We start from the raw sequence: 144,179 nt of genomic DNA, 5'->3' as shown, positions 1-144,179 counted from the left end.
GATTACCTCTTCAGCATGCCATCAAGTTTGGCAAAGGCCTGATAACAAGCCATTCATCTGATTCACGTGTGTTGGAACAAGGATGAATCTAAAAGCTGCAGGACAGTAGCTCTCGAGGACTGGAGTTGGGCACACCTGTAGTAGGTCATCCGGCTCATGATCCATCTCAGTTTAGATCAGGGGTCTCGAACTTTAGGCCTCGAGGACCGGTGTCCTGCAGGTTTTAGATCTCACCCTGATTCAACACACCTGAACCAAGTGATTAGTTCATTACCAGGCCTCTGGAGAACTTCAAGACATGGTGAGGAGGTAATTTAGCCACTTAAATCAGCTGTGTTGGATCAAGGACACATCTAAAATCTGCAGGACAGCGGCCCTTGAGGCTTGGAGTTCGAGACCCCTGGTTTAAATTTTATTGGCCATAGGACAACAAATGTGACCTCAACCGTGAGCAGAGATTGGATGAAGATCCATTTGATGATCATCATGTGGTGGTCACGTTTGATTAAGTAAGGAGTAGAGATTTCTGTGAACTGTAAATGGATGGCATGAGCTCATCAGTCCTTCAAAGAGATGATCTGCATCTCAAAACCACCGACAACCATCTGATTTGTATTAGTTTTTTAAAATTATCTGCATTTGTAAACACATTTGAAACCCCCAACAATAAGTAAGCAGAGCTGATTGAAACAGCTAGCCTGAATTTGCCCAAAGATCAGAAAATCCAACTACCAGCAACAATGGTATAAAGTGCTTTAACACGTGATATATACAGCAAACAGAAACAGCTGTTTGTCTGGCGTATAAAGCCTGCAGAGTGGCATCAATCTTTTTATCCAATTCTGGGGAAGAAAGAGAATTAGCATATGCCCTAAAATATCACTACCTTTTTAAAAAAAAGTGAGAGTAAAAACATGAGCAGCAGTATTTGAATTTTAAATGTGATGGCAGTTGGTGGGTTGTTTACTTATGTTGAAGTGAAACTGTCAATGGGACAGGCAATTTTAAAAATCTTTTCTCTACAAAACATCAGACAAAGTGCTCATCAAATGTCACTTGAATCCAAACGAAGGTCACGGGATCTTTGTTTCCCACCTTCAGTCCAAAACTCGGTTATCTAGATTTTTAGCACAGAAAACCAACAAAAAAACAAACCAATTATATCTGAACCTAACAATTATCACAGTTTGGGGATTTTTGCAAAGCAAAAAAACTATCAGAGAAACTGGTAATCAAATTTGAGTGGGTGTACTAATCAATTAAAGCTGAGGTCAAGAAAAAATGCTTTTTGTGTCAGACTCCTGCCATCTCTGCTGGCTCCGTTTTCAGGGTTACAAAATCCAGCCACTAAAAGCCCTTCTTTTTTTGTTTGTTTGTTTATTGCCTTTTCTGAATTTCAGCAATGACATCACCACAGCCCTACCTTGAAATTAGATCAAACCACAGCTACACAGTCCTGATATACAACAGACAATCTTACTTTTGTAGTGTTGAGCTCTGACGCTTACACATATTTCTCCTGTTTTATACAGTGAATCTGGTAGTAAGCAAAGAAATTCTAAAATAACCAAACTTTTGCAGGCCTGTATTTTTTCTTCGCTCTGTTGTTCAGCACTTCATTAGCCATCTACATGGGCACAACATAGTAGATGGCCTTAAATGTGAAAAAAATCTATTTATAATTACTATATTGTTACTTTATTTTCTTATGACACACTGAAAAACTTCTGTGTAAAAACGTGTTTTTTGACTGGTATCAGAAATGGAAGCAAACGGGAGGCAGTTAAGATGAAATGATTTACTGTAATTTGGTGGGAAACTAAAATGCTGCCAGTCATATTAATAACATGAAAACATTTAAAATGACATTTATGCAATGCCCTGTTTTTTTGTTTTTTTAAATGAAACGTTAGAACTCAAACATGTGTTCAGACATTTCTCACCCGCCTTCACTCTGATGTTAAGTATATGATAAAGTATTGCAAAGTGTTCCAATAAATTGCCAAAATTACACTTTACTTTTTACTTTGAGGCTTGGTTTGTGTTGCTTTCTTCTTTGCCATCATTTTCTCACCGCTCTCACCTACATCCTTCGCTCCACACCTTTTATCGGCTCCACGTGGATGATTTTAGTATCTCCGTTTTCATCTTTTCAAGCTGCTGAAGGTAAGTGCAGCTCTGGGTGTTTCTGACATTACTGCTCGCCTCGGGCCACAGAGCATGACAATTTATTACTCTGAAATGAACGCTCGTCTATCGAACAGGTTTAAAGCACCGAGTTGAGCAAAAAGACAATTTTCCATAAAAGCGGTTCACTTCTCATTTGCTAAGAATGCTCAGTGAAATAAAGTTTATAGCCAGTTTAAACGGCGTCGATCAGCGTGCGCTTACCTAGAGGCAGTTTTAGAAATGATGGAACTTCTCGCAGGTAGCGAACAGTGATGGTGACCTCATCTCCCGCAGTACGCAAGAGGTGAACCTGGCGGGAGCGAGAGAGATTGATACAGATAGCGAGGGAGAGAGATTGCGAGTGATACAGCGAGATAAAACTTAATCTCATATAAATGAAACAAGCCACATTCATGTCAAGCTGTATGCTGCCTGAGCAAATGAAATGTAACGGGAGATGAGTGAGGAATATTAAATCAGAAGTTAAAGCCTGGCTGAAGTGGTTCCACTTGAATCATCAAAAGGCAGATTTCGAAGGCCGGCGTTTCGCTCGTGACAGGCGGTGGCAAAGTGACAGCTGACACCACAAAGTAATTATGCTCTGAATGTCTCATTATCTGATGTGTAAGTGACATGTGTCCTCAGAGATGCAGAGTCACAGCAAACATATGTTTAAAGCGATGAAATCTGTCTGTTTCTTCCATGCATCTGATTAAATAAATGAAAAATTTGAGCAAATGAGACGCATGAACGAAAAGCGCAGGGTCACTTCTGCACGCCCTCAATGCATATCTGCCATCCTCTCCTGCATTAAATGCTAGCCTTTGTTACTTGAGCCCAAGCATCTGTCAGCGCCGATAGTGTGACAGGCTGCTATTAAATGTGCTGGATTTTGTTCTGAAGAGAAACTGCTCATTATGTGTTTTGACGCTCTGGAGGTGAATGTAGTGAACAGCTGTATGAGGCTGCACAAGGAAAAAGAGATGACAGACAGGAAGAGCGTGCACGTGTGTGGGTGAGATGGATGGATGGTCGCAAACAGCAGAGGGGATATTTAACAAAAGGGAGATGCTGTTTGAGAGGGAAATTGATCAAAATGGAAAGAAAGAAATTGTGAATGTAGAAGAAAGGGGGGAAAAACACCGCATACTGGCACCCTCACTTCCTGTGCAGGCTTTGATAATAATCGACTCTTTTTCAGGCTTTTCAATTTGTCACAGTGTAAACGAAAAGAAAAACAGCCTCCTGCCAAGATGACAACTCAGATTGTTGAGGCGCACCTCCCTGTTGATAACCAGTGGGATTTGGTGTTACACCTGGAGGACGGATGGAAGAGTAATGGGCAGATGGAGCAGGGTATTGGCTTCTTGCAAGAGTCAAATACAAAAATACTCACAACTTCCTCGTGAGTACAGTGCTCTACATTAATCCCATTGACCTAAAGAAACAAACAGAGAGATGAAACACAAACATTTAGTGGAACATAAGACAATTTAGGACTTGTATGCTCACTAACAGGGTCAGAGGTGTCACAGGCCTCCATCTCTAGAATATGACTCGCAGGGTGATGGGCTGTTTAGTCATTAGTGAAGTTCTGAACAGGCCTACCAGGTCCAGAAAAACGGCTCCTGCACTAAAGTGATTAATATTTATGTATGAAGATGTCTGATGTATGAAGAACTTTTTCATAATCCAAACTAATTATGTGTTTTGGGATTTTCTTGACTTATTACCAAAAAATGTTTTGCAAGGCTACGGTGACTTTCAGCTAACTAAGTCCCAGTTCAGGCCAAGTTAACAGAACATAAATTCACCAGCCACTTTGTTAGGTACACCATGTTAGAACCCAATTTTGCCTTCACAGCTACCTCAGTTCTTCATTGCATATGTTCAGCAAGGTGCTGCAAGCATTCCTCAGCGATGTTAGTTCACATAGATACGACAGCATCACACAGTTCCTGCAGACTTCTCAGTTCCATATTTATGATGCGAGTCTCCTGTACCAGCACATCCACTGATGCTCTATTAGATCGAGATCTGGTGACTGAGTCCATTGAGTATATTCACTGGCGTCAGCCTGAATCGTTCATGCAAGGCAGAATGAATCCATGCTTTCATGTTTTTCCAGAGATCTGTTGTCCAGTTTTTGTGAGCCAGTCCAGTTAGGACTGCCAGTGTGGTCTTCTGTTGCTGTAGCCCATCTGCTTCAGATGGTACTGAACAGATGTTGAGGTGATCTTCTGCTTGGTTATAACAAGTGCTTGTTTGAGTTACTGTTACCTTCCTATCAGCTTAAAGCAGTCTTGTCATTCTCCTCAGACCTCAACAAGGAGTGTTCTCTCCCACTCTAATGCTCAGCATCTACAGGTGTACCTAACAAAATGGCCAGTGAGTGTATGGTTGACCCCAAAACATAATGCCTTGAGCTACAGAGGCAAAAATAATATGAAGTTAAAATAAGATGCTAAATCATTACAAAAAGAACAAAAGCAGATGGAATTTATCTCCAAGACAGGAAAAAAAGAAAAACACCATTCATCACCAAACAGAATTCCTACAAATAATCAATATATTTAAAGTAAAATGCAAAACTGTAAGTACAAATACAAAAAACTGCAACAGGACAGGAAACGACACAGAGACACAGTGTTAAAGTTTATAAGAGTCTGTCATAATCTGCTGTAATTTGGAGGCAAAATATATATATATATATATATATATATATATATATATATATATATATATATATATATATAATTTTTTTTTCTTCATTTATTTATTTACTTAGTTTTAAATCTAAGCTAAACTCATTTCACAGATTCTCTCCCCTAAAAACCGTCTTCCAGTCTGAGCCTCCCCATGACTCCCAAAGTTTAGGCACCAGCTCCTAATTTGCTGCGTCTCCTGCCATCCAGGCAAACAGATGCAATATTCTACAATGTGACACTTCAAATAAGCCATTGCAAGTACATATGAAACAGTGGTGAGAGATGGAAGCAGTGGCAGTTCTATTCATATTATTCGTAATCATTTTCAATATGAATGGTAATATTGCTTTGCTGTCCATTGAACCTACTTGATATTCTAGATAAACAGCAGATCCAATAAAGCTGCCAGATGGATTCAAATTAACTTATTAAAAAGATTAAATGATTAGCATTACTAAACACTAGACACTAATGACTACCACTCTAAGGAGCATCGGCTATTATTCATTGGGGATATTTTTTTAAATATAGAAACACATACATTAAGTGATTCCTGTAGCAATGATGTGTTTTTGTTTTGTTTTTAAATCACACGCTGAATGATTCATTTGAAAAACATGATATAGCTCAAGATATTCAGCTACCATTCCTTCAAATTAATAACCGTTAAAATGTGAGCAAAATTGAGATGCAAAGAGCCGCCCCGCTGGGTCGTGACCCCAACCAGCATCCAAGCAAATAAGTCAGAAACTGATACTGACCTGCAACACTGCGTCCCCGACGAACAGCTTCCCCGTCTGATCGGCTGCGGAGCGTCAATCGTCGAGTGTCAGAGGTTAATGAAAACATTACGAAATAATTGCTCATTTCATACATGGTAATGTGGTGGAAATGGCAATCAGTGTCCCCCCCATCCGTCTAATCTCAGACAACATCCTACAGCTCACAGAAAGAACACAGGAAGGCATGAAATTCGAAACTAATCAGGAAATAAACTCATTTGCAGCAGCACAGGAGGAAACAATGAGAGCTGTGTTGTGAAAAGATTCGTAAAGCTGTGTGAAAAGGGCTCTTAACGTCCTCGGGATATCAAGACATGATTTTCTCGCATCAGAAAAAGTATTAGGAAGCGCGTGGGCAAAAAGAAAAATTACCGGGAAATGATTCGCTCACATGATGCTCTAATATGGCTTCACGCAGGGAGACTTGGAGGTCATCAATTCTTAAAATTTAACTGACAGACATGATTAAAGTATTTTCCATCTAGTTAACAGCATGATCATATTACTCTTCCAATCTGGCGATGGTTTACTTCTCCACAGCACTTCATGCTCACTTATCATCAATTAACTGCCCTATTGGACTGATGAGCTGTTGTGAGAGATTACAACAGCTCATCTTTTACTTTGTGCCTCGCAGCAGGCGCACATAAATAAAAAATGTTTTCTTTCTGAGAGTTACTGAGAATTGGATTGAAACGAAAGGAAAAAACCCGTCATGTCAAGTTGCCTTTAACAACCTTTAGAGCAATCAAAGAGCAGATGTTTGCGGTTTTTAGGGGGTGTTTTGTGCAGCTGGGTGCAGTGAACGGGGACAACGGGGTTTCCGGCAGAGCTTTCATTTTTCCTGATCACGGGGGAAAGGGGAAAAAAGTCACTGAATACACAGAGAAAAAATAATCATGAAACTCCACAGATCCTGACAACAAAAACAAAAATCCAATATTTATTTACATTTGCTAATCGCTTACTCGGCACGGTGAGGCGGTAAGCATCGGCAGCTCTGCCTCTCACCTCTTTGTAAATAAAATTTTCAGTCCCATTTCCATTTTCACACCATTAAAGCCATCCGCAGACAAAAACACATGCAGCAACTGTGACCATCTCGTCTGTGTTTTACCATCGCAGCCCGGCAGGCCACGGTTCTGGAACATCAGTTAAGAAATAGTTGTGTCCATATCAGCCAGTAATTTAGCTGTTTTTGTTATTCTGCTTACAGACACATGGAGGGTGGTTCATCTGACATGACAACAGAGGCTACGATAGACTTTTAGGTTTGGGAAAAAGTTGCAGGAAGCTTTGGAACAGCTTAATGCACTCCTATCATAGACTGTATATAAACGTTGGATGCAATGTCCTAATGAAGCAAAACTGGTTCTGAGGCCCCTCAGATCTGCACGACCTTGGAGGTGGTTTACAAACAGAAGCCAGATTTTATAGTCTGTGGGGAAAATTATCATACTTCTCAGTGAACATATTCATAAGTTCATTATCTCATCAAGTCATCTTGAATACAACACCGCATTCACTTTAAAAGTTATGGTCCCATTTAGAGTAGTTTAGAAAATACAGTGTGATGGGGGCATGGCTGCCTTGTGATTGACAAAGTGCTACTGTATGGATGTGAAATGCATTTGACCTTTTGGTTTCTCATCTTTTAAAAAAAAAAAAAAAAAGAAAAACGGCCAAAACAACAGCTTGAAGCTTCAAGAACAAGTTATGCATCCATCTTTTATATACAGTCTATGCACCATGTAAAAACTGTGCATACAATCAAAAAGAAAAAAGTTGTGTTGGAAATCAAAGTTTATATGTCCTGTGCAGTTGTCTCATAGATGTTCTGTAACGTTTCCTAAATGTGTTGTAGATGACTTTCTGTTTGTCAGATTTCAAACTGATTATTCGCGTCTGTGTTTTACTTCTCTGACGTTCACGTGTGAAAATGGCTTTATACGCACTGCAGTGCTGTGCAGCTAATTTTGTAAGAATCAGATTGGGGTATTTTCCGCAACTGTCCTGCCTCACATGGATCACACAGCAGGAAATAATCCACTTTGGGCACTTTGCACTACGGGAAATAACTACAGAGTGGTTTATGGCTGGGAAGTGTCTGAACTGAACAAGCAAAACCCAACATCACACACACTCAGGGATTTGCATTCTTCCCATGCACCTCTTTTGGTGAATTCCTAAAAACAAAAAAGTTCATCAAAAGCACTGCATGTGTAAAAACAGCTCAAGTCACACATTACACGTGTTGGCTAACTTGATTTAATTTTAGTGTTAAGCTAGGCTAAACATGACCTCCAGAAGGCTTGGATGTCTTCTCATCCAAGCCTTCTTTTTAATTTATTCATTTATGTATTCTAATGTGACAATGCCTTTTTTTAATAAAGATGCTATCAAACTATGAGACTTATTTTTAACCACTTTTTTTTAATCTTACAAACAAATCTTGTCAATTTAAGTACCAATATAATAATAATTTATTATGTCTGTAATCACTTTGAACCGTGAAACTCAACGGCACACTGAAAACCATTTCCAAAGCCACATTAAAGCAGTGAGATGAAATGCTTTCTTACCTACTTGATCTTTAAAAATCTTTGAAATAACCACTGGCACGTTGTGCTCTGCACCTCCCTGAAAAGCAGGAGAGAAAGATGAGGATGTGCATTTCTGAGTATGGGTGGTAAAATTTGCTGCCAAAACAGCTTTCTCAAACAGCCATCTCTGCCACCCAAAGCCTTTCATTTCCACTGTAGTCTCAAAACTTATCTGCTTACTTTGATGCTTAAGCCCAGACCGCCGGTCGCTTGTCTTCGCAGTACAACAGTTCTGTGCTTTAGAAAGTGGGAGTTTCTTATTGGCAAAAGGATATTGTGAACATTGAAAAGTATGCTGGAGTTATGCGGCATGAATTACAAAAAGCGAGCCTGAAGGCCTCGGGTGCACTTACATTTACTTGGGATTCACTTCCACTCGTGCAAACCACATCCAGCTTCTGTATGGTTAATACCTCTTTGGTCAATTTCAGGCAGACATCATAGGTATTGTTGGTCTCCTCATTGTACAGCAAAGCAATTCCAGATTTTGTCTGTTGGAATTGAGAAGAACATTGACATTTTGCCAAGCAGAGCAATTACGTAGACAATGAACATTTTAATCACTCTTTTCTCAACGTGCCATTTGTGCACCCCGTTCTACTGGTCTAGTTTTGGGTTAATTGGTTTTGCCTGACATTGTGAAACCTTAGTGTAAGGATTTTTTCTTTCAGTTCAGTGTTTCTACCTTACAAAAAGAGAGATACACAAAAGTTCAGGCAGTTGTTCCAGAAAGTCTAACTTTGAGGACAGAAATGACAACAGTCAGCCGGATCAAAGAAGCACAGACGTTACTGTTCGCTTTTTCTGTTTCTTTGTAGATGAAGAACCTTCAAACATCTGAAAACTGAATGCAGTGCAGCTCATATATTAAACGCTCTTTCTGTTCAGTATCATTATCTGCAAATATCAACAGAAATCAAAGATGCAGCAATCTCAAATTATTCACCTTGTGATTAAGCAAAAGACTGTCAGACAATACCTTTTGTAACACTTCAAACGAACACTAACAAATTACAGATGAGGAATCTAAAGTATTTTTCAAACAAGCAGAGGTTTTGACCCAATAATGGGTCAATAACTGGAATTTCAGTGTAAAATTTTTACAGTAGTACACAGTTGGAAACATTTTGCCATTAAAAGAAACTGTAAAATTCATCAGCTCACTGTCTGGGTTTCACAAAAACCATGTCTAATTCTGCACCAATCGTTCACCATTCATTCAGAAAATTCAGGGAGTCGGTTGATTTCCATCAAATGTGTTCAAGGTCAAAGCTGGTCATGGCATGGATGGAAAAAACGAACAACAGGCAGGTGTTGACATTTTGATGTAGAATAAAGTGTCGCTTAACAAATTCAGAAATATTGAACAGAACAGGAAATTCAAAGTGAGCTGACAGCCCTGCAACTTCTGCATGTATACAAACTAGCATTTTTAAATGGAAACAACACTGTTACACTAGTTACATTTATGTGCATCCAAATTCTGTTTCATTTGTTGCATGGTGAACTTTACAATGTGGCCCGTTACAGTGACCTCTCTTACCCGAATTACTGACCCTGTGATGCAAATTGTTACATTCCCCACATGGGTCTATTGGTACGGAAAGTAACAGAATACTAGGTGGAGAAACTTGAGGAGGCTGTTTGGGTCATTTGGAAATTATTTATTGGCACCATGTCAAAAACTATGCATAAATTGGCTTCTGGGAGAGCCAAAGACAACACAACAGCACCCCCAACACAAAACAAAACCCCATCATCTAACTAACTTTAAACTTTGTCTAAAGAAAAGTTACAGTCCTGCGCTTCAACTCCCAGTGGAACGAGAGAAAAAGGTGAATATCAAGAGAAACTCTCCTGGCAACTCTGACCACAGGAAACCTGTTGGGAAATGTAACACAAGGCAATGACACAAAGGGAAAAAATAAATTGACAAACACAAAGAAGCAACATAAGAATCTTATGCTAAAAAAACATTAACAGACTACCAATACCCTGCTCTGAGAGAATCTGGTGTTTCGGCAACCAAAATGACCAAAGGCCTTGAAGGCCTTGACCCTGGAGGGCACCCACTGGCTACAGGACTAAGACCTCAGCCAATGACATGAAAGGTGGAAACATCAGGAGCCACTGGGAGGATCGACGTCCTCACAACTTTCACTTTGGAACCACAACTAGATATTGAGAATCTATCACCAGCTGGGTTACTGAGCTTCAAAATGTTTGCTGGGCAAGCATTCAGAAAATATAGAAATAACATTTTGTGGCAGTAGATGGTGTAATTTCAGTTTTGAACCAAACTCAAACCCTTTAACAAAAAGCATCCATCCACACGCAGTTACTGAGACTAATGGAAGACAGTGTTTCAGCGCGGTAACATGTTTGCATGCCGATGCCAGAGTTCAGCTAGAAGCAATTTGGTGCCTGTGCATTTAAACTAAAGTTAATAATTATAACTAAGCTTGGCGTCGCACACACTAAAGTTCAACAGCATTTTATAAACCCATAAAAACAGCCCCATCAGTCCATATACAAGTCAGTTCTGAAAACAGTAAACTAGGGAATTGCTTTGGGTCTAACACCATAAATGTTGGAATAAAGTGCACATTACCTGCAGTGACCGTCATTACTTTTCAAATAAGTTCAGCTCCTCTACATCTTTCAGTGACACTGAGGGAATTCTTGGATACACTTTTGAATAAGTTTCACTAACAGGCTCGACATAAAATGAAGCTCAGTGCAGGAAAACTGTTATTCCAAACACATTCTAAGTATTAGGATGGGCGGCCAGTCGTGGTGTAAGAATTAACCCAACATGTTTTTCATATTTGGAGAAACAAGAAAATCCAAGCAAATGCCCCAGAGAAGGGCCCAGACAGCATTGTGTTCTGATGAAAGCTCCACCAATCTATATCATTTTGAAAATGGTACCACAGAGGGCTGAAACACATTGTTCCTGTAGGTCTAGTCATAACACTTCATAATCTGTGATGCAAGACATCATATAGACGAACGATTATGCCCCCTCTAAACCTCCTCCCCGCTCATATTGGTTGTTTGAAAAGGCTGAATTGATGGAGTGAGTCACATTATTTCCCAAAGCTTCATCACAATTCAGCCAGGAGAGTCAATAAGATTGATGGATGATCTGGCATATAAACAAATGAAAAAACAATGGTCTACATTTGATGGAAAAACAATTGCCTGTTAGTTGAAGTGACCTGACTGTGAAGTAAGAGTTTTCTACACACAAAGACTAAACGCAGTAACACAAACTACTACAATGAGTCTCCGATCAAAAACGACGCATTTAAGGCTTCAATTGGCTCCCACATCAACGATGATTATAAGCAGAGCACTGGGAAAAGTGCCTTTAAATCAGCACCGTATCATTTTTATGTCCTTTTTAACTTTGATCCATTAAAAAGTGAGAAAGACACAAATTAAATTCAAAATAGACACTGTGCTGCTGGATTGTTTTGCTGTGATGCCCAAATTCCTGTAGAACAGAAGATTCACCTTTTCATAGATGATGCACTCTTAAGTGATCAGAGTGGGTAAAAAAGGTCACAATCACAATGTGAGTGGGGTCAACCAATTCTCTGCTGAGAGACTTGAGAATGAAGGTCGAGCTCAGTTGCCTCTAAGGAAGACGGAATATAAATGAAGGCTTTGTGGGAATATACGGCCACTGCAGCAGGAGAGCAGCGGCTACATTCAAAGGACACAAAAACAGTCTAAACGTTTAAAGCCGAACGCAGCAGAAGAAGTCGGCGTCGCTGCTGAAATGACAAAGGAAACCAGCTTCACCTCTTGCTTCTTTCTACTCTGTCACTGCCCACCCTCTCAGGCAGCTCCCTTTGTGCAGCCCTTATTGTTTCTTGTTGAATGACAGCACTGTAAAACTCTAAATAATAACACTGTATAATAAACTGACAGAAAAAATGCATTTGGTCTTGTCAACTGCAAATCACACATGACATTCAAACATAAACAATTTCAACTCCATAAACTTTACATAATTGTTCTGAGGGCGCTGAGTCTCGTAGGAACAAAGACGTCTAATATCGTTTTTATTTTGCTGCTGACATTACAGAAATGATGAAAAACTAGTTATTTTGCGCTTTAATATAGCAAAACACAAACTGTTAAATCAAAAGATTTACAAGTTTCCAAAATGAAAATCCAAACTTTAAATGGGGCTATAGCCACTCTTCATTTTGAATGGCAGCTGTGTGCCGCTGAGCAAAGAGCCAAGCTACACTACAGAAGGAAGTTAAAGGATCAACTTCATGCTAATACGATGCAAGCGATAGCCAGACAAGAACAATAACCATGAACAACCCGGAGCCTGTGCATGTCACAGTTTCCACACACAGAAGGTGATTTATCTTTATATTATCCTGCATAAATTTAGAAGCATCGACGATCAAGTGTAGGCAGATTCCCTCGCAGAGATGTGCAAAAGGAGCTCTCAGTGCAATCACAATAAATGTCGAGACATCCACACAGGCGCTAAGAAAATAAGTAGAGTTCACAAATTAGAGATCATTTAGGTGAGTATAACTCATAAAAGGCACGCATGCATGCCACTCAAATAAAGAAGACTGGAGCTGAGTTCACTTTAGTGGAAAACAAGAACACACAGATTGTGACGTTTCAATGAATACAAACTTGGCCTTCAACCAATGAAAATACAGTTTGTTTCTTCCCACCTGCTGGTGGTTTATTTTGTTTCTGAAACAAAGAAATCTCCTGTTTTTAAGTCTGTCAGCTCTTCATCAAACTATCTTTGAACATAACAGATTACATCAGACCGTGCCGTTGGTAAATGTCATATCAGTCAGCAAGGATGAAATCTGCAGATGGGGATATATATCAGAGCGTCGGTTTGAGCAAACAGAACGCGGCATAGTGTGTAATTGTGTGGAAACTTCAGGGACAGTAAATAAAGGAGTTTAAAGCTGAACACATGCAGCTGTGTGTACAAGGTTCACAACACATTCATGTGACAAATATCAATTTTCTTTTTACAAGTCTATCTATGCACGATTTAAGCCAGAGAGTGCTTCTGCTTCAGCTGTAGATACAGGACCGAAACACCTCAGGCTTCAGAGTTCAGGTATCAGGAAACAGCTGCCCAATCAATGTATGCTAATCACCATCTCAACATTATGTGTTAATGCACTGCAGCGCTTCTCAGAAGTGCTGAAATTGATGTTTTTTTTTAGCTGAGGCTTAATTATCTTTTTATCACTCCAACCTGTTTACCAAATTAAAATCATCATGAAGAAAGAATTTAAATGGCACTGGTGAACTGCAGAGGTAGTAAATGTATCATCTGACATCTTCAGCACTAATAATTTGCACCGTGCAGTTTTCTTGCAGTGTACCATTGAAAGTTGAAATCCATTCTGACAGCTGACACAACCTAGACCCGCTGGTTTTATTTGCTCAGCGAGTGTTGACTGCTCAGAAAAAAGGAGCTATGCAAGCAACAGTCCATTTAGAACAGACAAAAAGGCTTCCAATGCTAATGGCCACAAGATAAAACTAAGGGTCCTTTTACATTATGCTAACTGACGCTTACTCATTGCTAATGTGTGTGCCCACTCAAGGTTAGGAATGAGTATCTGCCCCAAGTGGAGGAGTTCAAGAATCTCAGGGTCTTGTTTACGAATGGAGGAGGGAGATTGACAGATCAGAGAAGCATCTGCAGTACAGTAACGGACGCTGTGCCAGTCTGTCATGTCCAAGAGAGCCATGTATAAAAGCTAAACTGTCGGTTTACTGGTTGAGACTGCAGACGCAAGCAGCAGAAATTAGCTTTTTACGTAGGCTGACTGAGCTCTCCCTTAAAAATAAAATGGGGGGAGCATCAGCTAGGTGACGTGATTGGGGCCAGCTGGGAGGAGACTAGCAGGTATGTCAAGCTCCTTTTACATTATGGGGCCACATACAACCTACTTTGAACTGAAGGGAGCCAGACCAGTGAAACTTCCCTTTCTGTCGATTTAAAGAAACGTAACTACACATTTAATCCGTGAGACATTTAAAACAGTTTAATGTCCCAGTATTTATACGTGATGATGAAATGCTGTTGTAGTAAATGTAACAAATGAACTTAAATTGTAAGAAATAAATGTGCAAAATTACAGAAGCAGCTCTGGCATGTCATTGCAACAATGTTAATTGACAAAAAACGCTTTTTCTCTTACTCTGTAATCATTGTAAAAAATACAAATTTCTCCATCAGATGGTGAAAAACAGGAACTTTTCCAGCATTTACCAATTTAACTATCACAACTATATTAGTATAGTATAATTGGTCATGTGAGAAGTCTTTATCAGTAGGAAAAGCTCTCTCTCACAGGTCTGGGTGTCTCTCCTCAGACGGCTGTACCTACGACCAGGTCTAAATTCACCATCAATGATGAGCTTCCAGTTTCTTAACCCTGGAGAACCCATGGGGTCAAATTTGACCCCATGGTTTCCCTAGAAAACCAATGGGGTCGGCTCTGACCCCATGGGTTCTCCAGGGTTAAACTAATCCATAGACATGGAGAGATCCTGCAGACCTGATAAAGTAACGCTTTAAAACTGTGTTGCTTTTAATGACAAGCAGGTGACGACAACTCCAATTGCACTCTGATCACAGCAAAAACTTTCCTGAAGTTAGTTTCGTAAATTATGATAATTATTGGATTCAGAAAGGAAGATAATCCCGAGTATGCTGGTGCTGCTATGGAAAAGTCATCAAGAATTAAAGCGCAGACGCTATTTCCACAAACATACTGGTGAAAAGAAGGATGCACAAAGGTTGAGCTGTCGTTGTGTGGCATTTTCATATCCTCACCAAGTCACGTTGCTGTAAATAGTAAAGATCTAGCAAATATGCCGGGGTGATTGCTCTTAAGCCTCAGCATGTAATGAGCCGTGGTTGTATGCTAAAATAACTTGTGGGTATTGCTAAATGAAGTACTTAACTGGATTGACAGGCTGATCTTAATAGTGAATTATCCTTTTAAAAGCACAAAAAACACAATCCGTTACCTTTGGTTGACTTTTTAAGTCTAGTAGTGGATGTTGTGGATTCCTATGGTGAACATGGATTAACTGCATATTAAAGTATTTAGCGATGGGGACCTTTTTCCCCAGGATGTAGGTAAACGTGTGGGAAATAGGAACTGTGTGAAGGCATTTGGGACCATTAAAGTGCAGCTCAGACCATCACTATTTAGACCATTATAATGCTCCAAACCTCTGAATCTGAATTTTAAAAGTATGTGTCATATGATGACTGCAAAGGTTTGCCCTGCCATAAAATCATAAAGGTATCATGCAGTCTGTTATGGTTATTGCGGTACTGTTTTGCCAGCTTATTGTGTAGCTTGAAAATGATAGAGCATAAAAAGAAAACAGCCCTGTGGGACACCTGTACACAAAACAATCTTGTAAGACACCGCAAGCTCGTTGCATATTTTCTTTAGGCAGTCTGTCAGAAAGTCTTTAATCCAGAGAAAGAAAACTACTTTCAACATTCATATCACGCAGGCTTTGCAAAACCGCATTTCTTTGCAGTATATTCAAAGCTGAATTGAGTTAAAATCTTGTGACAGCATATCATATTCATCATGCTGACTGTGGTCAAATTGTGTCCTCTTTCCCCTTTGAAATAAAAACTGTGAGAGTGAAGCAGACATCTAATACAATCCAGTACAACAGCCCTGCAATGAAGCCTGTGCTTGTGAAGCAAAATAAGCAGGTTTCTTTTATTTCTTCCTTTTTGGTATTTTAGAGACATTGTTGGGGAGGCCTGGCAAATATATTTTCTTTAAAAAGCTTGAAAACTTGAGACTATTCTTAACAGCAACCTAGTCTTAACAATGTAGACAAATTAGATTAAAAGCACATATCAGAAGACGTTCACATTAAGCCTTCATTGGTTCAGTGGGTTGTTGATTTCAACACCTAAGTCGTCTCTTTACTGGATTATCTCAAGGTTTAGAGACATTTTATTGAATCTGAATCCACTTAAAAATGAGAAACTGAGATACTTGTTTGTGGTTCCTAAATAACAAAAAAGCTATGCAAGTGGTTTTTGTTTGTTTTTTACTTCAGCATGATGATCATTCAATATTTGAAAGGATAATTAACGTATCATTCCAATTTTTGCAATTTTATGCAAAAATACAGAATTTGGCCAACTGACTTTGAAGTACACTGAAACTGTGAGTTCAGTCAGTTCAGGCAGGCAGTCTTCCTCACAGCTCTATCACCAACGCTGCATTCATGTTACATTTACTTTGATTACTAGTATCGTACATTTTACGACACCCAAGCTGTGATAATGACTGGGGGACTCTGAAAGCTATGAAGCTGAACAAATATAAAACAAAGCATTTTTTTAACATTCGTGGCAAAACTCTTCATAAAGACTATTCAAAGTTATTCGATTCCAGTGAAAGACGATGGCTATCAATTGCATTTTTAGCCCCCCTAAAAAAGTTTCCTCTGTTATCTCGTATAATATCTGTGAAGGTGGACGTTTTTCATATTCCTGATTCCCTCCAACATTCTTCAAGGTTATTTTTTTTTAACTCTGGCACTGTTGCCATTTCCTGGTTTTTAATGATCAAGTGGCAAAGTAAATTAAAAATAACGGAGCTGGAAATGGTCCAGAAGTAACCTTGGAAGCAAGATTGGTCAAATTTAAGTGAGGTACACCTTTATACATGAGTGCATAAGCATATTCCCTGACCCACTGGCAAGAAGCCGCTGTAGAATTGATCACTTGAGTCCCATTCACTGGTCACTGGTTATGAGGGAAAATATGTATTCCGATCATTTGGCCAATGATTGCTGGCAGTCACTAATGTGAAACTGGGCACAAAGACGTATGTTGTACTGCACCTAAGCCTGATTGTGTTTGCTTTGGTAGCTAGCAGGTTGCTACAGTTGTCAGTAGTTTATATAGAAAACCCCAACTCGTCTGCAAACTAATCGCCACTGAAACTGTCAAACGTACATCATAAACAGAAACCATTTGTCTTTTGCATTCAAATCGTCACAGCTTTTACTTTAAAGGCAAAGTTTCTGATTTGCATCACACTTTTTCCAAGCACTACAGATCGGAGAGTACATGGCAAGTGTTTGCAAACAAGTAGGTGTCTTCCATTCAAACTACAGGATACTACAGGAAATCTGCTACAGTAACAACAAAGCAATCACAAGGTGATTTACAAAGAGGTAATGCTTTGTCTGTGACTGTATTTTCCACCCTGTATGTCAAACAATGGCATCATTCACTTTCACTGGTATTCCCTTCAAAAGTCTGGATTGACTAATTCTGACCAGGTCCAAATAGATGTAGCTACAGCTACACAGTTTTTTAAAAGCCAGTTTTAGTCTAATTGTCATCACCAAAAGTTAACAATAAACTCTTCTAAAAGGACAAATTAGATACATTTACAGAAGAGCCATGCTGTATTTGATTTGGAAGGCCACCATATTCTCAGTAGTACTGAATGAATGAGTAAAATTGGGCAAAAAAATCAAAGGTAAACTTTTATAAAGTTGTCTGCATAGAAATGAAAGAACAAATTTGCCAGAGGGTGAACATGTATTATCGATTAGTTTAGATGGGGGGTATCTTCACACACAGAAGATGAGATAAATCTGAGATCACAGCATCAGCCAGATACATTGCATAAGATCTCAGTTGTCTACAATTCATTTGAAGACAGTGATATTAATTATGAATAACACTTTCAAAGAACAGCTCAAATGTATTACTACATGGGGGCAAGAAATATATATATATATATATATATATATATATATATATATAGGTTTACTTTTAAAAAATCAATACAACCAACTTGCTTTTTAGAGATTTTACCCAACAGAGGACCTTAAGCATTTTGTTGATAGTTTTTTTTTTTTCTTTTTTCCTCAGGTAAAACGAGGCAAAACAGGAAAAAAAAAAATCTCAGCAGGGCTGTCAAAGGAGTGAAAGAACAGAAGTTGTTTCACAGAAGGTCAAGAATGAGCTTTAGTCAACGTTTGACGGCTGTCCTAGTGTACTTGGTTCATGCTCTCGGGGGTAAATAAATCGGAGAGCGATATGACATTGGTCATTAAACAGATTGGTCACACTGGTCATTAGGAGTGCCGATGAACTCATCAGTGATGCACTTGAAGAGAGGCAGAGTTCACATTTGATTCATTTTGATTTGATGACTATAACTGTATCACTTAAGACCAGACAGATACGGGAAATAAAACTGACTTTAATATCTTTGGCTGAAAATGTCAAAGCTCTTTATGACACAGAGCCCTAAAACTTAAAGTATTTTCTCTTTAACATTAATGATTACCAACAATCTGAATTAGATCACTACTTCTATGAGCCCTGCACTGTAGTCAGCATCAGGATTTATTTATTAAGCCTTTAAACCATTAAAAACTCCAATTAGGAGTGAATGACTTAATCAAGTGTGAATGTCCTTGAAATATTCACAAACAAATGCCCAAGAGGGAAGCCATAGCCTTGAAGTTTATTGCTGCATTTTACAGCATTTTAACTGTAACTTTATTTTTCTTATAAATTATAAATTTCTTCTGCTTATCCAATCTTATTCAATCCAATGATTTGGTCCACCAACACTATAGGTGGTTAGCAACACCTAGAGCTTGACACTAATGCAGTTTGATATAATTTAAACCATTTTCAGAAAGCAAAAAACAATACTGAGTATTATAGTTATGGACCATGGTCTCCCTAGAGGCTAGTCTAGAAAACGTCAAAATACCTAGACACACATTTCCGCTTTAAAAGTTTAGTCTCTGCAGCAGAAGATTTGCAACTGCTCAGAATACAGCATCAACACCTTAAATCAGGTTTTGTGCACTTGACCACTAAACTACACGTTTACAATTGGCCACAGTGCTGGAGAGACTTGTTTTGAATAATTTCAGGAACAAATCAATGCATGGCCCTTTGAAAATCTCACAGCCAATACAACAGCACTTAGTTCAATGAAGAGTGTGGAGCTTTTGCTGGAACCACTGCGGAACAACATATCCTAGTCTGGTAGATGTTTTAAGCTAGTAGATTGCACAATGTAATTCATAACGCGCACAGCTCGCTAGACATCAGGGAATATCTGTGGAATATGCTTCTTAAACACAAAAGCACACTGCTGCTCTGCCAGACCAAATGCACAACAGTTGCTTTACAAAAAGAAAAAACTGTGAAACAGGGTTCAAGAAAAATATCACAATTTTTAGAAGAAACAGCACCTCTAAATTGTGTGAGACAGAGGCTGCAAACTGTCTAAACCATTATCTCAACTGTTTATGGTGTTTGTACCAGGGTATCACAGTACAGGCTCCACTGGGAGTGGGTAAAGTACACTTTTCAGACTTGAAGTGAACCAGAGTGAGATCGTACTTGGCTTGGCACAACTGAAGTGAAAGCAGACGAAGCATAAAAGTAACCGTATATGCTCAGTGGATCACGAGCACCAGGATGCCTTTTTTTTTTCTAGCAAAAAATTGCTGCTATCGACCGTTTCTGTAGGTGGGACATTCCCTGTTCACTGGAAACAAAATATTACCATCATCCTATGAGTGCGCTGAGATTTAGGCCGTTGTATTTCTACCCCTGTGGAGCTATAGTATTTCAATTACAAATAAAACATAAAGCTTTTTACTGAGTCCTGCGCCAGTGCCTAATCTTTAGGCCAGTCTTGAAAAACTGGTGTTGGGGTTCAGCTTTTTGTTGAATCCAAATCCTTTCAAATCCCTTATCAAAGGTAATTAGAATTTTTTTCCCCCATTCACAGGTAACTATAGTTATAAATAACTGAACCTCAAAGATTCAATTTAGATCTGTAATCAGCTTTTGTTGCCTGAGAATGCAAAAACAGTTTTTAGCCGCAGCCTAATTAATGTTCAAAACCTGCAGCTCCATAAATGAGGACGGGGCTTAAAATATTTCAATTCATCAAACACATTTAATCAACATTTCATATCTGTGAAAAACAACAAGTACTTACTCCGAATATTGAAGATCAAAAGTTTTAAAAACTTTAAAATCTACCATGTTGTAAAAGCTATTTCTCATTTATTCATTAAAATTATTTTGGTTTTGTTTATCCACAAAATGTTACAGCTTTCAGTTTTATTGACAAATTAGCTTGTCCAAGCTACATGTCAGATTGCACTGAAAGCCCTTCGTTCCAAATCTTTCTAACACTGGACAGGAAGTTTTTGTCTCAACCTTTGGGTATAAGCTTCCAAAAAGCCAAACCCACTTTAAAGACAGATGTTGAGGAACAAGGAATCTTTCTAGCTCCAGCCACCCATTTTCTAGTTTTCATATTCAGGGGAAAGGAAAGGTGGGAAACATCCCGTACACTATTCGAGAGGTTGTTAGTCCATTTCAGGCCAACAGGAAGCTGAAGTACACCAAGAAAACCCACATAGGCTCATGGGAGGAAAAAAACATCAATACACGCACGGCACGACTCCAGCTGCCCGGCAGGTTCAAGCACACAAGCATCAGTATGCAAGCATGCTCACATGGCAAAGGAAGCACATTGATGTTCGGCAGATAATATTCAGCAACACAAACTAAGTCTCAGCCAGATGGTAATTTAATTTTTGCAATAACTGATTCATGAACCAAACCAAATCTGACCAGATGGTTAAGTCTTTATAAAAAATAAAAATTCTCAAGTGAATATGTGAACCAAATTTAAAATAGACAAAAAGTGTAGAAAATAATCAGAGGATTAAATCCTAATGACTGGCACAAGGAAATGCTAACCCTGGATGACAGGAATGCCTCCGACAAGTCAACCGACATGAGTTTTGAGACTTTAATATTAACGTGAACATGCAGAACCACAGTGTTTGAGGAAGTCGAGCTTTGTCTCAAACATTTATTTAAAGTTATTTTTCATTTTATCCATCTGCTCATTTTTCCTGATTATCTAAAGTTGGTTTATCCAGATGTTTTTTCCCCAGCAATGGTTTCTTATCTTCTTATTAATGGTTTCTTATAAAATCTCTCCAGTGAGTTGTGGTTCTACCCTAGGATCTTCTCCCGGTTGGGGATGCCCCAAAGACGTGAAGAGAAAATGCACGGGAGGCATCTTGATTAGACTGTCCACAGCTGTCTCCTTTGGACATGAAGGAGCAACAGTTAAGCCCAAATCTCATAAGGAAAAAACTCTTTTCAGCTGCTGTATTTGCAATCTGATTCTTTCATCATTACCACGTGTGAGGAGCGGGAATTAAATCAACTAGCAAACGAAAACATTCACCTTCGGCTCAGCTGACAGTCGGGTACAATGCAGCAGTAATGCTGACCCAACATTAATTTCTTGTTCCATTTAAGCTCCACCATTTCAATCACTTGTGAACAAGATCCTGAAATATTTAAATTCCCTTGCTTGGAGCAGCATCTTTTCCTCCGACCCAGAGGGAGCAATCCACCTTTTTTTGGCAGAGAACTGAAGCGTTAGAGTTGGAGTTGCTGACTTTCATCTTGGCTCCTTCACAGCTCGAGTTTATGCCGGATGAAGTCAACAGAATCACTTGAAAAAGTAAGAGTGCAATGCTGGATGTTTATTATTAAAGATTACAAAAAGTTGATATTACCCAAAACCCTCTTTTAAGATTTCAAGTAGACAATTGCTCTTTTAAGTTTGTGTTGTCCAAGGAGGTTACTTGGCTATGTGCCAGACCAATCATAGCTGAAGTCTGTAGAGTGATTTCATAGAGCGTCGATTCCCTGCATGTATTAATAATACAGCAGGCAGTCCTGCTATCTCCAAGCTTCCTTTCTAATGTGGAGATGACATTTGAGTTTACTTTAGCTGTGGCGGAAGAAGAACTTTCCAGACACTGATAACCTTGAAAAGCACCACAACTGTCAAACACAAACACACGCACAGTTGATACAAACACAGCCAGCAGCCAGAGTTCAACACACACACTTACCAGATGCCTTTTTTTGTGTAGATCAATCATATAATGCCTGGAACAGTCCTCCAGACCTGTACGTACAGTGCAAAATGTGGTGAAATATTTTTGAGTTAATCCACTCACAGCACTCCCCGGTGAATCATACTTTAGTTCCATCAGTTCCGTTTACCATTAACACACCCTCATCATGGACTCTATACATTTTCAGCCATGACTCATGCGTTTTGATTACCCGAGCTGACACCAGTCCTAATTCTCTCTCTGGCTACGAACCGATAAAACTACATTCATCTGAACCTAGAGGTTGTTACTGTTGTTAGCATATGAAATATTTACTTGGCTGAAAAATCTAATTAAAAGCTACGTTATGCATGAAAGTTCCCAAAACACCCACATCACAGCAGTTCACATCATTTAACTGTAAGCAGCATGAAGAAAAACCAACTTAACAACTATTAGAAATATCTGGATACGTGCAGCCTCGGCGACTCGTCTGAAAACAAGAATATCTTTTTTAAAAAGAAATGACTGAGCTGTGTGTGTGACGAGAACCCATGATGTTGACAAGTGTCACAATTACTACTATTGTCAAGGCGAGCACTTTCATCTGGATCCTTTAAAAGATCTTCACATTTAAAAATCAGACAGATTTAGAACAGAAGATGAAAAGCAAAACTCTGCTCTCTATTCAGCCCGTCCCCTGTTTTTTGAGGTCAATTAAAACTACCCTGGGGTTGTGTCAGCGGGGAAATGGCTATGGCTGTACAACTGCAGTCACGCAAGAACGTGGAACTCTTTTAAAAAAGCATGTTAATTTTAAAATCCGAGCAGAGAGCTGCAAGTTGCTGTTATTTATAACCAAGAGGAGAAGTCGATGGATAGAATTTTAGAATAGAATATTCTCATTTATTTGCAAACCACATGCCACAGAGGAATCTGGCTCCACTGCAAAAGAGCAAGCGCGCATTTTAACTGGGATGGTATTTTTGCTCACATTTAAGATTTTTGTAAATGATGCCAAAAACTGTGGCAGAGTTACCTCTCGTTTTCAAATACCAGCATGCAATTTGCCTGGCAACTTTGTAGTTTTTAAAAAAGAAAAAAAAAACAGATTAAAAATTTTAATGTGTATTTTTCCCCAAAAAATCCATTAAACACAGCCCAGAGATAGAGCTGTACTGATGAGCATAATCCATCATTTTAAATGAGACAACTTTGGTAATTTCTCCTAACATGGCTTTAAACGCTGCTAATTACCACATTACTGGAACTATTTTCACTTCTTTCAATCAAGACGCAGTCTTACATAACGGTGAAACATGTTACTGCAAAACAAACACTCCGTAAATACCTCAGCACTGATTGTGTCCCTTTTTTAGAGAGCTATATGGCAAAGTCATTCAGTTCATTCAGTTTACGGTGATAAATTAGATTCATATTCTCATGTCTGAACATGTTTTGAATGCATCTTTGATCACAGCAGGAGGTGATGATTCAGAGATGTTGGCTAAACCACAGTAAATACACAAGTGCTTCTTCAGTGTGATTTTTCTTGAGCTGAACACTGTTTACTTCAAGGGTTACAGTTAACGCAAGGACGAGAACTGGGCTTTTTATATTTACTGTATAAGTATTTGAAAATATACCCAAAAAAATCTTGTTCTATGTAACACTGATGAGGTGAAATCCCAAGTTTGGGACGCGCAACGCAAAGCCGTGATGCCAAGGCTGAGAGAAGCCTAACAAGATGGTAATGAACATTTCAGAGATCTCAAGCAACAACAAGCAGCAACCTCTGGGGCTGAAAAGTGAAGCCAACACCAGAGTGCCAGAAACTGCAGTTCCCTGAGTGGCCACTTAAGACTCGCTCCAAAGTGAATCGATCATGAGAGTATCGTGTTAAGCAGCCCAACTTTGCAGCAGAAATTAACGTGGGTGACGGACTGGTTTTGGTCTCTACAGCAAATGTCTCCCCCCATAACGACTGGAAGAGTGGCTGAAATCCCCCTCTCTCCATCTCCACATGCCACCAGCTGTCAGCTCAGCTTCACCTCCACTAAATCAAGTCATTGAACCAGACCTCTCGATTGTAATTATGTAATCATGGCTGGCTGTAAAAGGGAGTCAATCCCTATAGACTCTGATGTTAAAATGCCCAACTTTACAGCATTAAAAAGCATGTTTACAGCCTGGTGCAAGAAATTATCTTGAGCTCTGGACAGTCCCAAATTGGCTTGTAGTGCCACATTTACTTGGAGCATGTTTTAGGCAAAACTTTTGTTAAGCAGTACTTTACTAAAAACCATAGAATGAAGTGCAAACTGTGCGTCGCATTGTCACGAGAATGTGCATGTATTAATTTGGTCATTTAAAAATGTCTAAAATGGTTTTATGCGCCAGTCTAATCTGCTAAGTCGCTTTTCCTCTGGTGGAACTGCAGCTACTGGAACACAGAAACGACAAGAATACCATTTCAATCAATCAAATTGATTTCATTTGGATCTGTGTCAAACTGAAGTGATTTCCACGTCTTTATTAGGCAGTAAGCTTTAATGGATTCAGTTTAAAGTTTCATAGCAGTGCAGTATGTGCAGCCATCATCTTAGAAGCAAAAGGCAGCACTGAATGCCACACAGTGATAAAATAATGAACTGGAATTAAAATGTTTATTTTACCACTCTGTGCACTTAATCACCCCATTAATGATCATCTCTTGTCCTTTTGCAACAGTGTTGCAATTTACTTTTATATTTTCTGTGTTCGTTGTAGATTTTTAATCAACATTTGGTATGTTTTTAGTGGAAGAAGACTCATATGATCTGTGAAACGCCCCTTTCAGATTGGTCAGTTGCTGCCAACACCTCCCTGGGAGAAACCCTGGGTAAACTCAGAAAGTTGATTACCAGCGTTGTGTGACCTTTTCTTTCTGATCAACTATTTTAGGGTAAGTGAATCCAGATAATGGAAACATATTCTTGGTATGTTCAGTTCAGTTTTATTTATATAGCCCCAAATCACAAGAATAGTTGCCCAATGGAGCTTTATATGTATGTTGTAAGTAAGACCCAATAATAATACAGAGAATACCCTAACAATCAACCCCTTTAAGCAAGCACTTGGCGACAGTGGGAAGGAAAAACTCCCTTTTAACAGGAAGAAACTCTGTGAGGGGCAGCCTTCTGTTATGACCGTCTGGGAATAATGGGAGAGAAAATTACACTGGAAGAGAGCCAGAGATTAATAATAACAACATGTGCAATGAGCTTCATAATTTAGGCCCCTGGTCAAAGCTAAATGAAGCACATTCAATGTTCAAAAATTGTTGTGTGGGGGTAAATGTATTATATTATTGGCTGCCAGGAGTGTTGTGGAGTGTGTTGATAGGGAACCTGTATTAAATGTCGCTCCTTCTTACTTGTAGTTCTAATCTGACACAAAATAATATAATTTGTCTGTGTTTAACAAATTATAAACACTAATAATTGGACAAATTCACACTGCAGTGCTGTGCCCTAGCTAGCCAGGCAGCATAACAGCTGGAATGGGCTCCATCACTTCATTCAAGAACAGTAAGAAGAGACTGAGGAGAAAGAAAAGAGAGCAGAGTTTCATCAATAGAACCAAGAGAAAAGCCGTATCTGTTGTTCAGAATGTTTTCTACTTTTGAAAAGTGAAACTTGTTTTGCTTCTGCAGCTTATGTGCTGGACTTGCACTGTGGGTGGCACTCGGGGAGCTTAGCACTTTAACCTGTCCAGATAAAAAAATAAATAAACAGCAAAAATAAATAAACAGCAGCAGCCAAAATCCTTACTTCACAAACCTTTGTGGGACAGTGTATGCCACAAAAGAAAGGGAAGGGACCTGCAGGAAAGCAACTATCTGATGTCTCAATACAGTTGGTTGATATTTCTAAGTCTAAGCTTAGTTTGTGTAGGTAAAATGCTTGCATATTAAGTAAATCAGGCCTTCTCTGTGTATCAGTATCTTAGAGGGTCAATAAGCTGTAGCCAGGATGGAGCCGCCTTCACATGAGTAGAGCTCTCAGAAATGTGGAGTTGTATCTTCTGCAATCATCCTTGTTCAATCTTCCACTCGGAGCGGCTCCATGGGGAATCAGACCCACTTGATGCATTTCCTCTCTATTGTATATTCATTGTTTGAAAAGGCTCCTCTCACGGAGCTTTACTGCTCAAACAGCACCACGGTCCAAATGTGTTAGATAGTACAACCCCCCCCCCCCCCCCCCAAAGAATCTGCCCATGTATGTTTCATGTGAGATGGAAAAACTACGTGAACAAAATAAGAGCAACTGGTCTTCAGGTTTTCAATAAATTGTTGGTAATGAGAGTATAATTTATCCTTTTATCTTCATTAGTCATAAATAAAAACAGAGAGAGAGCTGCACACAGATATGAAATGCATTGTAAACAATGAAGTGAAAGTTTGGTTTGAGTGGAAGGTTTTCATGTTGCTACTGTGGGAGGAATAATCTAGGGTGAATGTATATTTTGAGGAACTAATGTAGGACTGTTTATATTACCATAATTCATTTATTTCCATTTCAAGGGCGACTCTCGGGCGCCCAGCTACTGTTTCTTTCGCTGCATTTTTTCAGTGCAGTTTGTCTCGAAGAGGTGAGTAAAATGTCCACGACAATCCGCCGTCAGCCGGTGAGGAGACGAGGTAGATTTCTTCGTATCTCGCTTGAAAATGAATGGGGGGGACATTAAAATGCATAAGTTTCCTGCCTTGAATCTAAATAAAAATGCTAATGAAACGCCGTGGGTATTAATAATGTGGAGGACGAGTTTCCTTTTATTTGCTAAAGAAACACTTCAAGACAAACAGTGACAGCCGCAACTTGTTTTTGATGTATCAGGATTTATGACACTACATATCCTCTTGACATTTAAAAAATTAAAACGCAGTCTAATTAAAGCTTTAATTAACGCCTGACTTTGGACTAAGTTGAATAATGGAATATGACTGTGCATGATGGTGTGTTATATATGTATCTTTGCACTTCCTACAGGGATTAATTATACGCTTAAAAAAAGGACTAATTTATGATATAACGCTGGAGTGTGCCCTTTGGCCCATCTCACAGTCCTCATGGGATCCTCATGTTCCTGCCATTAGCTCATATGCCATAAGGAGATTAACATTAAACCATGGACCCATCTGAGAGGAAAGGATCTACATGTAGATTAATAATTTTGTATAGTCCTACTAAACATTTAACAGAATATAAGGTGGAAATGACTGAAGCAGTCCTAGCAACACGTGCCACATGTTTGCATTCTCTCTCTAGGGTCATTAAATTATTGTATTCATTTTGAAGAGCCTGACTGCAGTGATAGGAGGAAAATTGAATATTGTTCTGGCAATGAAAGAGACTAAATATAACCTTTAAAAAAAAAAAGAAAAGAGAGAAATAGAATTTCATTTTTTTTAAATATCAAGTCTGATTATTTTGTCTTTTCCAATTACCTGAGTAGCTCTGGGAAAATGAAAAGTTAAAGAGAATGCATGTTTCATGCTCCAACAGGAGTGATTTGGTTAAAATATGATTGACTTCCTGAATACAAAAGCAGACTTTCACACTCCACTGGGGTATAATTAAGCTTCTGCAGTTCCTGCCAAGAGAAACCCTCGAGCGGGTGACCACAGGGGGTTGGAAATTTTATGTGACATGAATGCCACTTATTTTTTTAAGCTTTTAAAATGGGACAAGCCTGGGTTTGATTGTCTGATAATAACACTGTGTCACCCTCTTTTTAATCCCATTTGCACTGATCTCCGCTTTCGGTTGTCCTTGCAGCATTCCCCTTCTGTAAATGTTAATGTTGACCAGCAAGTCAATATCCTCAACGGTGAGTATAATCCTGTAAGGCTGTGCGTGCGTAATTATTCCATCACTGTCAATATTTTAACATCAATACTGTGTTGTAAACGTGTTTGCATTGTGTCAACGGGGGAATCTGTTGTGGGGAGTCTGCGCATGAGAAATTGTAACACACAAAACACATGGCTCATTAAAGTCTGTTTTAATTACATTTAGAGCTGATGCAACCAGTGTACTGAAAGCTCCAACTTGCCAGTTCAAACTAAAGCATCTCAAGAGATGTGATACTGAATGAACTCTGAAAATGTGACTGTACTTGTTTTTATTGGACCAAAATAACTAAAGATACAGTAGTGCAAGAAGATGCAAGGTGTTTAGTACTGTGCAAAAGTTCTTTTAATTCCTTTATATTTTTCTTCCAAGAATCCAGACTTTCCTCTAAGTTGTTAAAGCCGTCTCCAGGTTTTCTGAATATATTTCAGGGGATTTTTCTACACATTGTCTGCTTTTTCATTCATTTTCAGTGTCGTCCCTGTACATGAACATTTTCAGAGAAATTTTATTTTTTTAAACCACTTAACACTGACTTATGAATCATTCAGCCACAAAAAGCACCTTACTGAAAGGATGAACCAATACTGTTTCTACTTATAAGAGGCAACCTAACAAAGCCAAGTTTAGTACCTAATAAAAAAAATTAGGCAAAAAGCCCCAAACATTTGTTTTTATTTCTTTAGTTGAATTTCCCCAAAAAATGCCAGTCATAATAATTAGAAACACATAAAAGTAGTACGTTAGCACCATCATGGTGATTCCTAAAGAGCCAAACATTTGGCATCTATCAGCATGGTGTACCGTGTGTTGTTAAAAATTGATGTGGCAGGCCTAACAACAGTACCTCAGACAAACAGTATCTTAAAGCCATGTCCTTAAGAAACTGGAAAAAAACAACAACAACAAAGAGCTGGCGCAGGGCCTTTGAGATGCATCTGGTCCATTAGTTGATCCATCTGCTGAAATGTTCTCAAACCATTTTTTTTTTTTTTCTTCAATTTTTTGGTTGAGATTATTGGCGGATGGACAGGAGGAGGTCAGCAGAGAGGTATAACAGTGAGTGTCTACGGCCATCTGTAAAACTGTCTCTGTCATTTCAGCCAGTGATCTCAGGGATTTTGTCATAATTAATTATGAAAGTAACATCAGATTTGGATCCACCATGGAATACCACTGGGAACGCTGGTGAAAAATGATCTCAGAAACATTGCCAATCCAGTAAAACCATAAAAAAAAATAAAAAAAAAAAACACACAGTTGTCCTCCGCAGAGCCCGGACCTCAACATTATTGAAGCAGTGTGGAACCATTTTATCGACCAAGAACAGAACAAAAGGCAGCAAACATCCAGAGGATTGTTTTGAATGCCCTTCATTCAGTCACTGCAATGCTGCACTTGTGAAAAAGAAAAACTTCGAGACATTTCAGTGCATCAGATATCACGTTGATGGTTTTCCTCCGTGATCACAGTTAATGTTACTCCAGATCCACCACTGCAACTGACCAGTCATGTTGCTGTGATGTCATAGTTCTGTGACTTGCAGGTCAAAGGCACATGTGCTTTGGCTTCATTTTTCTGTTCCAGAAACATCCAAAACATAGCTACACCAACGTCATACACTGACGTCATGGTTCTCTATGGATTAAAAAAAAAAGGTGGAGTGCTCCCTGTGGGTTGGGGTAGAGAGGATGCCTCAAGCAAGGAGGAACAAGCATCTCAGGATCTTATTCGAGAGCAATGGTAAGGTGAAACGTCAGGTGGACGGCAGATTGGTGCTGCATCAGCAACAATGCAGACATTATACGAGGCTCTTGAGGTGGAGACGCAGGTCGAGAGCTGAGTTGAAAAGTGAAGCTTTCATTTTTACCAGTCTATGTTCCACTACACACTTCTAGTCGTAATAACAGAATGAATGTAAATGAGGTCACAAGTTCAAGGAGCCATGATGAGATTCTTCTGTAAGAATGCTGGGGTCGGGCTTAGCGGTAGGGTAAGAAACGCTGATATCAGAAGCGAGCCGCGCCAACTGCCTTTTTTCAACATGGAGAAGTGCTTCAGACATCTGGTTAAGATGCCTCCTGGGCAGGTGCATCCCTTCAAAATGTTTTACAAGCATGGCAATCAGTGAGGAAACCCTGGGTAGACCCAGAACACACTGAGGAGGTTAGATTTCAGCTGGTCAGGGAATGCCTTGAGGTCTACCAGGAAGAAATGGAAAGTGCTGGGAAGAATGATTTCTGGATTACTGTGCTTAGCTCATTTCCACTGTGACTCAACTTTGAATAAGTGGAAGGTAATCGATACATGAACAAACCAACATTAGGATTCACCAGAAAAACCCGAAGCTTGGAAAACTGAAAACTGGCACAGCACGAGGGTGAGCATGACCGTTGTTTACTTAAGCATTCTGCATCATGAATTTATTCCCCTAGGATCAGTTTACGGACTGAATTTTGCTGTAATATCACAAGATTAAGACTCTGTGGCTTTAAATCAGGTATGGTTTGAACTTTTCTAGATTTTTGCTAAACTTTCTGACCACAGTTCATTTGTTATGAAGTCAAAACGGCGCAAAAACTATCCAGTAATTATGAATTTTGGCACATCTTAGTGATGGGTTCATCAATAAGCTGCTGAAACACAGTCCAGAATCCAGGTATTGCAAAGGCAGAGAATTATGTATGAAGAGTTACATTTTTCAAGTGTTCACCGCACAAATATACTGCTTGAACTAAGTCGGGGATGGAGTCTCTCCCAGCATGCAGAGGCAGGAAAACACCCTGCCTGCCAATCACAGCACTAATATACCGTGACATACAATTCAAACATGGCAAAACTAATGCACACACACACTGTAGGCAGAGAGCTGCTTGTATTTGGACAGGAGGACTCAGTTTACTGTATCTACTGACTCTTCAAACACCTTCAGACAATTCAATACAAACCTGAATTATTCCTTACTTTTGCTACACCCTGGTTTACGCAAGTCTTCACAGTAATCACGTCTCAGATGCTTCATCATTAGGGGGCATCAAATATTTGTTGATATGCACCCAGCGTGCTATGGGAATAACAAAGGGGAAAAAATAGGAGAGGTGTGCCTTCCCAGCACTTTCATCTAATTTATCAGTGATTGCCAATCACCCAGATAGATTCAGGGCATCTCCATGTTTGAAAAACCCAAATTTTATGATTGCGGTTTCATGTTTAACATGTTTGACTGAAGATGGAGTAAAATCCCCTTAAAACAACATAATCCAAATATATATGACATAAATTGGGGGGGGAGTAAAAACGGGAAATATGGTAAAGCACTTCGAATGCAAACTCGAATCCGTCTCTGGAATCTTCCAAGCAGCCTAACTGCATATAATAAAGCATCTATAATTAACACATTTTGGCATTAATTCAAGCCAAATTACCCTGATATTTGAAACTGCTGAAGGGCATGCCAAACTGCATTTTGTTAATTCCAGGCACAATTAAGTCCATGCTTACCAGCCTGAAACTTTACACTACACTGTCATAAACATGCTTTGTGGAATGGGAGATTCTCTTGCAATTTGCAACTGTTTACTTGTGCTTACTGTATAATCTTAGCCATTACTCAGCGGTAAATGGAGAGTGGAAGTGTGTGGAAACTGAACACACTCTAAATAGAGTTAAGCTCAAGACTTGTGTGTCCCCAGAGGCTCTGATATCCAGTATTTAATGGCTTTGTGAAAGCAAGGCAGTGGCTTCGATGGAATTAAAGGTGCTGGACGCCCAGCGAAGGCGACAAAAGGACAAATGTAGGTAAAGATGTGCCAGAAGCTGTCCTTTTAAATGAACCAAGAACTTAAAACTTTACAGCGAGGTATCCATGGAAACATGTTTACTGACACATATGAAAAACCAACTGTGTATGCAAGATATATAATTTTAAGCCCATTTCTGAAGACGGTGCTTGGTTAAGTAACATGTCCTGCAGCCTATGATGGACTTTTCTTTACAGAGCTGACTCACAGAATATGAAAGTCTGGTAAAAGGTCAGGTCATCTGTTTTCTTGCTAAAGTCGCCTAAACATGATATCCTGCTAAATATGAAGCCCTGAAGGAAGCTCGGTGAACTCGCGACAAAAGATGGTGATGGTGATAATAATAATAATAATAATAATAATAATAATAATAACAATAATAATAATAATAATAATAATAGCTATATTACAACTGGGGTTCGAGAGCGCTACAACGGAAAGAATTAGCAGTCACTTATTTAAACTTATTTTGTTGTCATCTCAAATCGTAAACACTGGTTTGTTTGTTTTTTATTATTGTTACTGTAAAGAGTTAAATTAAATGTGAAAAATAATACCAAGCTATAAGAGCTAAGCTGCTTAGTGCACCTGCAACATAAATGCTACAACCTATCAAACCATACCGGATAATCATTTAACCAAACGCGCCGTTTCATCATAGAGAAGAAACTACATACCAGACTTAATTTAGGAATTAGCCAATACAATGATTACTCGCTCGTTTGTTCAATTACACTGTTCAAATAATGTAATAAACAGCAATAAGACATTAGTATAGTCTTTTGCTGGATTCGGCTAAGGCAAAAATAAATAATACATAAAATAGCCATGTTTCCATGGATATTGTCATTAAACCTGTAGCACTTGGATATTAGCGGCTCATGCCTAATAGATCATTTATTGTTATATGACCAGCAAAACACCATCTAGAAAAGTTGAACGTTTTTTTAAGTAAGAGAGCCATAGTTTTCTAGATGTATGCCGAACTGTACAGCTATTCATGATGCTTTGGAAACGATTGATACCTGAACGCGAGCCTGTGCAGCGTCAAGCAGTTAAAAGCAAAGAAGCATAAATAGTATAATTTTAAAGGAAGCTTGAAGCTGCCTTCCACATCAGCGGACGAACTGCCCGAGTGCTCTTTCGGAGTGCCCTAACACGGAAACTGCAAACTGCTGTTAGATTTCATGTCATTCACAGGGAATGACTGAAAGGGTTTACTTGCCGAAGTTGGAACCGGGAGACTGGCGGGTCGCTCGATCAGCTCAGGTTGCTGTTTCCCGGTAACATTCATCTCCCGTACAACCGCTTTCTCTGTCCGCTCACTTCGACGAGAGTTTCTCAAGTCATTTATCCAGCCGCTGAAGGGAAGTGTTATTCACCGGCGTCCCGCTTACCCACCAAGGCAGAAGGAGAAAGCATGCCTGAAAAGCTCGGGGGTTCTTCAAAAAAGGAAAAACAGGAAAACAGCCGTGCGTATCCTGAGATGACCACGGTGGTACCGGCTGCAGGGACGAACTAGGAGCGCCCGTCGCTGCTCGTTTCTCCCCGGCTCAGCCCCAACTGTCAGCACACAGCGGCTCCTCTGCTTCTTCTTCTGCTGCTGCTGCTGCTGCTGCTCCTCATCAGTCTGCATGACTCCCCACCTGCTGCCTGTCCTCCTATTAACCATTCCTGCGTCAAACCACAGCACATTAACCCGTTCACTGATGCTGGAGGCATTTTAATCAACAGAAATCATGGATGCATATTTATCATAATTAGTGCTCGGATCCTCTAATGATGGGCTATATTGCAATCAACAACATTTATGTTCACTAAACAGCAACATTGTCCTTGAACTTTGCGGCCAGGTGAAGGCTCCCCGACTGTGTGAGCACGGTAATTGTTAATGGATACTGGCACAAATTAATTTCTGTGGAATCCTCAAAGGCAGCGCTTGAGGGAAAGAAGGCTCATCTTCCTGATGGAGGGGTGATGGGTCAGAGAAGGGCTTTTTTTTTTTCTTTTTTTTTAAAGCCAATCTTATCACCGGCTCCTCAGAGCTGGCCTGAGGGATCCAGCCAATGCTGCCTGACTCATGTTGGATTTCAGTGGTATAGACAGCTTTATACACAGAATATGATACCTCTTCTAATAACCATCTTTCTTTTTTTCCAGGAGAAATAGAGGTTAAAAATAGACTCACAACTATCTAAGTGCACACAATACCTGAGAGAGGGTTTCATTCTGTGTGGTTACAGCCCTATAATCAGTGACAGACTTTTGTTTTGTATTTTTTTTATGTTCCGGATTAGAGCGCTAATGTGGATCTGGGAGAGTAACAATGATGAAGCGCCCCATTGCAATATATTACAGCCTAGCACTTTCATCAGAGTATGAAAAGGTATCATCAGAGGACTGGGAGAGGTGCAATTGTTAGGGAAGCTACTTCAGCTTCATACTTCAATGGCTGGCTTCCCACTCAGCATCCTGCAAAATCTGATGTTTTATGGCTGTTATGGATTTCGGGAGGAGAAAAAAAATCTGCTTTCCAACTTATCACTGCTACTGCAAATACAGCAGGCCTTGTGGAGTTGAGTGTGCAGCCTTGAGTTTCAGGTAAACATTTCTTGAGGCAGAGCAGAGCTGCAAAGGTCAAAAGGCTGTGCATAGATGAAGCAGCTCACATGTTAAAATACATTTCTGTACAATGTTATATTAAAGAAAACCCGTGCAGCTCTGCCCTCTGTAAGAACTACCACTTAAGCCCACTGGAGCACCATTATCTATTTATTGGCGCTCAGCCTAAACTGATATGACTCCAAAAATAAGTCGAGGCAAAACAAACAACACGAAAAACTTTCTTTCTCAGAGGGAATAGTAAAAAAGAAACACGTCTCTAAGACAGAGTGTACCACAGAGACCCCGAGAATAGCACGGAGCACCCCGGGATAGGCCTCTTTTTTTTCCTCAGGAGACATGATTGAATGTCACGAAGGAAAAGCGCAGATGCAGATAGAAAGAAGAAATGAAGGCTGGCTGAATTCTATAGAGTCCTGCTGTTGGGTGGGCCACGTGAAGAGATTAGCAGGTGCGCGATGACGGGCAAAATATCAGTTGGTAAAGTGAAAAAAGCGACAGAATGGACTCAGTGTTTTATTCAGTACTACCTGAAATTAGTAACTAAAACTAAACACTCATCTGGAAAGTGTTTATAGAAGATCTGTTATCTCATACACATAATAGAAAAAGAAGGCTTGTTGCAGCCATCGGTATCGCCCTCCGGTGGCCATGTCGTGAATTAAAGAATGCAACGACGGGGAGCATTAAGTTGGTAGAAAAACGTACTTTACTTCATTGAATAAATAAATAATGAAATAAGCACAGTATTGTATTTAAGAGTTAAGAAGTTTTTCCCTTCTCTGTGCAAAAACCTATAATTCTAAGACAATTAATCATAATCAAATTTAGCACTGACCTGGATAACAGGGTGTTTTCCTTCAGTTAGTAAATATGCAAAAGCTCCACAACTTTGCAGGGATGCATTAAATGCTGCTGGTACCATGTAACTAAAGCAACAGTATCTTTTGGGACCTTTGTTGAATTTGTTGCAGGCAACATTACAACCTTAAAGACCAGCAAAGATGACATTGAGCACTAGTGTGTGTGGAAGTGACTCAAATTAAATACCATGCCATGCTCCTTAGACAAAAACTGGTTCATCCCAAGGCGAAACCAAACAGCCATTTCAGAAACGCATGGCACAACTTGGAAGAGCCTCCTCGATAGGACAAGACAAGCCGCACATCTGCACCAAAAGGTCCCGCTTTCAAGGATGCCAATGCTCACATCTTGGACAGAGAAGACAGATGCTTTTGAAAGAGGAGTAAAAGAGGCCATCTATTTCCACTGTGAACGACCATCACTAACACCAGCTAGCAACAGTCTTGAGGTCCCTATCCAGGCACCTCAGCCCCCACCCACAGGTGACTTCAACAGATAACATGCATAATAGGTGTCAAAGTGCTTTCACCTGAAAACTCAGGTGGTAATGACCAACACCTTTTTTCCACACCTTTTCACCCCTTGGCTCATGTAATGGTGCGCTTGATTAACAGATTAATACATGATTAATACAAGGTTAACGACCACCTAATGGACAACCTCCACTAGGGTTTAAATACCTGGTGCTCTCCACCTTTTGGTCTTAGAACTAAGAGGTTGTGTAAAGAAGTGTACTGTGTAAAGAAAACAAGCAGAAACCAATATCTACTATCAGTACTGAGTAGCAGTAGTATTACTATTGTTTTACTGACATTTTGGGGCTGCAGGGGACTGAAACCCAACACAGCAAATGACAGCCTGCACAGCACAACCTAAAACAGGCAGACAGGCTTCACATCTACTACTGTTTCTGAGTTGAGTCTTGTTAAAGCTGTAGCTCAGACTTTAATAAGACTAAGATATCTGTATGTCACCTCTACATTTCAGTACTTTAAACTTTAATATGTAATAAAAATTTTAGATTGAAGGGAAAATTCCATCCAAGTGTGGTGCAGTCCTAACATCTGGTCAAAGCTCCACAGTGCATAAGGAAATAGACGTCCAACCATCAATCAGTTATTTTTAAAGCGCTCTCCAATCCAAGCGCATCGCGCTGGATCTCACTCTTCCATCTTTAACTTCTGTGATGCTTTGAAAGCCTTATTCAAGGCTTCAAAGTGACTTTGTTCCTCTGATATTATATCTAAAAGTGTTGCTTTTCTAGGGTTGTGTTTTACATATTGCGGATGATAATCCTCCATGAAAACCAGTTTGTTCAAAAACCTGTCCCTATTCAGTGATCGCTCCTAGTAGGCTAGATTCTGCCACTCTGACCCTACTTTTGTCCCTTTTGACTGGAGACTAATGATGCACATGTTCCCATGTGACGCACAAGGTTGCATTTTACATTACAGGTTTATAATTTAGGCATATTTCTGGTGTTGAAAATAATACTTCACCAAAACCAGTTGTGCTCAGATGCCTGGCCCAAATCACTGATCGCTGCTGGTGGGCTACTTTCTCTCGCCCTGACCCTTCTTTGTCCCTGGCGACTGGAGAGTAATGATGCACGTGTTCCCAAAGTGTCGTTCTTGTTCCCTCTAAGGGGTGTTTGTCAGGGTGAACTTGGAACATCTCAGATGTCACTGTCTGCAAAGTTTTAAAGTTTTCCTCCAGGGGCAGCAGGTGAAGTGAACTTGCTGTTTTGACACGTAAGGGATTTCTTAAACTTTTCTATCTGTTTTTTAACAATACCCAGAACTGAGGTTTCCCCTGATTATGGTATCCAATGTTAAAAGGTAAGTGAATTTAGGTGAAACTGCTGTTTTAATCCTTCCATATCTTAGGGCAGCCTTTGTGTGGCTGAATTCTCTGCTTGGCATTAAGGAATCTGCTGTAAATTGGTTCAGCTTCTATCTTTTCTGTACTGTAAAACCTTTTCTGTTCAAATTGGAAAGTAATCAGACGGTAATCCTCTGCAGACAATAAGAGGGGCATGGTTCCTCCAAGTTCACCCTAAGGTCCAATGCTTTCTTGCATTTCTCCTGGCTTCCTTTTCATACCATTTATCTCCTTTTCTACAGTTCCTTCTTGCTTTTAGGAGTAACTTTTGATCCAGAAACCCATAATGTTATGGATTACATAACACTGCACACCAAAGTAAGTCACTCCTCGAGAACTGCTATAGAGAATATAGTAATTTCTACATTTTTAATTCAAAATATTACAAAGACAACATGTGAAATGCTGCAACTGCACAAAAAAAAACGCACAACTGTGTAGCAGATGGAACTTAATAGGTTCAGCAACACTCCTGAAAACCTCTCTCACTGAACAAACGCCCACCAGCTACTTCATTAGAGAACTGCAGGTCTCACTTACTTCAGTTAAGGTCAGTTTTCCTGATTCAACAATTAGAAAAAGACTGGGCAAACATTGCATCCATTGTGGAGTTCCATGGAGAAAACCACCACTGATCAAAAAGAACACAAAGGATCATCTTATATTTGCTACAAAAAAAAGAAAGAAAGTCTTCATGAGCTCCAAAACTTTGGGGAAAAAACTCTGTGGAGTGACGAGATAAAAGCTGAACTTTCTGGCAGGTTTGAGTCTCACTTCATGTGGTGTAAAACTAACACAACTTTCATAAAGAGACCGTCATACGAACAGTCAAACATGGCGGTGGTAGTGTGATGGTGTGGGGCTGCTTCAGGATCTAGACAGCTTACCATAATTGATGAAATCATGAATTTTGCTCTCTACCAGAAAATTCCAAGGGAGAATGTCCGGCCATCAGTTCGTACTATGAAGCTCAAGCACACTGGGGTTATGCAGCATGCCAGCAAGCCCACCTCTGAATGGCTAAAAAACATTTTGAAGTAGTTTAGTCTCTCTACAAGACTGGACTATTGTAACAGTGTGTTTACCTGTCTAAACAAGAAAGGGCTGGCTCGTCTCCAGGTTGTTCGAAACTCTGTCAGACTACTGACTTGCTCAGAAAAAGGAGCTCATATAACTCCTGTTTTAAAGTTGCTACACTGGCTACCAATCAGATTTAGGTTCCATTTTAAGATTTTAGTTTTAACCTTCAGAGCACTACAGGGACAGGCCCCTCCCTATATTGCTGATTTGATTCATACCTCTTTTTGTAACTTGAGGTCATCGAATCACAACCTTTTAGTGGTCCCCCACACTCGTTTCAGAACTCGAGGGGACCGATCTTTCCAAGCTGTTGCACCAAGACTGTGGAATGCACTTCCTCTATTTCTACGGTGTCTGGACTCAGTGGAGACCTTAAAAGGCCATTTTCATTTCAAAAAGCTTTCAATCAGACCAGGGTTTTTATGATGTGTTTATGTCTGTACTATGTTTTGTTACCTTTCTTGTGAAGCACTTTGTGACATGTGTCTGTGAAAAGTGATATGAATAAACGTTTACTTATTTACTTTAAACAGCCCATTCTTTCTGGACGAACGCTGGAGTGTGGCTGAATTTAAACAATTCTGAAAAGAAGACTGGGCCAAAGTTCCTCCACAGTGATGTGAAAGTCTCATTGTTATCACAGATGCTTGATTGCAGTTCTTGCTGCCAAGAGTGACACAACGAGTTATTAGGTTTAGGGGGCAACTACTTTTTCATACAGGGCCAGGCAGGTTTAGATAGCAATTAAGTGTGACAAATATGAGGGGAAAAAAGAGTAAGAAATCAGGAAAGGGATAAATCCTTTTTCACAACACTGTAACTGGTGCTTTAGGTCACTGAAAATGAATTTTTTAAGAGGTGAACATTTTCAGAAACTTCATCTCTGCATTTATATGTGGACAAGAAAAATCTGGATTTTTGTGCAATTGCCTTTTAATGTCAAATTTGTGCACCGTCATTTCCTTTTCTGATGTCAGACTGTGTGTCATGTGGTTTTTTTGTTAGAATGACATTTCTGTACAGTTAGTTTTATATTGCCATCTGTTGCGTTTGCATGTTCTTCACAGGGTTCAACATTGGGTTTTTTTTATGTGGATGTGTTTTTCAAAATGAAAACACTAAAACAAAATTCAATGGGTTGTCTGAGGAAGGAAAGCCACCCAGCAGCTGAGCTCTGAGAGCTTTTATAGAGCACTGGCACGCTGAGCACTCAGGTGTTACCAATGTCACTGATTGGAAACAAGCCACACCACCTCTCCAATGCCTGCAGATGAGACCCGCCACACAACAGGCCGAAAGGAAAGCTGGGTGGAGTGGGTTATTACAGTGATAATAAACAAGCATTCAGACTCCACAAACTTAAAGTGACAGATCCTGAGCTAATGCTTATGTGAAGAACACATTCCTGCACAAAAGGTAAACTGAGTTTCAAATCAACCGTAGAGTCTGAAAATGCATTTATTGCATGTAGACGAGCGTCGCGCTCCATTTTCCTGCTTAAGTCAAATGTCTCGATCATCTGGCAGTTGACGAAAGGAATCACCCACTCCATTTTCCGGCACTTTCATTACTGATAGGTGTTTGTCAGCAGAGATGGATTAAGTGGCGTCCTGCTGAGTCTCTTGGCTAAGACGTAACCCTGAACTCCTGCTGCTCTAAATTCTGAATTTTCCCCTGGGAGATTTGTTATATGCCAGCCTCTCTCTATCTGTCTTGCCTTTTCCAAACTGTTCAATGGCACAAGAAATAACCTTTGAAAGCACACAATTCTTGTGTCCAACATCCCCAGCTGAAGCATTTCTGTGTATTTTGTCATTATTTTAAGTTTTATACTCCGAGAAGTCCAAATACAGTTCTCTCTTGTGGGGTCCAAGTCAATAAAAGTGTAATAGAAGTCAGCCATGAGTGTTAGAAAAGTTCAAATTAAAGTGTAAAACAGTGACGAAATGGACTCGGTGCACTTGCTAATACTACATAAATAAGGGGTCAGTGTCCTACTCTAAAGAAACAAATGGTCAACATTACATTTATTTGATATGACCTTTAAATCTTCAATGATCACAACACAGCCAAAAGTAAAGGTCAAAAATATTCAGATGTCGTCTGCAGGTATGGATATGTATATACATAGTATGTGTATATACACACCGTTACCTTCACCCTCCACATCCTCTCGTGCTCTTCTCTGAGCCCTTGGTATTTCTCCAGCTTCTCGTGTTCCTTCTTTGTGATGTTGCTGTCATTCGGAAATATGTATATGTATATATATATATATATATATATATATATATATATATATATATATATATACAGGGTGGGCCATTTATATGGATACACCGTAATAACATGGGAATGGTTGGTGATATTAAAGTCCTGTTTGTGGCACATTAGTATATGTGAGGGGGCAAACTCCTCAAGATGGGTGGTGACCATGGTGGCCATTTAGAAGTCGGCCATCTTGGATACAACTTTTGTTTTTTCAATAGGAAGAGGGCCATGTGACACATCAGACTTATTGGTAATGTCACAAGAAAAACAATGGTGTGCTTGGTTTCAACGTAACTTTATTCTTTCATGAGTTATTTACAAGTTTCTGACCACTTATAAAATGTGTTCAATGTGCTGCCCGTTGTGTTGGATTGTCAATGCAACCCTCTGCTCCCACTCTTCACACACTGATAGCAACACCGCAGGAGAAATGCCAGCACAGGCATCCAGTATCCGTAGTTTCAGGTGCTGCACATCTCGTATCTTCACACCATAGACAATTGCCTTCAGATGACCCCAAAGATAAAAGTCTAAGGGGGTCAGATCGGGAGACCTTGGGGGCCATTCAACTGGCCCACGACGACCAATCCACTTTCCAGGAAACTGTTCATCTAGAAATGCTCGGACCTGGCACCCATAATGTGGTGGTGCACCATCTTGCTGGAAAAACTCAGGGAACGTGCCAGCTTCAGTGCATAAAGAGGGAAACACATCATCATGTAGCAATTTCAAATATCCAGTGGCCTTGAGGTTTCTATTGATGAAGAATGGACCCACTATCGTTGTACCCCATATACCACACCAAACCATCACTTTTGTTGTTCCAACAGTCTTGGAGGGATCCATCCAATGTGGGTTAGTGTCAGACCAATAGTGGTGGTTTTGTTTGTTAACTTCACCATTCACATAAAAGTTTGCCTCATCACTGAACAAAATCTTCTGCGTGAACTGAGGGTCCTGTTCCAATTTTTGTTTTGCCCATTCTGCAAATTCTGCACCGATCTGGGTCATCCTCGTTGAGATGCTGCAGTAGCTGGAGTTTGTAAGGGGGCCATTTGTGAGTAGCTAATGTCCGCCGAAGGGATGTTCGACTAATGCGACTCTCCAGTGACATGCGGCGAGTGCTACGCTGTGGGCTCTTGCTGAATGAAGCTAGGACAGCCACGATGTTTCTTCATTAGTGACAGTTTTCTTGCGTCCACATTTTGGCAAATCCAACACTGAACCAGTTTCACGAAACTTAGCAAGCAGTTTGCTAACTGTAGCATGGGAGATGGGTGGTCTCGTAGGGTGTCTTGCATTGAAATCTGCTGCAATGACCCGGTTACTCCGTTCACCAGATATCAACGCAATTTCGATCCGCTCGTCACGTGTTAACCTCTTCGACATGTTAATGGCTGTGAACAAAGAGAAACTTGTAAATAACTCATGAAAGAATAAAGTTACGTTGAAACCAAGCACACCATTGTTTTTCTTGTGACCATACAAATAAGTCTGATGTGTCACATGGCCCTCTTCCTATTGAAAAAACAACAGTTGTATCCAAGATGGCCGACTTCTAAATGGCCACCATGGTCACCACCCATCTTGAGGAGTTTGCCCCCTCACATATACTAATGTGCCACAAACAGGACTTTAATATCACCAGCCATTCCCATGTTATTACGGTGTATCCATATAAATGGCCCACCATGTATATATATAACTGTATAGATATAATTAATCAGTTTTATTGCCATGTGGGAGTTCGCACCGGGACAAAACAACACAATGTGAGACGGAGCTCTCTGGGACAATTTAGGAAGCGTGTGACTCCACAGGATAAATTATCAGCGGCCTGTTAGAAAGATGGGCTCTGAGACAGCACTGCACCAAGCCAGATACCCACCTTAGTGCTTAAGTGAGTCCATTAAAATTTCATGCTCAAATCTGAACGGGTGCACTAAGGTCTAAAGGAATTAAGACTTAGCAGTCTCTTGTCTGTGTGTCTTGGGTTCATAATCTAATTTACTCAAAACAGTTTGTTTTTAAAGGCCTTTGCTTACACGTGGAGTACCTATTACCATTTGAGTTCTCAGCAGACCTCTATATTTGATAATGATTCCTAAGGACATTTGTCAGAACTCCTCGGACGAAAATACTAAATAAAGTTGCAGAGATAGTATCGAGTATAAGAATCTCCCCTCTTAATCGCTCACATCCACTATTTAAGAAGTGGTGATTAGCCCATAAGGCTTTTAATGCAAATACTCCTTGGATAAAACATCTCACGTTCTCTTTTACATAAATCTGAATAATCGTGGGTCACGGAACAAGCTGTGATAGCAGACATATCTAAAGTTCATGTTGTGCCTTGAGAGATGTTTAACTAAACCAACCAGTCTGGATGAAATCAGCAAAAAGAGAGGATTTGGGAGGAAGGTTAAAACTGCAGCTAAAGTGTGAAGATGTGCACCCCTCCCCTCCACAGACCTTCATTTCATTAATGATTCACACGAATGAGCAGAATCAACTTGCCCGTATGACATTTGCCAGCAAAGAGTTGTGCACCCTTTAGCACCCTGGCTACCTCTGCTGAAATGGCCTTTTGTAGACAACAATGCAAACCTGTGTGTGTGTGTGTGTGTGTGTGTGTGTGTGTGCGCGCATTCCAGAGATGATGAAGCTGTGTCAATGCCGTCTGTGGGTTATCTGGATGAACCTGCAGACTTTATCTCTCGCTGCCAGAGATAAGTCTGACATGTGCCACAGGAGAAAGCGGTCAGTGGCGTGACATGCCTTCTGGTCTTGAAGGTGTGTAATTTCCTGAAAGAATTGACTGGTTTGAAACATTTTCTGCCAGTACTGAGTGTTTTCACATTCAGAGTAGCACTGGACTGACCTTAGCAGGATCTAGATTCTCTACGTCCATCTGCTGTTTCATAACGTCCACTGAGCAGCAGAAATGCTAATATCAGTGGTTAAAATGTGCTTTCGTCAGCTACTTTGGTCTCTACTCATTCCTGCAGAAAATATCTGTAAATGTGTGGCTGCCGCTTACTCACTGTTGTTAACTTTGACTGTGAATTATCCCCCGTCTAGGAGATGTCTGCGAGATGGGTGATAATTCTCTGTAGGTTTGTTCCTTTATGTTGACTTGAGCCCATAAACACAACACTGAAATTTCTTTAGCAAGCAGCAACCTCAGACTGAAAATGTACTTAACATCGAGGTGTCAAAAATAGCAAATTTTGGAGTGGCCACTTAAGGCTACAAAAGATTTTCAGTCCCTGTGAATCCCATTAAAATTATAGAAAGGGGATGACCTGTTTAAAGTGGCAGGATCAGAAATGAGTACATAAGAAGGACACCTCAGGGTGAACGACTAGGAGACAATGTTAGAGAAGAAAGGCTGAGATGGTTTGGACATGTGCAGAGGAGGGACAGTGGATATATTGATGCTGAATATAGAGCTGGCAGACAGGAGGAAAAGAGGAAGACTAGAAAGGAGATTCATGGATGTAGGGAAGGAGGACATGTAGAGGTGGTGGTGTGACAGAAGAGGATGCTAGGAATAGGGTGAGATGGAGGCAGATGATCTGTTGTGGTGACTCTTAAAGGGACTGGCTGAAGGAGGACAATCATCATCCACATCATCCCCTTTAGCGATGCAGTAAGAGACTTTATAACTTCTAACGTAAAAACAGTCATTATTAGTGCAGCTTTAAAAAAAGCTGTTGGCACCATATTATTAGTGGACTAACAACAAAGGCACAAACCAAGTGTCCGTGAATCCAGTGGGGCATAAGTGGGACAGAAGATGGCCACTACTACTACTAGCTAGTTGGCCTGAAAGCAGATTTCCTTGGCGTTAGTACAGAAGCATTACATTCAAGCTACCTTACATGAAAGAGATGCGGCAGCTGGCGCAGATGTTCATAGCGATTCAGTTCAGACAACACGGTCGTCAGTGGGGTCATCACCGTTCGAGGAAAGCCCCTGAGGTACCATGTGCGCATCTCAAACAGAGAATGAGTAAGTGAACACTTGAGGAAAGCCACATCTGACTATCAACTACCAACTTCCCCTTCTAATGTTTATGAGGCATATTGTTATAATGAATTATTAAATCAGGTAAAGCCAATGAGGTGGAACAAGCAATTACAAACTCAATCAAAAAGACGCTCAAATCTCAATCTGCACATTTGCATTAAAACAGGTTAGCAGCTGTACGTCATAACAGCGCTCTCTGGTATTCAATTTAATGGACCTGACTTTATTGTCCCACGTGGGCACATTTGTTCTGTAGGGCAAGGTTTAGAAGACAGCTTTGAAGAGGTTTTCAATATCCTTGAAAGTATCATGCCTTTGCTCTTTGTTTCCATCATTAGGCTAATGAGGCCTCTCATAACAAGATGATGATTTGAAGATGTAAAGAAAAAATATTCTTCCCCAGGAAAGCAATTTTCAGTAATAGCTGCGAAAAATAAATAAATAAAACTCTAATTATTAACAGAAAAAAATCTGTGTCAGTTTAGGGTGTTCAAAGCGGTCTCGTGTGTTGTTGGCAGGGCACAACCTCAGGTCCAAAACAGTTGTAATTTATAAATAAATACAGAATGCAGCTGTGACTATAATAAAGCCATTTTTTATTCACAAGAGAACATAGAAAACATATGTTTAAAATTAGAAATTCAATATTTTGTGAAAAATAATAGCTCAAGTCTAATTAGGTTTAGAAACAAGACTGAGTATAAAAAGAGCATCAAAAAAATAGCCTCTAAATTTTATTTCATCATCTATGTTACAATAACATCAAAATATTCAGAAAATTGTAAGAAATCTCTGTGTGCAAGGGACACCAAAAATCTGTACTGGATGACTGTGATGTTCAGGCCATGAGGCAGTAAGACAGAAACTGCACAGGCGCAGGAACACTTCCACAAACCGCTGTCTGTTAGCACCTTTCACCCTGCTATCCACACATGCAGGCAGGGACCGCTGGTATGAATGGGCTGACAGGGCTAAGCCCTCCTATCTTTTTCAATAAAAAATAAATATATTTATATAAATTTCAAATACTGTTAGAACAGATTACTTAAACGCTGGTGTAACGAAGTGCAGCAACAACACCAAATAGTCAAAAGAACCCCCCCACAGGATTTAGCTACATTGGCTTATTCTCACAGCTCATGCACCGAAGCATCAGCTACCATTCATCTTCATAGAGTAGTGAGTGACAGGCGTCAGGTCACGCCCCCTTAATTTGCTGTTCAGCCCAGAGGCGGGAATTTTGGCGAACGAGCGAAGGGAGGGATTGTTGAAGGCGAAAATATGGCGGCAGCGGCGAGCATTAGCATGACCGAAGTGGATTATTTACTTAGTTGAATATTTTCTTCTATATCTTTGGACGAAAAGGTTAAGAGACTGGGACCACGTCATCCAAACGATGTTCAAATAACACAAACGACAGAATCGTAGAGTTTGTGTTATGTGGTTTCAACGAAAGGACTAGCTAACGGCAAGCAGGAATTCACTTTACTGTGTCCCATGCCTGCTTTTTGGAGGAGACACAGCTTGAATTCAACAAGGAATTGTGGTTTTGAAGCATTTATCTGACAAAATTAGGAAACACGAATGAAGCACAAGTCACATTGGAAATAGGGCAAAGTTAACATCGCCTGCCACCTGGATGAAGGGACACCGCATTGCTTTAGAGAGACACAAGGAGATGTTTAAAAACAAAAAACAAAGCACCCAAAGAGCAGGCATTCTCTATCACGGATTGTGGACTGTGTTAAATTTTGTGGGGCACATGAGCTAGCTTTACGGCGATCAGACGAATCTCCGACTTGCCTTCAAACAGGAGTGTTTCTGGACCTCCGCTTTGCTGTGCGATGCACACTTTATTTTCTTATCGTTTTTTCATTCTGCCCTCATGCATATTATTATTTTATACAACATTCTTAAAAAACGGCCCACGGAGCCTCTCAGAACCAGACAGGAGAAGACCACAGATACCACACCGTCACAACCAGAGGCAGACGCAGCTGAAGTTGCATCAAGGCCGCGCAGGATGCGGCGGGCTTACGGCGTCAGTAGCAGCACAGTGCTGTGACATGATGATGGAGCAGTCAAAAACTCGCTTTGAGAAAGCACAGCACTTGGTGTCGTTTGACTTCAATGACAGGGTGATTAACATGTTTGCATCCCAGGAAACTCGATGTTGTGATCTTCTTTGTAAATAAGGTAAGCCGACCCCCTCTCCCCTTAAAATAGGGTATGCTTCTTTGCCTGTTACTCCTCTTTAAAGATCAATATTTTCCTGCTGTGGATACCAACTCCTTTTGTTGGTGATGTGTCATTTAAGTCAGTATGTTGTAAAATAGTTGAGATATTGCAATTGTAGTCTATTGGCAGATTTTACATTTTTAAGTACATCCCTGGCAAATTCAACAGAATTTGAATAGATTTTTCTGGCATTCTGCTCATTCAGCCGTCATTCCATCCTTCTTGCATATTTTGTTTTTGTAAAAACAAAAAAAAAGGCTAATGTGTACAGAAACAACCTAGTCAAAAGGTGTGAGAGAGTGTGTGTGACTGAGAATCTGGGTTCCTCTATATAGTTTTGTTAGTGTTGCTTTGACAAGGTCTTGTGGCTGTAAAGTGGTATCAAGGATGTCAATATTATTTTACAGTAATCAGGCTGTATTTCACAAATCCAGTAACATCCGTAAACAGCAGGTCTGGGAGCTTGTGGCAGTTTATTTGACCTGTAAATTTACAGGTGCACTGTGGGATTTCTAACAGTTGTGACTGGAGGCATTTCCAGTGGCAGGAAGTGACTTATTTGGTTCAAATGTTATTTCAATATTTTACTCATGTTTTTCTCTCTTCTCAAAATGAAAGAAACCAGAAGAATAGTGTTTCTGTTGGTCTGAACTTTAAATGAGAGCTTCATGCAACTGCGTTTATGGAGACGCTTGTTTATCTTCCCCTCAACTTGTAATTTCAGTGGCTGTTTGAGAGTGAAAAACTCCACTGTGCATGGGGAGGAACTATTGAGGAGTGGAGGAGAGACAGGTGAGCTATTTTATTCATAAAATGTTGTGTGAACAAACAAAAAAAATCACAGCAAGCAGATGTTGTGACATAAGAACAGAACAGGGAGAATAATCCCAGCTGTTTTTCCCCACACCAGCAGCAGTAAGCATGTTGTGTTTGGGCCACACAGTTTAGTTAACTGCTATAGATGCACTGCAGAGCTGCTTACTTCATGCTTTTCCTAATTTGACCAGCTACACGGTCAGCAATGTAGGAGCCGTCTTTGATGTGGAGTTTTACAGGGATTCATCCCATGTGAATGCATAAATCTTGGAAGAATGCACTTTGATGCATTGTTTCTGTATTTTTCGTCTTTAAATGTGTATTCTGCCATGCACGGGTTTGATAACCACCGTCAGAGAACACAGTGACAAAGTTTTGCTTCTGGGCGGGGGCATGGCCTCGATTGGACAGAGGGGTCATTCCATTTCAAATCAACCAAGCTTTCTGCTTGACCATTGATTTGCATAAATAATTTTGGAAATTTTGGCTTCATATATCAAATAGTTTTCAAGATAGATTATTTTGAAAAGGTGTCTATTGACACACTTCCAGTTTTTCACACATTGAAATCTGAGGCAATGCTCAAACACGAATATCTGAGAAACTATTAAAGATAAAAGCCTGAACATTTCACTGGTCTCTCTCACCATCAACGAGAATTAGGATCTGTAATTTGGGACAGACACTACAAAAAAATGTCTGAGTACTGGCTAGTTAAAAGATGGAAAAAACCCAGCACTCCTGCAAAGTTCCATATTTGATCACACATTGATTAAAAAAATGTTTAAGTGTTGAGATGATCCAGAAGTGTGCCACAGCAGCAGCTTTTCAACCGAAACACACACCACCTGGGAGCCTGTGACTCACTGTACCCACCGAGACTGTGTGCACTCTGTAATTAGTGTATTTTAAAGGTTCACTATTGGTCATGCTGTGATAGTCAGTAATGTGTATGAAAAAATCTGTGTGTTTGAACCTTTTATGTGAATTTATTTGTACACAAAAAAGACAAAAAAAACTTTAAGTAAAAAGCAGTGAGATCTTAAATCAGTTAAATTAAATTCTTAGCACATGAAAATTACAGTAATTTAAAAAAAAAACCACTTCCTGGATGTCATCACTTATGGGTGTGTTCTTATAATTGCAGTGTTTCGCATCTTGGGCTGATGGATCCAGGTAAAAGTCTCATTGAGATTTAAATGCCATTTCCAAGAGAGACCTGGCCATCATGGAAGCAAAGGTTACAACAAATACAACACGTACCAACATAAAAAGCGAGCACAATTTAAAGCAAAAGTACGTTTCCGGTTTTACTGGGAAACTTGTGACTATTTTTCAGAGATCAACCCCACACTGCTCTCAGGGACTATTTGTGTAGTTGTGAAAAAGTTGTGACATTGAACTGGTAATATTTACAACTGATCCTGATAATTATTGTCACTAATGTTTATATTGCCATTTTGAATAATCTCATCAATGTTTATAAAGCATGCTTTTATCCTTTGCTTCTTATTCTATTTTTCTTTTACAGTTACTGCATTGTGGATGTAAAAATTATAAAGCCTTCCCCGTCTGCTTAGACTTGAATCTGCTGTAGTCACTGTTTTATCTGTAGGTAGGTGTGCAGTGGATGAGTGCAGAGAACTTAATGTGTGCCCAGCCTAACCCTCCTTTACCTTTTTGTGCTCCCAAATCCATACGGTGGTAACACTTACATCTCTTTTGAAAACCTGCAGCCGACTCCTTGGACTTGGACTTGGACCTGGACCTGGACCTGGGGAGCGTTTCGTGTCAACACGTCTAACAAAGAGACACAGTGCAATGCTGCAGTGTTTCATCTTCGCTGTATTCGGCTTGCTTCTTTCTTCAAAATGTTGGCACCGCAGTCTCTGTTGCTTGTTGAAGTATTTCGTGCATGAATGCTGACAGATTCTTGGTACCTCCTCAAACAACGTCAAATAAAGCTTTCAACATGGTTTTGGTGTCGGGGGTTGATATTGTTCATTGTTCTGTTGGCCACAAACTTAGTTACTAGCATGGGACTAAACAAAAAAGGACCAAAAAAGAAAAAATCTTTAAGTAAAATAAATCTTGAGTATGAGCGATGCTAAGCGAGCAATTTATTTATATCATTTATGTCATATATCCTCGACAGGCCAGACGTGCACTGCTACGTTGAACATAGTTCATCAAGGATAAAAGATACGGAAGATCATGAACCATCGGCCAACATCAAAGCAGGGATAGTACAAAATAATTAGTAGCCTTATAGGATGAAGTGATCGATGAGAACTATGATCTTGTGGACGATAACAATCTAGACCACGTCCTCCAAGCCAGAACGTGTTTTTGTACGACGTGGGCACAACAGAAGCTAGCCGTCAAGTAGCTGCCTTCACGTCAACGGCGTGGATCTAATCAAGCTTGTTAACACCTGCTCCCAGTCAAGCGAGCACTGCCTGGAGCCTGTCTGTACAGCCGTAGGGCAGGACCACTGAAGTGGTGCTAGAGCACAGCCACCAGGGGGAGGTGGTTTGTGGGACAAGGTTCCAGCTTCCAAGGGTGTTCCTGTTGTTGTTCTTAGACTTCCTCCAAGATAAAGATCATCTGACTCGCTTTGTTCCTCTGAGTGGGGGTTTTGATATTACCCCCCCTGTCCTGGCGTCCTGGCTCCCCCTTGCCGTAGCATGTGTGTAGCACTTTCTAGGTCTAGGACCCTTACTGGATACAGACACCCCAGGCAGGAATCGAACTTATGACTCCCACTACAAAGATGTGTAGTCTTACCACTACGCTATCCAGCTGCTGTCTATGAATGTATATATGGTCCCTCCTAAAGTCCAGGGGCCCTGATGTCAAAACTTTGGACACCTTTAGATTTAAATTTAGACTCCCCCTGCAAAAAGATCTCATGCTGGCACATACAGCCAGGCTTTCTGCTGTGTAGCTCGGGGCAAGAGACCAAAAATGACCAGTAAAGTCTTCCTTACAGGATCCAATAAAGAGCAGTCATGTCGGAGGTGATGTGACGACATCTGATAAACAAGAAGTCAAGCTGCTGCTGTTTGAACTAGCTCAAGGTGATATACTTGTTTTATAGTGCTATGCTCTCACTTGTATTCTGTATACTGCTTTTGCTTCAGCTTATTTTTTACCATCTCATCTTCCCAAGGTCAAAACTACTCGAGGCTGAAATTGAAATGGTCACAATATACTAAGTATTAGTATTCGAAATGTAATTTAAAATGCACGTTGAAAAGCTTGTATCCAAGCTGAACTTTAAATTAGGTTTCTTTTTAAGGAATAAATGACAGGAATGCATGGATCTGTGCTGCCTTTTATTAATGGGTCAGGCTGCTGCTGCTAGTGTTATAATAGGGTGGGGGATATTATCCAGGCACACTCTGGGCATCACAGCCTACCTGAGTACTGTTGCTGACCACGGTGTACATCTTCTGACAGCTGCTTCCAGCAGGATAACGCACCATGTCATAAAACTGAAACTGTCTCATGAACATGGCAGTGTTCATGGCAGTGTACTCAAATGTGCTCCACAGTCACCAGATCTTTTGGTAAGTAACTACAAACGATTATGAGGCTGCAAAATGAATACAAATGGGTTCAAAGAGACAAAATGAGCACAGATGGAAAAACAGTGCAAAGCAACACAAAATGAAACAAAGAGACTTAATAACCTTAAAGAGATGCACAACAACAACAAGGCTAAAAACTCATTTCATCTTTTAGTCTAGGTGAATTCTCTCCTGTAGTCCCAAAACTCAAGACATACTCTGGCACCTCAACAAAGACTCGAGCGTGGCTCTCATCATGCTGAGATGCCCGGCGTTACTATGTGGCAATGACTTGCAATTTTTGCAATTACATTTTTTTTCTTGCTGTGATCAAACACAGAAGATAGAAAAAACATGCTAATTAACAACTTTCATGTAGTTTCTCACCCAGTTTGTGAGGTTAAAAGGAACCCTGGTGCTTTTGTCCAGCTCAGTTTGGTCATTTGGGTTGGTGAAAACCAGAGAGACTGGTCTGCACCACCACCAAGTTTGCACTTAGAGTTGGCAGTGATTTTTAAATTAATTCTACAATTAGTTTTTCAGAACGGTGTTTTGCACACTAATTTATCAAATGGAGATTGTTGTCATCAAATGTAGGTGACATAATGGTCTTTGTTAGTCTTCTTGGACCTGGTAACTCCAGCAAAGAGCGTCTGAGCCGGACGGATCGAGGGCAGACGAGGCCAATTTAAGCTGCTTGACATCTCTGGCCACTTCATGACTTTTTAATGTCTTCTATTCTGTTTCTATTTTATAATTCAGGAACACAGCAGTACACTAAAGGGAGGTGTCATTAAGGTGTTCAGTTTGTAGGACGACTGGCTTTTGACTCCATCTACTGGTCATTTGCTTGGCTCTCATGTTTATATGTATATACTGTATCTCCAGGAGGTGAAGGAAATAAAAGAAATATGCTGTAACGATATGCAAATCGGAAATCACTTCAAAGGAGCGCGCGTGGAGTAGGCAGAATAAAAAATCAAAAATAATGTCCGGTCCTGGCGAGCGAGACCAAAGACTTGAGTGTGCTCTCACACTGAGCTGTCTGCCTTTCCTCAGGTGACACTTCTGCAGTCTCACAGCAGACATCACAGAGGAAACGCAGCAGTTCTCTTCCCCCTTTGCTGTGCTGCCGCGTGCCCTGCTCCACCCGCCAACGCACCATCAAAAATTCAAAAAGCATGGCATGGAACCAAAAGTGGAACATGGCTCATGGTGAGGGGGGGGGGAAGGCACGGAGGAAGAGATTAGCACTGGAGAGGTGGGGAGGTGGGGAAGGGGGTCTTACAGTCAGAGTAATGTATTAACAAAACCCCGCGGTGAGCAAAGCCGGTGACATGTGGAGAGGTTTTTTTTTTCCCCCCTCACAGACATCAGTGGAAACTAGTAGGAGTTAAATTACAAAGAGTCTTACAGGAGCACTCATTACCTCCTCCAAAAATCCAGAGGTGAAGCAAATTACTGCCTCAAGAAAGGAAATGTATTAATGCAGATACCATTACAGCTCTGATTTAAACCATCTGAAGCACTTAAAAGCATCAGACACTGCTCCTGTAACACCCGACTGACATTTCCTGGAAAAGTATCAACACAAAAGATGCATTTCATAGATCTGAGAATGAAGTGCTCGTGAGTCAGTGGCTTTTAGACAAGAAAAAAAAAAAGAGTGCTGCCCTTTCATTTAAAGGGTAAAAAAAAAGGGCTTTGTTTCTTAAACTGGATCCAATTGTGAATCCGTCTAGAGGCAAGTCTAGACACCAAAGACAGTAGAAATGACATCCCTCCATCAAGTCCTGCTGGCATCTTGGTGTCTTGAAACAAGATATGAAATATCAGTGACTGAACCCATAAAGTCATCTGGAAACTGTTTAAAGATTTTAGTGCTGAGGGATATTTTCCCATGGACTTCTATTAAGCTGCCTCCTGTGACATTATGTGAACATTGGATGGAGGATACAATGACAGATGTTTAACAGGGAATCACTGAGCGGTCTTTAGGCCTGGATTACTGGGACATTAGCAATCAGTTTCCCAGCTACCACTCATAACCAGTTGGGGAGAACTCACTTTTTTCTCTCAGGACTGGTGGTTGCCAGTTGGTCGTAGGCAGATCTCAAGGTTTCTGAGAGGGGGGGAGGGGGGGGTGTGTCTAATTCACGTAAAACTACACTAACTGTCTTCCATTTTGGCTTCATGGGTGACCTCATAATGAGGACATCAGGGCTATTTTAGATTTACAACAAAACTCCTAAAGCTCATGGAACAGGTAACCTACCTTTAGGCTGTGTAAAATTAACAGACGTGAGCTTTATTTTTTAAAACTTCATGGCAATAGTTTTATTAAGTTACGAAATCAACACATTTAAGAAATTTAACTATATACATTGGTTCTAATGTGTGGATTAAAAAAAAAGACAAAAAGAAGCTTGACACATCAAGCTAATACATCATACGCTGAATTTCACATAGTCATAAATAATGATCAAATTATAATTACAAGCTTATATCATCCTCACGAGTGAGGGGATGATTTTAAGAAAAATCTCCCAGGATTTATTTGTTCGTGTCAAGAATGAAGAACGCGTCACTGAATTTCTCTTAAATATCGCGAAGCTGCGCTATAACTTACATCAAGCATACCTACCATGTGTTCCATGGGAAACAGAGAAAAAGGCAATGGTTTAAGAAATCATTTCTCATGAACGACTGGTAAGCCTTAAAATAAACTTTGAAGCAGTTTCAGTAAGGTCATTTACAACAGGTAAGAGAGGCAGGGTTTTACCTTTAAAGCAATCAAATAATGCTAGCATTTGCTAATTTGTTCAAAATGTACAGAAAAAGAAAAACAGCTGTGCAAAACGCTTCAGTCGGAATCCCTAGAGGCAAGCACCACAGTAAACAACTATGCAGGATGCTGGACATCGTAAAGTAGTGGCCTTTTAAATACAGAAAACTAGTGTTGAAACATTTTGCACAGCTCTGATTCCAGTGGCATGACTGTTTGAGTTCCTCAGTGTTCTTCTTTGTCTCGGCCTCTCTTTTCCTTTTCGTCTTGCAGAGCGGTGCCCAGCTTCTTGATGAGTACTGACAGCACCTTGTCCAGTGGGTCCATCACACCCCTCTGCAGCCATTTGGGAATTGTAGTCCTGGCATGGTGGAAGCCCAGTTTCTGTAAGATGTAGTCCACGCCGACTGGGTCGATCTTCCGACCCGTCCAGGAGATGAGCCTGAAGGTAGAGGTGAAGTTTAAGCATTGCTAAAGGTGCATGAAAAGAGTCCTTGTTGCTGCACGTCTCTGTCCATTAAAGGATTTGCTTCTTCCTTTTGAATCTCATATGAGAAGCTGTTGCTTTGTACAAAGATATTTCATATAAAGATTCAAAAATATTCTTTTTTTTAAATTAAAATCTTTGTTCTTTCCTGGGATTAATGAAGCAAAATCTTTGTAAAGGGACTAAGATGCTTCATTTATTTAGTGTTTGTGCTGCATTTGTACAAACTCACAAAAGACTAACGATTAGTAATTATGAACTAGCATCTGAAAAAGGCTAAGGGGGTTAATAAGAGATACTACACTGTGAAGTTATTGCTCATCCTGTACAGGCCATTTGTGAAATTATACCTCTGTTCATTATTTTTTGATAAAGCTTATCGTTAGGGCTGATCGAGTGACCCTTAACCATCCCTTAGTTACGCTGCTACAGGCTCAGGCTGCTGGGAGACTTCCCATGATGCACTCAGCATTTCTTCTCTACTGCTGCATGTCATTAACTTTGGTCTTCTCTCTCCTGTAGTTTGAGTTTAGTCCTCATTTTTTTCCTCTTCTTGCCTGAGCCTGCCTCTGCGGGACATTTCTTCCTGTGATAAAGGAGTTCTTCCTTCCTGCAATCACCTGCAAGTACCTTCTCAGAGGTCGTCTGTTCGTGAGTCGGGTTCTCTCTATGATATTGTCTTTTTCTTACTGTATTACTAGGGCTATTAATCATACAGCTATAAATACATTGATGTGAATCTAATTTTTAACTGGCTCCACCTAAACTAGCCTCACAAATTGCTTCTCACATATAAAAGAATTACTAATATTAGTAAAAATCGATATATAACATTTAGATAACCCAGCACTGACAGCGCATCTTTCGGTTCATTTCAAAACTTACATTTTTAATGGGCTAATTGCACTTTTACTTTTTACAACGCAGCTCATTAAATAGCTCATCGGCATCTCTGTGGAATCGAAAATATTCAAAGAGTCTTTACAAGATGATAAAACCCACAAAAATCCAACAAACAGAACAAAATTAGGCCATAATTGGGGCTCAGCTGTTCCACATCTTAGTGTTTGTGCTAGAAAGAAGAAATAGTTGTGCCGTTTCACCAACTAAACAGAAAATTAAAGCAATTTTTTTAAACCTTTGCTGCATTATTTGTTTTTGTTGGTTTGTGCAATCATGTTTGCTTTGAGAACAAAGTCGTAGAGAAAGATGCTTTTTATTTTCTCCTTTAATATTTTTAAGTGAGCTTTAGGACTTCTGCTCATCATGTGAAAGTGTGCGTCTTATAATAACAAACAGATGCTGAGCTGACCTGAGAGTCGGCTCCAGGTGCCAGGTGTTGCACATGAACTCCCTCCAGTCCACCGTGGTGTAGTTGATGCTGTCGTCCTTGTCTTTATCCGCGGAGTTTTCATCGTGCAGGGCGGTGGGGCTCTTCTGGCCGGGCCGAGGTGCGAACATCCGCGGGGCAAAAAGAGCTGAGGACACCGAGGGAGAGAGGCAATCAGGTCTCTGCTTTGAAACGCTCCAGTTTTCTCTTTTAACACATTTGTGAACAACAACATCAGAGGACAACATAGATGTGTCCTACTTCAATTAATCAGAATGAATCAAACGTGTGAAAATGTGAAGCGCTCGCAGTGCTTCTCTTTCTACTTTGCTGCAGAATCAACAGAACAAAGTCGCGGCTGTTTTAATTGTGGTGATGAAAGCGAGGTCGCCGGCATAAAGAGTGCTAATTTGTTCCTTTGTGACGACTTGAAACCCATTAGGATGCTGCGTGCGTCGGGCTCCCTGACCTGCCTGCTGTGTGTGAAAGTAACAGTCAGACGGCTGCGTGTCACGCTGCTCCCAAAAATCTGTCCCACAGCACGCGGACAGCTTCACAGGTACAGAGACAGACAGATGTGCTTAATCTTGTGGTCTTCTCCTCCGATGGCTTGATGACTCATATTCTTGACAGACTGTACAATGCTCGGAACTCTGGAGGGTGTTTTTTTTCGTGACTAGTTGAGTCATAAATTTGTGGGCAGTTGAAATGAATAAACATTGTTGTTGGGTTTTTTTTCTATTCACTGACAGACTAACATCGATGAGTAACATGGAAAAAACAAAACCTTTCTCTTTCTCCTTTAGATAGGCCGACACCAGGTCGTGCAGGAACATGATGAGCTCGGCGTCCATGGTGACGCAGATGTGGTCGGTGAACTCTGTCACCACGCTGCACTCCACTTTGGGTTTGCTGCTGGAGTCTGGAACAAATGAAAACAAAAGGATTGTATTTGTAAGGTGATATTTAAAAAAAACCAAAACAAAACAGAAAATCAATTTCAGCAAAGACATTGATGTAGAGTTAGTATGACCTTTGGTTTCCTACATATTTGAGAATATTATGCAACTCAATGGGCCTCGCTCTTATTTTGAAGTTTCCATTGCTGCTGACTGTGTGAGTCTTCAGTGTTACTCAGATGACTCTTTGTTCTTTGACAAAGAAAATTATGATTTTTTTTTTTGTGTCAGCATGAATTTGTAAGTAATGTTTTTCAGTAGGGAGTATAATTTGTGTTGTCCAGGCAAAGTGGGGGATATGTCACCATAGCAACTACAAAAACCAGATGTGTAAGAAGCAGCAGCAACTGTTGTATTTGAACCTAAACCTTGATTGTTTTCCCCTGAACCTAACCTGGGAGGTTTTAAGTTTTAATCTCTAAAGTAATTCATTTAGAATTAATAACTGAGTCGGGTATGAATCCCTCCAACCTCCAAATGTGGATATGGACAAAAATTAAATGAGTACAAATTATGTCCAGAGACACGATGAAATTATCAAGTTCTTGTTCAGAAATACGAATAAACAGATTCGGGCTGCGACTATTAAAAAAAAGAAAAAAGAAAAAAAAAACTGCCACAAGACTGCGTTGGTTTTGCTCTGAAATTGCTTTGCAAGCTAGACGGGCACTAACAAGAACCTGCAGCAGGGCGAGAACTGGTTCACGGTCACAGGAATCTGAGGCTCACGGAGCAAAGCGAAGGGCTGCCGTCACTTCCTGCAGTGCAAGGCGGAGCTGGGATGCAGATGCTCCAAACAAGACGAGCTGATTATTCGTTCATTTGTTAATTTATTTAAGGAAGCGCAGGTAATTTTATGACACTCCCATGTGTGATCCCAACAGTTGATTTACAGACTTGTGTGAACTAAAACATCACAAAAAGCTCATTCATTAGCATATTGTTTTTATGGTGTTACTGTCACCTACCCGTTAGAGAAGGTTCATCCGGATCTTGTACGTGAATTGACTTAAAGTCCAGCTGCATTCTGGGTAGTGCAAAGATGGTCTCTGTTTCGTGGTTGTAGCTGGATGTGCTGCGGAAGCTGCTCAGCAGACTGGAGCTCTTGGCAGCCGATCCGCTCTCTTGGTTGTTGGCCTCGACGTTCCTGAGCAAGTTCAGCTCTGCGACAGGAGATAAAACACGTGGGAACTCTTTTCCTGAGTTTAAGGTCACACTCACGCTCTGCTTTTCCGCTTTGTTAAATGCTATCTCCACCTATTTTACATTTAAGATAAGACGCGGCTGCTGCGTGGTGGAGAGAAGAGAAAATATCTCCTTTTAGTCTGAGCTGTCTCGAGTGAAGAAAAGGTTAAAGTCTGAAGCAATCTTTTCTTCCCCAGATACCCCCAGTTAACACTTCTAGTCTAGTAAATCAGTTCTGAAGCTACTTAAGGCTACGAAATTCATTTTTTCTTCCTTTCAGTTTATCTTCTACTAAGTTTATGTCACTGATTAAAGAATACAGGATGTTTGATTTGCAACAGTCCCAAACTGGCTTTTATCAACATTTGAAGTGGTTGCTACCCCCCCAACCCACATATCGGCATGCTCGTATGACATTAAAGCAGCATTTGGTCCCATTAATTGATCTTTTTGTTCTCACTCAGTCTCAAGAGTCCTAATGTGACCAATGGCTGAAAATGAATTCTGTGCAGCTGAACTTGATGTGAGACAAATCGAGTGAGTATATTCTAAACTTATAGTCCAAGCATGAAGTGAGATTCTCGCTTTGTTTACCCAGACTGTGTTTCCCTGCAGAACTAAAACAAATAAACACAAACACATCAACTTTGTGAGAAAAAGGGTGTGATCCTGGAAAATTCCCATTTGATTTGGTTCACTCAGAGTGTGAGAGCTTCGTTTTAGAGACACCTGAATGCATTTTTGCACAGAACAATGACTCTGGATTCTGTTCCCCTTTTCTTCTATTGTCGTGACTGAGTTTGGAGGGATCTCTTCTTGGCTACTACAGACAGAAGGCACAATTATATCCAACTGAAAACTGCTCCCATATTCATGGAATAATCATATTCCAAGGACAGCGTGAGCCAAGTTGATGACAGAGTTGAAGCGGACATATCCTGCACATTTCCAGGTCGTTATTTTAAATCTGGGGGTTTACTGGCATTAATCTGCATGATTTACAGATCCAAATTGATCCGTTCAGCCTCAGGCTATATAAGGTCCCCCATCAGCCCACGCTGACTCTGATTGGACAGCTCCAAAACCAAACCACAGTAATCAGATTCAACTGTTTTCCTGTATTTTCCAATCCCAAATATTTTCTTTTTAAATACACGTTCAAGCCTTTCGATCCCAAATAAGCGAACGGCCCACTGAGGAGCCTTTGCACTAGCAAATGGGCACGCATGAATGACACGATTTTGCTGAAATGTTTACCTTCATTTCTCATTGCAGTGACGTAGTTGAACCATTCTTTGACAGTAGCGACACCATGTGGAGGGTTTTCATGTCGCCGTCGTGTGATTTTGGTTATGGTGGCCATTGGGCTTTTGAGAGCACCACACGGCTTCGTGACCATCGTGTTGTGGCCGAGATGGAAATCCAGTGTCTGCACGATGTAGGTAGAGTCATCTTTGGAGCCTGGGTGTAACAGAAACAATTCATAAAGAGATGCACCTTTATATATTTAGTTTTGATCCGTTTATCAGGACTGAGCATCATCTCCACTGAATAATATTAATATTCGCGAGTCCCTAAAAAGAACATTTAGTCTCACCATCCTCCCAGATTTTCTGTGCCTCTGTCCAGAAGGCGATGTTGGGCTCTTCCAGGTGGAACAAGGCCCACGACTTGGAGCGGAAGTTTGGCCCGTGGAAGCAGGCCAGAGTCATGTGATTGCCATGGAGGCTCATCGACCCGCCAAGCTGCACGGCATCCTCAGGCAAGGGCGTCTGGAAGAGGGAGATGTGGCAGCCGGCGATTACCTTCAGCACCCCGGGCCAGTGGCGGTGATGGGCCGCATCCATGTCTGCGTGACAAAGACGGTTAGGAGGGAAAATGAGAAGCAGGCGGACAAATGAATTCTGACTGGAACACGAGGCTTGTTGCTGGCGCTAACAGGATCAGATTTAGTGTGTCATGTTGTTTTTGTCCTTATAAAGCCCTCAATCTTTAAAATGTATGCTGCCTGTCTCGTTTCTGATTATCTAATGAGCGAGGCTGATTACATTCAGTTGCTAAACAACCTTTTCAACTGTTTGAAAAAGTTGTTTACAAATTAAGCTTATTAGAATTACAAATCATTTCACTTCCTGTAAGCAGCACAGCCGCCTAAGACGCTTGCTGTGCGCACCTTATTATGCTACAGACTGTGCTCAACATTCACCCAGCAGTATGGAACGAGGCATGCTTACAAAGCTCTGCAGCTCCTTTGTCAGTGTTGACGACGGGGGTTTTGGGGGGTAGGTAGGGGCCAGGGCCCCAGGTGGAGAGGGCCCGCTTGCTGGTGTCGAATTGCTGAGTGAAAAACTCCTGCAGCTTCATGCCGATCTTGATGAGGTCTGGTGTGGTGGACCGTGAAATGATCACCTGGAAAATGTCCCACTGCAGGTCTCCGTGGATGAAGATCTCACTGGAAGGAGAAAAGATGGGGAGGGAAACGGAGCAGATGAGTGAAAAAGGTTGTTGCAAGAAACAAAGGAAAGGAAAGCAGGCATAAATGGCTCACAGATGAAAGAAAATGGCATATATTCTCGACATAATGTCGTGTAATTTGTGTATTCTTGTGTTCAAACTAGATACAAACACAAACCCTCGAGTCCAGGCATAATTTTGTTCGGCTTGCCGAGCATTCTGAAACGTGGGCAATAAATGTCAGCAAATTGTCTGTTTTTCTTCATAACCCGCGATGCTTTGAAATTGTGCTCTCTGGTTAGTGCGCTTTGTGTTTCAACACTTCAGAAACTGAATACAAACCTCTTTGTAGAGAAAACATCTGCATTTCAAAGTACAGAGACATGGAGACGTGAAGCAGGCTAATCTCTGATGGCCACAAGAATGAAATGAATAAATGGCACTAAACATGACTCATCTAAAAGTGCTGTATTGATCGTGCAGTCACGCTGACATCATACCACACCTTTTCTCTGATAGGCTGGTGTCCACTGTACACAGGTTGACCTTCCATTCATCCTGCAGCTGCAGGTCAGCATTACTAAACACTCCCATCAGGATGCTGGAGCCCATGTAGTCCACTCGCGCCTCCGTGGAGCCCATGGTAATCTGGATCTTGTGGCTGGGCTGCTGGTTTGGATGTTCTGAGATGTGGGCTGTGAACCACACGATAGTAGTTACCAATGAGAGCGCACAAGCAATCCCATACCTCTCAACATCAAAATCAGTGGATTCTAGTAAGTAAGGACTGACTTCTTCTTCTTTTAGTTTACCTTTCTGTTTATTGCTGCTGGATCACAACAGCAACGGGGCAACCCTACACAGCAGAACTCACACTACACATGGCTGCTTTGTATCGTGTCTGAGCATGATTGCCCTCCTCCACAGCCCTGTAAGCTTAAATTCACAGCTCCACAACCAACAAAGCATATCATCTAAAAATGGTAAGCTAACTTGTGTTAAGATATTCAACTGGCATTCATGAAAGTGCTTTAGGCTTTTGGTAGGTACAAACCACAACTGGTACATGTCAATATGTTTGGTCTAATAATAGTTTTATAAAGTCACACACATCCAGCCACAGCTTCATGGCTTCAGTGTCTTTAAATACATGCTGAGACTGACTGTGAAGCCTCCTCTCAGATAAAAATGACTCAGCACCTTGTTCTTATGTTTTTAGTCTAAAATACAGAAGTTAAAATGATTCATTTTGCTGTAAATATTCGCTTTTGTGTCTATTTATAAACTATTGAAGGTGAACAGGCGAGAAGGTGATGTGTGCTTCACACACACTGTGGCAGATTTAGTTCATCTAGAGAGGACACTGAATAGGGACGATTTCAGGCAACAAGTAATTTCTTTAGCTGACTGCATCTCAAGCAGAAGCATCAGTGATCAGTGCTACATGTGAACCTGTAGCAGGAGAAAGAGGAAAATGAAAGTTTTCAGTTTGGGAATGGCTGCTCTGCATTTAGATATTAAACTCAATGAACAAAGATCTAATATGCAATCACTGATCACTTCATTAGTTACACTTTGCTAGGACTATGTTGGACCCTCAGAGATTTTGGTCCATATTGACATGATGGGCTCACACAGTTGCTTCAGATTTGTCATCTTTACATCCATGATTTCAATCTCCACATCCCAAAGGTGTTCCAGTTTAGAGTTCAACAAATTTATTGTCAAGTTTAAGAACGAGTTAGAGCTGCATTTTATAACATTTTGTAATATTCTGCTGGATATAGCCATCAGAATATGGGCACACTGTGGTCACTCAAGCAGGCTGTGTCATTGAAATGATGCTTAGTCTGTATTAAGGGGTCCATGGCATGCCAACAAAATATACTGCACATCATGACACCAGCAGCTGCAACTGTTGTTTTTAAAACTGTCGTTTTATGATTTTATCCCAGAAATCGAGACTGGTCACACCAGGCAACATTTTTCCAGTCGTCTATTGTGCAAAAGTGAATTTTAGTCTCAGTTTATCGTTCTTAACAGAAAGAAGTCGCACCCAGTGTGGTCTTCTGCTGCTGTACTCCATGCGCTTTAAGGATAGATGCTCATCTGCACATTTAGATTTTTTAACAAAGCTTATTTGAGATACTGTTGCCTTCCTGTCAGCTTGAAACAGTCTGACTATTCTCCTCTGACCTGTTGAAAGAAATGTTCATCGCTCGATATTTTCTCCTTTTTTCAGACCAGCCTTTCTAAACTTTAGACACGGTTGTTTAGGAAAATCCCAGCAGATCAGCCTTTTCTGAAATACTCACACCAGGCCGTCTGACACCAACAGCCATGCTCCAGCCACAATCAAAGTCACTTAAATCCCCTTTTTATCCTCATTCTGATGCTCAGGTTTAACTTCAGCAGGTTGCCTTAACTATGTCTGCAAGCCTAAATGCACTGAGTTGCTTCCAGCTTCCAAGTGGCTGCTGAATCTATACATACTAGCCTATTAAAACATCAAATGTAATATATAAAATAAAATGCATTTTATGCCTATTTAGCAGAGTAAACATTTTTGTATGTGCATACTATTACATTACTGCTCCCAGTGTTTTAAGAACTCTAGCACTGAACTTTGGCTCAGCTCCACATCCACACTTTACACTCTGTTAGAATAAAAGCTGCTAACGAGTTGGAGAAAAACACCAGATGTCGGAAAAGCTGATGCCTTGTTTACTTACAGACCATCTCCAGGGTGTTCACGTCTATATTGCCACCCACCACCCCGCCCTTGGAGTCGAGCTTGGATCGGCCGAGGCCGACAGACATGCTGATCTCTCGGTCTCGGTTGCTTCCGACAGAAAGTCGGCCCTGACTTTTCAGCCCGCTGGTCGTCCAGCTGCAGGGACAAACACAACTGTGAGCGCTCCTGAAATGCTGCTGAATAATGTAGAAGGCTTCTGTATGAAACATAAATGACTCATCACAAGAAGTTTCCAAGGAATAAACACAGGTAACAGAAGAAGAAATGAACAGCCAGTTCTGAGCACTAAACCCATTTTCACAAGTCAACATGTCAACGGTGTTTTCTAACGTGTCGTCGTGCGTTTCACCTTCATCAGTTTGATGTGTTATTGCCTTTTTGCTTATATCCAAGTGCAGCTATTTTGACAATACAATTCTCGCTTTAAATCCAGGCTGCACCCTTGCATAAAAGTTTTTATGAAGGAAGAATATCCTGAGCTCATAAATGATTTAATTAGAGCTGGAGAAGTGTACCGTCTTGCCTTGGTGAGAAAGAAGCAGAAGGTGTGTGTTGTTTGTGGAGCCCACACACTTCCACTGTGGAAGAGGGTTATTTTTTTAACTTTATGGAGACACAGAGCTCATAAAACAGTACAGCCTTAGTTATGAGGGTGCTGTGTTTGCCACTGCTTCAGCATCATTTTCTGCACTTCAGCCTCAACCGTAGAGATCAGGGGTGTACTGACACCATATTGTGGTGAACGGTAAAATCCAGCAGTGCAGTAGAGTTAAACTGAACCCATAAGAGTGGATGATAAAGGGTGATAAGAAGTGCAGGAGAAGCACCCCAGAGGCATCTGTACACCAGTTTAACAGCTGTTTACTGCAGTAAAAAGGTAAATAAACAATGTTGGCTATGTTTTATTTAGACAGTAAGGTTCTTTAGTTAAATTTATAACTTTAGTTTTACTTTTAGAGCTACAATGCATAATGAAGAGTGCTTTCCAGTCAGTAATTTACTGTTCAAGCGTGGAATCTTTCACTTAAGTTATTATAGCTTTTAAAGTGACTTGATATATGTTACAGTAGCAAAAATTGCTACAATTAGATCAGCATGCAAGCAAAAAACTTAAGGATTCAGACCAATCTATAAGAGAGCTTCCAACAGCTTTTCTCCTCTTGGATCTTAATGATACCATAATAGGAAAGGATAATATAATGTGGACATCTCAGGCTCTGAGGAGGGAACTAAATCAGCTGGTTTCAAACCACATATGAACTGAGGGACTGCAACAGGGCTGGGTATAAGATAACTAAGGATTATATTGAAAGCAACTTTAAGTTTAAGGCTGGTTTCAATGATTGCATCACCTGTTAGGATACTAAAGAAAATACAGACCCTTGTAGTTGTAAACAGGCCTGATTTTGTCTGATGTGTGGCTGTGAAAACGCCTGGCTTTTCTGAGGTACTTATATGTTGTTGGCAATCGATTCTTGTTGTGAGACGAGAGTCTGTTGTAGCCATCAACAAGCATTAAAGTGGGGCAGCCAAAAAATATACTTTGATTGAAAATCATGAGATACTTTCAGATGAAAGATTTTTATCTCTCATCCATTTAATTAGTGTTTTTTTTCCTTTAGTGCATAATCCCCCTGCTAATTCATTTTTAATGATATTTTGTGTTTGTTTTCATAAAGTTTCTTTTATGTTCTTTTGATTTTTTTTTCATGATTTGCGAAACTGGACAAGTGTGGCTAAGATATTCTATAAATGAAAATATAGTCAATAATTTTAAATCGCTTCTGTGTTTGAGTTACCAGAGTAACCATTAAATCCTAATTATTAGCACGTGTTTGCACAGCGGTGGGTGCACTTACGTATTGTTTCCCATCACGTTGCTCATGTTCATTTGGACGGTGAGCAGCTTTAGGTTGATGGCGAACACCACCAGCGTCTCCCACGGCGACCCCTGCTGACCTGCTGCCTTCCCATTTTTACCAAATGAAGGAGTCGATGTTTTTGTGACTGAATCTAAAAAAATAAAATAAAATAAAAAACCACAATGAAAAAAATAGGAAAAAATTAATTGCAGTTATTTTTTCTTCTTTATCTGGATTTTTGTGTGTGTGAAGATTCGTGCTCAGGTAACAAAAGGTATTTAATGTTCCCCGTTACCTCTCCTTGGAGCGGAGGAGTCAGAGACGCTCCTGGTGCGACCAGGTGCAGGGGACTTGAGGTGCCCCAGGCTGCCTGGGGACATGTTGCTTCCGGTGGAGTGCTCCGAAAAGACGTTGGGGGACTGGGGCACATGCTGCGACCCGGTGCTGCCGTCCCACGTCCTCCAGTAAGCTTTCCGGCTGGACTCGGGGGACAGGTGATGGGTGACGTTTTCAGCTGAGTCGGGAGTGGCGGGGCCGGAAGCTGGAGCGAAGTAAAGGTTCGAAGAGGTAAGTAAAGGACACCCTTGTAAATGTCAACGTAAAGTGACTGCAGGAAATGTTTGCTAAAGGACTGCCAGTGAGACAGGATATTAAAAATGAAAAAAGGCTAAATGCACAGAGGTTAGCAGGTGGATGTTGGTGCTCATATTAGAAGTTTTGGGGAGAAATGTTCACTCATTTCTGCACCGAATTAAAGATTTTGTTTTTAGAAACCCAGTGCAGAGATTTATATAGAAGCTAACAATGTCTCGCTTTAGTAAAAGCACATCAGTTACACTATGATCATTTCAAATAAAGATCAGCACTGACAGAAGCCTGGAAAAGCTCACTGTTCCCTGTGTCAGATGCCACATAAAAGCTGAAATTCTACAACAACTTAAAAGCCGGCAACATAAACAACACACGGCCATCACAACACCCGAGTGCAGCCGCTGAGCACTCACGTGGGAGGTTGATGGTTTGGTCCCCCAGGAAGAGGCGTCTGGCGATACTTCGGCGATACCAGGCTCTCGGGAAGGCCAGGATCTCGCTCAGTCTTCTCATGTCGTACTTGAAGGAAGCCGAGCCGATGTCACACACAGCTGACGGAAGAATATCACATTAGTGAGCATGTGAAAGACTTCTTTATAAGATTGCACAGGATAAGGCCACAGTTCTAAAAGCTACAGGGGGAAAAGTATGCACTTACTTTCACAGATTGGAAAGACGTATTCTTCAGTCTCATTTATGTGCTTGTAAAATGTCCCATTCAGCAGCTCAAGCACTCACTGTGAGATGCCTATTTCAAACCCTGCGTTAGAGCTCTTGATGTTCCCACTCTCTTTTTACAGTGTGGCTAACCATTTTGGAGTGTTTCTTTTTGAACACGCAGGCTCTCCAGGATCGGTGCCTACACTCACCATACATCCTGCCTTTCTGCTGCTTCTGGCCCGCCTCTGAATGACTGGACTGGTGCCCAGGCCTGTGCACCAACCCTTCCAACACCTGCTCTGAAAAGTGGCTGTGATCTGTCAGTCAGGGAGGCTGATTTGGTATGAGCAGATCGTCATTGTCTCTCTTTTTATTAACTTGCTTGTCAGCGGTTTGTGCTTCCAGACGCTCATTTTCTCTGTACTAGTTTGCAGACCCCTTATTGTGCATACCTGCAGCTGTGTGTTGCAGAGGTTGTGCACTGGAGACCGGACAGGGTTTGTTGAATAACTTTATTGTAAAGTGACACTCAGGTTTTAAGGTTACTTGTGTTTGGGTTTAATCTGGCTGTTTAATGGCGCAAAGCTCTTTTGCTATTTTTCCAATTTTCTTTTTAATCAGTTGGTAAATTTTAAATGGAATTCAAGTTCGGAGCCCTTTATTTCTTTGTTCTGACGAGCACCATTTGCCCATGGCTCTTTCACTACTTCTTTTGTTACTTTGTGCTTTGCTTGGCTTCACTGTTTGTATTCATCACTTTCATAAAAAGATAACATTTTTGCCTTCAGCCGTTTCCATCTGGTTGTTTGTGTTACTGCCGTTACCCCCCGATGAGCTGGGGTCACAACAGCCTGCTTCTGTGCTGGAGTCCATTCCCACGGTGCTGCTGATATGATTGAGTACTCAACACAGAGTTTCATATCCCTTAAAGATGCTTCTCTGAAAGGGTTTGCATCTGTTGTACATCACTTCCACTTCATATACTCTGGCTGTATTTCTGACTGCTTTACAGAGAGAAAAGAAAGGGGCAAGCTTCTTGATTCCCACTTTTAGCGAACATGAAATATTTAGCACTATGCGGGAGTTCCAAAAAAACACAACGTTGTGAAAGTTCCTGCTGACCTGGGACAAACTTTGAGACGCTTCACAGAAAGGATGGCCAACAAAAACACTGAGTCCCAGTCATGTTAAGCACATCTGCCCAGGACTCCTCAGGCTGTGCGTGCTGACACATGCAACCGGATTTATTCCAGTTAACTAAAATTCTTTGCCTTACCCCTATTTTAGGAATTTAATTTAGGTTTAGTTAACCCTTCTAAAAAACTGAAGCTGCTTACCAAATGTCACCCCCAACTGCATGATTGATGTTTTACCTTAAAAGCAAGTTAAGTGATGCACTTAAAAGCTGATTTATGGTCCGCGTCAGTGTTCATTTCCCTACCACTCTCCCTGTGCACAGAGAAGGATTGTGGGAATTTTAACCAGCGGATTAGCAACACTGACGCGCTTGTGCGTCATCCTCAAACAAGCCAACACTGTGACGTAGAAGAAAAGGTGACTGACTGAAAATTGGGGCTTAAAAAGTAACAAAAAATGATAAAAAGCAGAGTTCACAACAACAAAGAAGAAGCACTGATGAAAAGCAGAGTGCAAAGAGTGAATCATTTTTAAACACACAGCAAAACCAGTTCTATATATACACCATAACTAAGCTAAAGGACTGACAACAGCACAAACCTCAGCTTTAGCAGTGTTCAGTTCCAGTAGTTCAACATACAGTATATTTGACAGTCGCCCCACGTTAGCAGACGACAGATACAACATGAAGATATGGATCTTCAAAGCTCTGCGTGGTTCAGTATCAAAGCAGAATCAACACAGCACCATGCTGGAGCAAAGTCCTTCTAGAAGCAAGCCTCACGACTCAGCAGCCATCTTAAAATGGCTCAGTGTATTTATGTGGGCAGTCATGAGAACATAAAAATGCTGAAAATAATCACCAGTCAAATCAGCTTTTGATAATTCTGCCCTAAAATCCATTTTTAACAAGTTTTCCCCCCTGAACATTGCACTTTGACAAACACCTTCCTTTGCTGTTGCAAACTCTTCTATAAACCCAAGAATAAACTGACAACTTCTTACTTTGTATAACTTTGTGCTGCATAACAGAAAGCATATATTTGATTATATATATATATACCTTAACTTTTGCAGGAATTGTGTCAAATTCCCAATATTGTTATTATCTGTCTAATGGACAGGTGTTTTTCTCTGGAGACGACTGTGTACCTGAGATGTTGATGAGGGTGGTGTCCATTTTACCCCCCTTAGGAGGAATAAAGCTCTCAATGAAAGTGGGGCCTCCTGTTCGCCTCATCCTCGATAAGCTGACCTTCACAAACTCCAGGTTGATGCTCAGAGAGTCTTTCCTTCCTGTCACTGAAGTCGACTCCTCATCCACGGTACCTTCGGGGGGAATATGGGTGATGGGATCAGCTGGCATGTAATTGTTTTACATCAATCCTATCTACAGGAGGTGCATTTATTAGTGGATAAAATGCAATCCTGTATCTTTAACAGATAAGAATAACACAAAAGTTTAGCATACCTAACGGCCCTGGGCCCGGAGGCAACCCCGTGACTGCAGATTTCTGCTTTCCGGCGCCGTAGGGGTGGAAGACGTAGAGGGAGAAGTCAGACATGCAGGCTGTAAAGCTGAGGCCCGAGGAGTTACTCGGGGGCCCGGTGAGGTCGGACTGGCTGCTGCTGTGACGGCTTCTGCCCAGAGGGCTCCCCAGCAACGGAGATGCTGGAAGGGGGCAGGAGAGACAAAAAAAAATCATCCAGTCACACACTCATTAACAGCACTGTACACTTGTGATATATATAAGTCTAACATCCTATAATGCATTAGCAATAACACAATTTCAGGATGGAAAGGAGTGAGCTACCAGCTATCCAAACTCTGCATTTAGTGACTCGCAGATTTCCAAGACCTGAGATGCATCTTAACATGCATCATCTGGCATAAAGACAGACTGGAGAGAAGAGTAATGAATGCAGGAGAACATGCTGCGAGCAACATTAACTCACACAGGGCTCAGACATGCCATGGAGTGGCAGCTAATAGATATTCTAACAGTGTGCGAAAGACTTTAAAAGACTGTTTCGTTCACGTATCTCTGCACACATTAGAGCGCCATTATTCTGCCAAAATAAACGGTGAAGTCATGCTCTAGATACCTTTGCTGGGAGGTGGTTTGGGGATATGCTGCCCAGGTGGAGTTGAGGAGGGCTGGTGTGACCCGTCTGTCACATGGGCTCCTGTCGGGGTCTCCAGTTCTCCACGGTTAGAGGAGAAGACCAGGTCTAACGAGGGCAGTTTGAGCATACACTCCACCCTGGACATTGGCAGGCAGCTGAAGCGGATCTGAGAGGGCTGGAAACAGAAGACAGTAGATGTTTTTATACACTAAAATTCTCATTTTAGTGTAAATTTATGACTTGTAATTGTTATTTGTCATAATACTTTCCTTGTGCTTTTAGTTTTTTCTTACATATGACACATTAATTATTATTTATATAAACAGTCGACCCAAATTCCAAAGCAGAAATTGCACGAATGACAGCTCATCAGTACCTGGACTCTGACGTAGACAACCACATCCACGGGGAAGGAGGAGTATGCCGACGTTGAAGAGGAAACCAGGGAGGTGGTCGATTCCTCGAGCTGTTCCACTGTATCAAACTGACCCATGTCTTCCTCCTGGGATGCCACAGCTGATGGAAAGACATCAGAATAAATTTACTATGAATATCAAGACACACAATTCCTCCAAGAACACGGTCCCAAAGGACTGGTTTTAAAAACACACCTGTGTAGTTCCTGTCCACTGGAGTGATAGGAATTGTCTCAAGTGCTTTTTCCAGAAAGTCCAGCAGACAGGGGCTGATCACCATCTCCTCTGGCAGGGTCTGGAGGGCCACCCAGGCATACAGCTTGGCCGTCTTTACCCCTCCACTGCTCTTACCTTTAGCTGCAAAGACACATGAAAGTTAAAGTCATCTCCACACTCTAACAGCACTTTCAGAAGTCTGCTTCTTGAACTTTAAATAAACTGGAATCATATTAACAGAGGTTCTTTTAAACTGTCTTTTTGAGTCTCTCCCTCTGTGGGGCGCATCAATATGCATGAACCCGTTTGATCAAAGGGTGCCCTCTAGATCCATGCCTTTAAAAAAAAAGAAAAAAAAAAGGGATGGAATCGCATGCATTTGATTTGGATGGTCCACGTGTAGATTTAAATCATCGGATCGAAGAGGAGTGGCACTCTAGTGTCGGTGATTACAGATGGTAGAAGGGCATGCAATTAAATGAGGGAATGCTCAGTACCTGATGGAATAGGTGGGGGCGGGGGAGGTAGGAGCGAGTTAGTCTTGCTTTGGACAGCATTGGGAGGATTTGGAGGGCCGCTATCTTTCATACCATACAGCTTAGACTCTTTGGAGAGAGTTCGGGGGAGAGAGGATCCACGCGAGGCGTTGGGTGACTCCGTCTTCAGGGTCTTGGAGTTGTAGTGCAACTGCAGGGAAAAATAAAGGAAAAAATAATTATTTAAAGCACAAAAAAAAAAAAAACCTTGGCAGTTTGGATGATGTAGGAGAAGCTGACCTTAACGTCCACTCCTGGAATGTAGAAAACTGTAGTCTCCAAGTCATTGGATTTGGTCGGCAGAGTGGAGGGACACTTCTTTCCAGCTAAGAGATGGCTGGATGAGGGGTAGTTGGGTTGGAGCTTCTTCTTCTTGGGAGGAGATTCTTGGTCCAGGTTTCGGAGGCTGCGCTCACAGCTCCTATAAAACCCAAATTACTTAACTGAATATAGAATGTCTCATTTCTTCTGTCCAGTGAGGATAAACCATCACAGCTGTTCAGGTACTTCTGCTAATATAGAGTCTGATTTAATCTACGCTTAATACTACATTTAGGAGGAAATGTGAGACCAACTTTAAATAGGAGTTTGTATTTCCCAGATTGAGAAATGAACTTTTTACTGCACCTCCTCAAAGAAACATCCTCGTGCTCGGGCTGTTGAGTAGTAGGGTGAAGGACGCACTTCCCGCTGTCGATTTCCACACGGACATCCAGCTCAAAGTCGATGTTTCTTTCCGTCGTTGGGCCACTGAAGCTGCGGTTGGCAGGAGTGCTTGGCCAGCGCTCACTGAACAACTGACTCACAGCAGAAAAGCCCGAGGACTTTCTCTGAGACGTTTGGCTGAGAATCAAGGAGGACAGCACCGTTTAGTGAATGCTGAAAAGCTTTTCTTTTTTAGACAAAAAAGAAATTAATGGCGCTTTCTTTTCCTAACTGTCAAGTACGCCTGCACTGACAAACGCAATAAGACAACTCACACAGGCCTTCGATAGCTCTGCTGTCTGTCATGCTCGAAGTCGTCCTTGTCCGAGTCTTCCGAGGAGGAAGAGGACAGGTCATCGCGCCTTATGTCGTCATGCTGGAAGGGAAGTGTGGGTGAGAAGACAGCAGGGGTGGCGGGGGCACTGAAAACTGAGTGATGACCATCGACAACAGATAGGGGATGGAGGTGGAGGTGATGAGGATGGGATGAATCGTCAATGGAGATTGTCGACAGGTCCCCCTCTGACTCCTCAGGGAACTTTAGAAAAGGACAAAAGGTCAAACTCACACAGGAAATGGTTTAATGTCTGTCTAAATTTGTTCCTACGTGGAGACATCGATCCAGGGAATCTGAGAGCTGGAGCTGATGTCTTCAGCAGAAATCCACCCAAAAAAGGAAGTAGTGTTCTGTAGACTGGACCTTATTAATTAGTTTAACTGATCAGTTCTGAAATTTGTGTTTACTGCTCAAATCAAATTTAATCTTTTACTTCTGCACATCCAGAGGCAGAACACTACTGCCTGCAACTGTTCACCGAGGAGCTCAGAGGTCATGCACTTTCTGTGAAGAGGAATGACAGCTTGAGACAAAGGAAGAAGATGAGGATGAGAAGATGACATACCCCGTCTCAAGATGGTGACAACAGAAAAATGCCCAAGAAAGTGTAGAAGTATCCTTATGACAGCCAGGGAAAAAGCCCAGATCCCATACATACTGACAGAGGCTGAGCATCAGTTAAATTAGAAATAATCCATCTGCGACACAAATACTCCTTATAGGACAATATAGAGTTTTATATAAATGTGGAATTGATTTATTGAGCAGGTCTTGTTCTTTCATCAAAGAGTTAGAGATTATTATTATTTTTTAATTAATATCAGGATTATTGTTATCAATTTCATCGTTAATTATTTTATTGAAAAAAAAAAAAAAAAGATTTACACTTACCAAGAAAATAACACAACTGCACAACAGATTCATCACCATTCAGTTACAGTGCTGAGCAAATAAACCCAACAAAAGCTCCTTTGAGAGATTAAATAACTCATGTCATCAAAGGAATTTTGATTATGCTATTGACAAATATTTTAAGTGGCTACAGGTTGCTTGGCAACTACATAATAAGGTCACCATTTCATTTTAAGACTTCAATCTCTTGCTTTTGTTAAAATAAGTAATAATAAATGATTTTTTAAAAATCATCTTTTATGATGGATTATGTTACGTTCACACATGCCTGTGACCACCTGTTTAACCCTGATTCCAGCCTTTTTCTAAAATTTCACTTGGACTTTTTAAAAAAATTGTTAATAAGTAATTAAAACAGTTGGATAGGGGGAGGGAACTTTCTTGTGGCTTCTGAAGAGAGAGGATTGTCCAAAAAAGGTTTGGGAGCCACAGTTATGAAAGTTGTTTGCAGTTTATGTTTGCAGTCATGGCTTCACGACCGCAAATAATAAGCAAGTTTTCTTATATAGTTATTATTCTCCTCAACACACATGACTGCCGTCTTCACAGTATGAGCCACAAATGCCGCTTCAGGGATGTGGGGTTAAAGAGAATGGATTCTTTTCCCCGGTATGTCTGAGTTATTATTTGTGATTGTGGCATTTTAAAAGGTAAACTGGTGACTTTATATTAAACGTATTATTTATTTTATCCTCGTGAAGTTTTTGGTATTGTCGGGGGCGATTAAGGACCTGCTGTTGTGACAAACAAAAGCCGACAGACTGTGACTCAGTGGCCACCCATGCATAGTTGTTAGAAATCACTCAATATACTACGGTTAAAAAAAAGCTGATGGATTATTTTATGCAGTTTCAAGACAGGATGAGTGTGTGGGGTGTGAAACTATAATTCATTAAGCAGCAATTCAACTGTAAAGTGTTTTTATTCTGCAAACAATTGATTTTCTGCGAACTTTCTTGGGTTGAGGTCATCTAAATAAAAGCAGGGATGAATTGCTGACTCTCACACTCAGCAGCTAAGGGAATAATAGGTTTTATTATAAATCCGGATGATCCTTATGCACCAGTAATAAATCAAAATCTAACTGTGGACACAAAAGTGTAAGTTATTATGCAAATGAATGTCTACTGCATATAGCCGAAAGTTCCCGTCTTATCATCCTGTTTTGGTTTTGCATATTCAAAATCCTGTCAGCACTGTCAAGGTAATCACAGAGGAGAGGAGGAAACAGAAGTTTTTGATCAGCGTTGGTTATGTATTTTCATTTTTTAAATTTTATTCTTGGACCATATACCTTGAATATATCTCCTGGACTGACAGGTGCAGACTCCAAAGCCTGATTATTAATCTTTAATTGGACAGAAGAGTTATTTTTAAAACAAGAGTTCATCCCTCTGTTTCTACTGCAACATACTGTACAAATGGTAACAAACAAACATGTAAATGGTGGATGAGATGCAGATGATCGCATATAAAATTGCACAAAACTAAAACAAACCATATAAAATGTTGATTTGTTTGGAAATGCTTTAATTTATAAATAAATCAGTTAAGAGGTACAATGCAATCTATTAATGTGCTACAGCAATGGATATCTGACACATGAAGAAGGCAGGCTTACCGTGTCCTGGATGTTGAAGGTGACCCGTGGTGCCGGAGAGGACACGTCCACACGGTTATCTGGGAAATCTACATCCACATCTCCGATTCTGGAACTGAAGCCAACATTGTGAGAATCTCATTTTTATTTGATTTTGTTTCCGAACATATGGCATTTAATCAGCGAACACTTGTCAAAGCCCAGCCTGTTATTAGTACAATTCATTTCAAGTCATTGTTGAGCATTTGTTGACCCCTCCAGAGTAAATATTTTTCTCCTGTGAAAGGTCTGTGAACCGCCTGAATATCAATACTACATTAATCCTGAGATAATCTGCATAATTACTATAAACAAATGCAATGAGCACTTCCTCTTCACTACATTCTAATTTGTGAGTCACTCTGTCCCTCTTTGTCAGCAAGATAATGGGAAAATGTTTGAAAAACATAATGGCAGCAGCAGCAGCAGAGATGTGAGACGGAGGTCACACGGTCCTGTTTGTTTACAGTGAAGCTCCCTTAATGGTGTCATTTCTATGATAATCTGATACCAGGGAAGGTGCCTCCTGCTGCCCTCCTTTGTTACCTTTGTCTGTCCATCCTTTTTAGAGGTGGCCGGCCCGCTGCCGCTGAGATGCTTTTGGAACGGTTGTAGCTTGGTTTGTAGCCAAGACCCCACTTATCCTTTAGAGAGGCCGCCTGGGAAAGAACAAACACAGCTAGAAACGGGTCCATAAAAGGATAAATATGACCAACACCCTAGCATTATTTCATGCTATTTTAAGTTAAGGTGCTGTGGCGAATGCACTTCTACTCGGGGAAGGTAAAGAGACGGGGGATTCACCCTCATGCTGGAGCGACGCAGCTTCTTTCTGACATCTCTCCTGATGTCTTTGACGGCCACAGACTCCAGCTGTTGATAGCGCTGGATCTCTTGGTTGATGGTCCCTTCGCTGGCCCCCAGTTTCCTGTGTTCGTAAGAAGAAGACACGGCTAGTCATTTAGTTGTTCCAACTCTTTAAACAGAACAGTTACAAAAAGCTGGAGTCTTACTTGAGGTCATCGATGACTTTGGCTTGCTCATTCAGTTCTCGGATGTCAACGACCCTTTTTGTGAACTTCCTCCCACGAGCATCAATTATCTGGTTTCCTGTCACCATTGACCTTCTGGGGTCAACCGCCTCCTGTTGCACCAAAGCAGGAAACCAAACACACAGATGTGGTAAAACTGATTGACAACTGTGACAAACTTTCTGATCAAGAATCCATCGTCCCGATGTCCCCGTGTCTGATTAAAAGGTGCATTTTTGTGATTCAATCATTAGAAGTTTATCTGTAGAATTATCCACACACCAGGAGCCATGTCACAAAACAAGAGACACCACCACCACCACCACAACTCCTAGTGAAAGAAGGAAACAAAGCTTTATTGCCAAAGGGAATTATGGGCCACTAATCTACTTCTTTTCACCCATCATTGAAGCTTAATGAGGAGGGCAGTGGAAGCAAATAACACAGCTCAGAATTTTGGAATCCACAGCCTTCATCTCTTAAGTGCAGGTGCCTGAAATGTGACCTTGTAAGTGATTCAACCAGCCTGGAGAAAAGTTTAACACTGCGGGCGGCTACATACACAAGCCCAGGAGAGGGGTCTTTGGGTTCTGCCACTGCCTGGTAGGCAAGGAGATGCACAGTTTAAGTAGTCGACGGGGACAGATATGCTCTGAGGCCTGGGGCTGAGGCCCAGGATGTGGTTTACCAGACGCTTCCTTAAGGTCAGCCGAGGGCTGAACTCTGGAGTCTGTAAATAACAGCAGGGACAGGTGAATGGAAAGGTGGAACAACGGACAGACTGGGTCAGACTTTGCCTTCTGAAGCTTTTTTTTTTTTTTTTTTAAATGCAAGCCAGGTAGGATTTGTTCAAACAGACTGATGCATTATTAAAGGAATAGTTCAACGTTTTAGAAATCCAGAAACACTATCCTGTCGACAGCACGATGAGAAGATATCGTAGCTCTTACCTGCAACACCACAATGAACAGCAGCTGGTTAGCTTAGTAAAAAGAGAATATAGGCAGTCCTAAAGAACCCAAACTAACACATTTTATCAGTTTGTTTAATCTGTGCAAAAACCAAAGAGGAAAAAAACAGCAATTTGCTGTTTTACTGAGGGGTTACGTGCCTGAGTGTTTCTTAGCTGGGAGCTGTGACCTCAATCTTGTGAGGCTGCTGGAAACCAGCAGAAACTCATAACAGCCCCCCAGACAACCCAAACCAATTTGTTTTAGAGGCAGCTTTAGTTATCAACACATTCCCTGTTTTCAGTCTTTGCATCAAACTAAGGTAACAGCTGCTGCTGCAGTCTGTTATCTAATTTACATACACCACAGTGGTACTTATCTTCTCATATTACCAGCTGCAAAATAAGAGAATAGATGCATTTCCCTAAATGTTGAACTTCTTCTTCTGAACCTGCGATACTGACTAGTAGTAAACTCAACAGCTGAATATCCCCACTTCAGTTTAGAGTTTTTCTTTTCACAACTTTCAACACTGGAAATATATTTTTTTAGATATTTCCTGAGAACTTTCTAACTTAAAGGAGACCATCTGATCTGACTGATGTAACAGCTGCTCATGTCTCGTTAAAGTCAAGCTGTGAAAGAACGACTGAATCCAGCTGTGGCGGAAATACACAATTACTCTTTAGCAATCTTCCGAATTCAAACTAAACTGTAATAAAAACGAACTGAGCGGTGTCTGACCACGTGCGTGGTGGGTGACATGGAGTCGGTTTCGTCCTCATCTGAAAGGTCTGCCATGTTCACAGAGTTCAGATCGGCGATGTCGTCTATGTCCTCCTCGCCCGTCAGGGACGTCAGCGTGTTGCCCAGAGCGTTAAGGCGCTTGCCGATGTTGGGGTCCATGTGAACGGCGATTCCACACATCTTCCAAAGCACATTGAGAGTCCAGGTACCAGCGCTGCTGCTTTCTGTTTTGGTGAAAAGGAAGCCAGGAGTGAGAGGGAAAACAGTGGATGATGTTGGGAAAATTAATGCAATAAATAATAAAATTTTCCACACAGTCTCAATATCATTGTGCAGCTCTAGGGTGTGATCTATATTTAATAGACCAGAGCACAGTTAAAAGAACTTGCCTGCAGAGGGCTGGCCTGTAGTCCTGGAACACACTTCATATGTACCATCAGGGACTACACCTGCACACAGGTACATACAAACAAATATCTTTTATGATCTCTATAGAGACACACTGACATAGTCTTCTTCTGCCCACTAGCTCACAAATCAAATGTGAACGGGCTCACATAGTACAGAATTTGTATTTGAAATGGCTTTCTGCAACACTTAGATAAAAACATTTGCATAAACTGTGTCACTCACAAGCATTCATGACGATGTCTCCCCGGACTTCAGGCTTCCAGTCGTCCCAGGAGGTCTCGAAGCCCTCGGCAAAGCGGATGCAGAAATTTTTGAAGTGTCCTTTACTCACCAGGGACTCGGAGGAGCAGGCGGTGATCAGTGTGCTCTCGATGGTCAGGACCAGCGCAGAGCCCGTGTCAAAATCTATGCTGTGATTGGCCTGGTGGAATGGCAGGGAGAAAGGTTACTCTGGCCTCAAGGGAGAGAGGAGAAGGGGGGAGAGTACAAGGAAAGACAAACCATTTCCATTTGTTTGGAAAAGGAAGCGTTGGCAACACTTCATTCTGTACAGCTGTCACAATGGCAAATTATTGCACATTAAAGGGGATTTGCTATGCTTATTTCCAGCTCTATACATTTTAGCTTGGACTCTAGATTATACATGATTCACGGTACAAAACAAATAATCCTTTTTACATCTTTCTGGCCTCTGTATAGTCTGTGTCCACACAAGCTGGTTTAACACCCTTTGCACCCTCTCTTTAATGCATCTTTATTCTTATGGCCTAAAACTCACCAACAGAAGGTTTGAATGGCAGGTGAAAGAGTGGAGCCAGAACTGTGTATCATAAAGACGGGGCAAAAAACTGGGCATCATAAAGATCCAAAAGGTCTGAAACTTTTTTGTTTGTTATTTTAGCATGTTTAATATTAAAGTCCACCTGAAAATAGTGGACTATTTTCAAACCACTATAAAACCTGTGGTTTTATAGTGGTTTAAAACCTTCAAGGGAACAAGTTTAAGTGCTACTGACATAAATCTATCTCTGAGTGAAGTGTTACCAAGCTCTTGAGTACATTTCAAGTTCAAATGCAGAAAATCAGTGATTAAAGAAGAAAAAAAACAAACAAAAACCCCACACATCCAAATTACATGAATTTGATTAACCTGACATTAGTCCCAGAATAGCAGTCTGATCATCATCATTAGGAAAATACATATATCTGTATCTGAACTATTTACTAACCCATTTTTAATCAGCTGGATGAAAATAATCAGACCACAATTTTGGGGCAGCTATTACAAGATCCCAGATATAAGCCAATGCAAAATACCACATGCATACAAGCGTAGAGAGAGCCCACCATGTGCAACACTGCACCTAACTATATTCTTGATCTAGTCTCGCATATAGAAACGTACGTAACTTAAAGGCACTCACATAATCAATACTCTGGACACCAACAGGCATAACTTTTATTATGAAAACACACCTCAAACACCAGCCCGAGCTTCACTACTTGTTATGCCGCCGTTAGAGAAGCTTTTTTTTTGAAAACACAAAGCACCTATGCTGCAGTATACTGCAGTGTGACAGGTTTTATAGAAGAGCGTCACTCAGTATCAGTCAACACCTCACACCAAGCCATCCCAAGAGATGTAATAAACTTTTGGTTACTTTTCGTGCATTTCTTTGCTGGCCTGCTGAAGAGCTGGCCCCAGCTTCAGAGTTTGTGCCCTCCGTAACTGGTTCTTGTCCTCTCTATGGAAATAAGTGTAACATAACTGTCTGCATCTCAAATCTTTCCAATCCTAGCATGCAAAGTAGAATAAGGATAATTCAAACTATAATTAATGAGTACAGTAAAATATAGGACACCCAATATGCACATGCACATGTTGACTTAAAGTAACTGTGAGGAAGCCTGTCTGTTGGGACTGTATACAGATTTACAGCAATTGTTGAGGAAGCACTGACATCAGATGTGATAAGAGTAGCTCAACATCACTGAACGGTTCTTAAGGCTGTTAGTTTGGCATCAGTCTCACATGCCTGCAGACTGGTTGGTGTTGAGCTGGAAATCTACCGAAGCCAGGGAAAAATGTGGATTGTCTAACCAGTTAGCAAGTGTTTTTGCTGCAAGTTGCTGGCTGCTGCTTGGTGGAATCAGCAGCCTTCAAAGTAAAGACAGTGTCTTATGACTATAACCAACATGTTTCAACATAAACTGGTTTTACTTTGAAGGCAAGCAGTCTGCATTTCCAGTTTACCTACTGCTACACTAGGTGAGTATTTGCAGACATAGGAAATCAATGTCTTCCATGAAAACTACTGCAGATTGTGGCATCTACTAGCGATCAGTGCACTAGTAGATTCATCAGTATATTCAAATTTGGCTGATCTGAAAAAAGCAGCAGTGATGGAAGCAAGCCATAGAGCCACAAGCAGAACACCTTGTTGGGGATTTTTGTTTTTTATAACTTTTGAAAGTGTGTATTTCAAGTCAGCATATATTAAAACTATTTACAAAACAAAATAAGTTGTGCACTTTATATCCTAAACCTGCTTTCAAAGGATACAAAGAAAAAAAAACACACCAAACTTAAAAATATATAAGATTATTTATAAGAAAACAATCTAACGCTCAAAGGGACTGACCAATGACACTTGGCAGACTCAGTCATAGCATATTACCTGAGATGTGTTGGTAATTGGCAGGCAAATACCGAGGTCATTGACTGTCAGTTGCAGAAAGAGGGTGCTGAATGCCTGGGCGGAGGTCTGTTGAATGCCTGGCAGCTTATCCACCACTTCTTTTGTGGCCACGTGAATGTCCTTGTTGAGGGCCATACGCTGCTCATTCCAGTTGTCATATGCTGCTTTGTAGTTTAGCCAGAAGAGCACAGCTGCAGGAGAGCACAGTGGTGGGATGAATAAACATTAAATAAGATCTCAAATGTCATTTAAGTAATTTATATCAAATTTTGAGACGTTAAGGAACCAAAAACTCCAAATACGGATCTAAATAAGGAAAATCAGTTTTTCCCAGAGCATGAATAAAATCACACACCCATCCCATTTTACTCACCAGTGTTGGAATTGGCATCAAAGTGTGAAATAATGTTACACAGTATAAAAACATTCAAACCTATACTTTATACTGTTGATTGTTCAGTGTTACCCAACAACATTAACAGGACCAGAAAGTCTTTCTCCAGTAATGTCACCTAAATACGTCAGCTACATGTCTGAGTCTTATTAAACCAGACTAAGTAAGACTGACGGAGTCATCTTAACAGACAGACATGTTTCTAAAATTTCTACAAAGTGTTTGATGGGTCAGATTATTGAGACACACTAACAATGAATAATGTATAATGGGAGTTTGACAAAATGTTAACAGAAGCTGAAGTTCAGCAGTTGCTTCCAGCTGTAGATGTTTTGAGTTTATTACATTAACTGCAACATCAGTTAGTAGCAGCGACTTTTAAACACATGGAAAAGAAGCAAAAACTTAATCACTTGGAACAAATTATCCCAGACAGGTTTGATAAGGATCCAACAACAAATTACACTGTGTACTTTCCTCACATAGTCACAGCTTTTAAGCTGTCACATCCATTTACTAAACTTTATTACACGTGTATATATACACACCGTCCCATAATTTCATAAAGGACATGCCCACTCTAATTACCAAAATAACTTTAACAATAAAGCTGCCACGTTAAGAAAAGTCTGACTTCAAGGGTAACGTATCACCTGCTGTACTGTATTGTACACAATGAGGCTTCTGATCCTGGTTCAGTCAAGAAAGCTGTGAGAAACTTTGAACGTCAGAAAAATCATCACCTTAAAACACAGATTAAATATCATGCAGCCCACGTTTTAAAAGACCTATACACCAAAGATAGAAAAAAAGGAAACCTAACCTCTGTCGAATGCCACGGGCTGAGCGAAAACAACTGGTCTGTTGAGTGTGATGAGAACAGCCTCTTTGTCAGTGGATCCACTGATTTCCTCCTGCAGAGCATTCCGCAGACCAATCCGAGTTTGGAAGTATGCCACCTGGTGGAAATCCGAGCCAGCTTCTTCATACACCTTTAAAGTGAAAGTGAGAAAAGGAATCAAATCTATTATCGTAGGATCTACTGTACAATATAAAGCGCCTTGAGGCGACTGTTGTTGTGATTTGGCGCTATATAAATAAAATTGAATTGAATTGACTTCATCTGATACGATAAAGCACGGGACGAATGGGACCTGTTAAGAAGTGAGGTTTCTGTGTCTGTATGTTGAGTAAGACGCACTGCTCGAGAATACGTGCAGGATTTCATTTGTACCTGGTGCTTGACAATCTGTCCAAGGGCTAGGTTGAGGTCAACTTGACACTTTCCAAAGAGTTTCAGGTAACTGCTGCTGCCTCCAGCCTGAGCCTTGCACTGGATTCTGTTGGACAGCTCGAGCTCAATCAGGCCCGTCTCAAAGCGCACGGCTCGCATGGAGGGAGTGGTTGCTGTCATCTGGATTCCCTGTGAACACGAAAACAACAATAAAATCTCCACAGAGAAAACTTTAACTGGTTCATCCCTTCAAAACAACACAAAGCTTCTCCCAAAGAGAATAATTTTGCATTTCTGAAACAAACCGAACATCAGATACCTTGAACCTGAGGCTGAGAGAATAAAGCAGGATTTTGGGTTTGTCTGCATCTGTTGAGGTGTCGTGCTCATTCCAGAGTGGGATGGGTTGTTCTCCTCCTGGCAGAACAGAATGCACATACCTTACAGGTCACTTCAGGTCACACACAAGCTGGATAAAACATAGCTACAGTGTGGCAATGTGGACCGTGGGCAGATGTGCAAGTATTAATCTGCTGTAGTCTTCAATTGCAGCTTTTCCTCCTTAATGTGCCTCCATCATTATTCTTTTCTCTAAAATGGTAAAAGAACTACCACTACTCTCTCTGTTGGGCAATTATATCAATCAAGCCTGGTGAGCTTAACAAATTACTATCAATAATGTTGTGGAAATAAACAAGGGTGGATTTGTAGCAGTGCATCGGGCATTGATGTTTGAGGAAAAACGATTTTTTAGCAACTTAAGCAGCAGCTGTAGGATACAGAATGCTGTGGGGAAAAGCCAGATGTCTGAGATTAGATTAACTTTATTGATCCAAGAGGAAAGCTCAGCTGCTGCAGCAGCACATAGAGGGTACAGTAATGGAACGTGTTTGTGATTCTGGTAAGTCTGTAAAAATGTAAAAGATAATAATTAAAATAATAATTAAAAAAAACAGAAGGTTTACGTTACAGTACCTGACACTTTCTGAATGACCTCATTCACTTCCTTCATGAAAACCTTCTGCAGAAAGACCAGGTGGTTGAGCAGGTCTGTGGTCAGGTTGTGCTCAAAAGAGCCAATCTGTGGATGAGAGAGGACAGCGAACACAAAGATCAGTTAGTTGTTAAAAATAACTTTTAAAAAAAAACTTTAAAGATTTAAAATGCAGATTGTAAATCAACAGGCCTTTAGGTAAAGCACCTGCTGCTATAACTTTTTACCTCAGCTACACATCGCAGGTAGTTGCCCTGCAGGTAGTTTCCTTGTTTTGCTGGGAAGTCGTCTGGCGCCCAGCCCTGGTCTGAGTGACTATCGTGATCCTCCATGATGTACTCTCCCGACATTGTAACCGGCGGCAGCGTGAGGCTGGCTGATGGCGACATAGTGTGCTGGGACATGTCCACCGGGGATACTTTTGATTGGAAGCAAAGTTTGTGGTTCGGCAACTCAAACGTGAAACTGGTTTGTGCTCCTAAAGACAAGATGGTGAGAGAAGGAATATCATGACTCATTAACCTCAGCAAATTGGTACAAAAGGCTGGGAGGAAAACAATTATTTTAAATAAATATTGCAGAAGTTAGTATCAGATATATTTTCACACACCCGTCATGCCGTGGCTCTTCATGCGTCCCATCTTGTACTCTGCTTTCAGTGATGGGAGCAGGGCTGCGCCAATGGTGATGCCATCCATCATGGCGCTGAACTTGAGGACAATGGGCTTCTTCTCCAGGCCTTCGGGAAGCTGAGGGAACTCGTTGGCCTCGACAGGGGTCTGGTTGATGCTGGATGCTTTGTCAGAGGGTTGTGGGGTGGGGGTGTCCTCCCTATTAGGAGGTTGGCTGTTAAAAAACATAAAAACAATTACTCATGAGGTCAGGATTGCATGACTTTCTACTTTAGCTGCAACTTTGGCTTTTAAAGTATTACATAGCCTTAATCCCACTTACATCCATCAACTTCTTTACCGCCTTTTAAATCCCTTCTTAAATGTTCTTTTACTGTGAGGCGTTAATGAATATTTGATATGTGTTTATAAATGCCGCCTTGTTCCCCAATGGCGTGTTTGATTCTTTTTATAATCTCCTCTTGTTAATATTTCTGTTTTTCTTTCAGATGATTTAATTGCTTCCATAGGATGAGACTTTGTTCAAAAGTGGTATACTGATAAAGTTTATGTTTATTATTATGTGTGCTGTGTCGTCAGGAGGGTGGCTGGCTGTGTGGGTTTCCTCCCACAGTCAGAAATGTCCATGTTAATTTAAAGTGATGATTCTAAATTGGCCGCCAGTGTGTGGGTAGATAAAGTGCTTAAGTAGAAAGTAAAGTGTTTTATAAATGTGTGTGGAAATCACTGTGATTGGTCAGTGAGACTAGAAAAGTGCTACATAGTTACATGTTCAAGTTATGATGTAATATGTTAATATCTGGACTGGATTTGGAGGCAGTTCCTCCGATTTTTCCACCCAGCCTTATGAGGTAAACTGCGTTGAAGGAAGCTACACCCGGAAAAGTCACTGCTAATGCTTTGATTCAGTTATGTGTGTGTTATTATTCAGAACTCTGCAGATACTGACTTCCATTCCAGCGAAAATCAAATTATAGACAAGTTCTTTAATACCCAAAGCACACCTACAACTCTATAAATATATTAACATAATTCAGCATATTACCATGGAAACAGACCACACGCAGGTTTTAAAGGCAGGCGACAATGTGGACCTGCTGTAGTAACGTGTCTGTTTAGTAGACATTAAGAACTGAATGAGTAAACACTACACTTCAGAGACAGCACGTGTTGGATGGTGGATTCATTTATGGTTTCAAGTTGAGCACATTTTGAAATTGATCACTTTGAAGTGGGGAAAAAAAGCTGTGAGAAAAGCTGAATAGGTGAAGCAGACGTACGCATTAGAAGGCTGGCGGATGAGGTCGGAGATTTGCTTGGAGAGCTGATGGGAGCTGCGGACCATCATACTGTGCAGCGTAGCCGGGTGTTGGGGAATGTTGATCATGATGGCCCCCACTTTGAAGACAGCAGCGTTGTTGGTCTTCAGGCCCCGCTGGGCGCTGTACAAGGCCTGAGACTTGGCGATGTTGCATTTGACCACCGTTCTGTAAACACAGAGGAAACCGGAATAAGCAGCAGAGCAAAAAAAAAAAAAAAATGCAATCATAGAGAAGACGTGGACTTATGAATGAAGGTGGGGTTAGACACCAAACAGTGAAACACCATGCAGATTCAGGACTGCAATTATTTGTGTGTGCGTTTTTCGTTTTTGTTTTTTTAGGGACGTAATGAGCGGTTATGGTAGTGACGCTATGAATGAATAACAAAGAATGCATGGTCTGCAAGCCTGGCTGGCTCAGCTAAAGGAAAATGATATTGCGTGGACTAAATATTAATAGACTGCAGTGTTTTATCAGATTGATGACATTAGAAGAGAACATGAATGCTGTAAACAAATACAAGAAAGCTGAATAGATAATGAGACACCATTTTTTGGCTTCAGCGTCTCAAATATTTAGTTTTTCTGCTTCTCACTGGTACAACAAGATACTGCACTGACTCGCTTTTATTTTTCTGACATCTTGTAGAAAAAAGTGAGATGAGAAAGAAATCAGATGATTTTATGTTTAGGGGAAGAAAAAAAAGTCAGCAACAACAATCCACAGGTCTTTAGCCAGTGGCAGTTGCTCCATTTACACAAACTTAATGGGGACAGATCTGTGTAAATGCTCACTGAAAACAGATGTGGTAAACAGGTGACTGAAACAAACGATGGATGTACATTTAAGGAAGTTATGCTTTTGGTTTAATGAGTCCCCTAAAAGGCAGCATAAACATACAGAAACTCTTGTTTAGCAGTGCTGGTGGGAGATGTTGGGAAATCCTCCAGTCTAGGCAAGTAGTTGGAAGAGAAAGCAAATTAAAAAAAAGAAGAAAAAGAAGAAGAAGAAAGTGTAAAATAATTTGAGAAACTTGAAGGTCAGAGGAATTTTTCACATTAAATGTACTGTTAAAATGTTTTAGAAGTTCAGACGTTATTTATGATAAGGCTCTGGATTAACAAAGCAGTTAAAACACAAAGATGAGCTCAGGCAGCTCAGAGAACCACAGCTGAACATATTCTTAATTAAACTGCATCTAGAAGGCAACACTAAAACAACTTCTGACAAGCCACTGATATGTCAGACACCATTGTTTTGTTTTACTTCTGCACTGGGACCTGCTGTCTTCGCACAGTTTTTACTTGAGTCAAAAGGACATGAGCCAAAATAAGCAATCACAGTAACAACTCGAGAATGCTACTGTCTTGGCCACATAAATCTAAAAACAGGCAGAGTGTGCAGGTACATTATGGAAACAGTATCAGGTCTCAGTTTTATTTTCACAGTGGGAGGATTTCTTAAGTAAGCCATCTATTTATGTAATAAACTGAATCAAAACAGTGTGGAGACACACTGGCCTGTCTAAAAGCATAAATTCAAGGCTTGCAACCTGATTAGGTTGGCTACCTTTTGAGGAAATTGCTTGCAGTAAAAAGAAAACATAATAAAATTACCTGGCTGGATAGGAGCCTGTAAATAGTTCTCACTGAGCACTAACACACCCATGTTTTAGTGGGCTTTTAAAGGTGTTTATGGAGTTTATGCTTAAACACTCAACTTTTTTGATAAGAGTAAAGTACATTTTGCAAAAGTTGTTCACTTTACAAAATTGTGATTAAGAAATAAAAAAGACACATTTTTAAAGAAAACATTCAAACTAATAGAAAAGAAAAACACTACCACCTGCTGAATTATTAAAAAAGAAAAACAAACATTACAATGAGAGAGAGTGAGGATCAATACGGTTAAGATTAGACGGGAACAAAGCACTTCGATTAAAATGCTTTGTTTCTTTTTAAATAGCTGCTAAAATATTTAATCGACTGGCTGAACAGAAGGAAAGTTTGCACGTACTGAATGTCAGGAGTTATCCCCTCCAGCAGAACGATGTTTACCCCTCCTATGTGAGCCGATGCGCACGTCTCTGTCATTTTCTGGTGCAGAATATCTGCAGGCACAACAACACCAAAAAAGAGATCAGATCAAACAAACCAAACTTCTACTGACCAGGAACTTTCCTTTTTTTGCACACCTGCATCGATGTACTTTGGGACTTTCTAAAGTTTCATATCGGATCTTTCCTACCATAAAAAAAGATGGAAAAATCATTATCTCTGTCAATATCCCTGCCTAACCTTTCATCTTCTCCTTCAGGGTGAAACTTCCATGTATCTTCTTCAGTTCTGCTTCCATGGTCAGCCCGCCGATGTCCGCCTCCAGGTGTGTGCGGTTCACCATGCCGATGCCGAACACGATGAGCGTGACGTGCTGAGGCTCGGAGCTCACAAGGCTGCGTCGCCTTCCACCTGCACCGGGAGGCTTGCTGGGCGTGTTGGGGTCCTGCTGCTCATTCTCAAATATCACTTTACAGAACGGCTCGGAGGTGTGGCGTCCCGTCTCTGTGAATTTAGATTTACACGTTACATTAAAAACTGCTTCTGTACTTTCACTTATAAAAACGGTGATGACAGATGCACCACTTTTTTTTTTTTTTTAAATTGGGAAAGTTTATCCTTCCACTCCCAAGGAATGGTCACTACTTCATAGCCTCCTCTGTTACAGCAGTAAAATATTCTAGTAGGATAAACTGAAATAGGTGTGTCACAAACAGGAGAAATTAATGAAAAGGTGTTCATAAAACAGTGATCATGAAGGAAGTCAGTCAGATTTGCAGAGCATAGTGTGCAGATTATAAGACAGTAACAACCTCTAAAAATAAAGTCTCCAACAAATGTAGGAAAATGTATGAGCGAAGAGTAAAGCGGAATGAAAAAGGAACAGTTAAGCTAAACAACTGAAATGTGGAATTGGATGCGTGCTGGAAGCTTTTTTCCACCTGAAAGGCAGTTCTCCGGGGAGCTTTTCTCCAGGATGCCAGTGGGATCGGAGATGAGGGAGTAGAAGTTGAGCAGCTTGTACATGTTCTGCCAACATTCTGCTGATGGCTCGCTCTGCTCTGACACCGTGATGGAGTCCGAGTCATCCATCTGGATCGCCATGTGGTCGGCCACGTCACGAGACCCTTTCCGTGACACCTGAGGGCATTACGCAATATTCCAGATTATGAAACAGAAAGTAGACGTGCCACAATATGCATCGTGAGGCTGAAGGGTAAATAAACAGGCCTGCTGACTCATTCCTTATTTTATTACCCCGTTGTTTACTCTGACAGTATAGTTATGATGCAGTAAGCTGTCACGACAGAGCCACTTAATGGAAGCTAAAAACAGACACTTGTGAAATGAACTTTGGTATACAGGGAGGTGACTCAGTTATTTCAGGAGAGTTTCCTAAGAGTGGAAAATACTTCAAATGTATCATGGGCCTCTCTCATACATCATTTACTTTAATAAAAATCTCATTTAAAAAGTGCTTAGCGCCTCAAACTTCAAAGCTCATATTCCAACTTCTGAAACAAAAGAACTTTCACCAAGTCAAACATGTTTGCGAGAAGATTTCTAAAGTTGAAAACTCAGAGGCGAGCAAAAAAATATTTCTTACTGAAACATCACAGATGTGTTTCAGATACTACTGTCTGTTCTGAGAAAATCCTATAATCTACTGGCTCCCTCTAGGGTTTGTGTGGAGGAAATGTCAGCTGCTGAATGAATTTAGTGATTCTACTAGGTCTGGACAGGTGCGCCTCACAGAACCATTGAAGAGGCATAAAGGAACTACAAGACTTTGGAAGTTTTCGTTTCATTTTTTCCGTTTGAGCTCATTCTCCTATCAAATCTGATCACAGCCATTTACAGTTACTGCACAAAGTCTTCATTATGTTTGGCTCCTCAAAATATACATTACTTTCTATCCACTGTGTTATTTTCCCATCTTGTTCTGTCATTATCATTGTTACCTTGGAGGTGCGTCTTTCTGAGCGTCCGAGGGAGCTGCGTCCTCTCGGCTCCCTTCTTCCCAGCGTGTCCATGCCCGATGGAGGTCCGTTTGGAGGTAAACCACCAGCATTTGCCGCTCCCCCTCCTGATCCTCCCCCTCCACCCACTCCTCTCTTGCTCTTCAGAGTTTGGGTTCCGCTGCGGCCCGCCCCATTCAGGCTTCCACGGGAGCTGCGGCTGAAGTCCGACGACCTGAAGTGGCGATACGGCCGGGCCTTGAAGGTGGGTGTCGGGGAGGCCGAGCCGGCGGTGTAGCGGCTCAGCTTGATGTCAGTCTGCGTGGCCTTGATATCATCAATCATGGTGCTGAACTGGTGGATGAGGCGTACCAGGGCCATGTCGACGCGCTGGCTGATGGCCTGGCAGGCTGTAGTGAAGTCACAGTGGAATGTATTGTAGTGGCGGCGGTTGAGGTCGTGGAAGGAGAGCGGGGCTGCGGTGGGGCCCTGAGGAGCACTGGTTGACTTCTCCATCACCACGGCATTCACACTGAAGGTCTCAATCAGTAATGCTGGCTTGAACTCAAGGGGAGGCAGGTTCACCATGCCTTGCCTTAATATAGAAGAAGCACAAAGTGTTAGCAGATGATTTCATTAAGAGAAGAAACCAAGGAAAAAAAAAAAAAGCAGGGATGGGTAATGCAACATGTGCCTTTCGTGTTTTAGGACAGTTTTACCTCCTGGATCGCTTGTTTTTGCGCTCCTTGGTGGTATCAGAGTCGGCAATGTCTGCTCTGAGGCACTCGAGGTTGCCGGAAAAAGACAGGTGCTCTCCAAAATACATCTTATAGCTAAGCGGAGTGGTATCTTGGGCCTGGATGCCTGTGTAGCTCAGTAAAGGCTTAAACACAACCTGAGGGGATGAAAACAGACAATCAAGGCACAGAAAAGAAGATATTTTTGTAGAGGCTTAACTAAAAGCTTTCTATCCGTCTGACATCTGCGTATGAAATTAAAATAAAACGGTGAAATAAGGAAATGGAAAGCCCAATGAATGCTGAACGGTATGAGACAGGTGACATTTATATTAACACAGAATGATTCCTTATCAACAGATCCGCTGGATATTCAGCTTTTTCTAACTCGATAAACAAATCTGACTAATTGCAAATCAGTGTGAATTAAGCCTGCATTAGCTTTTATCTGCTTTAATGGCATCAACATAAAAAAGCCTAATTTAAAAACCAATTTCTGAACTAGTTCTAAAACTTATCAGTGAGCAGCAGATATCACACAAACTACCTGACTAATTCATGTCTAATTATAAAGTGCAAAAACAGATTTAGAGACAAACCTGAGCATCAGCCAGCTGAACAGCAGCTGGACACTGGTTCCCCTCTTCAATGTCGGCCATGTCGTCCTGGCTCGTGCTGTGCTGGGAATGCTGGGAGTGGGTCCCGTCGAGGGTGTTCTGGTCACTGGATAGCACTGTGTTGAAATCTGAGGCCGAAGGGATGGTGGGCAGGTTACACGTCCCACCTGAGGGTGTTTAACGCAGGTTTAGGATCCACGTGGATTAAGAAAAGGCGGCACACGTACAAGCAGCAGTGAGAGAGCAGAGGACTTTACCACTCCAGCTCCTCATAAAAAACATGTTGGAATGCATTACACAGACAGCAAGAGAGAACGTTAAGTGGAACTTTACAGCCATTTAATGCACAATTTGCAACTGTAAACAGCCACATCACACTTACTTAATTTGTTTGTGAGAAACTGCTGCAGCTAATTTGCTGTGCTGTCATTGGCTCACACTTGGGTGACTACATAACGATGAACTTAATCATCTTTGGCACAAATCCGATCATTACACACTTACAAATGTATCCACAATTGCGAAGGTAACAAATGTTTTTCAGTCATTTGCATGGCTGATTCCAAGTAATAAACTGCTATTAAGAAACAAAATGCAGAGTGCCGCAGTTTGTAGCTTAGAAGATGAGTGGGAGTACAGGGTAACAGAGCGAGGGATAGAGCGGTGTTGTGAGGAATAAGAGAAATTTCAGGTCACTAAACTGAGAGTGTGTTTAGCAGGAAAGCACCAGTGAGGAAACAACATGAGCTTTTCTTACACAGCTTCAAGCTGAGAGAGGCTAACAGGCTACCACATGACTTGAGGTGTATAGACTTCAAGACTCACAAAACAAAAAGGAGTCCTAGTACCACATTAATAGAATAGAATAGAATAATCCTTTAATTGTCCCACAAGGAGAAATTTGGTCTTTTCAATGTGAAGGTTTTGAAAATACCTGAAATGGCACCAGTGGTACAGCTACATCCTTCCTCAGTAAAAATCTTTACACCGGCTCCTACTACATCCATCCGAGGATGCTTTCTTAGTCGCATCACTGACATTTCAGTCCTACATGTGTTCTGCACTTTTAGACAATGATGAATTCACACTGACCAAGTGGATGTTGCATGCCCAGGCAGCATTTTAATCTAAACCACATAGAGCATTTCCAGTAGCGAGAACACAACTGACTTGGATATCTGCTGTGTGCTACATGTAAGAAATGGCAACAGGGGCCTGGGCCCCAACTTGTTTTTCTGATACGATCCAGAATTCAGGTGTGAGAACAGTTTGAGAGGCTTATAAGAACAAGACTAAACACAAGAAGAGACTAGCATGATGATTTTAAATGAATCACTCTAATTGGTGGGAATTCACAACTTTGGAGAGGCAAGAAGACAGTAAAGCCTGGTGGAGCTTTTAAGAGAACAACGACTCGTTCATATAAGATCATGGAGGCCATGTCTTCCACCCTCATCCAAATATAGGTCACATCTGGCTTAAAAAACTAAAAGACAAAACAAAACAAAGAAAAAAACAAACAGCCAGAAATTTAGAGCTGAGGCTTCAGAAACTGTGTAGAGCCTTTCCTCATTTCATTTTAGTCTCCAATAGCATGCAATACTTTTGTAAAACAAACTGGTTTCTGTCTTTTTTTTTTACGAATTTTGCAGACTTTTGTGCTAATTTTGCAAATCGTGCAAAACAAAAAGGCGACGCAATTTCCAATTTTCTTTCATTGCAATAGATCAAAAATATCTCTCTAGTATATATGAAGGTGGTCTGGATGGCTAACAAACTAATGGGGGAAATCACAAACTAGCTGCTAGTCAGCTAATTAGTTCAACAACACCAGCACAGCACTCAGTGCCTACTTAGCCCTGACCTCCTTCTGGACTGTTATCTGGCAGCGGTTGGTACTGGTAGCAGGGGTTGACAGAAGAACCCAGTGAGGCTACTGAAAAAACATTACAGAAAACTTTGAACTGTTACCGCAAGAGTGAATGTTAACAATTTTTTTTATCTATTCCAACATCATCATACCAAAAATGCATAAAATAGAGCATTATATAGCAAAACAAAATCATCTTCTATTAAGCTCATGGTGTCTCACCTGTCTGTAGACTGTTGTGCTGGGAGCGGTTGACCGGAGACTCCTGCACTCCAGCCCCCGTCTTGTTGCTCACAGCGTTGGACATCCAGTTGTAAAAGCTGACAGAGGAGGGCTCCGACAGCAGCGGGTGCTCAGTCAGCATGTCTGTCCCTAAACAAGGACAGATTGAGAGTATATTGCATCATGGAACAGACTACAAAAACCGCGATATTACACTTGGATTGACTGCTGTTCATGCATAATTCATCTTTTACAGTCAGCACGTGGATAATGCGTATAAGGAGATGTTTCCACAATGTTCCCACTTTCACACCTTAAAAACATATTCTAATCTATTTTTTACAGCTTTTATTTCTCATCTTTGTCCTTCTTGGGTTTAAGTGCAAATCTCTCTCTCTACATAATTGTTCACAGTGAGCTGGTGGCGGATTTAAGAGCACGCTGCAGTTTATTTATTACTGACATTGCTGAACAGCAGAGGTCACTGTTGGAACAGAAATGCAACTAGATTGTTTGAAGCTGTGATGAAAATCAAGTTCAAACTAATGATCGACTTTTACCAGAACCTTCCCCATACTGCAGTTAGCAGCGGTGCAACAAAATAGCAGTCGAGTGTGAGCACCTGTGCGAGTGAGCGAGCTGCTCTTGGTTGCTGTGGCGGCAGACGGCTCGTTCCTCTGGGGCGTGCCCTCCAGCAGATTGTGCAGACTCCGAAAGCTGCCCGTCAGGTTGCTCAGAAGGCTCTCCTTCCTGGGGCTGTCCTTGGCTGGCAGGCCTGTGCGGCTCACATGGGCGGGTGAGTCAGCTGCTGTGTCACCGCTGGTGTAGCTCAGCGACTGGTAGGGATGCGAACCCTGGGTATGACAAATGTACAGATTGCTGAGAGGAGTTTGTGTTCACACTACATAATTTTTTTCTCAGGCTGCCAGAGCCTGTTCTAGTTCAGCGACAGGTGGGATAAACTTTGTCTGGCAACATTATGAACATGGCTGAACCTAAAGCTGAGGTAATACTTTTTTAGACAAAAGAGCCGAGTTGTCTAAAAAAAAAAAAAAAACCTGTATAAACACATCACACTTTAATTTGGGAGAGAGGAAAATGTCATCCCATCACTCAGTGTAAAGCTCTAATCCCTCCTGGCTTTCCAAAGGCAGAATCACCTTCATACCACAGCCAAGACAGCACAATCAGTCTGCAGTGGAGAGCTACTACCTTTGCAAAGTGTTTATGTAAACCAGACTATTATTATGCAACCTTGGGTTTTGAAATGTCATAAAAAATAAAACCAAAAAAAATGACCATCTCTCACGACAACCTAAAATTCCTCATTTCATCCAACCGACAATCCAAATGTGTGAAATCCACAATCTCTGAAGATTTTTTTCATTACAAGAAAGTACGTCCATCTGTTGTGCCATCTTTACAGTCTGGTTTGTATACGAATGCATGACATAAAACCGAAACTCGTACCTTTATTCTGAGCACAGACTCGTTGTGTGTATGCGACTTGGAAAGTTTCCTCATGATCTCCACTCCGCTCACAGGACCAGAGTTGGCTTCTTTCGGTGGGGGGCGGCTGCATGCTACCTCCAGCAACATTGTGTGTTCACTCACTGTGGCTTAAAAATAACAACACAAAATAAAACTCTGAAAAAAAAATCCTTTAAAGAGGTTGAACAGTCTGTCACTCAACCCCAGAGCTCCTTTCAGCAAACTAGTGGTATCAGTCTATAACACATCTTTGCAAACACTGACAAAGTAAAGGTCAAGAGTTTCACAGCCCATCTGTGGCAACAGATGGGTGCCTCACAATATTATTAGCACTGTGAAAGCTGTAGTTTCCCACCTGCATCAAATTCAAATTCAGCTCCATCCGCGCTGGTGTCACTCTGCAGAGCAGCTCCATTATCCAGTCCCAAAACTGTGTCACCCTGGTTCTGCTGAGGCTCCTTGGGTTTGGTAAGCTGGTTGGGCCTCATCAGACCAATAGCCTTGAAACCCTGAGTTACCACAATGAATTTCATCCACTGCCTGGCCAATGCTACCAAACCTTTCTTTAGAGTGACCAGGGCTGGAACCCCATCATTCTGGGGTAAAAGGAGAGGAGAGAACCGGATTAGCGCCACTGTTTCACACTGATAACAGATTCATTTAAATAATGCAGAGAAGACAAGAGAAAAAAGATGTTTGAGGCTCTTTTAATTTTATTAGTCATCACACTACACATGATCATGTTATGATCCTGCAGCAGTGCAACAGAAGAGAGTCAAAGGGCTCGCACTAACCATAGTAGCTTCCTCTATGACAGAGTAGTCAGCTTGTTGCAGGTAGCGGTGCAGGATGTTACAAAGCATGCAGGAGGGGTTCTCGTGGAGGTAGCGGGCTCGTTTGGTCACGCGGTTGTACTTGGTCCTGATCGGGATGTGGATGCTCTTTTTCTGTTGGGGTTTGAGAAATAAATAAATAAACAAAGCCATCTGTTGCTGGGAATTTTAACTGTTTTAAATGGTTTTTCCATTATATTAAGCTCATTTAAGAAAATGTTTTGAAATAATAATTTAACCAGGAGACCCAAACACTCCTCACGTATACACATATGTGCTCCTAACCTCCAGAGCCTCGGTCATGATGCAGCCCATGACTGCACAAACGCGCAGCGTGCCCTCCATGTCCAGCTTCCGAAGTGACGATTTGAGCTGGTCAATGGGAACCAACCAGGCTCCAATGGCAGGTGTGGCTGTGCTGAGAAGATTCAACTGCCTATAAACACACACATACACAACAGTCACCTTAATAACTACTGCGCATTACAACCAAAAATATAATCAGACTTCTGCAAAGTTTATAGGTTAAAAGGCACTGCATTTAAATTAATATGCCTGCAACTGCAAGTGGCTAAGAATTGCTTTGTTTCTTTATTTTCTAGTGCAGATGCCAGGCACAGTAGGCTAAATAATGGAAATTCACAACTCAACTTAAAACTAAAAGAGAATGACTAATCAGCTTATCGTGCTTCAGACAGATGATGATGAAAAGTGGCTGACGTAAAGAAAAGAGTTGGTGTGATTATAATACAGCTTTTCTGTACAGTGTATAGTCATATAGGCATTACAGAGCCCTACCTGGAGATGGCCTGTGAGGCGGACCGCACATTGGTGGGAGCAGCAAAACTGAACCAGATCTCTCTAATGGTCAGTTTCATGCTGCTGGAGTCAGGTGGTGGGGGCATGAGAGGAAGGTCTTTCTTCAGGTCGTCTGATTCGACCCCTTCGTCCTGCAGAGCAGAAGTGAAGAGGATTTAACAGGAGGTAACAGATTTATGGCTCTCCTCTGTGTAGAGCTCCATTTCCTATCACAGATCATTTTTCAGATTCAATAAAATGTATGCAAGGTTTTTGCATCTTTTTTTTTTCTCATGCGTGAGAAATAAGTTTTTTTTTTCTTTCTTTCTTTTTTTTTTTTTTTTTTTTTTTTTTTTTACACATATCTGAACATTCATTTTATTGTTTAACTTTCATGTGAGCAAAACCAATCTGAATCAAATAATGGTCCCAGATAATGACTGTTGTCCATTAAACACAATGTTCAGTTTAAAATGAGTGCGGCAGAGCTTTTGCACTTTTTTATGACACTGTTAGCTTGTTGCCTAGTTGTTCAGGATAAATTCTATAGTGATGAGACATATCCTGCGAGGAATATGGAAATGAACACTTATCTGACTTTGATTCACAGCATTAAAATAACTGATTCTGACTGAAATCTATTTTCAGAAATAAAGCCCCCGCGAGGAACCTGCTCAGTGCTCCACTCCCTCTTGTAGACACTCATCTTCATCAAGCGCGTGGGGGACAAACTGTAGATACATGTTTTTCACAACATTTGTTTGTTCCTGCGAGTCTTCCATAAGAAACTGTGCAACAGGGTCCTACTGTTTGCTTTTTTTGGTTTCTTTTTTTTTGCCAGATCGGAGCTGATGGCACTGCAAAACAGTGTTTGATTCTGAAGCAAAGTCAGACTGATGCGTCTTTTGCCAGCTTCACTCGCTTTTCGGTCCTCGGGCTGTTTCATGCTTCTGCAGAAAAATTTAAGCATCACATCTGGAAACACCTGTCGGCTGTGAAAATTCTGCCTGCCTGCTCAAGCAAGATGAACATGTTGTGTCTTGCTGTTTCTCACACTTCTGCCTTTTAGATGAATATCTCACTTCTTAAGCAACCTCATCTTTTCAATGCGGCTGCCCTTCAACCCCCTTACAAATGCATTACTGTTACAGTTTATGATTTTGGTTAAACCTCCTATTATGCTGTTTATTACCAGAACCACTTTGGTATCACTCTTTATTGTGCAGTGGCCTATATCTTACTGTCATAGCAATTAGTTGTTTCACCCTAACCAAAAAGCCATCAGAGTTATGTTCATTTTTTTAGCCACTTCACAGGTTAGAAGACTTTCTGGTTTCTCACCTGGTCGTCTGAGTCTGAGTGCTCATTAACATCAGAGGCTGGACTGACAGCATCATGTGGGAGGTTGTCATCAGACATATCAGTACTGTAACCGCTTCCTGTCTGAGAGCCGGTTGAACCGTTGGACTTTGACATTCCTGTCTTCCCTCCTGCGTCTGAGCGCCCCATCACACCGAATGCATTGTAAAGAATAGCTCCTGACTGACGGCCCCCTGCAAATCAAGTGTAACACATTTATAAATGGCTACAGAAAAGCCCTCATCTAAATCAGAATATTCAGATTTCCAGGAGCAAAGTTAGTCAGGATATATGTTTAAGGAGCCTGCATTGACTTACCTTTGACTGTGAGATTCTCAATGCCACATTCAAACATGATCCAGCCCCATTTCTCCAGAGATGCGGCAGAACGGCCCAGATCGCCTGCTGTTGCCTGGGCATCAGTTTCATCCACCAATGAAAACTCCTCCATTTCCTCCAGGCCAAAGAGAACTTTGGACTTCTCAAAAGGAATTGCTGTGATAGCACATGTGCCAATATCTACAGATGAAGAAGAAGTAACACAACTATTAGAAAATGCTACAAACCTTATAAAAACAACATGTGCTAAAATCCAGCGAATCTTGATAGTGAAGGTCAAATAAGAGCAAATCTTTCCACATTGTTACACACAGCGTTGTAACAAAGAGGTTGGAGTGATGTTCAAATAAGACTACTGTTCTGCAAAGCCAACCTGTGGAGTCCAGGCCTCGGAGCTGGCTGTGGATTCGGTGGATATTGAGTCTTGCAGCAATCTCTTTGCCTTTCTCGATGCCGGCGTTGGAGCGCAAAGAGCCCGAAGACTGAGGCTGCATCTTAGTGGCTGAAGCATACTTCTCAAACATGACAGAGGGTCGGCCATGCTCTGTGGTGTTGGGAGTCTCTTCTACAATTCCCCTGAAAGCAGCAGCGGAAAATGTGCATGTTAAAAATCTTTATAATGTAAATTTAGTTGATTTCATACTCTGCACATCAATAAAAATCTGAATTAGGCAGAATTCTTAAATCCTGCTGACCTAGTACTCCTAAAAAAAAAAAAAAAAACAGCAATCCAACAACCACATGCGATGGAGTGTGTCAAACCGAGCGTGTCAAACAGGGATATTTGCCCTGGGCATATACACTCCAAAAAGCTTAGTCACTGTAAGCACACAAACACATACAATGTCATGACAAGAGCTGGAGGCATTACCTGTTCATCCTGAACTGGGTGGCAATCCTGTCAAAGCACAGTGCCACTAGAGACACATGTGTGACACTCTTACTGGAGCAAGATGGTGACCCTTCCTCTACAGAGGCCTGCAGGAGGCAAAGGTTCACCTGCACATAAAAGACAACAAGAGAAAGAAACACAAATCCAACTTGAAGTTAAGTGCTGTGTGGGAAAAATATTGTTCTTCAAAATCAAACATTCAGAAATACTTATGTCCAGAATAACAAGAAAAGCATGATAGTAGTCATTTAAGTAGTCATACACATTCCATTCAGAGGTATTGAAAAATGCTTGTATAATCTAATGGGGTCTGAAACTTCGGAAAGGGCCATGTTTCCAAATCTATAGTTCCACAGTAAAATAAAAATAATAAACAAGCAGCTAAATAACACTAAGCTGTTATTAAAATACTCCACACTAAGTCAGAAACTACTGCATATTCATTGTTTCAGTATAAAGGGATCTGCAGCAGTGCTCATGATTCTGTGCTTGCTCCCAAACCCCTTGTGGCTAGAGCATATTTTTTAGGAAAGCCACTGGCCTCTCATTATTCTGGGTCACAGGTCTCACCTTGGGGATGGACACGTTGGCTTGGAGGCCCTTGATTTTCACATTATCTGGTTTGACGGACAGGTCTGTCTGGCCATGGGAGATGTTTAGGGAACCAGGGGTCGTGCCCTCTGTCTTGGACAGCTTATGCTCCTGCTTGCCTGTTTGGCTCTGTGCGGATCCAGACCCAAAATAGAGGGACAAGAGTCAACAGGCAATAAACCCCGCTTCTACTCACTTTTAAGCTAAGGCAGAGATTTTATTAAATCTCTCAACATTTAAATGCGCTGTGACTTGCTGTACTTACAGACTCAGTGACTGTAGATTTGCTGATCTGATAGGCTTCATTGAGGACTTTCCCGTGCAGATCATCCAGAATCGCTGCTGGGTGTCGGATGCTTGCAAAGTGGGCCATGGACTCGATGTACCTGAAACAAACCAAGTACACAGAGCTATTAGAAAACTTTAAGTTTTATAGAAAGAGTTGATACAAGTTTTATCTATCTGCAAAAAACTGTAAAGGCTCCAAATTGAACAAGTGATTAATGTCTTTTAGAACATTTCCAACCCAGTGCTGCTGGCCTCTGGCAAACTAAAGATTCCCACTGCTAAACAATCAAGAAAAGGACCAGACTCTGAAGCTCTGTCAGCAGAATTTTAGATCCAAGTTTCAGTGTGCAGGGGGATTAAACTGGCTTAAGGTCAAATCTTAGCCTCAGGCTAAAAATAACCGGAAACTAAGAAAGTGCAGTGTGAGAAAGAGTTTTTTGGCAGTCATGAGATTATCTTTATAATCTGGTTTTTCAGACCAGTATTAAAAACCAATTTCTAAAGGAGATGTGGCTAATGAGGCAGCCTGACAACAGAAATGTTCCAGGCCAGCTAACTCTGTCTGATCAGCCTCGTAACTACCTGTCCAGGGATTCAGCCACAAGAGGTGTGAGCACCACGTTGATGGCTCCTTTCACCTCCACAATGGCAGTGGTTCTGGTCTGAGCTAGGGGCTGCTCCAGAGACCAGTCATCTGTGGTTGTGTCCTCATCTGTGTTCTCCATGGCCCTCTTATCCAGGGGTGTATACGGGGTACTGTAGAGATATGAAGAGAGCTTAAAGCAAACATAGAAGAAGCTGCAACCTCAAAGGACTGCAACTTGTGTGTTGTAGAGTATAATTAGTAATGGTGGCTGACACATTACTGGCTGATAAAAAGAAAACAATGGCATGAAGCTGAGCGGCAATACAGTAACTTCATAATTAAAAGTTGTTGGAAAAATCTATGATTTTAAAGCAAAAAAAAAAAACAAAAACAAAAAAACCCCACACTTTCCTATGACAATGTTTCAACTGGAAGTGATAAAGATGAAGGTCAAATACCTGTTGTTCTCACCCATCAGCTGAACACCTCTGTCTAACAGCGAGCTGGCTGAGAGGCCGTGCTTTATTACCTGTAATGTATAAGAAACGGGCCCATTCTTAAACTGATGGTCTGAGTGAATAATGGACATAGAGGCACAATGCCAGCATTAACAGCATTACAGAGGAAATAATACATGTGGACTGAGTCAGTAATCTCACTACATGAAGACTAATACTATTAAGATAAAGACCTTAAAGCTTGGGACGGAGAGCTGGTCAAAAGAGCCAGAGCTCTCCTCGCTGGTAGGCGTGTCCAGATCAAGGGGGCGATGCAGCGAAGACTTGGAGGTTCTTTTATTGGTGGGTTGTTTGACAGACCAATTTGAGACCTAGCAGAGTAAAGTTAAATATAGGGATAATAATCAAATCATAATGTCAGACTATAGATGAACTAATTTTCCATCAGGGGTGTAATGCTAAAGAATTTACCTGGTAGTGGGCTAGGTAGTTCTGGTAACACGCCATGACGTGAGGCTGTCGAGTTACCGGGCCCGGTTCCGCCATCTTTTCTGCCTCCACTGAGCTCTCCTCCTCCATTGCCAGGGCTGAGACAAAGGAGGCCTGAGATGTGTGACTGGGCAGGGGCTGAGGAGGCAGTGGAGGTAGTGTAGGAGGCAGCGGCAGAGGACGTGGTTCAGTGATCAGCTCCCCATTGAGAACGTACGTGAGGGGACCCTCAACACTGTGGTAGATGGAGCTTCGGCTGTGGGAGGACAAAATATGAATAAAAAGGACTCAAATTAATTTGTCAAGTGATTAAAAAAAATGTCAGTGTTTTGGTGCAAAATGGTCTTTTATTGCATCTAAAAGCAAAAATCTTTTGAAAGCTTAGTTGTAAACCAAAATGTTGAGAACGTCCGTGTGCAGTTTTATGCTCTTGAATTCAGCTTTATGCTTTCATAGTTTCCACGACTAAAACTGAAACTTTTCACAAGAGCGAATCGATTATTTATGTTTTCGTGGACGCTGTATCAATCAAAAAAGCGTGCTGAAATCAATGTGAGGGCAATTTATGGCAGCAGAGAAATGAGGAGGTAGTTTCAGAACGAGAGCGAAATCCAATTTGCGAAACATACCTGCAGTGAGTGGCTGCCGTGGATCAAACATCTCATTTGTTCAAATCCCCTACATGACGTTCAGCCGTGCATGCATGATTGAATCGCAGTAATAAAATAAAGCTGCGCCGTATTTAGCTTCAGGCCAAGTTGCTTTACACATTGATATTTGCAACTAGTTTGGTATTAAACATAAAAATTACATAACACAGTTCAAGTATTCTAACTCATAGCTGAATCGAGCCATTTTACAATCATTGTAAAGATTGAAGGTCTTCTAGTTACTTGTTTTTAAACGGTCTCTGAATTTGCTTCCAACTCCAGCTACCTTCAAACTTCAAGTGAAACCACTCATTCTCTTGGTGTATTTAAACAGAGTTTGAATCTTAACATGTACAATATATGTTAAAACAAATTCTTTACAACTGCTCATTATTATTATTTAAAAGGGGCAGCACTTTGAAAGAAATGCAGCAAGGTCAGAACTTTTCTAGACAGGTCATTAATTCATCTGCTCTTAGAGAGGAGAAATGAGAGACTCTTTGATGTTACTGTGAGCCGTCTTCAGTCTACCATCACCTTAATCCCCATGCTTAACCTTGTACTTGATCTGACCATGCTCTCGCTCTCAAATTTTCAAACTCTTTAACTTTGAGAACTTTTGCAAGCTTCCCTGGGGCTTAGCGACATTTGGAGAATATTGCACGCTCCATTTTCTAAAGTATGTTATCATCTCATCTGACCTGTAGTTCTCCATGTGATACGGTGGCTGCTGAGGCTGCTGCATCTGCTGCCTCCTCTTCTTTTTGCGTCCTGGGTAAGTCCCCGGTCCCTCGTCAGCGCTGCTGATTGGCTCAAAGTCCTCAGCAGCGGAGAAGTAGGCCTCGCTGTCGGCCACTGACATGCTGGAGTCGGCAGAGCGGTACTGATGGAAGGTGTTCGAGTCCGCTGATGGCGTGAAGGGAAAGGAGCCGTAGCTTCTACGCTGATGGGGGGAATCCAAGACGTTCTCATCGCTGCGGGAAACCTCGCTGCTGAACTGCACGCCTCCAGACAACACCGGTGGCGGCTTATCTGTGAAAACGGCCGCCGACAGGCTCTTGGTGCTGCCCAGCCGACCAGAGTGCACAGAGGACTGACGCTTGAGAGGAGAGCAGAGGGGTGAGCGCACTGAGGAGCGGTCCTGGGAGCTGTTGGGTGAGACCGGTGATACTTCTGGGACTTCCCCTAGGGTGCTGCAAAGAAACCGGGGAAAATGCAGCATTCAGGAGGCACGACAGGAAATATATAGAGGGAAAACTTCAACATTTTATATCTAATACATGAACATAACTAGAAGAGTTCAATATTTGAGGTTCAGAATTTTGGGACCACAGTAAATTACATGAATGTGCTACTCACTCAGCAGGGCTTTTGCCATTCATGGGAAACACGCGTTCCTCTGTGCTTGGCGAGGGAGAATCTCTCTCTCCTGCCAGTAAGGGTAAGGCAGCACTGGAGGAGCTGTTTTCTTCAGAGGAAGAGGCCGAGCTGTGGGATCGTTGGGGCACCTGGAGACTCAGGTGTTGCTGACCATGTCTCTCAGGCAGCTCAGGAGGCAGACAAGGAGAGTGTGTGTCTGTTTTCAGTCCTACCGCCTTCCCTCCTAAATGAGAGGGATTAAAAAATGTATATACACCAACATATTGTTTATCTAAAACACCCTCAGTCATAGAGCCGTGGACAGAAAAGGACACGCATTCTTCCTGCAGGGTCTTGTTTAGTCAGAGAGGTTCCTTTTCTTTTGCTTATGAATTAAAAAGATTGCAATTATTCTTTATTTTTTCCTTAAAAGGAGAGTCACTCTTGTTGATAGTAGAAAATAAAGAATAAATCTTACCATCCACTTTGGGCGTTTCCTTTGTAATGATACACTCCCCAGGCTGTAGCAAAGATTGGCCATAACACATGTCTGACTCGGTGCTGGATGAAGAGAATGCAGATGAGGAGGAGGGCGTCAGATCTTCTAGCTTGAAGAAGTCCAGCCCCATGTTGGTACCTCCAAAGAACCTGCAGCCACCGAGGCAGCCACAGCGGTTTCTGTTTCGCTTGTTCCGAATGCTGGCATCCTCTGGCCACAGGAACCAGAGTCTGAGGAAAAGAGGAGTGAATAAAATGAGAGAAATGGAGTAAATAAGAAAAATATTTTTTGGGCTCTGTTCCTCAGCTGGAAAAAAAGCTTTTCTTTCCCTGCTGTACGCCTGATTTTGTCCAGTCACTCATACTGAGACTTTGACAATAAAATCTACCTGTAACATTTACCTACAGTAATAATACACATGCTGGAATATAAGACTGAAAACAAAGCACTTCACTAGCACTGGTTCCTTAACAGATTCTTAATTATTCCATTCAGAATCACAGCAGGTGACCAAAACTCTAGTCTGATATCATGTTTAATGAGTCAGGTTACTGTAAATGACGAAATAGAATGAACGACATGTAAATGAGTTGAAAAGCTTCACGACTGTCTCAGTGACACATTCTAGAGGAGTGTGAGTCAGTCCCCCTCTGAAAAGAAATGTCAGCTTTTACATTCTCCAAAACGTGCAATTATTACTGGTCTCCCATGATTTATCTCATGGGTGCTTGTGACCGCACTGCTGGAAAGCTGAGATAAAAAACAAATTAAACTTTCTTTGTTTGTTTTTTTAAACAGTGGCTTGGAAAACAAAATGTTTAGATTTTTTTTCTACCTTTTGGTCTGAGCATCGTGCAGTTCCAGAAATTGCCTCTGCACTTCACATTTGGCTGGGTGGTCAGCAGCCAGGGCAATATCTGCCGTGATGAGGTTCAGGTTGACTGCACCCGCCTCCAGCCAGACAGAACGTCGCAGCAAAGGTGGCTGACCGAGACCTAACGGCTGACCCGGACCTTGACCCTGTCCAGCCGGCTGCAGCCTGGTCACTTCAGCGTGTTGTTGTTCAATGTACTGCCGGATGTTTACATCCTGCACCACAGCGCTGATGCCCTCGCCCACTGCCTGGTTGTGCAGGTTACAGTTGGCTACACGAATAATGCCCGTCTGGAGGTGGGGAAGAAGAGAGAAAACAGAGAAGATCCTCAAAAAGTATAGAAAAAGAAACATTCTGAAGTTAAACAGTTATAGCTTCAGAGTTTTTGTTTTTTGTTTTTTTTTTTTGGGGGGGGGGGGGTTACGCTCATTACCTTGATACTGGCAGCACAGCCATGCTCGACAATGAAGAGGTCAACTCCATCCATGGCCAGGCGTGTCATGGTGTACTTCAGCTCCTCGGATGTGCGACAGTGACCGGGGAGGCAGCTCAACTGAAAGACAACCATCATTTAGTAGCAGAAACTTTTGAACCTTTACTAAAAGCCAAGCTCCTGTTTAGTGTTAGACTGTGCTTTAAATACAGCTGCACAGCCTGTAGACACAGTGGCTTAGACACTAATGAGGGCTTTTAGGCAGCATTTTCAAAAATATCCTTGTTAGTATTCGAATACAGACAAGACACTTTGTGAGACTTGTTCCATCATTTTATACATCATGGTGCTGTGTATGTACAGCTGTTCCAGGCAGATAAATAGATACGGGTTAGACTTTTTTTCTCAGACTTTGTTTTTCTGTGAGAAAAAGTGCACTTTCTGAGTCATGCATCATTAAAGAAAGGCTCAAAGTGGTCTCCGTTTATTTTCTGGTCTCATTTGAACATTTCATTTCACAAAGGACAGCTCTGACCAGCATTCAAATCTCACAAAAAGCAGCCTTCAGCCATAATGATCTAATTTAGCAGCTTCCAGTAAGAGATTCAGACACACGACTGCTAACTAGTTCAAACCGGAGCCTGACAGCTACAGCAGAGAAAGTGAAAATGTGTGTAGAAATGAGTCTCAAATATCACGCAGTATTTCATTGTATGCCGTCTGGCTGCACCTTAGCATCGCAGATGCGACGATCAACACCGTGCTGGCAGATGACAGAGGGCTTGGGTTGTTCTAGCTGGAACTCCCGGGAGAACACGTGGAAAAGGAAAGTCTTAGCCCACTCAATCATGCTGGCCATCTAAATAATCACCACGAAAAACAGTAACAAGAAAAAAAAAATAGATACAGTGATTACGGGGGTTTGAAGCATGAAAAACATTAAAGCACAGCACACTCTGACAAGCTTTTAAGTAAAAATCTGCACATTTCTTTAAAATTTGCAAACGCAGGTTTGATTTCTACTGTACTGGTGTTTCATTCCAGCTAATAAAACAGACTCACACACCTGTGGAACAGTGACCCTGCCGGTGAGCCCCCCAGCCTGCATATCAATAAGCCAGGCATACTCCAGTGTGTCACTGCCCAGAGGAAGGCCCTGAGCGGAGAACATGGCGTGGGCCCTCATCTGCAGGCCAGACAGACTCAGGTGGCCGTCTCTCAACACCCCATCAGCTGTGGGACGCTGTCACAAAAGAAAGGATTTGCACTTACAAAACCAACATAAATTGATATGACACGATGCTTTTTTTCCTGTGTAACCTGTGACCACGTTCTTTAATAAGCCTCCAGATTTTCCGTATTCCAGATTTAAAGAGTGCATATTATCTAGCCAAGGGAGGGAGATGAAGACACATTCTCTGTCGAGGATTAGTGAAAGTTATTAACTCAGCAGCAAATAGGATCTAACTCGGCTAAAGACTACAAATTCTGTGCGGTTGCACAATATGCAGCTGCTTATGCAAACATGTGGCTATTGCAAGCGTGATTCACATTATGCAACATCTACAGCAGGTTTTATGGTTTTTGAAGGACTGAATTGCCCTTTCAGCCTAAGTTTTAAAAAAGGCATTGTTTGTTTTTTTATTGCTGACTCAATTAAAATGCGAAGCCACATAGTTGCTTGACTTAAGTGGTTTCAAGTAATATCTGAATAAATTCAAGTTAATAACAAAATTGCACTGAAAATACTCCTACAAAGCACAACTGCTGTCAGTTCAAAGGAAAGAGTAAAGAAATGGCAGAATTTGCTTAAGTTAAAGAACTTTGGCCAAATGTGAATATTATGTGAAAAGAAAAGAAAAATACACCTGCACCCTGGAGGTCTAAGGTTACTGTCCACATTTGGGTAAACAGCTTTTGAAAAACACCTTTCAGTCTGGAGATTTTCACAAACTCAGTTTCTGCATTTACATGTGGACATGACAAACAAAGACTTACACCTCTCCTTATCTGACATCAGACTGTGCATTGTGTTACTGATCCATCAGGCTGCTAATAGGCCAGCATTTCTTAGGGGTTATATCATCACCTGTTGCTTCCTTGACAGAACTTGACATAGGTGTTTGGATTTTCATGGGGACAGAGATTCTTAAACTAAAGCAGTATATCTATATTTAAAAAAAAAAGAAAAGAAAAGAAAATCCATATATGTGTGTGGACGCAGCCTAAACTGGACTCCAGCTGGGCCTAAGGATTGGTTGCTTTTTTGGGTGTGGTTTCTAACAGTTTTTTATTGTGGTTTTTAAAATATATGCCAAAGGTAGACATGAGTTGCATAGTAGTCACCAACCAGTGATTAAGATCTACTTAATGTATCGAATTAGCCTGCTGCCACGATACTTAATCTTAGCTTGTATAAAAACAATCTGAAGGTTCAACTGAAATACCGAGAAGTTGAGCAGATGTGGTCTAATGCTGTTTTAACTTCAGTTATTCATTTATGTTTACTCACTATAGCTGGCTAAATCACACAACTGCATTAACATGGTAAAGTGTAACTCTGTGCTCTCCTGCAGGACAGCACTCTGAACAGGAATGTGGTCTGGGAGTCCAAAAATAGTGTAGCACTAAGATGCAGGTGCCTTGCGTCACTGAAAGGCATAGAGGGAGTGAAATAGAAGAATTGTTTGCTGGAAATACGCAGAGATGGGACTAAAAGCTTCTAAGACAAAACCAATCAGATCTAGTCTAATACTTATATATTTAAGAATTTCCAGGAACCCTACTAAAATCACAGGAGCCCAGCATCAGCAGGTAGGTGAGTCTAATACCTGGTAGTTGTCACTGACAAAGATGTGAACGGGGGACAGGAGCAGCTGAAGCTTTGTCTCCTTGTAGCCCTTTTTCATCTCAAAACACAGCCGCTCCAAGAAGCCGGATGGAGCTTCGGGACCCTCGCTGCTGCAGTGCTGTAGAGCCCAGAGACAGTAAGCAAACATACTGAGTCATCAGCACAGACACACACTGATGGAAACCTACTGACCAAAGATAATGAATATATATAATTGAACGTATACAATCTGTCTACATGATGCAAATTTACATTCTTTCATTTTTCTTTTACCAATTAAAACACAATATTTAGTAACTGATTACTATACTTTATAAATGGGTTATTTTGTTCGTCTTACACTTGACTGTTTCCCACTGCAGTGAGTAAATGCTTCATAACCATATTCTGTGCACTAACTCTGCTCCCCACCCCTCGTTCTCAACTACTTGTGTCATCAGTCTTACCACTGGCAGCCGGCCGTGAACTTTGTAGAGGTTAATGAGCACGGTGATGTCCCAGGGCCGCAGGTCAAGGGGATGGATGTCTGAGGTTTCTTTATGTTCGCTGTCCTCCATTCCCAGTGGAGACCAGCCAAGGCCCGAGGAAGTAGAAGTGGACAACACAGGGCTCGACACGGCTTCCTCAAAGTCTGTGTACATGTCATCCTCGCCAAAATAATTTTCCTGTGAGAACAAAAATATGAGGGAGATTAGAAAGTTGTTTTTCATGATTTCATTCCTCTTATGCTCATTTGGTGCTTATGTTATCAAATGTCTATTAATAAATTGGTTCAGTGACTACATGGTAAGTCATAGTAGCTGTATTACTGACTGAAGAATTTCGGTACCTTGATGGAAATCAGAGCTCGGAGCAAAGGCCCATAGAGAATTATTTGAGAATCTGGTGACATTTCCATTTCCACATGAAGTCTGTCAGGGGGCAGCTCTGAGGGGTCAGTGGTTGCCCGACTGTGGGCAGCTGAAGCAGATGTGTGAGCCACTGAGGTGTGTTCTGGGGGCCGCAAGGCCGATAGCATGGATTCCTCCATCTCAGAAACTGGGAAAATAATCAGACCAAGGTAAAACAACAGTATCTAAACATGAATGTAAAACATGATGACAGATTTTAAAGAACTCATACTGAGCAGTTAGCTTACATGACTGTTTGAGTTGCTCATCAGCCTTCTGGGGATAAATGGGGTGCCAGGTGTAGTCAATGATAAGCAAAAAGTTGGGCACACTCCAGCAATCTACCCAACCAGATCTGATGCAAGGATGAGAAACATGGACACTCAGAGCACAGTCATAATGCTTTATCACCATTTCAGATGGATTTTACACTTTATCGTTTGCTTCATGACCCGTTCATCCGAGGACACAGCAGACGCAGCAAAAAGGTCACGCCTGATTTCTCCGTAGCACACAGCGTGCCGGCCCAGAAAGTATTCGATCGTAACCTCCCAGGGGGTTAGTGGGTGTCTGACAGTGCTGCGCCTGTGGGTCATGTATAATAAATGATCTGGATGTTGGTTATCATGTACCCAGTGCACAAGGCATGTGCATGTGCTGCCTAAATAGCAAAGGATCTTTACAATCTCTTTAAACTCCCACTGACCGAGTGGTTTACACATTTGCATAACAAGCCCCGGTTCAATTCCTATTTTGTCAACACTGATCTCACATAGCTCTAATGTGAGCAAAACACATAACCTGCTGAGTTTTGACAAGAAAAGCATTTAAAAAATGTCCTTCTCTTAAAATGTAATTTATTTTCTTCTTTATTCTCAAGTTCACAGAACTGAAAATAAATTTGAGGATTCATCAGTGATTTGTTAGCATCTGTAAGAAATATCACAATACAAGATAATTTCGGAGGTTGATAAATAGGTAAGTTAGCTTTTAAACCTTGCTACACATCCATCCATACATCTTTGTGGGGCTAGGAGTCTAACCAGACCTTCTTCAACCCCTCTGATTGGACACGGAGACTTTCCCATGACAGCCAAGAGACAATATCTCCAGTGTATCCTGGGCAGGTTCGCCATGACTGAAATACCTCATCTGCAGGGCACAGTACTCAGACACCTGAACCACCTCAGCTGCCTCCTTTTGATGTGGAGGAGCAGCTGCTCTACTCTGAGCTCCTCTCGAATGACCGAGCTCTTCACCCTACCGCTAACCGAGAGCCACAGACACCCTTTGGTGAAAGCTCATTTCAGCAATTTCTTTCTTTCGGTCACTACCCACAGCTTGTGGCCGTACATGGAAAAATAGATTGACCATTAATCACAGCTTCTCTTTTCACGCTCCGCGCTCTCCTCTCCACCTCAGACCAGTACAATGCTTGGGTAAGGCTTACACATATAAGAACATTTAGATAGTACAGCAGCAGCACACCACTTCTTTATGTCATCAGAAGAAAACAACATCTGCACAGAAGGTAGAATCATTCTGGAAACAAGTGCTGTGACCAGATGCAGGTAAAAAATGAGGCACTGTATTAAAACAAAGCTTCGTGGGGAGAGAAAAGGATAACAGTTGATGAGAAGAACAGTTTGCTGCCTTTTTAAAAATGTGGGTATAAAATCTTTGAGGTTGTTCCACAGCAAACAAAACAAAAAGGAAAGCATGTATCAAACCATTTCTGGATTCAAATCTTAATTCATGCAGTGAATAAACTAAAAAAAATATAAAAAGAAATGGCGTAAAGAAAAAAAGGAGACCTCAAAATCCCCCATCACCTACTTCAAGAAATACAAACTGAAGCTTTTGGAACAGCCCGCGCATTACTCTGCTCTGAACATCACTAAAAATTTGATGTGCAGCCCTTAAACATGTGCGTGCAAGACACCCTAAAATATCTCAGAACACGAGATATGCAAGTAATGTGGCTGACATTTCCTAAATCGAGAATAGAAACACCCTCGGGGGTTAAAACAAAACAAAAAAAACAAAAAAAAAAGGAGGGTTTGCGAGATGTGATATCTGTAAGCTATCCACGCTTTCACAATTACTGTTCATGAAATAACAAGATATGACTGCAACAGTGCAAGGCTTATTTTTAATTTTTAATGTCTGTATTTACTACTTTTGACTTAAATGGCACACAACTGCAGCTTCATCTTGCATAACATGTATTCATGCAATTCAAAAGGTCCCTTTTCTGAGCAGAAACGAGCTCCATTAAAAAAAGTCTACTTCATGTCACTTCAAACCAACATGGCAGCAACAAGTGATCAGACCACAGCATGAAAGGTGCAGGTTTGTGCTACTCTTACTTGAAATTACCACCTACTATCTTTTTACCTCAGAAGTAAGAGATGTGAGTCAGTGTTACGGTGGTGAGTCATCATGCTCTTTGCTAACGCACTCACTTTGTTCCCCCACAACTAGAGAGAAATGATTCCCGGCCTTAACTCACTCTGCGCGGGTGATGTTCCTCCACCTCGACTTGGCGGGTTTCGGAGGGGGAGCTCCTTGATTCTCTCCCGGCATGAACATGTCTGGGGGCAGCTTCATGTTCTGGTAGTCTTTGGCCAGGGTGAGCAGGGGGCAGCGGCTCGGATGGCACTCTGGCAGGGAAAGTCGCATGTCTGTATCTTCCGCCTGAGGAGGACAAAGTACATGAACATTAACGCACCCGCACATGTTCTGGAGTCACATTTGTGAGTAAATAGCAAATAAATCTGTATCTATAAAATACTGCTTTGAAATGTTTTTTAAACAAGAAAATCCTTCACAACTACATAAAAAAAAAATAGTTCTCTATTGGATATTTATTTTTGGAATAAACTATAAACCGATTCACTCACCTTTAAGCTGAAGCGGGTATGGCAGGTGGTTGGAACAAACTCATTGAAAGGCAGAGTGAAGTCTATATTGAGCGTCTCGCCGCAGGCTGCTAGGTACACTATAGAAGATCAATAATGCAATTGATTAGTTTGCTCTCCTCCTAGGATTAAGTAGAGTATACATATACTGTAAGATATATCATGACTTAATAGAGTTAAAATGCCTTGGACATTAGCTGCCAACGTTAAAGAGGTATTAACCTCCTAAGACCCGAACTCTTCCATTGCATGCATTTTTAATTTCTCTTTGATATTTGGGCTGATTGGGGCCCGATGAATGTAAAAACAAAGAATTACCAGATTTTTTTACCTTACTTTTGTTTTTAAGAAAAATAAGAGCCACATATGAGGATATTCGTTTAAAATTTTGATAGAACAGTAGCAGTATAATGTCCTTGTAAGTGGATATCAGGCCCTTGCAGAGCAAAATTGAGTATTTTGGTCTAAATAACCCAAAATGTGATGTCCACATATGTGGACGCCAGGTCCTAGGAGGTTAAAGCGTCGATTGCCTTCGTGCTCTACCTGGATGTTTTTCTTATACTTTTATCTCACAGCGTATACATAACAAGCATAAACAGCAGGTTTATTTGACACACTGTAGAACTGTATCACTATTATTACAAAGGCTCTGTGTTATTTAACATATACATAACTTCCTTTAAAATGACACATGCAGCAAGGTATGCCCTAACAAATCAGGACATCGTTAAACACATTTGCAGTAAATATTCAGTATTAGGCTTTTAAACTTCTAGGCTTATCTAATTAAGCATCTAAAACGCCCTATCAATCTCATCTTTTTTATAACCGTACAGTACCCTTCATTTCATTTACTACTTTAACTTGCCGAGAATGGATGCTCGACCGGTAAAGTGACAGTTACTCAATGGCTGCAGCACCTCCAGAAAGCACACCTACTTAAGATGTTTTTTAAACAAATTAAAGTGATTTCATGAAAACATTTCATTTAAAATGAACATCAGCTGTTTGGTAGATCTTTCTTACCATTCTCCTGTTGTTTGGTGGAACAGTCAATCCAGTTGTGTTGGTTTGCTGCCCAGATCATCTCAAACTGGTGGAAAAGGATCTTGAACTTCCAGGAATACGGCACAAAAGAGTAGATATCGGGGGCGCTGTCACTCGCCCAATCCTGGATCAAATCTAAAAAAGAAAGGGAAAAGAAAAAGTGATTCTCGTAGGTGCATTTCTTTCAAGATTGTTTGGGATTTCCTGATGTGTCAATACACACATGGCCAAGTAAAAGAATCTGAAATTTTGCTCACCAGTGAAGAAGCTTTTCTGGGCGTAGATGAAATGGTACGTGGCCTTGTACACCTCAATCTCACACTGCCACGACTGGGGCATGTTCCATACCCGGGGGTAGCTGGCTATCACGTGGAACTAAAAAAAGAAAAAATGGGAAAGAAAACAAAGTTGAACCTTTGAGGCACCTTGTGTGTATGCAACATTGGTGTCTGCTTTGGCTCTGCTCTCCTTGAATGCTGAGGGAGCTGAAATGTAATAACTTTCGAGAATCTCTCCAAAACGTCAAATGAAAAGCTTCGTTGCTGATTGCCTGCTACTTACAGCCAACATCTCAGCCTCCAGAAGGGTCCTGTACTGCATGCTGCTGGTGGTGTCCACATGAAGCAGCTGACCTTTGATGGTGGGAGAGTATCCTGAGGGCACAAGCAGAAAAGCAATCATCTTTCAAAAGCTAGAGCTACGGTTAAGTTCTTGGAAATATTGTCATTTACCAAAGCTGCTTATGTTAACTTCTGGGAACAGAGGTGAGAACTGACATAATTTCATCTGCTCTGTGTGACAAATCGTTACATCTCAAAAACTATGGGTGCTTTCAAGGTGAGACAAAGGTTTGGCTGTGGAGGAGTTTTATAATGTTGCTTTAGTTCATTGTCATTCGTTTATGCACAGTTTTTCAGTCGTGCTGAGGTCTGAACTTTGACTGGGCCATTGCAACCTTGATTCTTTTCTTTTTTAACCTGTAGTTTTACAACTGTGGTGGGAATGACTGTCCTGTTGCATGACCCAGCTGTTTGATGGCCTCACATTTGACTCTAGAATACTTTGGTATACAGAGGAGTTCATGGTCAACTCTATGATTTCAACGTGGCCAGGTCTGACTGTCCTTTTTACTCAGAACAAAATAATGATTCTGAATGATAAAATCTTCACTTTACAGTTACACAAGTCCTAAAGCAAATAGTTGTTAACAATGTTCCTTACAGGCCATGACTTAACAAATGTTGGCAAACCTCAGTCTGTGTGCAACACACAGAAGAGAGGAGCTGAGTAGTTGAAGCTTAAGCTGCAGCTTAGCATTGCACGGTTAACCTCACATACACCAATGAGTGATTACTTTAGGCAATCATTCAGCAATCTTTAATAAGCGATTAGTCATTTACTAAATAAGGAAGCAGGAGTTAAGTTAAAACAACTGTTATTGACTCTCATTTAAATGTCTTCACTTTATTTTTCAAACTATTTTTATATTTGTGAAATCATTCATAAGATCAGTGTTGTAATAAGATGCATTATGTAACTAAACTTTGTATTTAAAAGTTTAGTTACAGAAAAAAGAAAAAGAAAACAATCTCTAGGTCTTAGTAAGCTGAGTAATATCACAAAACAAAAATGCATGTAATGTAATTTTAGAATTTCTACAGTGCAATATATAAGAATGATTTCCATAATAGTAAACCTACACTCTACACACTAACGTACCAAAGATTTTAATAGTTTAAATTCATTACAGCCCCTAATTTGATTTTAAATTATATGGAGGATGTTGCACAATTTACATTGGTTCACTTTAAGAAAAAAATCATGTTTAGGAAAAAAGTAAATTATGATTTATTAAATAACTGCCAGCAGAAACTGCAAAATTAAATTTAGCACACTTAAACATTATTGAGAAATGAATTTGATGAATATCAATGGTAACAAATATCTGAAATAATAATAAAAACAGAGATACCCTCATCTTCACCATTAGCCATACTATAAGCAGCTTGAAGAATCCATCGCTGTACACTTAAATGAACTTCTAGTGAGATCTGATAAAGCTGCTTATCATAGTAGCAGTTCAGCCATTATTAAGTGTAAAAGATGATTACTACATGATGAGAAAACTGCTGCGTGCACCTACATTAACCAGAACTGACCTTGAGCCAGGGGGATATTTGCTGATGTGAACACTCATATTTTGGTCTACTGCTGTTATTTCAGTGAAACACACACTTACCATTCTCTCCGACAGTCATGGGGATGTTGACTTCCAGGTAAGAGCCTGCACCTACATTCACATGAATGGCATTGGTTTCCTAGTAACAGGGATGAAGACGTATCAGAAGAGAGAGAAAGCAAGCAGCAATATCATACATGCTGTCAAATTATGAGTGGGCGCTTCAGAGAATAAAAATACAAGAAAGAAAAAAAAAAATCACCTAATCTGAAGAGAAACGTGTTCAAAAGATGTAATAAAATGACAATCTTTCCTGACTCGTGCAATTTTAGGTTTTTATTCAACGTGTATTAATGGTGTTATTTAGTATGCACTTCACATGCTTTGTGAAGATCCCTGCACTGCTCCAGGAAGAAAATATGAAAAAGCATAAAACATGAACCAATATCAATAGCTCAAACATGGTGAGATATAAAGACAAAGATGAGGAGAACAGCAGGGAGACGAAGACAGATCAAAGAGTTTGGCAGGGGGGGAAAAAAGCAGACAGGAGAGAGAGCAAGAGTCACCCTGTTTTTGGTGAAAAGCAGATCGATGGTGGCGTCAGCAATGATGTTCATGCGAAGCTCGAAGGCCTGGATCTGCCTGGGTTTTCCCGGCTGTGCAACCTCAGTTGCCTTCATGGCCTGGTAGTCTGCAGGCAGGAAGAACTTCCACAGACAGTCCCTGAAAAAGGTAAAATCATATTATAGAGCCAAGTCTAAAGACTTACAAATGTGAACTAATCATATCATCGGGGTGTTAGAATTAAAGACTTGATGACACCCCCCCTTCAGCCAGTTTCTATTGGCACATCTCTAAACTAAACTGTCCAGTAAATCAGGAGATTTAATTTCTTTCCTGGTTCATGAGCAATAGGTCACCATCTCAAACACATTCATTCATGTTTTAGTTGGAATGAAATCTAAAATATGGAAGTGCATAATGACCCTGAAAACAACTTGAGCAAGCAGGCAACAAACAGCTTTTTATGTGTACACAGGAACAGTCTATTCAGTGAGTAAGGATTTGACATAATGTTCAGAGATTTAAGGCAATAAAGAGATGGACACAGCATCAGTGCGCAGCCTACTGCTTGCAGAAGTTTTTAATGCCTAGTACTTTGTGATGGCCTCCACAGACAATCTCCAACTTCTTGGAGTGCAGCTGATGACGCTTTTACTCGGTAGCCTTGGTGAGCTCAACAACACATGAAAAGGAGTTACGCTCCAGTTCTCCAGTTCATATTACATCACTGTAAATATGCCTGAAAGTATAACTGAGCCAGGGTTAATATGTCTGGGCAGCTCACCCAAGGAAATTCTGTGTGTGCAATAATAAGTTTGTGGTATTACAGTGACAAAATCTGTAGGACCTGTATGAACTACAATTAAAAACAATTAAAAAACAGAGATGTATTTAAAACTAATACCTCCAACTGTCAGCTTGTACTCTAAAAACCTATTAGTTCAGGTTTCATCTTGCTGATTTTGTTTTGTCCATCTGTACTCACCTCTGGCGGTCTGCCCAGGGCCCATAGTTGAAGTCAGTTCCTTTCCCACAGACGATGTCCAGACCCCAGCACGGAGGCAGGTCCTGCAGCTTATCATCCTCACTGCTCGTCTCTGCTTCCTCGCCACTCTCCTGCTCCACAGGAACCAGACCTGGACACAAACACAGTGAAAACGTCAAAACCTGGGTATCAGCAGAAGGCTGAACAAAAATACACAACTGCACTAAAAACAATCAAGAATATGCTTTAATAGAGACAGCATACTGGCTGGCAAATTTTACATTTAGTGTCAGTAGCTATCAGTTATTCATGTTTCTGCCTTAGCACAGAAATCTCATTGGATGTGTGCATGCATGAGCTTACCTGGTTCATCTTGGTAATAGTAGATATCAACATCATTAGACTGCATCACAACAAAGCCCTCTCCCATCAGTCTGGGGGGTCTAGATGAGAAATTCATAAAATGACAATTCAGGGGCAAATATGTTAAACAGAGACTCGGAACTCTGTGGCCTATTCTTCTATACTGTAAACCCATGATCTTTAATGCAATGCAATTCAGTCTCAGTGTACTTGAAAGGGCGACATTCACTTGGCAGCGTAACTGAGTAAAAACCAACAGTAATTAAAATAAAATTATTCTAAGGTAACAAAAATCTTCTACTTGTGTTTTGTACAAACCAGCAGAAAAATACAAACCCTGTCTCATCCTGTCTGTGCTTAAGATTCACACCATAGATATGCATGCTGCAGGATAGATGAGAAGCACTACGGAGAACTAGCACTAGTCATTATAATATGCTTAAAGAAATACGTGGAAATAAAGAAATAGGATATTCTTCAAACCGAGTTATTTTTTGGGCTACAACTCCTCTAAAAATGCTTTGAGGTAAAAAGTTTTATTATCAACAACACTGTAAACAGAGAAATCCTGTTTATGTGCTTATCTTTGTTAGATGACTTGAACTCACTCGTCATTCTGCATGCCCAGGTAGCGAGGACTGGGAACCAGCATGACCCGCACATTCTCCAGTGAGCCTTTGACAATGTGCATGTACTGGTCCAAGTGGCTGGAGGGAGGTTTGGTGGCATACGTCAGGCAGGCGTCCTCAAAGTTCATGCACAGAGTCTGTGGGAGGTAGTGGTTCCCAAATGCCAAGCGACCCTACAAGACAGCAAACACATATTATTTTTCTCCACAAATGGTAATACATGCCCCTAAAAGGTTTTTAGACGTTCTTAGGTACTTACAGTGCTGATGTTAACTTTGATGACGGGAATGAGGGACCGCCAAGATGATGAGGGATCCTGACTTTCAGCTTTAATGTTGACACTACACAAGAAACAGAAGACAGTTTCACGATCTTTAAGTAGAGGTGTGATTCTAGTCAGTTCACTTAATTTGACTGTCAGCAGGAAACGACAGTAGCTCTGTTCTGTCTGCACTCCTAATCCACTTGGTAACAACAGATAGAAAAGGGTGTGAGATTATGCAGCTCTTTCAGCAGCTGTTTATCATTCACAACCACAGCGCTAAATATGCTCTTGCACTCATTTCTGTTCTGCTGAACTGAAACAATACAGACATGCTGATGAGAAAATATATAAAGCTGTACTCCTAACGATGTTATCACAATTAAAAAACAAAATATACACTTTTTTAAAAACAAGCATTTAGACTGTTGCATGTGTTCTTTTTGTTTCAGCTATAGCTAAAAACTGTCATCCAAAGACATTTTATTTGATTTTAAGGTAACACAACTAGAGCAACTAAGCACAACTAAGGTAACAACTTAGAAACTTCAAATAAGACTCATGTCTTCCAAATAATATTAACACTGGATAAAAAGCAAAGCTGCCTGATGATGCCATAGTTATACCTTTCCAGTGTCTTGTTTCTGTCCTCTCGCCCCCTCTCTTCATCTTTTTTGGGCCTTTGAAGCGTGGGTTCCAGTCCAAAGGTCTCCTGCAGTCGTGCGTAGAGGTCAGTCCGGTTATAGACATGGAACTCAAAGCCGTTGACAGTCACGTAAAGCCTCGTCTCTGCCTTGGGATCTGATGCAAAAAGAGAGACAACTCAGAACTCAAGGTGATGTTGCCACATGAAACTAGCTTAGTTAGAAAAGTTGCATCTTGATAGTCAAACATAGATAACCTAAGAATTCCAATATATAAATATATTTTTTCTGTGGTGGACTAACATATGCATTTATAAGTTTATTCTAAGCAGTCATCAAATACTTCTCTACTCACCATGTTGTTTCTGTTTTGGATTATACATTTTCCACCAACGAAATATGAGAAAGCCATCCTGTATCCTGTAACACACAGAAACAACAATCAGCATGCAAATTATAAGATAAGAGTGGGACGGATGGAGGAGAAGCAACAACAGAAACATCGGTCAGATTACCTGATAGACATGTCTTGGTTGATGTAGTAGACATCTCTGAACATGACCTTCCCTGACAGAACAGAGAAGGAGAAGGAGCCTGTGCACAAAGGCAAAGTTGAACAGTGTGAGCATGTTTTAACAATGGCAACATAAAGTGTTGGTTTTATTATTAAACCGTAGTAGTAACATCCTGCAAATTTCTTTGGATATGATTGCAATGTCTTCAATTCAAGCTTAACCAGTTAAATGAAACATTACAAAAGTGCAATTACAGAATTATAAAAGTTCTGGTACAATAACAGCAGGATGGGTGTTGCTGGGATATTTAATCGCACTTTCACTCTTATCAAAGAGAGAGAAAAAAAAACACCCCAAAAACAATCTAAATTACGATCTAAATCAGCAAGTGGGTCAGAGTCTGTCACTGAGTGAGAAAGATGAATTTGAAAGCTCGAACATGATTTCCTGTTAATAATCTCTTTTGGCTCATAACATGTCTTTCTCAGTTTCAATTACTTCATGCAAACAGAGTGACAGCACCTGAGTGCTTCATGCATTATCATCCAAGGTAACGCTTCCTCACACTGGTGAAATTTCTTTCCACTGACTGACGAGACAATGTCTAACTTGCTCCAAAAATCCACACAGAACCACAAAGGCTAATGCCTTCCTGTAAATTCATGCAGGATTGAATTAAAGCTAAATGATAGCGAAACACACCTGAGGCATGTTTGAACCTGCTTAACACCTGCCACAAATATGTCAGTAAAAAGTGTACATTCTCTTTATCTGGATAGAAAAGACAATCGCAAACAAAAGGGTGACTGCTCAGTTTGTACCAGCATATGTTGGCAAAGAGATGTCAACTACGCCTTGCTCTTCTCATTAAACTTTCATGCTGCCTTTGTTGTCATTTTGCACTTCTCATTCATGCAGTCAGTCAGGTTCAAGTTTGTGTTTAATTGATATGCGTTTTTGAAAGAGAAGCTCACATCCTAAAAACTAAGTAAGGTTTCATTGGATTGTGGATTGTGTCACCCATGTTTAGAAAGTCTGGTATTGTTTGCTCAGATGCTGTGGATATAATCACTGAGAGAACCTGGCTCATCATGAAATATTCAGCAGATTGAGTTAACGCCTTCAACTGAAAGCTTCCTCCTCCCTATTCATCACTGTGCGACAGAGCTCCTGATGAACACACCGATGTGAATGTAGCCATCCTTGTAGAGTCTGTTGATGATGAGGGTGAGAATGAGGCCAATGTTGCGTGAGTTGTAATAAGTTAAATAGATAATCCATCCACAGGACAGAATGGTGGCTGAAAGGGGAAAGAAAGAACATGATTTCAGTCAGTAAAATTAATTTTAAGGGTTACAGAAGCTTCTGTCTGCTTGTAAACATAACAATTTAGTAGGCCAACACTTTCAAATATAATCACAATGCTTGATTAATCTCTGTTGGGTCAAATTCTGCAACAGCACAGCATGAGTACTAGTAACACATTAGGAACCCCACCTGAAAGTACTCTGTTTCCTTAGGGATTATAATTGGTAATGCAGATGGAATTCATATACACTCCATTTCACCTGCTTTAGTGCAAATTCAGGTGAACCTGCTCTTCTCTATAAAAAGATGGGGTTCCACTATCAGACCTGACAAAGAAATAGGTTTAATAAATTATTTTATTTATATATATATATATATATATATATATATATATATATATATATATATATATATATATATATATATATATATATATATATATATATATATATATATATATATTCCTTAATGACTGAATCCAGACATGGATTAAGCTTAAATTCAAAGGACACCTGCTTTTAAAAAGTTTATCTAGGACTATACTCAGTCCTAGAGCTCATTATAGCAAAATGTCCAACATGTCAAGAGAACACATAAATATACTGTAAACTGAGCTGAATCATTGCTATGCATTCAACACTGAGTATAAAGGCCAAAAAAATGCCCTTCGTGTGCAGTGAAGTGAATTACATTGCACTCTCATAAAGGTGCATTGATTGAAATAATATTACTGCTGCAAAGCCAATATTTGCAACTGGCAGGGCAACCAACACTGAATTTAACAAAGCTACACATACAAATTAAGTGTCTCCATAAAAATTTTACTACTGACCAACAAGAAGCCAGATGAAGTTGGAATCATGCTTGGTAAGGAAATTATCCAGATCCACAAAGCTGGGGAAGGTGCTTTCATTGGTTTTGGCAGCATGTCCATCCATGGCTACAGGCTCGCAGTCAGATGTCTAAAACTGAAATGATCAAATGTCAGATTACTTTCACTGGCACATGAACATTTTTAAGTATGCAATGAACTACATTACTGCAGAGAAAGACAAATACTATCAACAGTGACTTGTTACAATCATCATGCAGATAAATACAAGATTAAACATTTTTTTTCCCTTTAGAAACGTCTCTGCATCCACAAAACAACACAGCTGCCTCCTCAGGGGGGTGAGTCAACAACTTAAAATTATTCTTGGAAATCACAGGAACTGTTTTGGTACATAGAGTTCCAGATTTCCAGAGGGGCCTTCCACTTTCTCAGTGCACAATTTGAAAGCCAGCATCCGTGGAAGCACGGGATGGTATTAGTGGTCACTACATGAACATTTTGCACATTCGTGAAGAATAAATTCTGAGCAAGCTTTGGAAGTTTTAAAGAAATACTGGCATCCAGATGTCTTTTGTAGGCAATGGCTTGAAACTTGTTCAAACTATATTCTGGATGTTATGAGTCTGAACTGGATGTCTAGACTTATTAAGAGCTGAAAAGTTTAGACTCATTGTGAAAAAACAACAAAGGAAGTCCTGAAGAGCTAGGCAACTAAGATCCTGTTTACAGTCTTGCTAAAATCAGCAATAATGCAAAACACTAAATATGTCTCTGTCACAACTGCACCACACTCAAAATGATTCATTAAAAAAAAATGATGATAATAATAACAATAATAATTAAGTTTCTGTCTCTAATATGTTTTCCTTTAAAATTCTTTAATACAGAGTTTAAATAAGTCACAATTTTTAGCTTTTATTTCCATTTTATAGTGTCTTAACTATTTTGCAAACTGTGTCATACATAATGATAAACAATGTGCTGCATCCACACAGCAAGTTACATGTTAGAACTACACTATGTCTACACTGGCAGAGCTGCGTCATATTTGGCATAAAATTTGCATCACATAAAATCTGGCAGATTAATTTGCAAATATAATTCTGTAAAAGAAAACTAATAAACGAGATTGGTGGGCAAAAGGATCATTACTTATTTCATCTTATATCCTGTGGTCATATCCCTCCAAGTTATAGTTCACATCCCTGTAGACATGAAGCAAAGATGCAGCAGACATTTTCACACATTAGAACATAACTGTCTGTACATGAGTCCCAATGGACTTATGTACAGACAGGCAAGCCCAAAGCATGAAAATAATAAAATTAGCATTAGTTATTAGTATATAGTTAACTTACTGTGAAGTTTTCTTTAAGATTTCAAACCAGTCACATGATGCATATTTCCAGTACATTACAGTACAGTATGCATAACATGATGCACAATCATAATTAGCTAAATGTGTAACTACTTTGCATGTTGTGGCTCGTTCAGTGATTTGTATTTTGCTTCAAGGATTATTAGTGACAGGAGGCTGGTGAAAGGCTCGTGTGTGCCCGTGTATACTGTGATCTCAGTCACCCCATGCTTAAAGGCTTCAATACTGTACACACAAACACAAATCCTCATCTAATCCACCCCAAACATTGTTGGCTGTAAAACCAGTGAGATGAAAACAATCCCAGCACGATTTCCAACAAAAAAAACACAGTTTCTAAAAGTTTCTTTCTGACAGATACTACATGTAACTACATGTGTTTGCTTGTCACATCTCACAGACTTTAAATTAACAGAAGTTTCTGATCTCACATGGACTTTAAATCAGCTACCTGCTAGATGCTAATCCTGCTGTGGCTGTCGGTTTCTCTTCTGAAGCAAATTATAAGGAAATGGGCAAAAGATCCTTTAGGTCACTGTGTTCAAACCTGCCCACATTCCAGAATCTTACTTCCTGGCTAGCCTACCATGATTCCTTATCATAAAGCTTACTTCACTCTTCTGTATATCCAAAACACACAGAAAGAGTACTAACAGCAAACAGAAAGAGAGATTATATTTCTCTCATATTAGCTTCTCTTCATTGGCTCCCTTTTAAATTGAGAAGTGATATTAAAAATTTTCCTTCTAACATACAATTTCCTCAATGATCGTGTTCCCATCACATTAAAGTCATCATAGCATTACATTATGATGATGCACTGAGCATTTCTTCTCCCCTCTCATCTTTTCATATCACTCCTGGTGTGAGATTTACACTCTCATGTTAAAGCAACGTGTTAATACATCAAAATGCCAAACCTCTCTAAAATACTTTAACTCACACCATATTCTGACATGCATTTCCAGCTAGTACAACAACGACTTTCGCTGCTATTTTTAAAATCAAATGAAAAAGAAGGGATCAACTTGATTTGATAAAGCACAGAACATATAACCACTTGCAAAGCTAAAACATAGACTCTACACTGTTAAGAATAAATCACATTTTGCATGGTTGTCTGAAGCATTAATTTAACACAGAAGTCTGAATGATCATCAGCCTTAAAATATTCTTACTGACAAAGACATTACCCGCAATCATACAAAACCAAAGTATGATGTTTAAATCATATGTTTTTAAAAAACTGTATTCTGGAAATACCCAGACTACGGATCCATTCCTGTAAGGCAAGTTCAGGTTTTACAATCTAGCATAAGATATGAGATGCTGGCTTTCAGGAAAGATCAGCGCTGGGAATCAGTGACTCATAATTGTCCTCTGCAAGCTCAGTGTTTTCACTTTAGGTTCATAATGGTGACTAGATTACAGCAAGAAGTCATCACCTGAAGTAAACAACACCCATCAGTCTTTAGTTTGTATACAACAATTATGGTAACTAACTTTTTCATGCCAACAACCATTCAGTGGGCACACTGAGCAGAACTACTGCATAATTCAGTACATGGGGGGGGGGAACACCCCTCTATTCTTCATTAAAGAGGTGCATTATAAACATATACACATTTTTACACAATGAGCAAATGTGCAAAACACTGGGATGTCTTCAGAAAAAAGTGCAATTTAAGTCTCTTTCAATACTTAGTGAGTCTACTGTCATTGAGCATTCATTACAATTTCATATCCTAGTGGATAAATGAAAGTACAAAACCCTGTTATAACTACACAGTACTGTTTTATGTCTAATTCAAACATTCTAAATAGACTGAAAAAATACTCACTTACTGATAAAAGTAACTCATAAGCATGCGGGCATGAATTATCAGCCACAGATGCACCTGTTCATAACATCATTATTTTTTATTTAGGAGAGATTATAAATGATAGCTTGTGGTTGGGATTCTGACAACAAAAAAGGTACACAAACAATCGAGGCGCACTGTCCCATTGCTGTAGTTGAAAAATGATATACAGAGAATCAATAGCTAAGATGACTGGCAGATTAAAAGCCCCAAAATATGTCCATTAATTTGATTATCAGCATTATATTAGCGCACGCAGGTAACCAAAAGAGTAATTAAAACGTTTAACCCAAATAAATGTCGGACTGCAAGATGATCCGAACGTGACAAAAAAAAATGGGGAAGTTGTGTGGCAGTTTGCCTTTGTTGACGGAGGTAATGACATACATAAAAGGACATCGCTGCATCATTTTATAGAAGGCCAGGTGTGAAACGATTACTCACTCCAGCTCAGTGTAATCTGGAATCCAGAGACACCTGAAACTAACCACACACCTAGCTAATCCCAAGTATTGAGCAATTTCCTGAGCATTACCTACAACAAACAAAAACTGTTGTTGAATTTAACTTATCTTCTTATCTTCGTTTTAAACATTCGTAGCAAAAGTCTGAGTTACTGATTTGTCCTCTGCAATCAGCCTGCTTCTTCGCTAATGACGTATTAAGCCATTAATTTAAGAGCCGTTCAATATCATAACGTTAGCACTGAGGTTAGCTAGCATGCTAATGACAGCAGGCCGCGCCCTCCAACTTCTCCTTTTCTGAACTGTCAAAACAAAACAGCTGGTGTTCCTTACATACCTTAATATCCTCAGTAAAGCATGGGGTTTCATCTTTGCTCCAGTTAGTCCGGAGTTTCTGTCCTTTAGTCGTGTCGGAGATGGCCACAGCTAGCATCCCCGGTGTGTAATATTTACCTGCCAGGCAGACGACCAGTTAGCATCTCTTCCTGTTGTGACGAGACCGGCCACAAAAACGACCAATAGGAAAAAAGAGCCAAAGCAGCTTCTGACCAATTAGATGAGAGCGTGACACACAGCTGACAGACATTCTTCCTGCCTCCCAGTGTGATTGTTTTTCTGACAATGGTGTTTGACGTTACATAAAGTCTATTTACCATAACAAAAAATTACTTCATGCATTAAAATAATACACACATTACTCTGTGAGTTGCCAGAGTGTTAAACAAAGAGCACATACTGATCAGAGATGCTTATATTTTTCATAAATGATGGCTTTATTTTTGTCGGTTTCGGATTAGTTTTCATTATCTTAAATTTGTTCTTCATTTTTTAATCACAACAACAACAACAACAACAATAATAATAATAATACAATATTGAATTTAATGTATTTTTATTTTTCCAGTTGACTAGTCCTCTGTTTTAGTGAACTATAACTTGAACATCACTCTTCAGGGATGGTACCTACCTTCAAGCTGTTCAGTGCACTTAAATATGCACTGAACCTCCTGCTAATTCAGGTTAGCGGCACAGATTGCTTCAGAATGCCATGAAACATATACTCAGGTATCATGTATTTGCAATATTAACTAAAGCTCATGCACTATGTTGTTTCCTCCTGTAATCTGGGCTCTACCTTCTTGCACTAAAAAGCACTTTAAAGTTAGGTACACTGATACACCGCACTGCTTCTAGGGAGTGATGTGTTACACGCTTTGTTGTGTTTTGTTGGCTGCATCAAGACAATTTCCTATCAGCTGTGTTGTTGATATGACTACAATCAACTTGAATTTACCTTTGACAGGTAAATTCAAGTTTACCTGTTAAAAAACTTGAACAGTGTTTTTAGTCATTATTATGACTAAAACATTTGAACATTGTTAGATGGTTATAAATAGGTAGTGCACTGCCAGCTGAGTGCAGGCTATTCCAGAGAAGTATACTAATACTTTATTTCCTAGCATCTCATCAAAACAGAAAGCGTAATGCGTAGGCTGATCACGTCAAGACTTCAACACTATACATTCAGCCTGTCCCACAATCTTAATTTGATGTTCTGGTTGAAGAAATTCTTTCTAAATTATATTACAGTGTGTTGAGCAGCACAGCTCCTCTATGCTAATTCTGTGTCTTGGGGATTGTGAAATATTTTAGTCAAAAGAATTATAACAACCTCATATTTATTCTTCCAGACCTTTCAAACAATTCTCTTTGTTAAATTTGTAAATGGTCCCAAGATAGTTTTATAACACTTTTCTGTTACAAACTTATAAAGAATGTTTAAAATAAGACCTTCTCTAAGAATATATGTAATTTTCTGCCAAGCTGTTATATTAACTTCGGATATTTTTGCTCGTATAGACTATGGCAATATCTGCACAGTAGAAAATGACTGACCTTTGAGCAGTTTTGGGATGTTGTAAGAAAAATATTGCAAAAGCAAGCAGCAGGTAGTTTAAATGACTATACTGTTTCCCCTTCTCTGTATCTGCAGTCAGGAGCTTGAAAGCTAAACTGTAGACACTATAAGAGAAGGAAAGTAATGAAAAGTATTCTGATCTCTGTATCTCTGAATTCTGAAAAGGGAGAATTCAACTTAGTGTGGTGAATTTTTGTATTTATGTTTTTATGTATTTAACCTTTCTTGTATTGTATAGCTTCATGTACCCTGTCCAGGGACTCTGAATGTGAATTAGAAGGTCTGAAAAAATCTGCCATGTTCACATGTTAGATTTTTATACCGATGTTCGTTATGTGTCAGTCAATCTATGTGTTGAGCAGATTGTTTATAAAGTAGTTATAAATTAGAATGATTCAAAAATATAACCACTTTATTCGAATACATTTGCTTCTGTAGGGACCATGAATATTATTCAAAATTTCATGGCAAAATTAAGTAATTTTGTAGCGAAGTGTTTTGAAATATTCAGTTTCCGTTCCCATAACTAAACCATGCTGGTCTTCACTTCTTCTGTTATGATTCTTGGAGAATTGCTTCCTCCATTTTAACCAATATTATGAAATTGTTAATAATATCTGAACCTTAAGTTGATGGAAACGCTTCTAGCCTGGGAGCCATAACAACAATAATAATAATAAAAATAATAATACTAAAAGAGAAGAACAAGAAGCAATTTGATTCCTGTTATAAAAAAAAATAAATTCAAAAACACCAGAAAACAGTACAGGCCACAACTCTTTGTTATCTCCAGGAATTGCCAGAACTCTTGGGTATTGTTTAATGTAAGAGGATGTTGTCAAGCCCTCCTCCAGTCACAACAACAAAGCCTCCCCAAAGAACACGTGGGAGTCGCTTTACCGCAAAGCTTGCAAACATCAGGTTCAAAGCTCTTCCCTGCCAATCAAGCCTTTCCCACAAGACCAGCCTATTTTTTGCCGTAGCTTTAACGGAACCCGCATCTCACACAAATCCTTTTTCCTGTCTTGTGAGTGTTATTTCACCTGAATTCCTGAAGGATGTCCGTGGCGTAGCAGCTACAAATACTCTATTAGTAATTAACAGCTCCTTCACTTTTGCTTCATTACCCTCTTGTTTTTAAATATGCAGCAGTTCAAGGCTCTCTAGAGGACACATAATTAGACTTTTCTTGCATGAGGCAATCACAGAAGGGCTATGAACTTCAAAATTGTCTTTCTTTTTCTCCAATGGTTTACAAAAAGCAGGTTTTTTATTTTTAAAGATGGTCCAATCTAAAAGAAGGTGCAGTTAGCTTACGAAGGCATCCACTTCAGGCCTCATTGTCTGACACCACTGAGCAGCTTTGCATTATTCAAATGTCATTAATGTTATTCAGCAAAAACATCTTGAAACACACCGAGGCAGCTCTCACACTGGCCCACTGGTGTTTACTGTATCCGCTTGATGGATCAGCTATGTGTATTCTCAGGGTCTTAGGTCCGGTGCGGCTCTCTTTGCATACTGAAGACCTCCACTCGGTCTCATCAGAGTATCAGATTTCATTGTGAACACTTTGCCTGATATTATAACTTGGATTTATTAACCACTTCATCTCAGGAAATCAATTACTGACTGGCTAAAGTACATTTGGCACACTCAAATACATCGAGGACTCTCGTGTTCATCAGCCAATCAAACTGAGCTTGCCAGTAAAAATCATAGTGATGTTTGGGAGCACTTCCAAAAGCACAGTTGTAAAACTTGCTGATGAGAGAGAGGCCCCAGCTATCAATGGTGCATATACATTCCCACTAGATGGGATTGCACTCTCAGCTATATTCAGCTTTGCTTTAAACAAAACAATGATGCACACATTTGGAAACGATCTAAAAACAAGTACAGCTGCAAGCTCATTGGTCATAATCCAATATTTTAATGGTGCCGGCATATCGGGGGCCGTAATACTTTGCAAGACATTTCATTACTATCCATCCAATAATGCCAAGAACTGCAAATGTTCTACTTTCCAGCAGAAACTGAGGCAAAGTCAATAAACGCAAAGTATGACAAAAAGTGCCACAGAAGGGCCCAAAGTGGAAGAGGCTCCTGCAGGAACGATACCTCCTGCAGTAGACCGCACTGTCGCCTCGCGGTCCTGAGTTTGAATCTGCAGGTCAGCTGGGGGCTTTCTATGTTGAGTTTGCACGTTCGTTTTATGTCGGTGTGGCTTCTTTCTGCGTATTCGAGCTTCCTCCCACAGTCCAAAGACATGTTTCGTTAACTGGTGAATCTAAATTGGCTGTAGGTGTGAACATGATCATTAATGGTTTTGGTCGTTCTGTATTGGCCCTGTGATGGACTTCAGCAAATTCTTCAGTGTGTACCCTGCCTCGTGCCCAAAGCTGTGATAGACTGAAGGCCCCCACACCCTATGTCCCTGAAATTGATACATGGTTAAGAAAGGTAATAATTGGACCCTGCAGATTGTTATTTTTTTAAATTACCACGTCTGCTGCTGCACACTATCCTGCCAAAACAGAACTGGCTCTGCACATGCACCAGCTTCATCTCCTGGGAACACCAGGTGTTTGCACGCTATTTTGTGAAATTCCACACTAAAGCTTATGGGATATATATGTCTGGCAGATATTAGTAGTTGCCTGGCACGACACAGCATAGCTAAGAGAAGCATCGAGCTTATGATGAGAAGCTGATAAAGTCCTCTGCAAGAACAGACACCTTAAAAAGCTTCAGCTTCAGATTTTTAACCAGTCAGCTGTAGAAGAGTTTAATTTCTTTGCCTCTTTAAATGTTAATATCAAATAGAAAATGAAAATATATTGATAAGCTAATCATTGTAAAATACATTTGGACATAAATACACATTTGCAAAATTAACCAAAAGTATTGAAATAAAAACTGCTGAAACTTATTAATGCTGTTTTTGTTAAGAAGCATGAAAAACTATTTGATTACCTGAAACATCTCAGCTTTTAAACCTTATGCTATTGTCAAAATATGAAGTTGAATCAGCCTTTACTATCAGGGACCTTCAGCTTTCAGACCTTAATTTTTGAGGAGCTTGGAAGGGCAAAGATTTACAACCAGATACTTCTTTGTTTGTTATTACTGTTTTTATTATTCATGAACTAATGTACACAAGTTCATGTACAATTAGACAAATAAAAAAAGAATTCCAATTTGCAAGTACAAAGAAAGTTTAAGATTAAAAATATAATAAAAATGTAATATGGCGCAACATCGAGTAAGCTTATTACAGAGCCACGCAAACAAGATTTTAAGACCACAGCAAATTTAGGGTTGCAGTAAAGCTGGGCATTTCCAACAATCCAATAACTAGGCAGTTACTGTGGAAGGAAAAAAAATCAATGTTACATACAACTGGGAAATGCATTCAGTAATGGCAACTAAACACACATATTGAGTCTGTCAGGAGGGATTACGAGGAGATTTAATTTACAGTGCTTTTGTCTTTGTCCATACTGAAATATGGGCGCCTTGATTACATAACCTTTCTGTAAAGTCAGGCAATCGACACCGCTCACATTAATTGAACAAAGATAATTAAAAAAAAGAAAAAAGGCAAGTGTCAGAGGTTCAAAGGCCAGCGGAGGTTGTTGCACGATGCAGGCAGGGAAGAAACGAATAACTCATGTTTGAATAAATATCATTTTAAATTAAATTGCAAACATCCCGGTGGACACCTAAGCCAATTCTAACAATAACTTAATGCAGATCCTCTATTAACAGAAGAATGAGAAAACACTAATACTCCATCCCTCAGAGAATCAGCCTACTGAAAACATATTGACAGTATTCTTGATCAAGAAAACTATTAACAAAAGTTTAATAGTGATGGCTCATAACAGCAGCAACAATCAGTCTGATAAAGGAGTAAAAGGAAGGCGAAGACTACTTCTTTCAGTAAAGCAGAAACAGACACAGCACATGATGGTAGCCTTGCATCAACGCGCATGCTTTCATGTAACAAAGTCACCAACCTAAAACAATACAAAGTGCGAGTGAAAGTTAAAAGCTCGTGAGTACATCTCGCTCCTGCATGCTCGTGTAGAACGGTTTCCCGAACACAAATGAGTGAAGTCCGGCCCTCAGCTTCTCAGCGAAGGCCATCACGATGTTCAGGTCTCCCTCCACCATCAGATCCAGGTCTGTCTTTAAGTTGCGCAAAGACCGAAATGGCTTCTTCCCTTTTTGCCTGTGGAGAGAGACGTGGACACGTTGAAGTATAATGCAACTGTTAACCTATAAAACTCAGGGTCGGGGCACTTGCATTAGCATTTAGTTGGGCTGCAGCTGTGCACAGGAATGCCATGCCATGATGAATTATGTATGCTGCTAAAGCACGCTACCTGAGCATAAACAGCCTTGTCAAGGCACCTGTAAAATAGTATGCCCTTAGACCTCAGGCTGTCAACGGCACCATAAACAAGACCGGTTTTATGCTTTCACACGAGCCCACAAATAATGGTTTTGCTTGTGTAGTTAGTGTTGTCTCTGGAGTGAGATATGTTTGGGCGGTTTTTATGCATTGGAAGGAGTAGGCTTCAAAATAATTCATTTGGACTCAGTTTAAGCATTTTGGACAGGAGGGGAGCAAAAATCAAAGTAATGATTTGTAGAAGCAACGGGAGTTGGGGAAGGTCAGTCAACTGTTGTGGAGCACAGAAGGAGATGAGTCAAGCCCAGATGGAGCGATGACCAGGTCACCACCGGGTGGGAGGCATGAAACAATTCAGCGAGCCTGAGGAATATGGTGGACTTTAGAGTCTCAGATGAATTGAAGGGCTTAAGAAGGCGCTCCTGGACACGAACCAGACATGGGTAAAATAAGCCTGATGGGATCAGAGTGTGACTGGACATACAATTATGTCCCCTTTTATTTATTTATTTTCTTAACCAAGCAAAAGGGGGAGGTAATTAAAGCATATAGGGAGCATAAAGCTTCAGTACTGGTTTCAAACACGCGCTGCCTTAATTAAAGCTTTAGTATGGAATGAGGCCACCATAAGCCACCAGGTCACCTTGCAACCTGGACTACTGTCACATTTCTGTGCCCGGGAGGTAACAGAGATACGAGAAATTATTTTCAGGGATCAAATGGCGATCATAAAAACATCATTTAGTGTTTTGATGATGATGAGAGGAAAATGCAATTTCCAGAGCCCTTTCAGAAGTTTAGCTGTGGTAACCTGTGAAGGTAACGCAATATCTGTGCACCATTTCCTCTCAAAAACATTATTCATGCACTACATAGATGGGGAAGCTGTCCTTCTAGGAGGATGCTGAAGATTTATCACCCTGTGTGGCTACAAAGTCGGCCTCTCCCCAGTTTCCTCCTTACACCTTACACATATTAGAGCTGAAATTATTTTCCTCTCTTTATTAATAAATCATGTTCTTTTAAAACACATTCTGCAGAGAAAAGCCAATGCTAATATTGGAAAAGCTGGCACAAGCAAGCATTCAGTATTCTTTCTGATAAATTACTTCTTCAGCAGAAGAAAAAAGATCCGCACACATATCTCTACTAACCGCCCCCAGCAGATACATATGTGCAGATGTCATAAAATTTTTTCCATTCACCATTTTTCGCACTCTTGTGTGGTAGCACTTTAAATTTATGTCTTCAGGGGTGTAAAGAGTAGTACACCGCAGGAATCTTTGGTTTCTAAATGCATAAGATGTATTCTATTCATGTTTCAGCCCTCTTTTTCACAGTTTGTTGGATCTGCATTAAAGCTTTGATGCACTATATTAAAGGAAAGGCACAAATTGCCTCAAAAGTGAATCAATCTTTTTTTTTTCCTTCAGCTGAGCTATCACAATGTAAACACATTTTACTGCTGCTTAACTACAGGACAAACATTTTGTGCTCTCCACCGCATACAGGCACACTATTTGAAGATATGGGGTAAAAATGGAAGAGGGGAAGTTATTCAAACTCATCAGTGTTCAGCAGCTTCCAAATAACCTAATTTTCAAAAAGTTGGGCCACTGTTTAAATATAAACGGAGTGAAGTAAATGTGAAGGTACCAGTTAAACGGAACAACTTTCCAACTTTTCTGGAAAATAACTGGAAAAGATGAGAAATGTCTAATTCAACACTGATAATAATGTTTTATGTAAAGCAATAAGTGGCGCCGGTTTTAAAGCTGGGCCCAAAAGTAGTCTAACAGTCATGTACTTCTTTTTTTGCGTCCAACAGATAACACAGTGGAGAGCTGACTGGAAAGGTGGGGAAAGAGAGCGGGGGAAGACATGTAGCAAAGGGTCGCGGGTTGAAATCAAGGTCAGGCCACTGCATTTGGTCTTTGTGGCCTATGGTCGCCGGCTCATGCTGTGAGCTAAACTGGCGCCCAGTCCTCACAGACTTCTATCATAGACAGTACAAACGATGTAGTACGAAGTTCTGGGTTTGAAAACTGCCTTAAACCTGCATTTTTTCAGGCCAAGAGAGGGTGACTCCTCTGGTTTCCAAAAACAGAATAAAACTTCAACTTGTATAAAAATCAGAAAACATTCTAGAGCTCTTTTCCTCTTTAAATATTTTCCTGATAACTTTACGCACCCAGTTGTTTCAGGTCAGACTGAATAAAACATGAAGTTCATTTAGTAAATTACAGTCATTAGAAGTGTCAGAAGCACAAGCAGTAAAAGGCTCATTGCCCCGAGGTGCAGGACCGAGTGCTACAGGAGATCTTTTCAGCCTGTGGCTATTAAGACTACTTAACTCCTCCTCATCCTGTAGTCAGGACATTTATAAACATTTTGAAACTCATCATGTGCTCAACAGTACTTTACACTGTTTAGACCATTTCATCTGTTCTTTACTGGATAGGTGGATTACACCATTATCTCATTTCTTCTGCTTTTTGCCATCTCTTACCTCCATCTGCTGCTAACAGCATCAATATTATGAAAATTCTGTCACTTTCTGCCCATTTACACCACTAGTCATGCATTTGAGATACAGCACATTTTTATATTTCCACTTTTTCTTTAATCTGCCTCTTGTTTTTAATCCTCCTTTCTATTTATATTTTACAGCTTTTATTTAAAAAGGCACAAAAATTGTCCTCAGGATGAGTAAAGATCTTATCACATTTCCTCTTATTAGCAATATAGGGTTATCAAGAGTAGCAACTTGTCACAAGTCATTAGCCAATAAGAGCGCATTTTCACATGCAGATGCATCCTTAGTTTTAAAAACTCGTGTCACAAACAAGATGGCGACAGTGAAAATGCTCAGCTTGAAGCGTCACATCGCAGTGGATACGGCCATCTTTCAATATTTAAATGCCAAACTTAATGAGGCAGAAACAGGTGGGTTTATAGCATGGTACAAAAATACATAAATAAAAGTAACAATAACGGCCTTTATATGACAACAGTAAGCTATACAGGGGTTAGCTTAAAATTAAAAGGCTCAAAGATTACAGTATTAGGAGGCCTGAAAGCTTTGCAGAGCAGGCAGGCTGCCCACAGTTGTATTTGTGGCATCTTTTGGAGCATTTTTAACCAACTATCAGACAAATAATGTTGCCTATTTTCTAGTCCAAAAAGTCTGTGCTCTGTGTTTGTTGAGCAAAATTTAAATTAACAGGTGTCTGTGTCATTGCTGCACACACATACGGTTTGTGGATGCTCACGCCCAAGACGCATGGGCCAACAGACTAGTCAGCAACCATCTAGCAACTACTGGTCGAGAGGCAACAATCATTACTCCTTGAGTGGTTGGCAAGTGGTCGCCGGGTGTTGCAATGAAATGAATTGCTAGGCATAGAGACCAGTCAGTGATCCCCTAGCTTCGGTTGCTAGCAGGTCGCCATAGTCGCCAGTAGTTTACAGGGAAGACGCTGACTTGTCTGCAAACACTAATCATATACTCGCATCATTTAGCCGCAGTTAAACTTGGAAAAAGTGCCACGCAAACTGGAAACGGAAAACATTTGCCTGCAAAGTCAAACTTGTGCCTTGGTTGACGATATGACACAACTCATAAGTTTCCAGTCCGCAGACAAGCTTCATCTTCATTACATGCTATTCACAAACTATTGGATGATATGTCACTGCTGCTACAGCCATCCTTTATACAGACTCTATGAACAAAACAGAATGGCAGATTATGAAAACAGATTACTAGTGACTATGTTATTAAAACATAATCTCCATGTTCTATCAGTCCTGGGGAAAGGATAGCAGCTGTTAAGGAAGGTTTTCTGATGTCACTAGTACAGCTTTATATGTGTTAAACCTTGCGAATACACATTAGGAAGATAAGCACTCTTAGGTAGAAGGTTGCAAAATACATTATTTTGACTAGCATCTGGTATCCCCTGAAAGCTGGGGATATATATTGCTGCCTGTTGTAGAATAACAATATGCAGATGAGTTCTAGATGTAATCGCTTAAGCCAACAGCAGCAATGTTTGCGCTTTCTGCTCATGGGCAAAAGGGTGAACGTAATGCATAGTAGAAAAAAATCCCTCCAAAAGCAGCACTTTGGGGAAAACAAGCACTCAGACCTATAGATTCCTTGGGAAATGCATCACAGCCTGCTTGTTGAGACCAGTGTGAAGGATGACTCATCTGATCACAGGAGTTTTTTGCCTCCTGCTCAGCAGAACAGTGTCTGTATTCTTTGCACTACTTCTCCTGCAAAGAGCCAACCCCCATGTTCCCCTGACCTTATGTTCCACTCTGCGCGTTTCTTGACACACTCCTCTTCATCTTGATTTAAGTGTAGGCTTACACCTGCAGTCAGCTGAATCTGAGCTGTCTATATTCCTGTGTTTTTCAATCTAACATCACCGATAAAGGGACACTTCTCCTCCTGTATAGTTTTGGTTTAGTACTCTGAGGGTGTGGGCTCATCGTGGTACCGTCTCTCCTCTCCCACTGTCCATCTACCCGATCATGTCCTGAGACTGGTTTCATCTGGGTCCTCACTCAAACTCATCAAATGTTTCGTAAATCCTAATTATCCACTTTCTGGTAACTTGTCCCTCCAAGCTTGCTGCACCCTCACTACTGCACAGCAAAACCCTGGAGACAACAATAACTGAAACTACTATTTTGATAACAGGGCTTTAGGGTACTTCTGGCTGTGTGCTTTATGGATGCCCAGCGGTGATGGTGGGTCAAAGCAAGGTCAGCAGCTAGAATGCAAAGTCGAATCAAAAACAATGGCTGAAAACAAGGAAATCATCAGCTCTCCTTTTGGGGATTTTCTTGAATCTTCCTGTGGTGCAGTGTCTCTGAGTGCCACACGGTAATCTCTTTTCTTATTTGGATTAAAGACTTATTAGTGACAGCTCTTACGTTTCGTCCTCGATGTACTTGAGCAGAGTGAGGGCCTTCCTGTGGAGCAGCAGCAGAAACTGGGCCAGATAGGTGCTCCGCAGGGACAGGCCTGGCTTCAGCATGAACACCTGGGTACGAGACAGGATGTCAATTAGTAGTCGGAGCCGCGGCTCTGCTGGAAGAAGAGCAGAATAATACACTCCTCCCTTCCTTTGTGCTAACCTTGAGAAACAATCACGCTGTTGCTACCGTCTTGGGGGGAGATTCCTAACAACAGCAACAGCTCTAAGATGGCTCTCAGGTGAACAAATGATGGGGTGTGACCACTTGGCTTTCAAATATTTGCCGTAAAGCCAGGCACACATCTGATCTGGATTTTCTCACCAGCTATGACAGTGACTCGACCACTTTTAACTTCACAATAATACACACAGCAATAAAATTACAACTACGCTCTGGTGGTTGCATACAGCCATCTGTGAGTGAAGCTGGGGCATAAATGCAAAAATATCTTCTAATTGGTGATTACACAACAAACCCTCTAAAAACCAGCAACTCAGTGATTACAAAACAAGTATTAATTAATAGCATACACTGTAAATCTGCTTCAGCATCACTTTTGCTAATTATAAGTTTGAGTCAATGAGACAGGAACTGTTCTGTTTTCATGCTCATGAACTGAAATCCTTGAACATTTCTATGACTCAAATCTAATTAAAACTGAACCCAATTTTTTTATTTAAAAAAAAAAAAATAAGACTGTGTGTAATGTTAAATCCACCGATATTTTAAGTAGACGCCATGTACAAATCTCCTACATAACAGCTGGAGAGTGAAAGCTGAATTTTCATCTCTCTGAGTCAGAGCTGACTGTGAGCCAAAAATCAGATGACACATACCTGCAAAAACATGTGATTTATTTAAGCAATTACAGGAAAGATTTTGCAGACTGGCTCATACAACAATCAGTCACAAATGAGTTCATCTTAGGAAAGATAAAGCACGGAGCAATGTATATGGTCACCGAAATTCATTTCATACCACAGAAGATATGGCCCTTTCTTATTTGATCATTATTTCTATTTTATTTTAAATGACAGCAAAGAGAGGACTGCTTTTCTGCACTTAATTATGACATTACTAATGGGGCTACTATATCAATATGTCACGAAGACTGACATCTTTAATTTCTTCATCTTAAAGCAGTTTATATTTAATGAGAGATGAATTTTTTTGTTAGATTCTTACCTCAATTATAAATGACTTGACCAAAGTGTCTTTATGCATGACGTCTTGAAATATATTCCTAAGAAAAAGAGCACAGAGGTTATCGCATTAGTGCTTTTCATTTTAGAGGTTTTTAAGTATAGTGTAAGGAAGCTTCAACTTAAATGTTACATCCTTGTTTTCACACAAGCCCTAAACATTTATAGTTGTCACCAAAAGGAGCATGTAAGGATGCAAATCTGTGATGCACTGGTAGTGGGAATTAAACTGTCTTTATATTACAGAGCTGGCAGGTTAAAGCTTATATGATGCCTAACTGAGTACATCTGTAAAATACAACATATATGAGTATCACTTACAGGTCAGGTGTAAAGGTTTCGTCAGTGTGAATGACTGTATCTGGAGGTATGTCATCCTCGCTATCCGTCTTCCAGAGCGCGCTTAGCTCAGAACGCATGTAGCGCCGCTGGTTGTATGTGTGTTCGTGGCACGGCGGCATCTGTTTCACTGTGTTGATGTCCACGTCGATGTGTGTGGTCGGGTAGGGCGAGTAGAGTACCTGGCGGAAGGGCAGAACAAAGCTGCCGGTCGAGTCCTAAGAATGGGGAAAAAAGGTGAAAGAATTGCTCGTGTTTGCACCTGTGAGCACAAAAGCTAAACTCGGTGCTTGCAAAAAGTTTTAGATTAGAAATTCTGATGCACATAAAAGTAAATTGCAACACATTGGTAAAGAACAATCATATCCATAGGATACAACATGCAGATCAGCTTTAATACATAATTTAACGTTTAGAAACACAGAAGCTTTAGTCGTTTTTCTCTTGGTCAGTTTCTTTACTATTTCAGAAATGTATAAGATGCAGATTTTGCATTTGCTCTACAATATACAATAGCAACCCTCTATGACTCTTATGGTTTTTGCTGTTTTTTTTTTTTAACTTTCTGTACACGGCTTTAAAATGTGTAGACACCTTTAACTTTAATCTTTTCCATGGACTATCATAAAAGCAGATCTATTATACTCATTTCCAAGTCCTTACTTTTATTTTTGGACTTGAATAGCTCTGCACAATTCACATTTCAAAATAATCCTTATTAATCTTATGCTAAGACTTTCTGCAGTCCCTCAGTTCATCCTCTGTCAGAAACAAACCATCGTAGCTCTTCTTTAATCATCTTCCTTCCTTTAAAGCCAGCTTTTTCTGATTGACACAAAACAACAAATTGAAACAGCAGGTGGGTGGTACACCTGATGTACCTGAGATGACCATATTTGGAATTGTCAATGACGTATAGATCCAAGAGCAAAGAAAAAGTCTAAAAAAAAAATGAATGTTTAGAGTCTAAAACTTTCATTTTATAGCTTACAGAGAAGCTGAACCATTTCAATTATAAATGAAATATTTAAGTAAAGGCTTCTTTTTGAATATGTTCTTTCATAACCTAAAATTGTGTCTGTCAGAATTATGACCAAATATGTAGCTACTCCATGTTTTGCTTTGCATGGTCACACTGGTTGTACGTTTCAAAGCAGATCTGAATCTCATGCAGTGTAAAAGGGAAAGTCTTATTGAATTATGTCCCTGATATGAAAAAGAAATTAGGTCAGAGCAACAAACAAGGGCGACATCAAATCAGCAGACAAAACAAAACAATAGCCAGATCCTAATTCTAACCACAGTGTACTGTATAATGAGAAAGAGCTGGTGGCTACCTTGAGCAGACCCTGAACAAACAGGCCAGTGTCATACTTGAAGGAGTCGTCAGCCCTGCAGAGGCGAGAGCACTTCCTCTCAGCCGGAGTGAGAAAGAGGCAGAGAGTCCGCACAATCTGTAAAAGACGGTCAGATTTATCAACACACAGTCTGACTTTCTAACTAATGAGGCCTGAAGATAACCGGGTCTGATTATTTACTGAAGAATTTATGCAGCAAAAGCTTTTTTTGTACTATATTTTGGTAGTTAGGGTTCATGTACACTGTATTCAAGAAGCTATACGTCAGCACTAAATTTACTAAAGAAACCACATGTTGGTTAATAACCACCTAAATCTGACATAAGGCTAGAGGCTGGTTGCTTGATGTAAAAAAACAATCTTTATTTAATTGGTGTTCAGTTTGGGCCTCGAGACAAGAAACCTACAAATTAATGCAGTGCGTGCTTTTGATATTCACTGGGAAAAACTGGAGTTGCAATATTTGTGCACCACTAATCTTTCTTTAAATCAGATACCTGGAGATTTAAAGTGGTTTTTCAAACACACTGTATGGAGAAAGTTTTCATACTTTAAGTTTTTCACAATTTGTTTCACTTTTGAATCAATTCACTTAAAAAAAAAAAAAAAGACTCTTCTTCTTGCCAGAATTGTTCAAGCTCACCTAGGTTGGATGATGAGTGCATAGCCATTTTCAGCACTCCCAAGAGATGCTTTTATGCTGCAGGTCAGTCTTGAAATGTAAACCTCTGCTACAGCCTGAGGGGAACTCTGGATCAGGTTTCTCTGAATTTGTCTGCCTGTGTCTTTCCTCTATCCCAACTATTCTCGACGTCCATATTTATAGAGAAACCATCCACACAATAAGACGCTCCTACCACATTTGACAATAATTATGAGGTGACGCTCAGCATCTGCACAGTTTAGTCTTCATTTCATTAAACCAGACGATTTTGTTTCGTATGGTCTCAGAATCAAGTAGTAGCTGAGTGCTACCTTCATAATGGTTTTCATTTAGTAAAGCTCTCTCTTCTCAACAAAGCACAGCCATATCTCAGTTACAGAGATCATTAGTTTCTCGGTTACCTTCTGACCAAGACCCTTTGTTCTTTATAGTCGAGTTTGGCTCAGTGGCCAGATTTGAGAAGACTGTCATGGTCACAAACCTCTACCAATGAATAACAAAAGAATGATAGAAGCGATAGCGCACTTGGTTCCTTTTAATGTCGCAGAAACAGCCTTGTACCCCCTGAAATCTCTAAGTTGATACAATGCTTTCTCACACATCATCCTGACCTCTCTAGATAACTGTGAGCCTCCCTACTTGACTCCAATTGAGCTGTAAAAGCATCTCAAGGACGACTGATAGATTTTAGGTGTCACACCGCAATAACAGTTTTTGAAGTGTTTTGCAGAGACTGATGAGGGGAAAAAATAAAACGTAGGCTCATTTTCAGATGAGTATGAAACACAAGAAGATGAGGAAAACTTGAAAGAGTCTGAAAAGAGCAGACTTGAAGCAGAAACCCGACTGACAATCAAAATACTGATGCGAAACTAAAAGAAGTGCAAGAGGGGCTCATTAACAAACAAGCATAACAACAAGCTTCAAAACATTTAAAATTATGTAGATGCTGCGTCTGTGTGGAGCCACTAATCCAGCACATTTACCTTGTTTATTTTCTCCGGGTTGCTTCCAACCACGATTGAACAGCCACACGTCTGCAGATGAGAGCTGATGGCCCTGAAACACAGAGACAACATCATGCAGATTAGCGCCAATTAGCTTCATTAGAATTCTTCTAATTAGAAATGAAAAGTTTTTAGGAATAACAACTGAGACTAAGGAACGGCATCCCTCCCCGCTAAAAATATGAGGCCTTAAACCTTTTGACTCATCGACTTTGGCTCACATTCCAGCCTTTTTGAATTGACTTGTTTGATTGCTCATAAAAAAGGATTACTTCTAAACCTGAGATTATTTCAAGTAATACACAGTGAGTGTGTTCTTTCTTAAAGCCTGAGCTATAAATATCAGATACAGCAAATAAGTTCCACTTTCCAGATGCTCTGTCGTCGTCACAGGATACTGAGCTAATCCTGTTCAACTCTGAGCAATTTGGCGCTTCATTGCTAGAATGGACTTTGTAGACTCTCGACACTAAAGAGCGATTAAGCTTTTCGTCCTTTCTCAGGAGATAACTTCAGCTAAGTGGAGAGCCATTACTCATCATTTGAAGGTTGATGGGTGTTAAATGGGCATTGTTCATCATCTGTCTCCATTTGCCTGTACCGGATTGCTTACTTGTGTAGGAAATCCTCGTGGCAGCTGTCCCCGATGTCATCATCATTTAGCACCGTGTCTTTTATCTGCACAGCAGGAGCGAAACAAATGAGTGATTTTAAAAATTGGCCTACAACAAAGACAAAAGTGCTGACGGGCATATCTGCAAGGCATTGTAATGAAAGTGGAGTGTTAAAAAAAAAAAAAGACAGTGAAAGATTCTGGGGAGCTTCTTTGTACTTTTGCATTTGCTGCATTTGCATATTAAAAGGGAGCAAATGTGTTGAATCACACTGGGTGGTAATCTAGGCAGGGAGAGAACCTTGTTTAGTTAAACCTCTTGGAAAAAGAAGCCATTTGAGCAAGAAAAACCACAGAAAGACAAATACTTTCCTCATGTTTTGTCAATAAATTTCACTTGCTGGAATTCAAGCTCCTTTCAGTTACTGGCAACATGATATAGGATAAAATACTACTGGTTCTGTCTTGATTTTGTTATTTAAATGTAATTTAATGATGCCAACAATGCCAACCAGTTTTTCTAATGCAAAATAAATGACATTTTTCTTAGTTACTGTGCAGTTGGTATTAACAGACTGAAAAATTGTTACTTACATCTATATCTTCTTGTACACTATGTGTCTTCATAGAGGTCAGCAGCTCCATGATAGGGACAATTTCTAAGCTCAGCACTGAGATGATATTGTAACCCTAAAAATTAACAGAAAAAAAGGAGAGAAATGAACAAGAAGTATCCAACCTACATAGAAAGACACACAAGGTTAAAAATCTGACCAGATGTTGACTGCTTTTAGTACTTTATCAGTGCATTCAGTATTCCAGGAAACCTCAAAGCTCTAAAAACAGCAAGTGCATCAGCCAAAAGAAAGGTCCTACTAACTGAATGTTTACTCCAGTGATGCATTTTAAAGCCGTTTTTTTTCTCTCCCAGTTACTGGTGTGTTAAATCATTCTATCCAACGCTATTATTACTTGTTCACTAGCTTCCCCTGTAGGATCCCTCAGACCTAATTAGCTAAGTAACCCCTCTGTGTTCGGAGGATACAATTTTATTATTCTGGCAATGTTGCTGAAATCCCAAATGGGTACAACAAATGTGACAGATAAGTTAATACTCCTTTAAATGTAATAATTAAAGCTGAAAGGCAGGTTTTATGAGTATAAAGAATAATAATTTGCCTATTCTTCAGTGCACACTAAGGCCAAATGCCTGTAAGTCAAGGCTACCTTCTGCATCCAAATGCGTCCCTTGCGGATAACGTGCTTCAGCCTCTCCACGCAGATGGTGTGCAGGGGGAGGTAGAAGGCCAGCTCTGTTTGAGGCAGAATAATGGACAAGGCACATGTGTTCTTGTCCCCCTTGAGCTCGCCATCAAAGATGAGAGACACGATGATGACGCCCTTTTCTGCCAGCACAAAGAACTTCACGTCCACAGCACCGCACTCTGCGCTACGCAGAATCTCCCCATTGAGTGTGTGATTAGCCAAAAATGTTACTTCTCCATCGCTGAGGAACATCAACTGGTCACCCTTTGGCACCCAGATGTGGCGCACCCGTGGTCCCAGAATATTGTCCCAGTAGGCAAAGGTGGCAGCCAGGAGCGGGCATTCTCCCTCTACCGCTACTTCAGACTTTGCCACAGCAGGTGATTGAGGTGGACAGCCGGAAGACATTGGACAGGTCTTCAAGGATCACTTATAATTAACCTGAAACATAGAAACCCCTTTGTTTATGTTACAAGTACAGGACAAAAAAAGTGTGAGTGGAAATGAAACTGATTTGTTTGCACTTCACAGACCAGCCCCAAAGCAACTTCTGCTTCTCTGACAAATGTCGAAAGTAAAAAAGATGTTTTCTACAGGCATTCATGAAAACAGTAAAAAGAAGGGGTCATTTCATATTCAGATTTCTGGCAGACTACACACACGTCACAAGCTCACTCAAAAAAAGCCCCTGAGTCTTTCTGGTCTTCTGTGAAGTTCGGATTGTACAGCTTAAACTTGGCTTTTAATTTCAGAGAAAACATTCGTTCTCATTATTTCCATCCCCCACTGATTACAGGTCAGGTGAAATATAGCCAACTTATCCCACCAAATAAAGAATTATATTGATTACAGGCACGCCGAATTTACAAGAAATGTCAGCTTATTCGAGGCTTGAGGTTATTACTTTGCCAGATAGTTGTACATGTCAACAGCAATCAAATTCACATTTAAATTAAAAGCTTTTAAAACAGAGTTTGGCGTCTAATAGTTACACCAATTTAAAAAGAACGTAAACAACCTTATACTTCAGACGCACATACTGTAATCTCCACGTAAATTTTGACAGGAAGTTAATATGTGTAACTTTAAGAATAAGAGAGTAAGAAACGAAATGCAGGTAGTGTTTATTCAATTATAGGCTAACTAAAGCTAACCCGCTAAATAGCGTGAGCCAACGACATCAATACAACTTACTTTTTCGGTGTTTTGGATGTTGAAAACGCCACACCACAGCGGTTCCAGAAGATAGAGGTTCGGTGTCAATGAAAAGTCATTGCATTTTTGCCTCTTGGTGCCATAGCTTACATTAACTACGATTAGCCAGTTGCAGCTTGGCTGCAATTTTGTTATGATCGTTAGCACACTTCCTACTACGTCAGGCTTACGTCATTGGTAGGGGTAAACGACGACCTCTAGCGACCGGTACATGGCAGTGTACAGCGAGTCAATGATGTCATTTTTATTCCAGGCTGCCACCTTCAGAAAATTAGTTATTTTAATTCATTTACATGGAGCCTGGTCATACAAATGGATGTAGCTGCGGGCCCCACACATTGTGTTTGCCTTTTAATTTCATCCTCCAAGGCTAATGCTGACTATAAATAATGGTTACTGACTCCTTCTTTTCTCCCTTTCATTATACATGTGTGAACTGCACAATATCTTCTAGCTGCAGAACCCCACAAGCTGAACTGGAGATGTTAACATTACTGTATTATTTATTTTAAACATCCTCATTCTTTGTTTGCTTTCAGAGCAAGCTAAGAATCTGAGGTTCTCTTTTTCCAGTCGTTTTCCAGTCAACGCCTCCCTATCACAGGAATTTGTTTGAATGCTGTACAACCAAGATACCTTCACACTTAATCCTTGTCTGTAAGCACACAAATTTACAATATTATTCCAAATGGTCTTTGCACGACTCTAATGGGACAACTGATGCTGGCTCTAAATGGCCAGCATTTAGAGCTCCTGAAAACAGTCAGCACTAATTACAATTCCAACTAAGGATTAAAATGCTATGGCTGTATCACTATCTAACCACATGCATTGCTCTATCTTACTTGGGTTTTCATACTCTGTGTCCACCTCAGTCAGACTATTTTCAGTTGCTTGTGTGGCCTCTTGTTTTCTGTTGCAATTTAGGAGTGCAAATCTCAGAGGGTACACTAGTAATAGGCAAACTACAAATAGTAAGCAGCTGTCTTCATCCAAGCCTAATCCTATAATAAACCTCCCTTACATTATACTGTAGCGTCCCAATGCACAGTGAGAACCCGAAAGTAAACAGTCTGATAAATTTTAAGTCACAACAGATCGATAGAGGAGTGGATCTCAAGTGTTTTACCTCATAACCATTGGCCTCTCTAATTGCTCTAGTTTGTCTATCGAGCTTTTCTGCACTGGCTCGCACCTTTCAAAGTCAAGCTGTTCCCTGTCCTGAAGGGAATAGCTTGACAGGGAATA

The 144,179-nt window shown here is 40.6% G+C and overlaps 3 protein-coding genes across 3 annotated transcripts in view; all 3 read right to left on the bottom strand.

Annotated features, from left to right (window-relative positions):
- The window catches only part of sntg2 (syntrophin, gamma 2), a 100,793-nt gene extending 67,236 nt beyond the window's left edge, over positions 1–33,557 (bottom strand). Inside the window, exons 1-7 of the mRNA XM_063498286.1 lie at positions 33,183–33,557; positions 8,616–8,753; positions 8,443–8,499; positions 8,242–8,299; positions 5,639–5,682; positions 3,566–3,607; positions 2,392–2,479 (exon numbers count right to left, since the gene is read on the bottom strand). Coding sequence (XP_063354356.1) covers positions 2,392–2,479; positions 3,566–3,607; positions 5,639–5,682; positions 8,242–8,299; positions 8,443–8,499; positions 8,616–8,753; positions 33,183–33,251 — 496 coding nt within the window. The 5' untranslated portion in view covers positions 33,252–33,557. The remainder of the gene's footprint in view (positions 1–2,391; positions 2,480–3,565; positions 3,608–5,638; positions 5,683–8,241; positions 8,300–8,442; positions 8,500–8,615; positions 8,754–33,182) is intronic.
- Positions 33,558–53,658: 20,101 nt separating this feature from the next.
- On the bottom strand, positions 53,659–124,411 carry kiaa1109 (KIAA1109 ortholog). The gene is made up of 88 exons (XM_063497961.1): positions 124,278–124,411; positions 120,234–120,369; positions 119,277–119,393; positions 118,094–118,172; positions 117,934–117,998; positions 117,561–117,735; positions 116,932–117,013; positions 116,652–116,845; positions 116,044–116,123; positions 115,681–115,831; positions 114,698–114,854; positions 114,189–114,267; positions 112,511–112,602; positions 112,207–112,324; positions 111,929–112,084; positions 110,882–110,979; positions 110,491–110,675; positions 108,227–108,333; positions 107,918–108,126; positions 107,535–107,753; positions 107,069–107,206; positions 105,304–105,480; positions 104,968–105,096; positions 104,238–104,357; positions 103,766–104,094; positions 102,910–103,160; positions 102,432–102,675; positions 101,774–102,265; positions 100,405–100,678; positions 100,167–100,304; positions 99,934–100,004; positions 99,472–99,645; positions 98,867–98,987; positions 98,581–98,730; positions 97,990–98,117; positions 97,492–97,694; positions 97,098–97,298; positions 96,762–96,973; positions 95,421–95,572; positions 94,908–95,058; positions 94,584–94,736; positions 94,145–94,385; positions 93,769–93,917; positions 92,921–93,152; positions 92,299–92,448; positions 90,189–90,373; positions 89,572–89,747; positions 88,856–89,447; positions 87,836–88,034; positions 87,135–87,398; positions 86,854–86,947; positions 85,738–85,788; positions 84,796–85,002; positions 83,494–83,729; positions 83,111–83,361; positions 82,865–82,970; positions 82,209–82,306; positions 81,890–82,078; positions 81,479–81,647; positions 80,241–80,452; positions 77,785–77,983; positions 77,541–77,600; positions 77,149–77,375; positions 75,437–75,567; positions 75,228–75,351; positions 74,970–75,082; positions 74,406–74,499; positions 71,811–72,073; positions 71,458–71,673; positions 71,071–71,251; positions 70,792–70,981; positions 70,274–70,435; positions 70,039–70,178; positions 69,642–69,837; positions 69,007–69,207; positions 68,688–68,864; positions 66,152–66,289; positions 65,443–65,688; positions 65,145–65,298; positions 63,263–63,420; positions 61,036–61,225; positions 60,311–60,528; positions 59,674–59,925; positions 59,334–59,537; positions 57,860–58,054; positions 56,720–56,854; positions 55,915–56,080; positions 53,659–54,557 (listed from the first exon to the last, which is right to left on the bottom strand). The coding sequence occupies exons 2-88, from the start codon at positions 120,337–120,339 to the stop codon at positions 54,341–54,343; spliced, it is 15,225 nt and encodes a 5,074-aa protein (XP_063354031.1). The 5' UTR covers positions 120,340–120,369; positions 124,278–124,411; the 3' UTR covers positions 53,659–54,340.
- A 4,623-nt stretch (positions 124,412–129,034) lies between these two features.
- c9orf72 (C9orf72-SMCR8 complex subunit) lies at positions 129,035–143,095 on the bottom strand. Its single transcript, XM_063499747.1, has 10 exons — positions 142,911–143,095; positions 141,678–142,157; positions 141,045–141,140; positions 140,451–140,515; positions 139,817–139,889; positions 138,146–138,262; positions 136,791–137,026; positions 136,453–136,510; positions 135,223–135,332; positions 129,035–130,095 (listed from the first exon to the last, which is right to left on the bottom strand). Exons 2-10 carry the CDS (start codon positions 142,122–142,124, stop codon positions 129,909–129,911), a joined length of 1,389 nt encoding a protein of 462 aa, XP_063355817.1. The 5' UTR covers positions 142,125–142,157; positions 142,911–143,095; the 3' UTR covers positions 129,035–129,908.
- Positions 143,096–144,179: the final 1,084 nt, after the last annotated feature.

This window comes from Pelmatolapia mariae, linkage group LG16_19, assembly GCF_036321145.2.
Source record: "Pelmatolapia mariae isolate MD_Pm_ZW linkage group LG16_19, Pm_UMD_F_2, whole genome shotgun sequence".
NCBI lineage: Eukaryota > Metazoa > Chordata > Actinopteri > Cichliformes > Cichlidae > Pelmatolapia > Pelmatolapia mariae.
The sequence above is the reverse complement of the archived record's forward strand: the minus strand, read 5'-3'. Positions and strand labels throughout refer to the sequence as shown.

Excerpts from the sequence above, each read along its gene's own strand:
- kiaa1109 (XM_063497961.1), bottom strand. The coding sequence starts at position 120,339 with ATGGATGGACATGCTGCCAAAACCAATGAAAGCACCTTCCCCAGCTTT. Across the intron at positions 66,290-68,687 it reads CACCCTCATCAACATCTCAG|CTGTGTGTGACATCGGCTCG; the intron begins GTACACAGTCGT and ends TTCTTCCGTCAG. Across the intron at positions 58,055-59,333 it reads CACTGCAATGAGAAATGAAG|AGCTGAACTTGCTCAGGAAC; the intron begins GTAAACATTTCA and ends CTCCTGTCGCAG.
- c9orf72 (XM_063499747.1), bottom strand. The coding sequence starts at position 142,124 with ATGTCTTCCGGCTGTCCACCTCAATCACCTGCTGTGGCAAAGTCTGAA. Across the intron at positions 139,890-140,450 it reads CACGAGGATTTCCTACACAA|GGCCATCAGCTCTCATCTGC; the intron begins GTAAGCAATCCG and ends TCTGTGTTTCAG. Across the intron at positions 136,511-136,790 it reads GAAACCTTTACACCTGACCT|GAATATATTTCAAGACGTCA; the intron begins GTAAGTGATACT and ends TCTTTTTCTTAG.